At 37.4% G+C, this 144179-nt stretch overlaps 3 protein-coding genes across 5 annotated transcripts in view; all 3 read left to right on the forward strand.

The window, feature by feature from the left end:
• Positions 1 to 22996: 22996 nt before the first annotated feature.
• gjc4b (gap junction protein gamma 4b) lies at positions 22997 to 32564 on the forward strand. Of its 2 annotated transcripts, none has more exons than XM_079881550.1 (3): positions 22997 to 23207; positions 30823 to 31981; positions 32213 to 32564. In XM_079881550.1, the coding sequence occupies exons 2-3, from the start codon at positions 30853 to 30855 to the stop codon at positions 32224 to 32226; spliced, it is 1143 nt and encodes a 380-aa protein (XP_079737676.1). In that variant the 5' UTR covers positions 22997 to 23207; positions 30823 to 30852; the 3' UTR covers positions 32227 to 32564. The 2 variants fall into 2 exon arrangements, with proteins under 2 accessions (XP_079737676.1, XP_079737677.1); XM_079881551.1 differs by having other exon boundaries at positions 23198 to 23659.
• A 1368-nt stretch (positions 32565 to 33932) lies between these two features.
• LOC307165033 (lactase/phlorizin hydrolase-like) lies at positions 33933 to 43011 on the forward strand (the record flags this gene model as incomplete). The annotated part of the gene is made up of 17 exons (XM_079882292.1): positions 33933 to 34524; positions 35106 to 35176; positions 35268 to 35351; positions 35544 to 35643; positions 35728 to 35812; positions 35893 to 36583; positions 36667 to 37312; positions 37722 to 39275; positions 39902 to 40170; positions 40285 to 40575; positions 40676 to 40874; positions 40992 to 41194; positions 41280 to 41386; positions 41473 to 41604; positions 42157 to 42380; positions 42477 to 42725; positions 42790 to 43011. The coding sequence occupies 17 exons, from the start codon at positions 33933 to 33935 to the stop codon at positions 43002 to 43004; spliced, it is 5712 nt and encodes a 1903-aa protein (XP_079738418.1). The 3' UTR covers positions 43005 to 43011.
• A 42240-nt stretch (positions 43012 to 85251) lies between these two features.
• Positions 85252 to 144179, forward strand: part of hdac4 (histone deacetylase 4) — a 210924-nt gene continuing 151996 nt past the window's right edge. The window contains exons 1-2 of one of the 2 annotated variants that reach the window (XM_079880503.1): positions 85252 to 85394; positions 99559 to 99829. In XM_079880503.1, coding sequence (XP_079736629.1) covers positions 99808 to 99829 — 22 coding nt within the window. In that variant the 5' untranslated portion in view covers positions 85252 to 85394; positions 99559 to 99807. The remainder of the gene's footprint in view (positions 85395 to 99558; positions 99830 to 144179) is intronic. The other variant, XM_079880504.1, reaches the window with a different exon arrangement.

Consider the following 144179-nt stretch of genomic DNA (forward strand, 5'->3'; position numbering starts at 1 on the left):
TCTAAAAACAGTCTGTGTTTGCTCAGAAGCCAGAAATGTTTTTATGACATGTCATTTGTTTTCTCTTGTCCAGGATGCTCAACTTGCCAAAAAATCAACTTTAATTTGTATTTTTGGGCAAGCTTGTTATTTGGAAGAAAAATACCATGTTAAAATTCACAGTATTACAATTAAACTAAGTTTCTAATCTAAAAGTAAAATGATTAGTCTCAGAGAATAAAATTATTAGTGTCAGCTTTGTTTTTTTGCTGTTAAAAATCTTTTATGTAGCCTGTCTAGGTAGACCTGCATCTTGAAAAAGTACAATCTGAACCCGAGCTGCTGGTTGTGGGATGAAAAATATGTTGTAACCTGTTCAGACTTGAACTCACAAAATACCTCCTTTCTTTTGTAATTTCCTGCTTACGCCAGATCAGGTGAGGTCTCAAACCGGGAGTTGTTGTGCCCACCATCTGAAACAATGATAGGAATAACATTAATCCTAAAAGATGCAGTTTAATAATATAGTAATTGTCTCACAATGTAGTTTTTGTAGCATATAATATTAGTGTCATATCTTCTGTTTAAAACTGGCTTAAACTGGTTTGGTGGTCTTAGCTGGTTTAATATGATCTCTCAGCTTGGTTTAGCTGGGTGGCTAACTGTCCAAAAACCAACCAGGAACCAACCAACCAGACCAGAAGACCAGCAAACAAGTTTATGCTGGTTTAAGATGTTTATTCAGCAGGTTGTGTGTTTCAACCCTTTAAGTCAACTCCCTATTTTAATTTTCCATACATTTAAAACATTATCCAAGGCAAATACATTTGTTAAGTTACAAATGTATTGTTTCTGCATGTGAATGTATGGTAAATTTAAAAACATTCCATCACATTTCATTAATTTTTTACACAAAATATTCACAACGTTGAAACCTAAAACTACAAAGTAATTCCAAATGAAAACATGCTAACTATCTAAAAAAAAAAAAAAAGAGGACCGTGTGTCTTGTGCTGTCCAAATATGACCTGCAATTTCAAGAACATTAACATTTATAGTGACAGCAAAACCTCAAATGCAGTTTCCGATGATGTGTGAAGAAAGATTCTTTCAGCTTATTGTTGAAAACACATTTTTGTTTGGGCATTTCTCCAGCTTAGCGAGCTAGCTAAGAGAGGACATCAGAGAGCAGCAGCAAGTGTGTGAAGTTTTTTGTTATGGTAACCAGATACATTACAAACTGATATGATGAAAGACTAGAAGGAAAGTATTGGAAAATCAGCTTGGCAAGCTTAACTGCAAACTCCTGTTTAGAACCAGAAAACATACCAGAGGTGGTAGCTTGAACATAATTTAGGATACTTTTCATTTTGTAATGAACTGTGGGGACATGCACACTCCTCATGAAACTGGGACTGTGCCTGGATATTTACTAACTATACTTATCCAATGTCTTCCTGGCTTCATCTCTCACTAAATCCACACTCTGGCAAATGTGCACGGTGTGGATCAAGAAGCAACAACAGGAAATTAACTGCTTTACAGTGATTCTTTTGTTTGCAGAGGCCCTTTATTGCTTCTGAACTCCTCTCCAGTAGAGACAGGTTCATAGGGTTCAACCAAGTAGGAGTTTGTGGTGGTTCTTTTTATTTAGTGCGACCCTCTTATATTAAATATATACACAAAGCTGGACAATTCTCTCAGAAAAGCTCTACCTCAGGCAAGTTTTTTTTTTTTTCTTTTAACTATGTTCACACAAGTTCACTGAACCATTTTTTACAATTATTTTATTTCTGGCACAATTTTATATATATATATATATATATATATATAATTCTTATATTGCATAAAAACATTAATTATGAAAATAAAGTAATTTTAAATTATTATTATAGTAATATTTTATATATGTATACATTTATTAATAATAATATTATAGTTAATTAATAAATACAGTTCATATTTAATCTTTACCATTATATGCTACATCAAGCATTTAATGTGAATGGCTACTATGTACAAAGTATAATTTTATTTTATGTAAATAAATTAAATGCATTTAACTGAAAACACTGTTGTAAGACACACTCTAATGTGAACTAGGAATACAATTTTGCCTTCTTTTCAGGAGCTCATTGCCTCATAAAAATGTAATTAATCTGTAATTGAGCTGTTTGGTTCATGGCTCTTTATTAAAGATATTTTTTAAATGTCTATGGAGAACAATAATAGATACCAGGATGTTGTCACTTAGTACAACTTCACATTTCAAGTTGACTAAACTTAACATTTAAAGGACACTCGAACACTTACTTTTTTTAAGTTGAAACAACACAATTTGCCCTGTTAAGTCCAGGTTTTATCATTTGCCATGGAATGAATCTCTCTAATTCAGACTTATTTTAACACACACCCTGGCTTATTACTGAGACAATAATCCTGGATCACGCCTGCATTTTCATGATTACAGGGCATATTCAAAGATCTGTTCACGTGAGAGAGCAAAAGTTCAAATCAGAATTACCAATATTTTTTTCTGAGCAGCTTCCCAAGGCTTTCGAGCACCTAAAGTCTAAAGAATAAAATGTGCTATTTTTATTTTGGGCACAAAAAATAAGTATTTTATAATTGTTACATTGTATTAATACCATGCATTATTAAAATAAAATAATCATTTTAAATAGTTATTTTAGTTCACTTTTTATGGACTTTTATTATGTTTCTCTTTGTTGCAGTCTGCTTATGTTCCTGTTTGCATGTCATTCATCAGTTGTCATGGTTACTCATTATGTTTCTAATTAGTGCACATCTGTTTGTAGTTTTAGTTCATCACCTAGTGTGTTTAAGTTCCTCTGTTTCTCATGGTCATTGTCCGGTTTTTGTATGTTGCTTACATACTGTTTCATCACTTGAATTAATAAACTATGTTTATATTGGAATTACTTTGTCTACCTTCTTCAAGTCAAGTCAAGTCAAGTCAAGTTTATTTATATAGCGCTTTTCACAACATAGGTTGTATCAAAGCAGCTTCACAGTATTAAATTAAAACAATACATCAATGTTTGTTTCTAGTGGAACGTCCATGTTTGGTAATGCTGATCAATAGTATCGTTGATTGATTAGTTAAATTAAATATCCAAATATTTAATTTCATCCCTTGGAGTGAATGTGACAGTAGTATTGTTATTATCAAATTAAAATTAAATAGTAATATTTACTGATATTTAAATCTTAATTATTTTTAATATTTAAAATGACATAGTTAATAAATCAATTAAATTCATATTTAATCATTAGGTAATGCTATATTAAAGGTAGGGTAGGTGATTTGTTCCATAAACATATTTTGTTATGCTGGTTGAAAGTCAATCACTAAGTTAAGTGCATGGTCTAAATGTATATATATCATTTGTAGAAGGCGTAGGACAATAGAATGTACGCCCAATTATTGCATTCGGTCCGAATGATACGATGTCCTACCTGCCTGTCAACGTATGTATTCTCATTCCTGCTCGCACATACATCACACGTCATCAGCGAGTTTCATTCTTTGCAGTGTTAGACAGACGTCAGTCACTGAGCACCGAAACAGCAGCCACCTTTTATAGTTACTCCTGAACCAAAACAACGAGCTTATGCTGCGTTCACTCCATAAGCACAGTCATTTGGAAGCATAGGTATAATTTGCGGGTGGGGCGGGTGAGGCGGGTGGGACATGTCCCCACCACTTTTTGACAGGGTCGATATTGTCCCCACCACTTTTTGAAACATCTTGCGGCACGGATGTACCTAATTCAAATAAATAAAACATCTCCAGTTAACTAGCAGAGCATTAATTTCATTTGTTTGTCAAATAAGCGGATTTAGCGCTGAAATGTGTTGTTTTTAAAAAAAGATTACCTCAAGTGCACTTAGGGCGTGTCCGAATCCACTTTTGCTAGTTTAACGACGGGAAAAATGGACGGCGAGCCTGGCGCATTGTCTGAAAGGGTTTTCCATATTCTCTTAATGAGTTATGGGTGTGTTTTGGGTGTAATATGCAATAAACCAATCAGATTCTTATCTCCCATTCCCTTTAAAAGCCAGTTGCACTCGCGCCATGGCGGATTCGCTGTTTACAGGGTGGAATTGCAAGCGGAAAAACTGAACGCTTCTCTAGCGAGGAAATGGAACTCCTCGTGCACGAGGTTAAAGCGCGCAAGCAGACCATCTATGGGACAAAGTGTACATATACAATGTACATATTACTAACATGCTCTTTAAATAACTAAATAAAGTATACCGCTATGGAAATACTTGTTGGCCAATGGCGCAATCTATTGCAGTTGCCTCAAAATAGTAACGCACCAACAATGCGCCTGAACACACCTTGTTTTTAGACCAGCACGCCCATGGGCGCACAAATGGGTGCAAATGCATTTGCTATTTAAACAACGTGACACAGGACGTGAAAATGATAATTGCGTCGGGCTGAAACTAGCAAAAAACACTTGTGTCGCACCTGGCACAGCATTGCGGCAGATATATGATAAGTTGTTTATGTGCTTATTTATTGTCATCTCTCGTGGTGCTTTGCAAATTCTGCTGTGTGCGTTAATGTGTTTTGAAGGAGGCGTGGCTTTGGAGACGCTCTGAAGGGAGGGTGGGATCTTATGCTTGCTATTGCTAGCCTTTCCAAAAATTGCCTACCCTACCTTTAAGCATGAATGGCTACTATGTACAAAGCATAATTATGATTTATGCAAACAATATAACAATCAAACCAATAATATCAATTATAGATCTCTACCCTTAAACTTGAGTATTAAATTTCAGTAAATAAATATACTTAAATATTAAATAAAGCTGAAATACAAACTGTATACTGCAAGACAGGGTTCACCAATCTCGGTTCTGGAGGGCCGCTGTCCTGCAGAGTTTAGCTCCAACCCCAATTAAACACACCTGAACCAGCTAATCAAGGTCTCACTAGGCATACTAGAAACTTTCAAACAGGTGTGTTGGAGCTAAACTCTGCAGGACAGCGGCCCTCCAGGACCGAGATTGGTGAACCCTGCTGTAAGATAACGATTTAAGATAGTCAGCAGTATATTACAAGAAAACTAGTTCATGAAAAATCATGTAAAGGAATGTCATGATGGCTGGCTTATTACAAAAGATAACCCTAAGAATCTGTAGTTCCTGAGAAACTACAAGACTATACAGATTCACATATTACATGTAAGCTAACTGTAGAGTATATGAACCAGCTAAACCAGTCTGTATTTACCATGTGCGTTGTCTCTTACTTAACTTCCATGTGCATACATTCCTTGGTGCATTAGTAGCACAAAATGTCTGAATGGGAGACTTGTTTATTCCAGGGCCAGGAATGTAACAGAAAAGCACAACAGATGCGAAAGACATCTTTTCTGTGAAATTTATAGGATAACTTCTTTAAAAGCTGCCGTCTATACGAGCTCAAACACCGTTCAGACAGCTCTTGAATAAAATCTCATTCAGTTTGGCAGCATCTCTGAGTTTTCCCCTCTCTGACACGGTCAGAGCTGTTTGCTTTGCTTTAGCTCAGTCAATTAGATCAGATAAGCTTGTGGACACACTTCCTAAAACAGCAATCCAATTGCTGTTCAGGCCGAGGCTGAAAGAATACCCTGGTCATTCACTGGTTGCATAAGAAAAATGTTAGTTTTTTTTTTTTTTTTTTTCAGTACTAAATTAGGGTTCTTCGGCTTGTAACTACAAAACTTGAAACTAAAAAGAGAAAAGACGTTATTGGTAGGAAACCAGTTACAATTTTTCAAATGTTCTAATTTATAGACATTTTAAGAAAGAAATAATTTGCCTGTTGAGAGTATGTTGACAGTCTGTAGTTGTATAGACCTTATGTAGCCCCGCCCCTTTTCAGCACTGCGCTCGTTGTCTTTTGTCTTCCGGTCAGTATTCTCACAGCGATCTTGCGTTGGCCTATTTGTGAATGAACGACTCGTTTTAAAATCTTCCCAGTCTAATGACATTTGTTAAGACATCTGCTTGAAACATTACAATCCTCATGATAACTTTCGTTAACTTTACATTAAGTAAATCCACTAATTCAAAAGCTAATTACTCCAGGACAGCGATGCCATAGAAATATACAGAGCGATTTCTCATTTCTCTGGTGCATCAAGTCAAGTCATCTTCATTTATATAGCGCTTTTAACAATGTAAATTGTTCCAAAGCGGCTTTACATTGATAATAGGAAAATAAAGAAACAGAGATTGTTTTGGCTTTATAGCAGCTCTCGAATAAAGTTATTGTCCAGCTAAAGTTAGTTTGAATTAATTCACTTCCAGGTATATAAAGGTATAGCTGAGCTCCAGAAAACCAGTAATGAGGTGGCTTTGATGGTTACAGATTTGAAAAACAAAAAGGCGGGAATAAAGAACCCTAAACTCTAACACAGAGAATCATTTCAGCATATAAAGGTTTCTTCAGGACGATAAGGTTCTAAATAGAACTGTTACTACATGCAAAGAACCTTTTTTTTTTAGAAAAACTGAGATTGTCACTCCTTAACTTAAACCATCTATTCAACACAGACACAGACACACACACACACACACACACACACACACACACACACACACACACACACACACACACACACACACTCTCTCTCCCTCTCTCTCTCTCACACACGCACACACACACACACACACACTCTCCCTCTCTCTCTCTCACACACACACACACACACGCACACACACACACACACACACACACACACACACACACACACACACACACACACACACACACGACTAACCACTTAAACAAGTTAAGAGGAATGAAGGTGTGGATAATGATAATTTTAATGTTTAACAATCATGTTTATTTTCCCAGGGTTGAGTCGCTCGTCTTTGAGCATGTTTATTGTACTAGGCAGAGTGTGCAAAGATTGAGATTTGTTATTTTGAATCGGATCATGTGAATGAACTGGATCAAAAAGTAACAATTCACTTGCGCATACATCCCTGTGTGGCATTATGCAACTTATTGCAATATATTTAGTTAAATGATAAAAAGATGGGTTTAGTGTAAATTTATCTTCAATTTTATACTGTCACCCAAATCCATATTCATTTAGTCATTCAAAAAACATCATTGTTTTAGAGCATGAGAAATAGTGTTCTGATTAAAGTGATTGATAAGGCAATCAACGATCTTCCAGTTCAACAAGTCTGTTAACGTATTGTTACTGTTCAGCTCCAGTAATAGTGACAATGAGTTGCTCAGAAAGAGATATGACTCATAGTATCCATCTACAAAAGAAAGTGTTGCAACAGATAAGTCTGTAGGTGAATTCATAGATTAATTTCATAATATTCAAATATGTTTGCCCTTTGTTTCTAGCACTGAATACAACAAGATGTACTTAACGTTCAAATCATGGATTGATAATAAATTGGGACGTACAGAATAGTCACATAATGTCCTCCATCCCGAACACATGAATTCTGAACCTTATCTAACTCTTGTTATCTATCAGCTTTCTCATTCACAAGTCCATGCTGCATTGTTTAGGCTATGCAGAGATTTAGCTCAGCCTAGAGCATTACTGCTGAATCACACATGGTTCGGATGATATTCTATAAAATGGCATCAGTTATCTTAGATTTGACATGTTACAACTATTCTGTGGTGGTTCAGACAACACTAATGCAGAATGAGTCACTGCAGCTCTTCCTGTATATACTGATGTTTTACAGTAGATTAGAAACATATGTCTGCCTAACAAGTCAAGACAATTAAACACACATAGACACACACACAAAGACCTCAAACGTCAAGACAGACAGGCAGTTTCTGATTCTATTTCAAATAAATGATGTTCTTTTGAACTTGGTTCATCAAATAACCCTGAAAAATCATTTACTGTAGTTCTCACAAAAATATTAAGCAGCAAAACTGTTTTCAACATTGAAAATAATAGTAGTAATGTCTGCTGAATATTAAACTTTGCCATCACTTAGAAAAAAAATACTATATTAGAAATTACAATATTACTGTTTTTATTTTATTTAATTTTTTTTATCAAATAAATGCAGCTTTGATGGCATTAGAGACTTAATAAAATCTGCCCCCAAACTTTTGAACTAATAGTGTACAAATCACTCATACTTTGATTCTTACATACTTTTACACTGTCTAACAGCAACTCTAAAAGATTAAAGCTGCTTTTAAACTACCAGCGACAGGCAGCGACAAAGCTTTCAATGGTGAGCTGCAATTTCCGGCGATACAAGCAATAGTGACCATTGGCGAAACGACAAAGTTGAGATATGTTTAACTTTATGCAAATGAAAAGCGACTTTTGGGAGTGACAACTTATAGGAGTAAAGTCAGTGGAGAGCATGATCGTCACTACATTCTGTAGTGAAGTGTCGAGGCAAGATGGAGAAGTTAATTTTAGCGGTGCAACTTTCCTATAATTTATGATATATCTCTGTGTACATATATGGTGGCACTCACCATGCTTGCTCCAAGCCTGAATGGTTTTGGTAATCCAGATAGACCACCGATATGTGCGCTTTTACCGCAGATAAATAGCCATGATGGCAAAGAGCACTCGCTGTTTCTCGTTCATCTTTAATATAAAGCATTGTGGGTTGGGCCCCGAAATGCCACAAGCATTGTATGTACTAATTCCATTTATATGTATACTTTTCCTTCCAAAATGTTTGTTTGCAGTGGCAAGAAAACTGATTTGTTGTCTACAACAGGGGGAGGTATGGAGGGTCAGACCCGTGTGGCAGAAGTGGGCCAAGGCGAAGCTGGCGAACCCCCGCCCCAAAACCCCCCCCTCCCCCTCCCCGAACTGAGCAGGCGGAGCCGAAGACCTACAGAACTGAAGATCGACATGGCGGAGAAGAAGACCACCACAGCAGAACAGACAAGACTGAAGACCCCCACGGCAGATCAGGCAGAGTAGAAGACCACAGTTGCGGAGAAGACAGGACTGAAGACAACCAAGGTGTAGCAGACGGAGTTGATGACCACCAGGACGGAGCTGAAGGTGCAGGAGACCACTATGAGGAGAGATTATTGACAGCCTCAATGGCCATTACAGGGATCTCAGAGAGTTCAAAATTGGTTTCCGTGACCATGGCAGGAAGCTCAGTGAGTTCATATTTGGCCTCCTTGGCCATGACAGGCCAGAGAGAAAGTTTGTGTCCAGCCTCCTTGGCCGTGACAGAGATAAAAGGGAGCACAGGTAAAACAGAGAGTTCACAAGCGGACGCTGCCACCTCAGGAGAACCTTAAACGGTCACCGCTGCATCAGGAGGAGCTGTAGCGATCGGCTGCACCTCGAGAGGAGCAGTAGCTGTCGTCACCACCTCAGGAGGAGCTGTAGAAGTGTGTGCGGCCCAAACACATGGCGGTAGCCACATGCAGCGAAGAGGACAGTGGCATTAACTCTGGGACCACCTGACTCGGATGCAGTCCGAGTGTAGGCGCCAAGACATGTAGGCGCCGAGACCACCGGACTTGGTGGAGCTGAGACCACTGGACTTAAGATCACTGGATTCAACCTGATCGCCATATCAGAAATCAAAAATCGTTCACAAAATCCTCTATGGCATGGTCGGCTAGACGAAGACTAAAAAGAGAAACTGCTGCTAGATCCATGCTTTTGTGGGCGGTCGTTCTGTCACGGGGTAGGGGTTCATGAGAGGTGAGGATCTTAGCAAGCAGTCTTTATTCCAAGAACATACAATCACAAGGGTAATTCAAACAAGAAGCCAAATACTATAATCCAAACATGAATGACGGGAGACATGTTTGTTACATCTTATTTTATCTTCATGTCTTATGTTTTCAAACCATTGCTTATCTGCTGTCTGTTACACTTTTCATGTTTCTACATGTAATGCTGCTGTACGTACTTTTCTGTTTAGTCTCTCTCTGAATCAAAGTGGACACATCTGACAACATGAGGAATAGATTCTTACTCAACTGCATAACAAGAAGACAATTGTGCTTACGTAAGAGTCCATCAAAACCTGCATGTCCATGAACAACTTCCAGACCACGTTCCTCTAAAAAGGAAATTGAGGTTGCCAGTCACCGGTAAACACTCCTGAATGTGCTGTTTTGCCATATGGTAGATGCATTAGCATTGAAGAGCAACACCAGTGATTTCCAGTAAACCAATGAAACATGAACAAACATGAAACTGTTAACTGAATACTTTGAATTCACTACAACAGAGCATCACTTTATGGAAGCTTGTTTCCGCCACAGAATGAAAAATTAAAAAGGTATTTAAAAAGGTAATTATGACTTTTTTATCTCAGAATTGCGTGACAAAGTCGCAGTTGCGAGTTATAAAGTCCAATTCTAAGGGGAAAAAAGTCAGTAAAGTAAATAAACTCGCAACAGCGAGAAAAAAAGTCAGAATTCTGACTTTATTACAAGCAATTGCGAGTTTATATCTCGCAATTCTGACTTTATAACACGCAGTTGCGACTTTATATCACGCAATTCTGAGAAATAAAGTCAGAATTGCGATATTAACTCGCAATTGTGAGATAAAAAAGTCGCAATTATCTTTTAAAATGGTTTATTCTGTGAGGGAGCTTCCATGTCACCTGGCATGGAGGTGAGCAGTCCTTTTCAAAACATGCTATTGACAGGCTCATGCAGGAGACTGAGAGATGTATCAATCTATGGCCTATAAACCATCAATCTTTTCACGTTGCTATAGTTGCTTTTCAATTGGATTCAGTTTGCTACCTCAATTCAAATTCAGGAAGAAAAAAAAAAACAATTATGAATGGTGCACAACCCTGCCAGTATACATTCACTGTAGTCTTAAGTGTGACCATTCTGCCCAAAACAATTTAGCATGCATTCATGAGTGGCATTTTCAGAATGCTAGCGGTGTTAAAGTGCAGCTGTTACGATATTTATCTATTAGGACAGTGACAAAACTGTTTGCCTGATTTGTGTGATACTTTGCAGATGTTGCCTGACTGGTGCAAAAGTTTCAGGGCCAAAGGGAAGCGTTATTTCTTTTTTTGGTCTGATTTCAGGAAAATGCCTCGGCTGATAAGGAACTAGGAAGGAATATTTTGCTGTGGTGCAGGGCATGGGGGATTAGCACACAAGCGGAGATTCATGTGTTTAACCTATTTAGCTTGTCCTCCCATGGCTTTTAGTGTCAGTCAAACAGCTGTAGTCAAATGGGATAAATCCAAAGATGGCAGTGCTGGATATCTTCACTGCCAACAACTAAAAAAGATCCAGTTCTTTTCAGTGAATCATTCTTAAGGGTCTGTTTGCAGAGGGTTTCTACAAGCCAAAATAAAAATCTATTTGTCATTGAGTAATAAAATTCATAATAAATTAAAACAATGTAAAACTCTGGTATCAAATTGAGGCCGTAAATTAGTCTGGTTTTTCCCTGAATGACGAATCTCTTGCTTTTAGTATAATCCCCACAGTTTATTAAGATAGAAGTAAGCTATTTGGCTGAACATGGTGTTTCTGTTAAATCAAAATTTAAAGTCATCATGAACTCACAATAGACCTATTTATTTCCTTAATGCACATCTATGGTTTATTTTGAACAATTAATTGGTGCACATTATGGCTTCATTGTTTTTAATCAAAATGTAGTCTCTTCCTCTTCCTGACGTCACTTAGGTCACACAGATTATTGGATTATACGTAGGCATAGTTTTAGCAAACTCACTATGACTTTTTGGTTTGTAATGCCCACTTTTCACAATCCAAACATTTCTTAATGAATAATGGAAAATACATCACATTAAGGAAGTAAAAGTAGTTGCAAATGGAAATTCATGCTGACTTTAACAGTAAATCTCTATTAAAAGAAATAGAATGGTATCTACTGATGAGAATGAATTTCTGTTTTCTTTTCTTTCACAGGTGTGTGCTTTTGAATTCCGTTCCTATACAAAGCACAGAAAGAGTTGCTACACACCCTAAACGTGATAAACAAGTCGTCTGACAAATAAAGGTCTTGGAGGCTATAAAAAATCCTTGATAGTAAAGTCGACATTGGTTGGATCTGCCTATTTGGTACATTTTGCAGTAAACACCAAATGCTAGAAAACTCTAAAGGAGATAAATCCTTACTGTTTTAAATAAATTCACAACTTTATTTGGGACCTGGATTTGTTAAGGACCATTTGAGGTGGTTTGGAGGTATTTTGAGGATCTGGGCTTACTATTTGGCACCAGTGAGCTTGAAATGGTACATCTTAAAAAGAAAAGAAATTAAATTGGATCAGTTATGCCTGGCTAGATACTTTTCCCTCTCTCACGCTCGGCTGCTTTCCTCTGGTCCAGCTTCAGTTTCCTCCTGTGAAAGTAGACCTGGACGTAATCATACCTGGTTAGAATAATATCACCCACGATGCACTTCTCATGAGAAGCTCTTCAGGGAATCATTTTTTTATTATTTTACTCCCATTCCTGGACTCCAGGGCGTATCGGTTTTCATCAAGAAAGAATAGACTTGGCTAGGGTTGACTGCAATCTCTTTATCTGTGTTCTCCCTTGTGTCTTCAGCCAGCAGAGAAAATCCTTTTGAAAATAGTATTCTCATCTTCAAAAAAAAAGTTAATATAAATGTAATATGTACGAGCCTTGCGGGCAAAAGATCTTGTTCTCGTTGCTCATTTTTTTGCCTTTCACCTCAACCATATCTAAAAGAAATAGTTTGATCATTTACTGTCCCTCATAGCTTTCCTCATTCTGCTGTATTTTCTGTGGAACACAAAATGAAATATTTTGAAGGAACATTGCATGGGTCTTTTAGCAATGACCAGAGCTGTCGAGCACAGGAGAAATTGAAAATCTGCATATCCACCTGCAACTATCAGGTAGCAGTTTATGAATCAAATTGATTTGGCTCTTAAATTTAACTCACAAACTTAATGATCTGGTCACATTATCAGAAAAAGGGAAAGGTGAATACTGGTGAATAATGTCTGTTTGTCACAAATTTATAGTATGACTTCTGAAGACTTGGAAGACTATGGACAAATTTTATGTTTTTGCATCCTTTTTTAAGCTTGAAAGCCCTATTTCACTTTTATTATAATAAAAAGTGTCATTAAAATACTATCTTTTATGTTCCACAGAAGAAGACATACAGGTTTAGAGCAACATGAAGATGAATAGATGATGACAAAATTTTCATTTTGGAGGTAGATTATTTCTTGAAACATTTGTACAAGTCTTCGTTTCAGTTTCAGTGACCTGGAACACAGCAAAGAAGAAGAAAGGAGAGGGTGGGTTTTCAGTCAAGAGCATTGTGTTATGTGTTGGTAATATTTCACTGGCAAGGTCAGTGGATGTGGATTTTACATCTTTATTTACCAGTACTCAGATGAAGTGCTTCAGGGAATTTTAGCTTACCTGTCACTAATGTCCCTACATAACAAAGCCTTTATTACAGCTGCATTGTCACTCGTGGTAACTTCAGATCCATGATAAAGTGAATATGAGCCCTTGCATTCAACACCATTTATTCATCACCAGCCATTGAAACTAATGAAGCAAGCATTTATTGTCTAGCATTTGCGGTTTCCCATGAGCAAAAGCAGTTTTGTGTGGACTTATGTTATTTTCTGTTCTGTGCCATGTTTTGTAGTCCTTTGTAGTTTTTCTTGTTGATTAGTTCATGATTGTTCCCAGGTGTGTCTTGTTCGCCTATCTCCCATTGAGTGTATATAGGCTATACCCAAGTGTTTCTCTTGTTCTTGGTCTGGCTTGGTCAGTTTGGTTTGCCACCCTTGCCCTTGCCCTTGCCCTTGCCCTTGCCCTTGCCCTTGCCCTTGCCCTTGCCCTTGCCCTTCCTTTAATCCTCCCTTGGCTTATGCTACTCTGAGCAATGCCTGAACTTTGTATTTTGAGCACTCCTTGCATTGTTTTTGCCTCTTCACGATGACTAGCTTAATTTAGTCCTCACTTGTAAGTTGCTTTGGACAAAGGCATCTGCTAAATGACTAAATGTAAATGTAAATGAACACTGGTAAACTGAAGCGCTTTTTTACAAGGTTAATTTGCTCACTTAAACACACATATGAATTGAATCAAATATATAGACAACATGAAGATTACTTAATCTAATGAAAATTAGAGAAATGTACATTTAAACTTGAGCTAAGGAATGTCAGAATGTGTAAGTCACATTGTGAATGCATTCTTTGCGTGACAGAATAATAAAACATATCTATAAGGACAATGAATAACTAAAGCATTCAAATTGTTATGGCTGATTACACCATCAAGTTATGGCTGATTACACCATCAAGTTATGGCTGTTTACACCATACACCATCATTAAAGGTCAATTATATTTACACTGAATGTAGTGGTAGATACTGTTTGCACAAAGTTCAAATAGCAACAAATGGCATCTTGTTTACACTAAGTGCAAGTAATGATAAATGCTATTCACACAAATTGTAAACAGAATATTTGCACTAAAGACAAAAAACTGAGCGGGGATTGAGGAAATACATTTTACATTTACATTTATGCATTTGGCAGATGCTTTTATCCAAAGCGACATACATTGCATTTCAAGGTACACATTTACATTCTTATCAGTTCTTAATAGCCTTTGATAAGAAGGTTTGACTATTTACACTGCAAAAAGATGCCACCTAAAAAATTCATACATTTTCACATGACATTTGTTTGTTCAATTATGATACATTTGTTTCATATTTCAAAATTTAGAATAATTTGTCTAAATTTAAAGTATATTCATCAAAACACAACAGACAAAACAAAACAAAAAACGAAAAATGAACACCTACTTTTGCACAGACCCAAAGTAGGTGTTCATTTTTCACACAGAAATCGCTGTGTATAGACCAAAGGCTGGTTTACACTGCCTCAGCTTTTTGTTGGATTAAGACACTAATCCAACAAAACCTAACAACCACTGGAATTTGTTGGGACAGTGGGAACTTAAGCCTTAGGAGCTGAAAGTCCTTAAAGGAGTTAAAATGAAGAAGACCTGTGGAGAGCAATAATCATCTAGATGCTTGCAGACTGGTCATTAAACTTTATTGCATGAATTTTGAAAGGAAGTTCAGCAGATTGGCTTTAGAGGGGACCCAAATTTCACACAATGCAAAGTAAGAATGCAATAAACATTGGTATGTGTTTGTGAGCACTGAACTTTAACTTTTATCACTTAAAATTACAAGGTTAATGGTGTTGATTGATACGAGCAATGCCGATAGTTTAAGACAAACTTGAGACATTATTTGAAAATCAAACATCAATGAACAGTAGGTGTGATTTCGTTGATATAAACTTCTTCCACCTCGACACAAGTAACAGAGCAATTCGCTTCTAGAGGCTATTGTTACAAGTTCCAGTCTGGTGCTAAAATTCGAAGGTATTTCTTTTCACGGTGCAAAGTTATGGAGCCACATGGCTTTCAACCCTCTGGTTGAGGAGTGGGGGTAAAAGGTGCGAAGTCTCAACCCAAAGTGACCTCTTCAATTGAACAGGGGTCCTCAACATTTGTCAAGATTCTTTGTGTTGTTAAAACGTCAACCCTTCCTCCTCCATATTCAGTGTATTCAAAAGCAGGTCACGTCACTGAATGCTGTGCTAACATTGTCCTTTCATGAGTTCAAGTTTGCTAAGTGTGGCATCTGCACCATGTGGCTTTCTGTTATGTGTATGTGATTGCACAGCCTTTCAACTGCGAAAGCATAAAATAGGGCTGTTGTCTGCCAAAGCAGGTGTGAACGATGAGCACTGAGGTGTAAATACTTTAACCCAATTACATGCTTCCCGCCATTATGGCTGCTTAGTTGGACAACATGATTGTTTCAGACATTTCTCTGACAAGGTTCATTCAGCTTTTGTAATACTAATGAACTTTAGGCTTGGTTACGTAAAAACACTGTAGAGAAGACAGTGGCCGTGTTCCTAGCACTTTGGCATGAAAACACATCTTCTTTCACAGTTTAGACATGACCAGACATTTTTACAATAAATACATTTGTGCACACCTTCTTGGCCAAAGCAAATATCTTGTAATAATATTTTTTTTTTATTTAATAATAATAGTCTTTGTGAAAAAAAAAGAAAAAAAAGTAGGGTCTCTTAAATATTTACAACAACTAACTCATATCAAAATTGGTTGACATTCAATTTTAAGCAACATGACAAAACAACCAGTCAACCCCAAAACTCACACCCACCCTCTCGGCACATTGTGTACCAGATGGAAGTCATCAACTTTTCCATTCCTGCATGCACAGTCACTTTCTCTGTCCAAGTATTTTTGAGATGCATCATTTTAAACTGCAAGTAATGTGCCACTACACTGTTGTCTTGTTGTCCATAAGATGCAACCATTTCTCTAGAAATTCCAAATACCTTTGGAAATTGAGACCGTTTCCTAAAACAGAGGTGCTTTGTGTGAGTGAATGTTTTCCTTAGGATGTGCTTTCTCCAGTCAAAGCTGACCTATAAACCACGGTGTAACTAAAGGCTTCTGTGAGGCCCCTCGCTGCCCACTCACTGACAGAAGCCTGAACCTGACATCATCACGAAAAAATGAGTTACATATAGTCTGGTTCTCAAAACTTTTTATCGAGTTGATGCTATTTTTATGTATACTTGGCACTTAAAGGGATAATTCACAAAAAATGAAAATTCTGTCACTTTTTATTTGTTCCAATCCTGAATGATGTTTTTCCGCTGTGGAACACAAAGGATATTTTGAAGATCGATGGGGTTCAAATAATACTGGATCCCAATGACTTTCACTACATGATAAAAAAGAAAGATAATTTTTTTCAAAATATCTTCTTTTGCGTTCCACAGAAGAATGAAAATGAGTAAATAATGGCAATTTTTTATTATTTGGGGGAAATCCCTTTAATTTATGAACATACACTATTTTACCCTAAACATCTCTGACCATTATTCGACATGATGTGTGTTATTCTTACCTTAACGCACGGCCACAATCTCAAATACGTTATATTAATTAATTTCACCCCAAAAAAAAGCCTTCTCTAGCCTTCTCTTGAAACTTGTGAAATTCACAATATTGTCGTCCATTGTATAATAATATGTTTGTGATGTTCCTTATTTGTAAGTTGCTTTTAATAAAAGTGTATTTTACATAAGTAAATTCATTGCACACTTCCACTCTTGATCTGTAAATCTCACAACGATTGTGCAACTGTTTCACTGAGATGTGAATCACACTGGACCGGGACACTCTGAAGAATCCCTTACAATTTCAGGACATTGTGATGGTGCTCACATAATTTACTTACAGATTAGACAAAGCTGTTTGACATCCAAAAAACATTATTAGTGACTATTAGTGGATTTTCCCATAATACATCCATGTTGTGTACAATTTGGGCAGGGTTAAGCATTACTAATTTTCAAAAGCAGTGTTAAAGTTCCCCTGCAGTCAATAATTTTATCCTTAAAAACTAATCTTTGATCACCAAAACTACATATTTAAAAGTTTTTTCCTTGAAAAACATTCTTCATGCCTTAAAATAGCTTAAATGTGACTCTCCACCCTTGCCTCATTAAAGGGATACTCCACTTTTTTTGGAAATAGGCTCATTTTACATCTTCCCCAGAGTTAAGTTGAGTTTTACCGTTTTCGAATCCATTCAGCCGATCTCCGGGTATGGCAGTACCACTTTTAGCATAGCTTAGCATAATGAATTAAACCGGATAAGACCATTAGCATCTCTCTCAAAAAAATGAACAAAGAGTTTCGATATTTTTCCTATTTAAAACTTGACTCTTCTGTAGTTACATTGTGTACTAAGACCGACGGAAAATGAAAAGTTGCAATTTTCTAGGCTGATATGTCTAGGAAGGAAGTATACTCTCATTCCTGCGTAATAATCAAGAAACTTTGCTGCCGTACCATGGGTGAAGCAGGCGTAATGATATGACGCAGCGCATGCCGTCTGATAATAGGCTACTGAGCTGGGGACTATTATCAGGTGCTGCGTCATATCATTACGCCTGCTGGACCCATGGTACTGCAGCAAAGTTTCTTGATTATTACGCAGGAATGAGAGTATAGTTCCTAGACATATCAGCCTAGAAAATCGCAACTTTTCATTTTCCGTCGGTCTTAGTACACGATGTAACTACAGAAGAGTCAAGTTTTAAATAGGAAAAATATCAAAACTCTTTGTTCATTTTTTTGAGAGAGATGCTAATGGTCTTGTCCGGTTCAATTCATTATGCTAAGCTATGCTAAAAGTGGTACCCCCAGACCCGAAGATCGGCTGAATGGATTCGAAAACGGTAAAACTCAACTGTTTAACGGGAGTTGTAAAATGAGCCTATTTCCAAAAAAAGTGGAGTATCCCTTTAAGTATACGCGGTTCTATGAATATGCAAGCCCCGCCTTCACTCACTCACACCAGCTCAGAGATCCACTCGTTGACAATCACACGTTGACATGATTGGTTACAAGGTAGTTTGTAATGTCAGAAACACCAGCGATTTGAAACATTAAAAGCTTGCTTTTCACCACAAAAAGGAAGAAGGAAATAAAGATTATTGTCAACACTAATGTGTTCTAAGTTATAAGATTTGTTCCATATTACAAACAAGATTCAGGAAATTGAAGACAGAGATAGATTATATGTATTGTTAGGTGTTTCCAGGTTAATAGTATGGTTACCGAAATTGGGTAGCTCATGCAAATAAACTGTTGAATTACTGTTTACCAAATGTCCTGGTTTTGAAATGTCCCATTTGTTTCATACTAATTCTTTCTAGTTTGTTCCTCCCTTTTTTTTTACAGGTAACTAGACTCAATGGCAGAAGAGCTGTACAAGAAGGAAACTTTTAATGGGGATCTTTGAGAAATTGCTGGTTTAACCCACCCCCCCAAACGACTCTACCTCCAACCATCTGTTACAATGTCGGGGGAGTTTGACACCAGATCTGTCTGTTTCTATGGCTTTTACTTAGGGGTTTGGGGGCTTTCAAGTCTTGTTTTTTTTTCACCTTGTATCTGAGAAGTACTTGTATTACTACACTATCCTCCCTTTACCTTTATTGAAATAGGAGATTCACCCCCCACCTCTTCCGTCATCTAACACAAGGGTGAAACAGTACAAGTGCCCAACCCCCATCCACTGGTTTGTACCCCAACCCCCAAATGGCTAAGCAGTCACATTGAAAATCCCTGCCAGAGGGGAACTATACCATTTGCTTGGCCAACCTTCTTATCTGTTTTAGAGCTTAATGAGTATGATAACATTCTTTTGTTCGGTTAAAGGAATGTTTGCTCAAAAATAAAACTATTTACTCACCCCCATTCCAAAATCATGTTATTTTTTCCATCAAACACACAAGGTAGGACAGTTCATTGACCTGTCAAGCTCTAAAAAGAAAAGAAAAAAAACATTAAAAAACACTCATCCCATGCACTTCAAAGTCTTCTAAAGAAAAACAATATAGAACTTTTAGGTTGGCATTCATATAAATCTTTACCTCTCAAACCAATGCAATCTTACATCAAAGACCCCAACCCTGGTGAATCCATGTGCATTTTATAAAGCTGAATTTATTTAATTGTGGCAGAATGGAAGATCATTAGTGAATAAACACTTACATTTTAGTTTGATCCCCACACAAAGGGTTCTTCAAAATTTATCCTTGTGTTCCACTGAAAAAAAAATAAAAGCAACTTCAATTACAGTCACAATGTCAAAGTGAACAGCACTAAATAAAACACTCATTAATTCACGAGTGGATTACTTAAAAAAGAAAAAAAGAAAAAATCATAATTCTTATTTTAAGAAGAAAATACGAAATTTTCAAATCAGAAAAATTACAGGTGTAAGACTGAGAGACCTGTAAAAGTATTTTATGTTACAGTAAAGTAAGCAGTAGTTGGTAAAGCACAAATTAGGCTTAACAACACAGGTGGTAAACATTAAGGCAGTTGGCACCTATTTCACTTCCCTGCAGAACTGTAAATTAAGCTCTAACAACTGTGTGTATGTTTATGGCATAAGTTAATTACTAGCATTGAATGGCGACTGCAACTTAAGGTGTTTTAGGCCATTTGTGTTTATTAAATAATGACCAACCTCTGGGAAAAACTGCAGTGGAGGTTCACTTTAGGATGCAAGTGATTAGATCCGCACATGTTTCGAATATGGAAGTTTGTTTTATTGTCAAAAGCGTTGTGGTTAGCAGTAAAAAATACCATGAAACAAACCACATTAGACAGTTGCATTTATCTGACTGGCAGGCTATCAGATTCTTCTATGACCCAGCACTATAAGAGACTTATTTGAAATAGATTTCTAAATTGCTCTGGCAAAAGAAAAAAGGTCCCTGAGCCAAAGAATCTTCTATGAAATTACTGCTGGTCTATGGTTAACAGAAACGGATGCATATAGCGTAGAAAGTATTATGACAAAGGCTCAATAAAAGGCTTGACATTTTGTTTAGGGATAATTATTTCTTGAATGTTGTTAGTTTGTGATGAGCAATATAGCTCAGTCTCAGTCATTCTGTTGGTATGACACTGGGATAAAAAGTATGAAGTCTGAGCTTTTTTGTGTTTTAAATATATTTCTGTAGTTTTTCTGCAAAGATAAAGATGAAAATAATGCATTAAACAATTCACATTGCCTTACAAATGTAAATTGTCTGTATTTGTTCATCTGATGGGTGGTTAATGCTGCCAGAAGCCACAGCTGGTTTATTCTAAGTCTTCAAAAGTTGGGTGCACTGTTTAAAGTTTTAGTTGAAGATTACAGGCAACTATAAGTCTATCAAATCACACTTGGTAGTATTGAATATGTGTTGATATGTTAAAAACATACCCAGAACTCAGAAAGGGAAGCCCCCCTTAAAGCCTTTTCCTGTGGAAAACGCAATGGAGGAAAGATCTTCAATAACAACAACTTCCGAGCACTAGGAAAAGGGAAAGCTGTTGGTTAAATTCAATGACACGTTGCATTCAGGCAATGCTTTTAAAGATATTTCTTTTCATCCTTCCTTTTTATAAACAGGGTTTCACTGACAATGAAATGTATTAAATAAATGTAAAAAAAAAAAATCAACCAATAATTGATTAAATAGCTCTTAGAATAGGACTTTAGTCCCTTCACAGTCCAAACTTGTTTGTAAGGATTGACAGTAAATTTCTTGCTTGTACATAACATGCATTGAGAAAATGAATAGTGGCATGAGTAAGTTGTTCCATAATCATTGTCATCACGTCAAACTGACGGAAAAAGTATCACATTGAAACAGGAGTGATTTATCGGCTAGATTTATCTTTTCAGTTTTGTTTATTGTCTGAGCCAAAGTGAAGAAGGAAGCAAAAATGTAAAATTACATCAACGGTAAAACTTAAGAGGAAAAAGGAAGAATGTCATAAAAAAATCTCGTAAAAAAAAAACCCACATTAACAATGGTTCATTGAATTAAATGTACCAAGCAACAGAAAATTTGTCAAACAATTTGGGTTTTTCAATGACTAATTTTTAAACACTGACACAGTTAGGACCTGTAAAATATATAGTCATGGCTATGTTGACTTACACCCTTGTACTGTGATTAAGTACTGCGATTGATGGGATAGTTCACCCCAAAATTTAAATTTTGAATTCATTAACCCACCCTTACATCATTCCAAACCTGTTCGACTTCCTTTCTTCTATGGAACACAAAAAAAGATATTTGCCCAAGTCATGGAAACATTTTAATCAAGGTAGTTCCTTAATTTGATTATCGAAAATAATCTGAATACTCAACACACTCTTATGGCAATTTGTAACTATTTTACGTTTCGGCAAATTCGTGGCTAATTCGTACAATGTAATTTGTACGTTTTTGTGTGATCTGTTAAAAAATCGTACTAATCACATCGCACAAATTCATACAAAACTGCCACCTCATAAAAGTCAAGTTTTGTCACTTTAAGTTTTATGATCTACTTCCATTGTCATGCTAAATAAATAGGCTAATAAAATCGTTAGTTTAAAAAAACAAAACACTTAGAACTGATATTGGCATAATGATCAATCTTACAACATTAATATTGAAAGTATCAATACTTCAGTATCGATTCATGGATATGACTTTATATGATTAGATGAGATGGCAGGGGAAAAAATAAGCCAATGGTTTTGCGTTCTCTCGCAAATGTTTTGCGTTCCCCTGAGAAAATTTGCGTTCGCTTCAAACCTCTGCGCTCCACTGAGAAACTTTGCATTCACGCGCAAAACATTTGCGTTATCCCGAGAAACTTTGCGTTAGCTTTTGAGCTCTTTCCGAGCAAACGCAAAGTTTTTTGCAAGGGAACGCAAAACATTTGCGAGAGAACACAAAAGCATTGTCAGAAGCTGCGTCCGAAATCGCTTGAGTAGGTACTTAAGTAAGATCGCTAAAAAAGTATGTTCTATTCTACACTCCTTTAAGTGTGTAGGCTATAGTATAAATGTTATCTAGACGCACATTCACCATGTTGTCATTATCATGTGACCAACCAGTTACATTGCTTCACTGCCATTCATAAATCCTCTCCCGTGGCCTCATGGGATAGTAAAATGTCCATTGTATGCACACTTCAGAATCTCGGCAGAAGAAGTAGGTCATGGGTATTTTTTGCCTACTCTTTTATTATACTGTTTTTCACTTACTATATAGTAGGGAAGTATGTGATTTAGGATGCAGCCAAATATTTTTTCCTCCATCTCATATTATTTTTCCTTCACCATATCCAGTTAGGGGCTCTGCAGTAACTGTGGAATTTGTTAATTTTATTTATTTATTTATTTATTACATTTATCCAAATATGTGATGGGATGCAAATCAAGGATGTGATAGTGGGTATGAGATATAAAAAATAAAAATAAATCGTGGAAAGCATAATCAGACAAATTTCATACTCAAATCCTGAAAGGGGGTGGGGTGCCTGCCCAGACGAAGGCGGGACTAGCGCATTTTTTCGGGGGCCTTTGTCCTACTCTATATGAACCCCGACGACGGCGTGAGGGGAGGACTCACATCCAGCCATACTCCGAATGGGTTAATAAAGAGTGTGGCTTTTTTTCGTCAAAGATAGCTGAGATGTGGTGATATTTCATGCTCTCGTACAAACTCTTTCGAAGGCGTAACATTAGCTGAGGAAAAGTGTGGAAATCTACTCAACGAGGTATGTTTTTCCCCCTGCTTTTCAATTGACTGAAATTCGACAGTGGCTCGGCCAACGGATTTTTGGTGACATCTTGCTCACACACAGCAAGATAACTAGTTATCTGATTTATCGGTTGCTTTGTGAGAAGTTTATACGCGTATTTTTAAAATAACAAGACAATTAGTGTTTAACTAGTGCCTTTAAGTTGTTTTATAAGGAACTGTCGCGTCTTTCTTGCGTCAGCCGGAGAACAATAGTAAACTTAAGCACAGCTGGATGGGATTTTTCTTGGAAATGTGGATGGATAACAAACAAACCTTTCGTAACTGTACGATGAAACGTCTCTGTGGTCGATATTAAGTCGGCATCACGTTCTTCTGTAAGTGGCGTTGAACCGCCACGCTGTTTTTTTTTTAGGGATGTTGGATTTTTTTGTACTTGCTTCGAGAGGAGAAAAAGATTCACCTCAGGTAAAGCGCGCCACCATTCGCGCGTTCACATCGACACGTTGCGTTGGACAAGAGACAAATATTTATCGAACAATTTCTCAGTAATCCTCAAAACAATATGCTCAGTATTTAATGATGTCTTATCGGTCGATTTTTATCAAATAAAAGACAAGATACTGATTATTTTGCATCTTGCTCTTGCCCCTTAACCGATAGCCTAACGTACACTGAACTAGTTGTAACTCAATAGTTGCCTACTACTTTTTGATGACATAATTAAACTACAAACTTTAAAAACTATCTTTAGCCTATATTATTTTTATGCAAATGTATTTGCTTAAATCATTTCTTTCCTTAAAGTGATTGGTTATTTAAAGTTTTAATGCAATTTATGATGTAGGCTAACTGTTTAATAAGTTAGTCTCCTTTTATGTTGTTAGGTTTAAATCTACTCATTTGTTGATATTAAAGATTAAATTACTGATTAAAAAAAAACTTAAAATATTGGTTTTATATATGCTTGTCTGTATGTCAAACCGTTTATGGACGATCTTTTTATGGACATAGGTTTACACTGGCCTTTAATTATATACTTCTCTGCTAACCCTATCATATAAGGACAGTTAAAGTGTTTGTTTTAAAACTTTGTTTATTTGATCAAGAATATTACAGATATTACACTAAAAACCACGTTTTAAAAGCCAAAGTTACCCTTCATCCTGCTACATTGCTTTATAAGCTCATGTTCTGTGAATTTCTTTTGGTTTTGGGGAAGTGATGTGATTTATTTTGAAACTTAAAAATACAAGCATGGGAGAAATTCATTTTACACCGAATGCATGTTTGTGGCTATCATTTGATCAATTCATTTCCAAGGGCCAGGTAAGTCTGGCTGCTTCAAAGTGCTTTTAAGTGTCTTTGAAACTGAGATGTTGTTTTGAAGTACCAGCCTCCTGTCCTTCCACCAGAGCTGAAGGAATCTGGATTGGAACGATAACTTCTTTCTCAGATGTCTCCACAAAGCCTCTCTGTTCTCTCTCTTGAAGTTAATGTCTGACGTGGTAATGGTTGCTCTGTGTGGAGTTGCTTGACTGAAGAGGAGGTCAGGGTTAGGTTTGAGGTATTGCTGAGGGTCTCTCAATCTTTAAACAACTTAAAGGGATAGTTCTCCCATACACGTCATTCCAAAGATATAGCTATGGGACTTGGGACACAGAAGTTTTTTTTTTTTTAAGTTGATGTCAATACAATGAAAATCAGTTTGGGCCAATGTTGTTAATTCTTCAAAATAACATCTTTTGTTCCAAAGAAGTACAGATTTGGAACGACTTAAGTTAATTACTAGGGCTGCCCACTAATAGTCGACTAAATGTTAGTCGATGAGAGTAGGCTTAAGGCAGGCTCACACTACTAGTGGTGGAACAGATTACAAAAATCATGGTACGGATCATTTACGGTTTTTGAGCCTCGGATCGGATCATTTATCGGACCAGCAAAAAATAGTTCACACATGTATTTAAAACAAGTGAACAGTCAGTAATAAAATAAGAACAAATACACAAATTACAAGCAGAGATGAATACTAAATAACAAAGTTACAAAGTCTATAGTATTCAGGTACAGAAATCAATAATTAAGCCTAAGTGTAAAATAACACTATTTGTTCACTATAGAAATGAAATAGTTTCATATTTGTTAAAGCTGTCTGAAACGTGCCTCTCAAGCTCTCTCTCTCTCTCTCTGCGCGCGCTGCGAGTGTGCGCGACTGTGCGCACAGATAACGTGCGAGTCCCGATTTTCGGCGCTTCTACGTTTAAAATAGTTTGAATGTGTAAATTGCAAAGACATAACATGTCCAAATTCTAAACTTTCACTCTATGATGGTTAAATTTAGCAGTTAATCCACGAATCACATGCGTGCCGAACCGTGGGGCCTTGTCCGTACGGATCAACTGCGATCCGTTCCACCCTTAAGGCCCTTTCACACCGGATGCGTAACGAAAAAGCGAAACGAAAAAGCGAATAGTTCGTGTGCGAATAGTTCGCATCAAAACCATTCACATCAGCCGCGACGCGAATTTGCGACGTCTGTGACGTTCAGAGAGCTTCAACATTCCAAAACTTTCGCGCGAATCGCGCCGACAGCTGAGAAAACATGGACACTTCATCATCATCATCATCATCATCCAGTCATAGTCATAGCATCCAGTGAAGACGAGCTTTTCATTTATTTAAAAGACAGAAAAGAAGGTTTTGGGTGCACCCAATCTTACAGAACAGAGAGTCTGAAGGGGAGTATGCTTATGTGCACAGTTTTGTTTTGTTTTTTGCGTCTTCAACAGTGCGTTTTGTAATGTAACTACACATTACATGTAACACACGAAGTAAGTAAGTTAAAAATCATTCGACTAGAAACTGTAGATATCACACAATGAATGTATAGTATAGCCTACTAAAAGCAGCCCTAAATAGTCTCACTGCATTTTGTTACGTGTTCAAAGTAAACACGGTCTCTGTCTCTATCTTTGACGATAATAGTGTTAGCTTTCTATCCCAAATGTAGTTTGGTCTGCTAGCCTACACAGCACAGGACTATACAACGACTAAAACTATCACACAACACACTCACAGTCGTGATAACCGGTTGGTTGGCAATGCTACGCCACACATTGTCTTTCAAATCATTGTTCTTGTAGTATGTGATTGGCTGAAGCCTATTCTGTCGCCGCAAAAGTAAAAAAAAATCGACATCGAAGCGAAAAAAATAAAAGTCGTTTTTTCGCCTCAGCACATTCGCGTTCGGTGTGGAAGCGCTCATTACACAAACAGCTGATCAAAAAATAAACCCATCGCGCGAATTATTCGTGCGTCAAAATCGCGTCCAGTGTGAAAGGGCCTTTACACACTACACAACTTTCGGCTGGATTTTGCTGTCACAGACAGATTTCCAAGGTCTGTGACAAAACCCTTGAATCGTGGCCAAATCAGTGCTCGTTGCAGTCGCTGATGCTCGGCAAATATGAGCATGTCTCGAGCAGTCACAGACACTGTGATATTTTCTAACCTGTTTGATATTATCGCCACGTGATCTTGTAGTGTGAGCGATGAGCCAATATGATAAACTGCTCTAATGATATCATGCACCTTCATCTACATGAATGCAAGGCAACAATTTGATCATTATTATTTTATACTAATATTTTCTTTTTAAATAAGTGATAAGTAAAATACATACTTTAACATTATGATATATTTTATTTACCATCAGTTTTTGCTGAACAGACATGGACAGCCAGCCCTTGTGTATTTCTGACCAATTTTCTTTTTTTCTGCACATATGACTTGGACAGCGAACAGGAGCAGCTCTCTAATGTCTTATGTAAATTTGTATGAGAAACCCTAACCCTAACGTTTTTCCGTAGTTGTTCGGGGTTGCCACTTGGCCAAAGATCTTGTAGTTTGTGCACCATCGGCATTGTGTTGTGTAGTTTGATCGTTGTTAAGACAAGACGACGACAGATGACAAGAAATCCTTTTGTGTAGTTTTGAGCACCATGGCGTTTCATGTACCGGTAGATCCTTTCTGCTGCTTCTTTGCCGGTTTTGATCTGGAGATGCTGTACTCATTCAGGAGATCAGTAATAGCGCCCCCTACTTTATAACAGTGATAACACAGAGAGCTGTAAAATCTCGTCAATGGCAGGGATGCGTTTTCTCATAAAAGACACACACTAACTTGTCAATGGCTGATCTGTACTGCGACTCTTGTTGGGCTCGCGTTGAATTGAGCAGACGCCATCAGTTTTTAATTGGAGTGTCTATTCTCTAACTGAAGTAAATTATTTTTATTAATATAAAAAATCAAAATGACGGAGAGCTTTGCCTCGCCGCAGTGGGCATGTGATGTGGGCATGTGATGTGACCAGTGTTGCGGCTGAACACCGATGACACAGACTATCACAGCAAGCTGCATATCCCACACTTGCTGCATGACATTAACTTAATGTGCATTTCTCTCTAAATGCACGTCCATCTGTGGAGATGACAAGCCAGCATCGTCAACTTCATCTTTGCAGCTGGCACTTACTCAGAAATCACTAGTTTATTAATGAATTGTTAATGTTCAGACAGTTTTTGTTGTTTTTAACATTCATAAGCATTAGTTTTGCTTCAAGCTTTTTGCGTGCGCTTGAGCTTAATTTACATTTTAAATGCTCGTTATCATGGTTTAGTATTTCTTACAATGTTACATATAATATTCTTTCTCAGCCATTTTTCTGAAACCATTTTACGATGTCACTCCCTAAGTATATAAGTAATTAAATGAATAATATAAACGCCCAACTAATGGCTTAAATGAGCAGTAGTCAACTAGAAAAGTTGAGTCAGGGACTGCCTGAATAATTACAGAATGTTCTACAAGTCATTACTTATAGTTCTACAAGTCATACAAGAATAATTACAAGTCATTGTCTAATATTTATATGTGGCATGAAAAATTGCATGCACTCTGTTGTAAGATCACACCTTTCTAAGATCTCTAAGCTAGGTGTGTTATGAGTGTAGTGTGTAGAGCCTTTTTGGGGCCCTGCTAAAGTGTAATTTGAGGGCCAACTGAGCACCAGCTGTGGAATGTTCAAAACGACAACCACACGGTTGTTGTTCTGCTGGCAATCGGATATGACCCCTTTGTACTAAGTACAAATTACAGTGATTTGATGCCTTTAAATGGCACTCTTAATCTCTGTTCTCTACCACAACAGCGTGGCCCTCACTTATGCAACTGTCTCTAATAAACCCTTGGACAGAAGTTGTGGCTATTGGCAACATGTCATCCACCAGTTCTTATACATTGCCATAAAATTCCCATTAAAATTGTTTGTTTAATTTATTTAAATGTATGTTTTTGTTTTGGGGGTGGGGGGTCTTCTTGGAGACATTTCTATAGTGCAGCATTGTAAAGTACAACAATTAAAATCTATAAATGTATAAACTTATAAATGAATGTAGTGCTTAATTTTTAAAATCCACATCCAGTAATCAAGAGCAAAGTTATAGAAAACCAATGACCAATAATGGTGAGAACCCCAGAGTGTCTTAACAGATGTTTTGGTAAATTCACACACAACTTTGTGGAAAAATCAAGTCACAGCCATGCCTGAAGCGTCTTTTGTTTACTTGATGTAGCCGGTGAGGATTGCACAGTTTGATTAGACCTGTGGATGACCCCATCCTCTCTTAAAGTAGCTCTACTCCAGTTTGTGACCAAACCATTTTCAACTGGTTGCCTGTTTCAAATTTACATTGTTAGAGCTGCCAATTCCACAGGCCTTTGGTTGTCCAAAATGGGAAAAGCAATTTCTTTCTGAGTCTGAGGTCTACATAAGACTCATGCTTTATTTCACTGGTTCCCAAACAGGGGTACACATACCCCCGGGGGAACGTGAGGTGACAAACTAAATGCTGAGTTTTGGCGTTCATTTAATTCTACCTCACCCTAAAATAACATTAACACCAAGCATGTATTTCTAACAGAAAAAATGCAGCGTCTAGTGTGAAAATGGGAAAATTGTAGTGCAAATACATGACTCCAAACAAATTGCCTCATCTTTTGCGGTCGAAACTGACTGCATCCACCCAAGCAGTGTGCATTTGGTAGGTTGCGTGCAAAGATTAGTTTAATTTAAAAGTATCACTTTGTTTTTACCATTATTTTTTATTTCAAATATCTCATAACAGTATGCCATTGTAATTGCATTCAGGGCACCTCTGAGGCAGCATTATACTGTGTAAATGCGTCTAAATGCAGCTTGTGCCAGTGCAAAGATGGCTTTTGTTGATACTGATTGAAATTTGATTTAATTTATTGCTTTATTATATTAATCATTTAGTGGAATTTTCAGAATTTGACAACATGACATGCATTTACTAGGGTCTTTATAAAGGTTAAAAATGCACCTCAAAATCAATTTAAGGGGGCAAATTTTGTCTCTTAATGGAAAAGGTGTGACTGCAGTCTAAAGCCCCTTTCACACAGCGCGTTGATCCCGGGAAATTGCTGTAAAATTGCTAGAGTGCCTTCTGTGTGAACGCAAACACGTCCCGGGATTGATGCCGGGATCAGTCCCGGAACGCGCCTTGTTTGAACAAAAGCCAGGACCAATGCTGTAAGGGGTGTGTCGTAGCGATGACGCACGTGCCATCGCAGAATCTGTTGTTCTTTGAAGAAAGTTTGTGTTCGAATGAACGGAAGAATCACTGGCATTATGAATGAACCAAAATCAAATGATCCCGGGACACATTATCCATGTATTTTCTGGAATCTCTGTGTGAAAGGGGCTTAAGTGGAAATGCCTCGGAGGGTTTGCCAATCTAAAAAGTTTGGGAACCACTGCTGTATTTGCTGACAAGTAGGTGTTACACACTAGAGGTCAGTTAACACTATGGTGGTAAATACCTCCTTCAAATGATATATTTAAAGTATGTTTTACTTTAGGTTTTTTTTTTTTTTTTTTTGCCTTTTTTAAATCCATGTTATCCAAATTGAATTAAGGTTAATTTGTTAATTTAATAAAAAGTTAATTAATTGAAGGCCTGTATACAAAGTGAGGTGAATTTTAGCATCAAACTTTAAATGTGTTTTATCATTTAATCTTAAATGTTTCTTCATGTAAGAGCAAAAGTTAATTGTTATAATTATAGTTATTAAAGTTTATTAAATGGTTTAAATGTAGTTATTCAATTATTTAATGTTAAGTGAGTTTTTTTTTTCTTTTTTCTTTACTTGGTCTTAGCTGACTTGGTGTTTCTGTGAAAGAGCTTGTTAGAAAAGTAACATTTTAGCTCCATCTAGAGGATCTAGCTGGTTAATCCAGGCTCATGTGCTCACGTGAACTTTCAACTTTTCCTGAAGGAAGGCACCTTTAACAGATTTCATTGTCTCAACATTTTTTCTAGAATCCTTGGGAAATGATACATTTGCTTTGTTCCTGATGTTTACCATTTAATTTGTTCTTACTATTGAATTAGCACTTAATTTCCTCTCATTAGTGATACAGCTTTTGTCAGTCATTTAATAAGAAGGTATGCTATTTTCATGACATGTTTATCATTGGATGTAATGTATAATTCTAGTTTTGATGCTGTTTTCAATTACTAACAGTTAATGTCTTGTTCTTGTGCAGGACTGAGACAGCCGTTCTTCTCGGAGCACCATGAGCTGGAGCTTTCTTACACGGCTGTTGGATGAAATCTCCAACCACTCCACCTTTGTGGGCAAGATCTGGCTTACGTTATTCATCATCTTCCGCATTGTGTTGACTGTTGTGGGCGGCGAATCAATATACTACGATGAACAGAGCAAATTCACGTGTAACACCCAGCAACCTGGTTGCGAGAACGTCTGCTATGATGCATTTGCACCGCTCTCTCATGTCCGGTTCTGGATTTTTCAGATCATTCTAATCACAACTCCTACTATTATGTACCTGGGCTTTGCTATGCACAAGATCGCTCGCATGCATGATGACGAGTACAGGCCGAGGAACAGGAAACGCATGCCCATGATCAACCGCGGAGCCAACCGGGATTATGAGGAGGCTGAGGACAATGGCGAGGAAGACCCCATGATGACGGAGGAGATCCTGCCAGAGAAAGAGAAAGCGCCAGAGAAACCAGCCCCTAAACACGATGGACGACGGAGAATAAAGCGCGATGGGCTCATGAAGGTGTACATCCTGCAGCTTTTGGCACGGATTGTTTTTGAGGTGGGCTTTCTCTTCGGCCAGTATATCCTGTATGGTTTTGAGGTCGCCCCCTCGTACGTGTGCACTCGCAGCCCCTGTCCGCACACGGTGGACTGCTTTGTGTCACGTCCCACGGAAAAAACGATCTTCCTGCTGATCATGTATGCCGTGAGCTGTCTCTGCTTGTCTCTCACTGTGCTGGAGATTCTTCATTTGGGCCTCAGTGGAATCCGTGATGCTTTCCGGCGACGTGCGCGCCAACAAAGCGCTTCACGCCAACGTGGTGCCATATGCAGACAGGTGCCCACTGCCCCGCCAGGGTACCACACTGCCCTGAAAAAAGACAAGCTGTCCATGGGAATCAAACCGGAGTATAACTTGGACTCTTGTCGAGAGTCTTTTGGTGATGAGTCGTCATCGCGAGAAATGGACCGCCTACGTAAACACCTGAAACTGGCCCAGCAGCATCTAGACATGGCCTATCAGAACGGTGAGAGCAGTCCTTTACGCAGCAGCAGCCCAGAGTCCAACGGCACCGCTGTCGAGCAAAACAGACTCAACTTCGCTCAGGAGAAGCAGGGGAGCACATGTGAAAAAGGTAAGACAGAAAAGTGAATTTGTTATTTTTTTTATTTTTTCACAATAGCTTATAGTTTGTGTTTTTAATTTGTTGAAAAGAAATAGAGTAAATGTGAACCATCCACACACACACACACACACACATACTTGAATTTTTTTTTTTTTTCAAGAAAAGTCTGCAAATGGAGATTTAATGTTATTAGAATAAAGATGTTTTAATTCTGTTTTGTCTCATCTCTCGCTCTCATAGGGATCCGTGCTTGATTGAGACTCAGAGACTATCAACTGTTTTCCTGTTCAACGAAGCGGCCCAACGGTGGTTGGAATTGCTCATCTTGGAAAGTGGAAAGAGTCTGTGTGTGTATTGTGTATTTTTTTGTTTGGCTGCTGAACATTGTGTGAAGCATCGTGAGACTGAGTGGAACCTGTGTCTGTATGCACACTGGTGAATCTGTGATAATGTGTTGTGCAGTATTATGGCAAGTGAACGTCGAGTCAAAAATCTCAGAAGCAGCATCTCACCAGCCAGTTATACTTGACATCAGCCAGTCTGCCTGATACTCTTATCTCTCCCTTTCTTCTTCTTTTTTTTTTTTTTTTTTTTTTTTTTCTTCATAGGAAAAAGAAATCAGTGGTTCTTCCATTTGTTTACCACACTTCTAATGAAGTGCCAAGGGTTACATCTCAAAAATGCCTTAAACTGGAGTTTACATATTACCTTTGCCATTCCAAAAAGAGATGGATGAGCCAGTATAAAGCCACGTCAGAAATGTAGTGTAGTTATTTAGAATAGTGCTGTGTTTTGAGTAGTGGACCACAATTAGTGTATGTTTGTAATGAACAAAATGGAAACCTGGAAAATGCTTGAATACTTGTGAATCAATTATTGATCTACAAAGATGCTTTTGATATTTTATTTGCATATTGTGTGGTTTAGATGTAAATGAATAGTATTTTGATAACCCTCTTATCTTGAGGAAGCTTCTCCGTAGACTATCATTTCAGTTTTTCATATTTTGTGAGGCTTTAATTTAATTTGGTTTTCTTTGGCTTTTGTTTAATTTGACCAACTGTTAGAGAGGCAAACTCAGTTTTCAGAGATTATCTTTACACATTTGAAAGCATTAATAAAGAGTGTTTCATTTCATTGGTTTTCACTTTCATCCTTTCTCTAAATAGTTTCTGTTCAGATTAGTGTATATCTTTGCCTCCTTTATGCAAATGCAAACCGTAAGTTGGTCCAAATGCAGTTTACAGTGAATAGCAATAAGGAAAGCCATAAAGCCTAAAGTTGTATACATGGTACCAATGCAATGTCATCTTGAAACAGTTTAAAGTGTAGGAGTATAATCCACCCATGTCTGTTAACAGCCAGGTTTTCCATCTTTTGATACTTTTTCCCAGCATCTCAATTTTTTTACATTTTTCCAATGTTTTTGTAAGGTTTTGTAAAAATGTATTTTGTAATATGCCAAAATAAACCTTTGGTCTAAAAACTGCATTCATGTGTCATTGTTCATTTTTTCACACACACACACACATATATATATATATATACACACACATATATATATATATATATATATAAATCCCATTAATCCGTCCACTAGCCGTCTGTAAACCTCTTCGTGTCACTCTAGTACAAAGTACTTGGATATCGATTTTGCCAGATAAGGATTGGTATGTCTTTGCCCATACTGAATATATTGTTTTTTTTGGTGATTTCCCTAATGTTTTGAAGGAAAATGTTTTCAAGACTTATTTTAAATGTTCTTAGTATCCTCAGTGTTTCTTTAGAAATAACCTTACATTATTATCACACCTATCTTAGTCCAGAGTCTATGTGATAACTTAATGACTGCCATAAACTGGATTAGGGTTGAACTGCATGATTGTAACACTGAATGCCTCACTATTAGATTAGCAGAGGTGGTTATAAAGAACTCTTCTCCACTTGTAACACTGTCACGATGAAGGTCCTGGTAGGATTTCTTTCTCTAGGTTGGTTGGCTGTTTTTTGGAGCTGCAGCAATGCAGAGCAACAGGAGTTCATGTTACTCGCAGGCCCTCTGACCACCGGGCAAACTTTACCTTTAGGGTCTTCAGATGAAGACAATACATTTAACTGCGGAGGTCCACTTCCACAACAATCCAGAGACTACTTTCTGTATCTTCAGAGCAGAGGGGTGACCCACTTTAAAGTTCCCCTTTCCTGGTCACACATCCTTCCCACAGGTGACTCCAACCAGCCACATGAGGACACTGTGACATGCTACAAGACACTTGTGCAGCAGCTGACTGAACTGGGCATCAAACCTCTGCTGGTTCTCCACCACTCTGCGGTACCAGAAGTCTTCAGAGCCAGATATGGGGGCTGGGAGAATCCATTACTGGTGCAGATGTTTGAGCAGTATGCAGGATTTGTGTTCAATACATTTAGGGATCTTGTGGACACATTTGTCACGTTCAGTCACCTGCATGAGCTACATAATGAAGTGCAACTTCAAAATGCTCTCCAGTCCCATGCAAACGTTTACAATGTCTATCATCAAATGTCTGAAGGTAAGACTTGAGTTTATTAATTTGTTTAATATGTAGGCCTACACAAAACAGAACAGGGTTAGTTGTCTCAGTAACTCCTTAGGTTTTGAGTTAAAAGTCCAATTTACACAACTCAATAAAACCACACTATTATGAAAGCTTGAAAAGTTACTTAGGGCAAGTTTTTTCCTCAAGTCCCCAATCAGGTTGTCACATGCATCTTGAATGTAGTTTTATTCAAATTATTACTTATGATTTCTGTAAAATGATATAATGGTTTGTTATTTTTGTATGTTGCATACAAAAGTAGCATAGCATGCATAAATAGCAAGTGCAAAATTGTTTTATAGTTTAAATGTAGCTGAAAACCACTAAATAGCTAATTTTATGGTCCATTGTGACAGCAGTGACATGTGCATGGTCAATGGAAATGTGTTGGAAATGTTCAAAAGCTTTTTGTAGGCAAGACTTTCAAAAATAAACTTTACATTATTTTAATCACATTCACTGGAACAAAAGTGTAACTAACCTCTGTCTCCATATTACATAGTTATTTATAATAGTGCAATGATGGTCACTCATAGTGATGTGTTTTTTTTTAGCACTTAATTTGTCTCTTGGGATCAGAGCCAATGATGTTAACTTGATTTCTCAAGCGGGGTTAAAAATCATGGTAAAAGTTCAAGCCAGATTATCATATAATAGTTACATGTAATAGTTAATATTATGTAATTTATCACATACTTCTCTTATCTCACCGTCAGGCATATGTGGATTTCCTCACTGTACACGTGCAGTACAACTGCAAATTGCAGACAGCTCTTCCCGAGGAATTGAGGAAGTTACAGGTATGTGATTTATATGGCTCTTGAAGGATTATATAATCATCTTCGCAATAGATCAGCCCATCAGATGGCCATCAGATTTCATTAGACTTCATAACTCAACTGGTTTTTAATATTCAAATACCACATAAATTGCCTGACGTGACAGAAAACATTTCAGGTCACCAAAATTACACTCTGACACTCTTGTTTCAGATTGGCAGTGGTCAAAAGTCCATTCTTATGTATCAGTTGACAGTCAAGGACTGTGATGGAAATGAAAATAATTTCCAGCCACTTACTACAATTCTTGGAGGTAAATGTTAGCTTATTTCTTTAAGTTATGTGTCCAAAGTCTAAAAATACCATGTGGTAACCTAGTATTATTTATTGATGTCAGTTTTACAGAACAAAGATCTTCACATCATAGGCTGTGACGTCACACAGCTTTTTGAGAAGCTAGATCAGGAAGAAACACTCAAAAGGTAAAGCTGAGACCAAAAAGTACATAAATGCAGTATATAATGACTATTTTTTAAGTGAAAATAAGAATGTTCTCATCCAGTTTGCAGGAGGAAAATACTAAAACTGTTGTCCATCAGAAATCAGCTTCTGCATTCTCATACCAGAAGGTCTGGGAGAAATTCAGAAGTCAAACCGAAGCTGAGCGTGATCAGTTCCTGAGTGGTTCATTCCAGGTTGATTTTGAATGGTCCGTCTCCAGTGAGAGTTTCAAAGTGGAGGGTGGATGGGCTGAACACGGAAAGGGTGAGACCATATGGGACCGTTTTAGCCAAGAGGGTCACGTCTTTGACAATCAGACCACTGATTTGGCCTGTGATAGTTATCACAAGGTGGACTATGATGTGTATCTGCTTAGGGGCATGATGGCACCTAATTATCAGTTCTCAATTTCCTGGGCTCGCATTTTTCCCACTGGACGCAGAGAAAGTTTGGTTGAAAAGGGGGCTGCTTATTATGACAAGATGATTAACACCCTTCTACAATCAGGCATCGAGCCCACTGTTGCCCTGCATCATTGGGACCTTCCTCAAGCTCTGCAGGACTCAGGAGGCTGGATTAATGACTCTATTGTGGAAGCTTTCAAAGAATTTTCTGACTTTTGCTTCTCTCGTTATGGAGACAGAGTCAAAACATGGATCACATTCGGCAGCCCCTGGGGAGTGAGCAACCTGGGGTATGGAACAGGGGAACATCCCCCAAGTATGAATGACCCAATAATAGCCTCTTACAAGGTGTGTCTGTCAATCTGAGAAAGAACCATCTATTTCATGGTTTTAGAAAGTGTATATTGACAATGCTTTGCTTGTTTTCACAGGTGACGCATAACATTCTGAAATCTCATGCTGAAGCCTGGCATATTTATAATGATAAATACAGGAAACTGCATGGTGGAAAAGTGGGCATTGCTCTTCACTCTGATTGGGCAGAGCCGTTGAATCCCTCAAGTGATCAGGATATAGCAGCAGCTGAGCGTTATCTGAACTTCATGCTGGGCTGGTTTGCTCATCCCATATTTGTAGATGGAGACTATCCAGCCGTGCTAAAGGAACAAATTGAGAAAAAGAAAAATGTATGTGGTAAAGAGCTGGCAAGACTCCCTGTCTTCACTGAGGCTGAGAAACAAAGAATCAGAGGCACAGCTGATTTCTTCGGACTTAACCACCACACTTCCCGACTGATTAGTGAGAGCTTGAATAGCTGTGATGCTGGACCAAATCATGTTGGGGACTTTCAGGCTCATATTGACCCCACATGGCCCTCCACAGCTTCTGACCAGATCCAGTCAGTTCCGTGGGGGCTTCGGCGGTTATTGAACTACATATTTTTAGAGTACACATCCATAACAAAGGTGCCCATCTATATCACAGGAAATGGAATGCCAACTGATTACAATGGTGATGTGTTCAATGACACTCAGCGTGTCGACTATCTCAAAGCTTACATTAATGAAGCTATGAAAGGTCAGTATTTTAAGAGTACTGATCAGTGTTTAAAACAAAGACCATGTTAGTCTTTTTAGAGATAACAGGTCAGTCTGTGTGAAATCAGAGGTTAGTGCATGGCCTAAAACCAAGGTCTGTAAGATATTTATTGAAGAAGAAGATTTTGATCTGGAAATAATGAATTCTTCAGGGGGCTGAAAATATGGAAATGTTAGAATCTGCAATAATTTTACCAACAACAAAGCAGCAAGCTATGAACAAACATAGGGGGATTTGTTCATAGCCTTTTCGGATTTGACACAGACTGACCTTAAAGCAATCCTCTACCAATTTAACAAAACCTTTGCCAAACCTTAACATCAGACTATATACAGTATTACAAGATCACTATCTAAAGCCCATTAACTACTTCTTTATGTCTTAACAGCTGTGCATTTGGATGATGTTGTCGTCCAGAGGTTTACAGTCCAGTCTCTTATGGATGGTTTTGAGGGTCCTCAAGGCTACAGTCAACGATTTGGATTGCACTATGTGAACTTTGATGATCCTGACAGGCCAAGAACCCCCAAAGAATCAGCATATTACTATTCAAAGGTGATTGAGAGTAACGGATTTGCTGAGACTGCAGCAAGCCCTAAGATGCAAATCTATGGAAATAAAATTGAGAGCACAAGACTCCCTAGTCAGCCGCCATCTGAAGTTCCTTCAAAATCCAAGGTCGTTTGGGGAAAGTTCTCCCCTCAGACCAAGTTTGAGAGACAGCTTTATCACTATGGAACATTTCCAGAGGGATTCCATTGGGGTGTCTCATCTTCAGCATACCAGGTTGAAGGTGGCTGGAATGCAGATGGAAAAGGACCAAGTGTTTGGGATAATTTTACTCAAACTGGTAATATCCCAAACAATGACAATGGTAATGTTGCATGTGACAGCTACAATAAAATAGACGAGGATCTACACATGTTGAGAGCCCTAAAAGTGAAGACTTATAGATTATCCTTGTCATGGTCTCGAATTTTTCCCAGTGGTTATAAATCTTCTCTTAACCAGAAGGGGGTGGACTACTATAACAGGCTCATAGACCGTCTAATAGCAAACAATATCACACCCATGGTGACTCTCTACCATTGGGACCTGCCACAGGCTTTACAGAACATCAACGGTTGGGACAACCCCGAATTGATTAACATATTCAATGAATATTGTGACTTCTGTTATGCGACATTTGGAAACAGGGTGAAGTTTTGGATCACGTTTAATGAACCCCAGACAATTGCATGGTCGGGATATGGACTAGGTCAGATTCCGCCTAACGTGAAGCAACCCGGAGATGCTCCATACAGGGTTGCACACAACCTCCTAAAAGCTCATGCACAAGCGTATCATACCTATGATGAGAAATACAGGGCATCTCAAGGAGGTCTGGTATCAATTAGTCTAAATGCTGAATGGGCAGAACCCCAAGATGTCAATATTCCTCGAGAGGTGGTGGCAGCTGATCGAGCCCTTCAGTTCCAACTAGGCTGGTTTGCACATCCTATATATAAAAATGGTGACTACCCTGACGCCATGAAGTGGCAGGTTGGCAACAAGAGTGAACTTCAAGGCTTGACAGAATCCCGCTTGCCTTCTTTCACTGACAAAGACAAAGCCTTTATCCAAGGAACAGCTGATGTATTCTGCATTAACACATACACAACCAAAGTCGTGCGCCATGTGACCAGCAGACTTAATATTGTGTCTTATGAGACTGATCAGGATGTTGAGAAGGACAATGCAGATGGCTCTGAAAATACAGCTGTTGATGAGCAGAAGGCTGTTGCTTGGGGACTCAGGAGACTTCTTAACTGGTTAAAGGAAGAGTATGGAGACCCTGAGATTTATGTAACGGAAAATGGTGTGGCTACAGGCACTGCCATAACGGTTGATGATACTGATCGAATATTCTTCCTGAAGACCTATGTTGATGAGGCTCTTAAAGGTATGTTAACAATGGTTATCTTTCTCTAACAGTGCATACATATGTATTTTTTGCATGTACAGTAATCTACTTACAAATCTTTCTAAATGTATTATAATTTTTGAACCAAATACATATGGGAAAATAAAGTAAAATTATAGAATATTTAAATTCTGTTAACTATATTTTATTGTATTGTTTTTGTTCTTCTAAAAAAACTATTTGTTATTAGAAGTATAAATGGAATCACTGTACAAAAGTATGAATTATTTCTGACAACAAATAAAAATGATGCGTTAAAAAAAATGCTGTATAGAGTGACAAACTTGCTTTGTGCAAACATCATGCTTGTTCTATGGCGAGGTCGTATGAAAAGCCCTTACCTGGGCATATTTTATGCAAATTACTGGATGTGTGAACACACTCCCACATTTAGAATAATCCAGATTCAGCAACATATTAACGAACGAGAGTAAAAACAAAGTTATGTGCGTTTGCACCTGTTAATCCTGTGGGAATTTTGCATAAACATTTTCTGCGCTCATAAATACACAAATTGTACAAAATTAATTATGAATGAGGCTTAATGTTTGTAATAGAGTTAAATTGTTAATTTGACGCATATTTACATGTATTCACTTTTCTAGCGCACAACTTGGATGGAGTACGCATTAAGGGTTACATTGCTAGCTCTCTAATGGACTCCTTTGAGTGGCTGAATGGCTACACTGTTGGGTATGGACTTCACCATGTGAACTTTAAACTTTCAAATCGTCCGAGAACTCCAAAACGCTCAGCTCACCTCTACTTTGATATAATGAGAAATAATGGCTTTCCACTGCCAGTGGAGGAAGAAATGTTATATGGACATTTCCCAGAGGGATTTATATGGAGCACAGCAACAGCTGCATATCAGGTACATTTCAACAAACATTTTCTTTTCATTTTTACATTCATTATATTTTTATTTTTTTATCATATTTTATCAAATGAGGACATTTTTGTTTCATGTTATGCTCTAACACCACAGATAGAGGGTGCCTGGAGAGCAGATGGAAAGGGTCTCAGCATTTGGGACACGTTTGCACACACTGCTTTAAAGATATCGCTGGATGAAAATGGTGACATTGCCTGTGACAGCTACAACAAGATCACTGAGGATATCAATAATCTCAAAACACTGAGGGTCAACCACTACCGGTTTTCTATTTCATGGCCCAGAATTATGCCGGATGGAACAAACAGGAAAATTAATGAAGCTGGACTTAACTACTATCATAGACTAGTAGATGCTCTATTGGCAGCCAATATCAAGCCACAGGTAGACTGTTTGGAAATCATTTGCATTCAAGAAATTGCCTTGGTAACCTAAAAGAATTTAACTCGTTTCTGACAGTCTTTTAATCATTTTGATTTGACAGGTGACTTTGTACCACTGGGATCTCCCACAAGCACTCCAGGATGTTGGTGGCTGGGAGAATGACACTATTGTCGACAGGTTCAGAGACTATGCTGATGTTGTATTTAACAGTCTGGGGGACAAAGTAAAGTTCTGGATCACTATAAATGAACCCTACAATGTTGCAATGGTCGGCCATGGCTATGGAAGTGCAGCACCAGGTATCATTCACTTTAAGAACTATACTTTTACTCTTTGTACTATATGACTTATCTTATCAGTTTAAGTGTAACAGTTAATATGCAACATAAGGTTCTTGATGATCTATTTGTGTCCAGGTATAAGTTTCAGACCGGGCACTGCACCATATATTGTGGCACACAACCTCATCAAGGCTCATGCTGAGGCCTGGCATCTGTATAATGACAAGTATCGTGCAAAACATGGTGGCATTATTGGCATCACCATAAACTCTGACTGGGCTGAACCAAGAAACCCATACAAACAGGAAGATGTGGATGCTGCCGTGCGTGTAGTTCAGGTACAGATTTGTAGTTCGACCACATAAACATGTCTGTAGCCATGTGCATTAAATAAACAACAAGCCACTTCTCTTCTCGAAACAGTTCCAGATTGGTTGGTTTGCTCATCCAGTGTTCAATGGAGATTACAGTGATTTAATGAAAGACATAATTCGAGAGAGAAGTTTAGCAGCTGGCCGGCCTCAGTCGAGGTAAGATGTTATCTTGTTTGTGAGTAATAAGCTTTGCATTCAAAAGATTCTGTGTTTATAAATGCTTTTACATTTGCATTCAACAGGCTTCCAGAATTCACCCCTGCGGAAGTAGCGAGGATTAAGGGAACTCATGATTATTTTGGATTCAACCACTACACCACTGTCTTAGCCTATAACATGGACTACAAAAACCTCCAGCACTATGATGCAGACAGGTAGACTTTTAGTTTTAATCCACATTGTCAAACTCTTTCAGGCCCAATTTGTCCCAAACAATCAATCAAAGCAGCTTTCCAGAAAATCATGATGTTAATGTTTATAATATCTTCACGATAATATAGTTTAAATTTTTTAACGATACAAGCAATCACACTGTTGAGATTTCCTATATATATCAGTGGTTCTCAACAAACTTCCAAGGGAGCCTCAAGATGACTAAAAATTATTTAAAATAAGCTAAAACAAGCATGAAAATAATCTAAAACAAGGTGACACTTGTACTTCTTATTATTTGGTTATTTTTATAATCTTTCTTGTTATCCCAAGCTTTAAAATATTTCATCGGGTAGAAATTGTGAGCATGGGTGGGGGGCTTTGAAGTAAAAAAAGTTGAGATCCACTGCTATATAATATATATCGTCTAACGTGAGTACACTGTATGTATGGAAATAAAGTATGACATACTTATACATCCAACAAGTTGAGAGAGATAATATAGTTACATTGTGCGATGAAATAAAAATATATATATTTGCCATCTATTCCAGGGGAGCAGGAACTGTAACGGATCGTACATGGCTGGATTCTGGATCCTTCTGGTTGAAAGTAACTCCTGTGGGATTTCGAAAAATTCTGAATTTCATTAAGGAGGAATATGGAAACCCTACAATTTACATTACAGAGAATGGCGTATCAGAGCGAGGGCCAGTGAATCTGAACGACGTCCACCGTATCCACTATTATGATAACTATATCAATCAGGCCCTGAAAGGTAAAGATTTACACAGGACAGGATTAAACAATAGATTTCTGTGGTGCTTTTCCATGCATTTTTAATATTATTGTTTGTTTTCATTTCATTCTTTAGCGTATTTGCTGGATGGCGTGGACATCCGTGGCTACTCTGCTTGGACACTAATGGACAATCTGGAATGGGCGACGGGTTTTGATGATAAATTTGGCTTTTTCTATGTAAATCGATCAGATCCCACTTTACCACGTATTCCTAAGAAATCGGTCTGGAACTATGCTACAATAATCAACTGCAATGGCTTCATAAGTCCAGGAGAAAGTCCCTATGAATGTCAGGTCCATGAACCTGAAGGTGAGGTCCCAGGTACTATTCATCTGTCTGTCTCTCTGTCTGTTTATATATTAACTGAGTCTTTTCTTGTTTACAGAGACTATTCATCCTGGTGGGGAACTGTCAGTCAGTTTCTTGGGTTTGGAAGTGTCAGGTCCTGATGCTGAACTGGCTCTCAATGTCCTCTTCAGTCTCACCATTATTGCTGCAGTCGCTGTTGTCCTCTTGGTTTTCGGACTTGTCAAGGCATCCAAGAAACAAAAACGTCCAGTAGAGGAACACATTGACCTTGTAAAAGAAAATAAGTTCTGAACATAATATCTGCTATACCAATTATCTTTATATATATATATATATATATATATATTTTTTTTTTTTTTTTTTTTTTTTGGTTAAATTTACATTTTGTGTAAAGATAATTATGTAAAAATTATGTAATTCATAAACCTGAATAAAACGAGAAATTATTCTTTGCATAATAAAATGTTACCTTCACAGTAGGGCTGAAGCTTCGTGTAAAAAATTGTCAATGTTAAATGTTGTCATTAATTTGACGTTTAATATGAAAAATAAATATCAGTAACTGCATCAGTTTCTGGCTTTGACAGTGTTAAAATATCGATTAACTTTATTTAATGCAAACTGCAAATCTGAGTCAATTATGTCCTTTACAGTGAATAAATCACAATTGTGACACAAGTGATCACAAGTGACACTGTACTTTGAAGTATATTTATTATTACATATTGTTTTAACTGATCAATTGCATGAGCTAATTTTGTCATTGTTGTATATAAAATTCTGTTTAATATGTCAGTCTTTTTAAATGTCTTTATTGGATTGCATTAAAAAGTTGTCACTGCACATGCATGCTGATTTTACAAAAGAAGTCAAAGGAATGAACTAATTCAGTTGTTGTATAAGTATATATTTTGTACCATAAATATCACAGTGTAAACAACAATGCACTGATGCCCATTGAGCATTTACTGCTGCTATCAGAGGAAAATACATTACAGACCATAAATTATCCTGAAGTGTGATGTAATTTCACATGATAAGCATATGCACAGAGATGCACAAAATCTTAAACATAACAGGGGATTTGTTTAACTGGCTGCCAGAACAAAATACTGCCATATAATAATAAAGATTTGAACTGCAATAACTTAAAGTAAACTCACACACTTGCTCTTTATCTCAACAACAATAATGTATTGTCAATTATTACCCTGATTACTTTTGGTCTACTGATATGCATACTTTTAGTGACCCCTGTGGAGAGTTTTATGAAAGCCTTGCAAACACACACACACCAAGATAACATGTATAATCAAAAGGAGAAAGCAAACAGATTTGTTATCTTTGCTTAGTCAGATAACGCAGCATAATTGCTGACTCATATGATCAATACAGTTTAAAGACAAAGTTCACTGATTCAACTGATTTTTTTCCTAATGCTGTGACTGGTTAAATTTATCAACTTTATGCCCATGTACAGACACTGTGTTTAGAGGGAGGTCTGATTTTCAGGATGTTTTTCTTTTTCTTTTTTCAAATACCACATTTACAGAGATATAGACAGAACAAACTAATCAGCCACATAAACTCAGTGTTAGAAACGTCAACGATATATGCATTTTGCTATTCACTATATCCTGAGATAATACATAATAAATAAAATAAAAAAACAGATACATGAACACTTCACAGGCATAAACGCAAAAGGCAAATGGGTTGTGATGGTATGAGGACAACAATGAAGTTTCAATGTATTCCCTGCCTGGTTTATTTGATGGCCAGGACATGAGTTTATGCCCATTAAACACACACACACACACACACACACACACACACACACACACACACACACACACAAAAGTTTGAATTGTTTTGATAACCCAACGTCATCTTTAAGAATTTCAGCGGCAGGTGATGTGTTTGCATAAGGTGTGTCATAGATGTCAATCAAATCAACTCAAAATCTATTCCTGAAGAGGCTTTTTTCCCTCTCTATACTCTATAGAAAGTATGGACTTCAGTTTGTGATCAGACCACTTTTAACTGGTCATCTGTTTTGGAATTGTACAGATGATATAGTTAGATCTGCCGTTTCCATTGCATCTTCTGTGACTTTTTTTGTATAAAATGGGGAATTATAATACATTTCTTTCTATGTCTGCAGGCAGGTGTGATAAACATTCTGCAATTGATCAATCTTAAGGAACTGAAGTTGTTTATATGTAGGTGCTACGCAACATGATTTAATTTTCCTAGAATATTCTCTATGCACTTCCAGAAGTCTTCTGACCAAATTTTACAATAAGTTCACTTTAGTTGGACCTAACCCCATCCTCCCATTAGCATTGTTTTTTTGTTTTGTTTTTTATTTAAAAAAAAATATTCAAATGTTATGTTTTATCAGAATAATGAGTTTTGTATGGAAGCTGGTTTCTGCCACAGAATAAAAAAATAAAACAAGTTAATTGCGACTTTTTTTTTCCTCTCACAATTCCAACTTTAGAACTCGCAATTCTGACGGGGAAAAAGTCAGAATTGTGAGATAAAAGGCAAAATCATTTTAAACAATTTAAAAAATTGTTTTATTCCCACATCACTCACAACAAAAATGCGCGCCACCTAACTTACTGGCATAACGATGCAACCTCCTGAAATAGTGAACGATTCTGAACACTTTTTATTCACTTGGATGAATCATATAGGCCTACATATATTACTGATTCGCCATGCATCAGACATGCCCAGAAGCGCACATTAGCCTACCTAACTATCACTATCAGCAGTAAAAGAAGAAGAGAAACTGGCTGTTCCACAAACAATTATAAATACACTTACGTGTTCCCGTGAGTGAATGATTACCAATTAAACCTTTACATGCGAATAACCTGTTATAAGTAAATGATTCCCGTAAAATCAAGGTGCTTGTTGTGCTATGCTAAACGCGCTAATGTTATGCTAATTTGCTAAACTTTCCTTTACAATATAGAGTATACAATATAGCCTGCTGTACTAAATTACCGCGATGTTTTCTATTTTTCAGGTAGGCTACGTACAATCAATTTGCAAGTATGCAGCTTGAAAACACAAGTGAATATTACTGCTTATTCATCACTAACAAACTTAACTTCAACTGTGTATATTTATATGTTTAGTATTCTTGTTGTTTTTAGTTGTTGTTATATTAAGTTTTGTGGGGAATACAGCATGCAGAATTGTTTTTCTCAAAGTAGGCAGGGTCTCCTCAAAAAAAAAATTGGATGAAAAAATAATTGCAATGATTCAAACAAAACACAAATCTTACAAAATATGAGATTAAATGTGTGAATCATTAATTTTTATACTGTCCAACAGCGACACCAGTGGATCCTGTGATGTGCTGATCTGTGGTCATGGCATCATATCACTGCATTATAGCTATATGGCATAGGCCTATACTATACCGAAAATGTTTATATTTTTATTAAATGTAGACATGTATAATTTGTATCATTTATTAGAGCTCAACATATTTACAAATTGTAAATGAGAATCTTTTCTCATATACAGCAGCATTTCTGTAGTAGTTACATGGACTTTGATAGTGATAGCCTACTATTTAGGCTATTTAGTATTTACCAGAGCCGTTGAAAACCTTTTTTAACGGCTCTGGTATTTACATTTGTTATGTAATTACAAATGGAAGCCAAAAGCTAGCATATCACTGTGCTTGTTGCAACCTTTGATAAGGCCTGTGGATAAAAACAAGATAACTGTTGAATGTTGCCCTGTTGCATAAATTTGTGCATGTTCTTGTCATTTTCCACACAATAAAATATCCAGCTGTCATTTGGACCACAACTAAATGTTTGTTAGACATTTGAACTTACTAATAAATCAAACAATCTTCTCTAGATGCATCTCTGTCTATGCATTTCTTTTAGCATGAAATTCTAATATAGCCATTATCATCATTATTTATTTTTGTATACAAACCAAGGCAGTAAATTCCCTAATATCAAGAATTTTTATGATTTTATTTTTTTTCTAATTTGTTCTCACAAATTAGTGCCAGGCTAAAAATAAAGCATATGCTGACAGATGAAGGCAGGTTATGAGTTCTGAAGTAACTGAACTAAAGAATCATGAAATACCGTATTCTCTGTTAGACAGACGTTTGTGGATCGTTTTATTTAGGTTTCAAAATAACTTTATGTACTTTTCAATAGTAGATCTCTGTTCCTCTTCTCTTCCTCTCACTAATACTGTTTTATGTTCATGAATAAAGATTTTACATGGTCGCTAGTATCTGTTGTCCACTAGGTGGCGATGTAACACAACTGTCTCACTTAACAAACTTTATCCATTATCTGAGAATCATGTTTGGAGAGAAAGGTTCTGCTTATATACATTAGTAGTATACATAGTAGTAATACATAACTATTAATACACATAATTTATATAGGCTAGTTAAGAAATAGGCCTATTTACATGTTCTTAATCACTTAATAGAAAAAGTATTGATAATAAATTCACATACATTTTAGTCAGGAACACTCCAAAATTCAAATCACAAAAAGATGGCAGCTTATGTTAAATACAGGGGATTCGCCACATGATACCAGTGGAAAACCGTGACAGAAGAGTATGAACGGCCACTGGAAACCAACAGCACAGAGACTCGCTGACCTCCAGTGATTTAATTCCTGTCAGTGCAAAGTTAACAGGCCTTTAGATATGACAAATCGCAATTGCGACAAGAAAGTGGTATCGCAGGAGCCTAATCTGTCCTTGCTTTTATTAGTCTTGTTCAAATTACTGCCTTTTAGCATATTCTGAAATGTTCTTAACTCCCCGCCCAGGAGGTCGTGATTGGTCTCCAGAGCAACTTCTTTTGGAAGGAAAGATCACATCAATTAACCACAGGTGGATGATTTGCTGTAAGTGAGCTCCTAATCACCAAATCAACCCATTAAACATGCATGCCAATACTGCATTCCACTCAGGGGCCGTTCAGATGACACCGTTTTCAACTAAAAACATTTTGGCAGTTAATTTACATGACAATGCAAATCTTTGAAAACTTGTTTTAATGTGTAAGTTTTTAAAAACTGAACGAACAAACAGTGACACCATGTGCATGTGTATTACATGTTCAGTCTGTGTGTTTCTTTACAAAAAAATTTTTTCATGTAAAGACTACAATGTTTTTAAAACAATATCTCACGGATCTGCGAAAACGATAAAACAAAAACAAAACAAAACCGCTGTCTCATGCATGCCAGGCCAGTAGTTGGCGACGCATGACGTATTGTTTTCAAAAACACGTTGAAACCTATTTTTTTTGCAGTCTATGGTTGAAACCCGTTTTCAAAAGTTTGCATTTTCAGGCCCCCACTGTAAGTGAATTATTTTATTTTATTTTTTTTACAACACAAAATGTCTCTGCTGCCTGACAACTATCACTGAAATGGGCGTCCTGGGAAATCCCACCTGTCTCTTTGACAGCTCTAAACTCTGGAAACAGCAAACAAGAATTTGATGGCAGGTCACTGTTTTTTGTCAGATGGAATTTACAGGTATTGTCTTCCTGCTCATTTTGAATGCTTGAGATTTGCTGATGCTGAGTTTGCAAGTGCGGGTTTAAAGTTTTTGACTTTTTGGAGAGAGTGGTCGGTCTTAGTGTCAAAGTTTGGCGGTAGTTGTCAAAAAGCTCAAATGGCATAAAAACAGTTAAAGCTGCACTGTGCAATTTTTTAAGTTGATTCTTAGCAAAAAACACTTTGTTCTTTCTAGCTTCTGGCTAGAAAGTAATATTCAGTTGGTAGTCATAAACAATTTCACCGCTAGATGGGAGAAAATCCTATACAGTGTAGCTTTAAGCTTTTAAATTCTCTCATTACATAGCAGTGGTTCACAGCCTCGGTCCTGGAGACCTATTGCTCTGTAATCTTCCTTATCACTCAGTTCATGGAGCTTATTCCTAACGAGCTGATGATCTGAATCTTTAATTGTTTGGTCCACTCTTCTGGATAAGAAATACTACTTAAAGGTAGGGTAGGCAATTTCGGAGAGGCTAGCAATAGCAAGTTAGCTTTGAATAGCTGTGACGATACTTTGAATCGCCCTCCCTTCAGAGCGTCTCCAAAGCCGCACATCCTTCAAAACACATGAACGCACACAGCCAGAGCAGATTCTACAAAGCGTTGATCAAAAATACAGTAACAACAAAAATATTGTTAAAAACTGTTTATTTAAAAAATATATTATTTTATTCCTGTGATGCAAAGCTGAATTTTCAGCTTAAGTCACATGATCCTTCAGAAATCATTCTAATATGATAATTTGGTGCTCAAGAATCATTTCTTATTATGATCAATGTTGAAAACAGTTGTGCTGCTTAATATTTTTGTGGAAACCGTGATACTTTTTTTCCGCGGAATTCCTTGATGAATAGAAAGTTCAAAAGAATAGCATTTATTTTAAATGGAAATCTTTTTTTGAAGTCTCGTAACATTATAATTGCCTTTAGAGTCCTTGCTGAATAAAAGTATTAATTTTTTTTTTTTTTTTAAGTGGTCATTGGCGTGTAACCTTTGTAGCGCTTAATATTCTTTGTTGTGCTCTCCCCCTAAAAGCAGCGCCCGAGCTGGGAGTGTGATACAACAGAGACTCGCTCATTCCCTGTGAGTACAAAGTCTAATCTTAGACAATCGAAATCAGATCTCGTCGAGCGTCATCAGCGAGTCCCCACGGACGGCACCGTCAGCCTTTGGTGACGTTTTTGCAGCCCTGTGCTGGGCAACATAAGAGTTAGTGGATTTGTCTGGGGCATTATTAGCAAGGGCCCAGGTGGCAGTAATGTTGCCTGGGATGCTTTGACGTCAGATAAACCCCTGCTCCGTAAATGACCCCCTAGGACACCTTCTGTCCACAGAAACTAAAAGACAACACGCCCAATGATTTCTGCGGAATTACAACAATAGTGCAGCGCAGTGAATGTTTATCCTCTTTCTTTAAGCCACAAGAAAGATGAAACACTTGCTCTGTTGCTTAATCAAATGCTTGCTGCGTATAACTGCACCTTGGTGTCACATTTTCTGAGAAATTGTGATTGCAAAGTGCTCTAAACCAATAATACTCCCAGGAAAGAGAATCGCTCTCTTCTTGTATAAAGAGTGCAGATTGCGTTCCCCTATACTGCCTGTTTAATGGGTCTGTTCCCACTTGACAAGCATAAGCCCACATTTTTCAGTAAAGTGAAATCACATGCTATAAAAATATCAAATAAACAGCCATCATATTCACTGTACTTCTGAGCTTTTCTGCATGTTTTTCTGGGCTTTTTCTCCTCGCATTATAATGGCTCTAGATTGGATGCATTTTTCCCAAATTTCAGGGGAATATTTATAAACAAAGTGGATAACCAAACCCTATGGACGTCTCAGCTGTGGCATGTTTTCCCTCTATTTGCAGTTTTGGATGTCTGGCATACTCCCTTTTCCTGGAAACAGCCTGAAATCTTCCCTTTTGTAATGCGAGATCATGAAAACATTATTGTAAAGGAATGGAGCGGGGTGGGACGTGGAATCTGCAGTCCAAACTCGAGGGGCGAATATTTTCACTTCAATAATCTGAACATGATACTAGAAGAATGTTTCCAGCTGAAAGGGTTGCTCGGGCAAAATGCAGCCTTCAAAGTAAGTTTTCTGCAAAAAAAAGAGACCTGTTTCTTTGACATTTGCAATATTTTTTTAAGAGAGAGAGGTCAACATGTTTTACCTAAGGAGGTCTATACCTGAAAAGAGCCGTGTGTGGTGTTATTTTAGCATTATTTATGCTATTATAGTATTTATTAATATTTTCTTGGTTTAGCTTTTGTTTTTACAGTGAGGAAAATAAGTATTTGAACACCCTGCTATTTTGCAAGTTCTCCCACTTGGAAATCATGGAGGGGTCTGAAATTGTCATCGTAGGTGCATGTCCACTGTGAGAGACATAATCTAAAAAAAAAAATCCAGAAATCACAATATATGATTTTTTACCTATTTATTTGTATGATACAGCTGCAAATAAGTATTTGAACACTTGTCTATCAGCTAGAATTCTGACCCTCAAAGACCTGTTAGTCTGCCTTTAAAATGTCCACCTCCACTCCATTTATTATCCTAAATTAGATGCACCTGTTTGAGGTCATTAGCTGCATAAAGACACCTGTCCACCCCATACAATCAGTAAGAATCCAACTACTAACATGGCCAAGACCAAAGAGCTGTCCAAAGACACTAGAGACAAAATTGTACACCTCCACAAGGCTGGAAAGGGCTACGGGGAAATTGCCAAGCAGCTTGGTGAAAAAAGGTCCACTGTTGGAGCAATCATTAGAAAATGGAAGAAGCTAAACATGACTGTCAATCTCCCTCGGACTGGGGCTCTATGCAAGATCTCACCTCGTGGGGTCTCAATGATCCTAAGAAAGGTGAGAAATCAGCCCAGAACTACACGGGAGGAGCTGGTCAATGACCTGAAAGAGCTGGGACCACCGTTTCCAAGGTTACTGTTGGTAATACACTAAGACGTCTTGGTTTGAAATCATGCATGGCACGGAAGGTTCCCCTGCTTAAGCCAGCACATGTCAAGGCCCGTCTTAAGTTTGCCAATGACCATTTGGATGATCCAGAGGAGTCATGGGAGAAAGTCATGTGGTCAGATGAGACCAAAGTAGAACTTTTTGGTCATAATTCCACTAAACGTGTTTGGAGGAAGAAGAACACCATCCCTACTGTGAAGCATGGGGGTGGTAGCATCATGCTTTGGGGGTGTTTTTCTGCACATGGGACAGGGCGACTGCACTGTATTAAGGAGAGGATGACCGGGGCCATGTATTGCGAGATTTTGGGGAACCACCTCCTTCCCTCAGTTAGAGCATTGAAGATGGGTCGAGGCTGGGTCTTCTCATGACAATGACCCAAAGCACACAGCCAGGATAACCAAGGAGTGGCTCTGTAAGAAGCATATCAAGGTTCTGGCGTGGCCTAGCCAGTCTCCAGACCTAAACCCAATAGAGAATCTTTGGAGGGAGCTCAAACTCCGTGTTTCTCAGCGACAGCCCAGAAACCTGACTGATCTAGAGAAGATCTGTGTGGAGGAGTGGGCCAAAATCCCTCCTGCAGTGTGTGCAAACCTGGTGAAAAACTACAGGAAACGTTTGACCTCTGTAATTGCAAACAAAGGCTACTGTACCAAATATTAACATTGATTTTCTCAGGTGTTCAAATACTTATTTGCAGCTGTATCATACAAATAAATAGTTAAAAAATCATACATTGTGATTTCTGGATTTTTTTTTTTAGATTATGTCTCTCACAGTGGACATGCACCTACGATGACAATTTCAGACCCCTCCATGATTTCTAAGGGGGAGAACTTGCAAAATAGCAGGGTGTTCAAATACTTATTTTCCTCACTGTATATTTCCAGTTTTCATTTATTTTAGTTTAAGCTTTAATAATTTTGTTGCACTACTGTATTAGAATGATTTCTGAAGGATCATGTGACACTGAAGACTGGAGTAATGATGCTGAAAATTCAGCTTAGCCATCAATTCTAAAACAGAGTAAAATAGAAAACGGTTCTTTTAAATTGTAATAATATTTCACTATATTGCTAATTTTACTGTATTTTTGATTAAATAAATGAAGCCTTGGTGAGCATAAGGAGCATAAACTTTTCACTGGTATGCACTTTTGTCATTTTTATTAGTTATTTCTAATTAGCTTTAATTTATTTCAGTTGTAATTTTAGAAATGATTTATTTCAGTTAGTGGCCAAGGCAATATTTCTATTTCTATTTATTTTTAATTACATTTTTGTAAGTTTACATTGTTTTTTCATCTATTTATGTTTTATTTTATTTCAGCTTTATTTCATTTACCAAAAACGATTTGTAATAGTTTTCCTTTTAGTTAACCATAACACTGTGGCAAAATAAGCCTTTTGGCCGCAGAATGATGTAGCTAAGGCACCTACCAGCTAACCAGCCAAATATAGACTCCTTGGTTTTCCCGTAGTCATCCAGTTACAGTACAGCTTTAGTTTGGATGCCTCTCATGCCAGAACACCTTCTTTAGGCTTTTTATGTCAAATTGCTGCATATCATGAAGAAGAATAACCCATATAATTAAGTGGAAAAAAGTTTCTTGGCTTCATCTTGATGCTTTTTGAATGGTGCTCTCGAAAAGCACTAAATTAGCGTTCATCATCGCCCACGTTCTTTTTCTCCAAGTTCACCGACTCTCATATAACTGCCTGAATTATGCATGCATTCTGATTACCACATCCACCGCAGAATCAGTGTCTCTGCTAGGCATTCATGTATTCCTCAGACGCTCACTTCTACAGATATCTTGAAAGGGCAGGCGCACTCCACCATTCAAGGCTGTGACGATACAGTTATTCAAACATTCCTTCGGCTCACTGTGATGAGGTTGATTCACAATCCCTTTTCTTTCATGAATAAACCATACCTTCAAAGCTTCCCTCGTGGCAACCTACGCATGGCCATAAAGTAGAATTGTGGATAATGTCAACCTAAAAGTGCGATTTATCACATGTCTTGAGTAAAAATAGCCATGTTCCATCATTTTATGGTAAAATGCAACATTATGTATACAAGAATATTTCTTATCTGCAAAATGTACCCAAAATTTGTGCAGCTTGGACATTCCACACAATGTCTCTTTGTGTGTAATGCTAAAAAGAACTAGCATATAACTCTTAGATACAACTCTTAGAGAAAAAAAAGGTTCAGTGGGGTTTTATTGAGAACCTATGGAAGCTTGTTTCCGCCACAGTATAAAAAATAAAAAAGGTAATTGTAGAAGGTAACATTTTATAAAAAAGGTAACATTTTATCTAACAATTCTGACTTTTTTTCTTACAATTGCGTTATATAAAGTCACAATTGCGAGTTATAAAGTCAGAATTGTGTGATACTTTGTCACACATTCTGACTTTATCTCTCACATTTCTGCGAAATAAAGTAAAAATTGTGAGGTTTAAAAAAAAAAAAAAAAATTAAAATATTTCTCACAAAATTCTCACAATCAAATTTAAAGAACCCTATATGCCAAAAAGGTTCTATATAAGGAGAAAAGTCTTAAATAATACTTTCATTTTAACAGGTTATTTCAGGTTTTTCTATCAATAATGTATGTTTACGAGCTGTTTAATTCATAAAGTTTAATTAAAATTATGTATTAAACCAAAATTAATTAATTAAAACGAAATCCATAAAATGATCCCATAATGGGAACCCATGACGGTTCTGTATATGAAGCACCTGACAGAGTCTACATAGAACCTTTTCTTCTAAGACTGTACAATTACAATTTTTATTTTTGGCCTGAACTATTCCTTTAAGGTTTTTTCTTTCTTCATTTATTTTTGGATTATACTCTGTTCCGTCGGCCAGTTGGCATTGACTCTTGCTCTCTGGCCAATGACCCGGAGAGCTGAAGCCGGTGAGTGAGCGATCTGCTCTGCAAATTGCTTGGCTTCATCACAACGGTATTTTTCAGGCTCATCGTTTAGAAATATATACTTTGACAGTGTCTGCAACAAGAGGGCGGAACAATTTATTTCACGTCAGTGCAGAACCACATGTAAAATGACTCTAAATGAAAAGATCAGCAGTGGATATTCAAGGTTCAGCCCAGACCTCTGGGTATGAGGCCATTTGTAGTGATGGTAATACATTAGACTTATTTATAATAAAGGGTCAAAGGACTGGACTCAGAGGTGCCAATTCATGTGTGAAAATGATTCCTCATGCTCCTCCCAACCATTCTTTCACTATTTGAGCCTGATGAATCTTGACATTGTCATCCTGGAATATGGCCATGATGTGTTTTCCTACATTGTTTAAGAAATGAAAAGCTACACACGCCATCATTAGGGTTAGAAGAACTGTTGCGTTTTGCCAAACATATAACATGATAGAAACATAATAATCACTGCAATACCAATCATCTATGAACCAATCATAGACTTTTAAGCATTTGCCTATAGTTAAATCCAAACAGCAGCTTGTTTTATGTATATATATATATACATATATATATATATATATATATATATATATATATATATATATATATATATATATATATATATAATCCATCCGTCCGTCCCTCCATCTAGTTTAATAAAGGGTCTGTGCAGGAACCACAAGTGGACAGGCTTGTGTCTTTTTGCAAATTCCTCCAGTATTATAGAGAGTGCTGCAGGGATGACGTCAAAACCCAGAAGACTAATTCTCCAGTGGTTCCCTCAAGGTTTTCCTATGGGTTTTAATAATAAGGTTTTTCAGTTTATGAGTAAAATAAGATCTAACGATACTTGATGATACTGGATCTTTTGTTCTACAATGTAAACTGCTCACACTCCAAATGTTCTTATCTATTTACTCATTAGAAGCATGCTTTTTTTTTTTTTTTTTTTTATGAACATTACAGCTTCAATATTCTCGTTTTTGATATGGGTGTGTAGTTATCCCTGCAGCACTCTATTACACAGTATATCTCTGAAGATTTATTGCATTTATTATATATGGATGACAAGAAGCTCTAGCAAAACAAAACAAAATCAATAGATTGTTCTTTCTAATTTCTCCATTGCTATTTGTAGGATGCAACACTGTGCTATAATTTAAATGAGCTTTGAGCTTCTTTCAGAATAAACAACAATATACTCTGTACATTATGCCAATCGTCAAAAAGGCTGGCTGATGAGACTATTTCTGATTTATTGAGCAGAATTGCAGCTCTAAATGTTTTAATTATCGACATCCTAAAAACATTCCTTTTTGAATCTCTCATCTTTCTTCAGGGAAAACTCCATGTATGAAAACAATCGTCACTATTGTGTTTGCTCTGTAATTATGTGCACTCTATTTTTGAAAAGGTTAATCTACCAATATGAACGATTGCTCGCGGGATATCGCACCCTGACTGATTTCTTGTTTTTCAAGAAAAATAGCTGTAACCTTTACACGCTGACGACAAACCTCTTTAGGTTGCTTTATATTGATTCAGCTTTCAAACCAATAGTGAGTAATAATATGAACGTCATGGGTATGCCTGAGTGCAAATATCTCTATAATTTAGCAAGTGTTTTTCTTTTCTTTTTCTCCTGAAGGTTCATGTTAGCACACTGTTGGCTTTGTGCTACATTTCTACATCCACCGTTATTACACTGTTGCATTTCATAAAACTTACACACTCTAAACCAGATAACTATAAATAGAGGTTCACTTGTGTTAAAATCCTTCAGATAGTTCATGACCCCATGCTCTATTGTGTAAAAACATGAAACTGCGTGATATAGATTTTTATTTCCACTGCCGTATTAATCTTATTCTGTGTCAGTGCATAGTTTTTTGGCCTATTTTTGGCTAGTTCTAATCAACTCAGTCAAAATTGAAAAACTTAGCTTTAGTTTTAGCATGCATACTTCTATCACTCTTCTGTACCCATCCTTGCATGTAAACACTGCCATTTTTTCACAGATATGGTTGACTCCTCAATGCAACTCCGGTGGTGAAAACTTTAAACCACCCAATTTCATTGGGTAAATTATTTTCTAAATATACCAAAATAAATATGAATTATACACTATATTCCTAGTCTTATGAAGCCATGCAATAGCTTTGTGTGGGGAAAATATGAAATTTAAGTTATTTACTGAAAATCTTCCCCGCTACTGCAGCTTTCAAACATCATTATCCATTCCATATACTCAAACTAACATGTTGCATTTGGTTACGAGACATTCGACACATGGTGTTTTTGGTGTCAATAGGGTCAAAATGCAGTCCTTTATTAGGGTAATCCAGAATCATAAATCCAAAACAGGCAAAAGGTCAAAACAGGGCAGACAATCCAAACAAAAACAACAAGGCAGAAAACACAGACAATTAGGATAATCCAGTAAACCAGGCAGGAATTCAAAAAACCATGAACACAGGAAACCAGGATAGTGCTCAGAATTACAGTGTGACAACAAATAAGACTTCGCAGGGAATGACTGAAAACACAGGGCTTATGAAGGCAGAGTTAACAAGGTAAATGAGACACAGCTAAAAGTAATGAAGCATAATGAGTTTAGGCAAAGGGTTATGGAAAGTGTAGTTCATGATGGGAAAGCCAAGGAGACAGGAGGAGTGCCCTCTAGTGGAAATCAAGGGCACTCCAGCTGGTGGATGTAACAGATTTAATGTGCAGTTTGGATTTCGCATTTAAAAAAAAATCCAAGATGCACAAAGATTCTAAAAATGTGCATAAAAAAAAAAAAAAAATGTATGTGCTCAATTGAGGCGGATACATTTTTTTTATCCGATAAGAGGACATGAGACACGACAGAGACAAAAAACTTTGCCTCAACAGTGGATGTGATTTGTGATTGGATAACCGCAAATTCCATTTTTATTACAGATATTTTGAGCCAATTTCCCAGGAAGTGACGATTTTGTTCTCTTGAACGCATTTATGCATAAGTTAAATTCACAACTTTGGATGGAAACATAGCTAATGAAATCAAACCTGACACGCTTATTTTTGAATCTGAACGGTAACACCAATGCAGAGATCTGAGATTATCTGTGACCATATAAATCGGTTTAGTTAATAAGTTATTTTATAGCGTTTTATGAATTTTTAGTTGTGGTCACTATGAAAAAAGAGCTGTACGATTCTTCAAATTTCCTGCTTTTTGTTTAACGGAATAAAAACATTAAATGGATTTTGGAGACTTTTTACTAACTATAAGTAACTTAGTAAGTACATGTCAACTTATTCTAACATGTAGTATTCTATGACATGTAGTTTCAAATGAATGAAAGTTAGTTGGCATGTCATTGCAAAGTTACTTATAGTTAGAATGTTTAAAGTGGACTATCTAAATACAACGTAACGCTCTTTTCCATCATGATTTATCTGATGATAAACACAAAAACATTAATAGTTGATGGCCATTATTCCTCACGTACATTTTATCAAATTGCACTGATCATGGGTTCTATTTGTGTATCCTTTGAATTCTTAAATGGGTTTAACGGCGGTTGAAACAGACATTTTTTATTTATTTATTTTGCTGAATCTGCAAGGTTGCAACTGCAGACTTTTCTGTTTGTAATTACAGTGATTTGATTTAGAGAAAATTGATCTTGCCAAGTTGGAGAAATGGTAGTGTATCAAATTATTCAAGCTAAGCTGGTGTTCAATTTTTCTACTTGGATTTCACTTAGCAACGGACACAAGCATGTGATAAAAGGGCTATTTATACACACACAGGGTTCTGTTACAGCTTGAGCTTGTTTGTCTTGTTGCATGGAAAATACTGGCACAATTATGGGGAAAAAAGAGCACTTCAGAGGATGGAGAGATGTTCAATGATGCGCACCACTTACCCTTAGACAAGAGAGATGCACATTTACAGCAAATTGTTAAATAGTTTTACTCAAAGTTTAACCCAATCCACTTGGATGATTTGAAGTTCACTCAGCCTTTCTGTTTCATGCAATAAATCCGTTTTCATGCTTAGTGGGTTTTTTTCAGAACTGCATAAACACACTTAACTAGTTGCTTATTAGCATGCATATTACTATGATATTGGCTGTTTATTAGTACTTCTACAGCACATATTAATGCCTTATTCTGCATGACCATATTCTACATCCCTTAATCCTACCCAATGCCTAAACTTAATAAACTATTAATAAGGAGCAATTAGGAGTTTATTGAGGCAAAAGTCATAGTTAATAGTGAGAACTGGACCCTAATCTAAAGCGTGACCACGCACTGAGTAAAATGTGGAAACGTTTATCAAACAATGGTGTAAAGTGGTCATAAAAATGACTTAAAATTTGTTGCAACATTAAGTAAAATCACAGACGCCATAACAGACGCTTTGGAGCAATAGCAATAAAAACACAATTTTCCTAAAGTGACAACTGTTAATTGTCATCTTTGCACCAGGAAAGACATTGCTAATTAATATGGATATTATATAAGCCATTTCACTGTCCTTTTTAGACAGAAATAATATGCTAGATGGATTTTTTTTTCTCTAGACGTAGAAGAAATATTACATTTATTTGGTCATTAGCTTCTTCTGTCTTCTGAGGTTCCATCAGAATGACCCTTCATGACAAAGGGATGTCATTAACGCTGACAAAGTGCTCCGGTTTAATCATATGCAAGACTCTGAGCCGAAGAGATTTCTCGCTCTGGCGCTAAATATGTAAATAAGATCATTTTGTGTTAATTAGCAAACTCAAAAAAGTGTGACTCAAATAGATTAACATTTGCTCCTTGTTCAGATTTTATGGAGTTGCACTGCCATGTTTAATTCAGCATGGAATGTTAAATACCTGAGATGTTGCAATTGTTAACTTCTAATTTCCAGAAAATTCTCCAAGAAAGGAATAAAGATCTCTCAGGTACTGTAATGCAGCACAAATGATTGCGAAATATTAAATTCTCTGCACATGAGGGACCACTGAAAAGTAAAATCGCAAATGAAATCTCTCTAATAATCTCCATTGTTTCTCCCAAACAGCAGTGAGATGAAGGTGGATAGCAAATGAAGACTTTTCCTGAGTTCTCCTTAGATGTTTGTCCTGAGTAAAAGACTAGAAATCTCATGTGTCTCCTGTGTTTCAGGAAAGATCTCAACAATGCCACCAAATGTGCTCAGATTTGCCTGGATACTGTAGTCTACAATCATATGGTAAGATCTTGGTATCAAATGTCAACAATTGTCACATTTGTTTCTGTTTTTATTTCTATGCACTTATTCCTGATTTCTCTCAACATGGGGACAAGAGAGGTATCAGTCTATAAATGGGAAATTTGATCAAATAAATGCAGACTTAATAAGCATACAATGAGACTTCCCTCTATAACATTAAACAATCTTTACTGACCCCAAACTTTTGAATGGTAGTAAATATTCAATACTCTTCCATGATAAAGACTTTTTGTTTTTGGATTGCTGGTACATATTTTGTATTTCATAAGCATGACCATCTTATTTTTTGGTGCCAGGTAATGGAGAAAAGCCTTTAAGGTAAACATGACAGGATATTTGCAACCCATTTTGCTTTCATAATCATAAAATGTATTTCCAAGTGAAACAGGATATGAGAGCAAAAATGAACAATTTATCCATTGGAAATGGATTAGATAATAAAATGGAGGTGATTGTAGGGATTTGTGATGTCAAGGAAAGTACTTTTAGAAGGGAAGCAGCAAGTAACTACGTTTTTTGATAAAAGATTACAAAGACATGTTAATTTAGAATAAAATCCACAATCGAGTTGTGCCCAATAAGACCTTGAACATAGGAGCAATTTTGATTTCATGTTGACTTAATGTAGCAGTCTGTGCATGGCATCTCTTGTAAGGTTTAGTGGTTTATGGCTACGTTCAGGCTGTCAGTCCAAGTCCGATTTTTGTGCATATCCGATTGAAATCCGATCAAATTTAGCAAGTGTGAACGGCAAAAAAAAAAAAAAAAAAAAAATCTCATGAAATGCATTTCGAGCTACATTCATGTGTGGTTTGAAATCATATATTGCATTCCTGGAAATCTGCTTTTTCTGGCTCAGAAGACGTTGTAGTCCAGCGTGACGGCTACACATTGTCATGTTGTAAATAAGACATCTTTATTGCAAATCCCTCCATGTTGCGTTTGTTGTTGCCGTATGCCTACCAACGCAACTTAATTGCCATAGAAACCAATGCACATATTTCGGAAAACAAATTGAATCTGAACAGTTGCGATGCAAAATGTGGCCAGTCAATAATTTAAGACCAGATTTCAATCGGATAGACAAATAATCGGATTTGGACTGACAGCGTGAACATAGCCTAGGTGTAGTGTCTCTCGGTCCCCGGGGTCTTTGGTCCCTTGATCCCCACTATCTTCAAGCTCTCTTGTTTCAGCTCAGCAGCCTGGAATATGAGAGGATGTGAAGAACATCCAGCCCGCTTCAGCAACGAACAATGGAACCTTAAACCCTCGTAGCAAGAGCACGACACCGGTTTGAGCCGTGCCTTGAATAATTTATCCGTGTTGCATGAGGCGAAGAATGTGGAAAAACTTGGGGAAATGTCTCTACACGTGAAAAAAACTGATTTTAACAGTTTTATTAATAGTAATACCTAATTGACTTCTTTTGTAGGCCAAAGTGGGAGACCTTCTTTAACAAATTTGGTGCCTTAACAACCTTGTAGCTCACAGTAGGTCTGTCTTTAGTTATCATTGAAAATCTATTTTCCTATGAAGAAAATTAATGGCGTTTTTATTTCCAGAACCCGACCCAATCGTCGTTGCAACATTCAGTCACACTGTCAGAAGTTTGTCAAGGGATAAGATTCATCTCAAAAGCAAATAATTGGCAAAAAATGGGTGAGTATGTCGCAGTGAAAACCACAACACGGCAGTATGAAAATATCAATGGTCAATTTTCAAACTGTAATATTACATTTCTTCAAAAATAGATAGAAAACCTGAAAATGAAATTATCTACAGAACAAAGTTTGAATGGAGTGTATAAGTCAAGTAGTTTGGGCTGAATTGAAAAATGCCAAGTTTAATGCTTAGACTGAACAAACGCTAGTGCTGCGTTGCAAGCACTAAAATTAGTGGTATATGTGCCAAAAATGATGCTGCATGTTTTTATCCTGCCAACTTTTTTTTTATCTCACCTTTGCTTTCTGTACCTTATTTTTGACTTTCTATAACAGTGATTTTATGGACTCGACAGAAAATAACACCCTTTTCACTCCCGATAATGAGGAGCGCTGCTGGCTGTTATTTCAGGCCTGAGAGAGAGAGAGAGAGAGAGAGAGAGAGAGAGAGAGAGAGAGAGAGAGAAAAGTGGCAGATGAGACTCATTCAGACCGACTTGCCACGTTGTAATTTAGCTGTCAGAGGAAATGTCTACGCTCCTGCAGGACTGTCACAATTCAGATACATCATGTATGTCATGTCAATGTCAGTTAAGAGCAAAACCCGATCGGCTGTTTTGATGGGCCTGCCAAAGTTGAGCGACGGCAATATGCTGTCAGATTTCTGCTATAAAGGGCTGAACTGCCGTCGATTTGATGAACCGTTTTCCGAGTAACAAGCTTTTTATTCTTCAGCAAACTTTCCATCAAAGTGACGGGGAGAGTTTGACTAAATCCTGTACTTAAGTCATCATGATGGTGATTCAGACACGCCCCCAAAACAATTAAATATTAATAAAATTATTTATAAAGCCTTAGGGGCTCACAAATGATCAGGCTGCCATGATCTAGTCATCTACACATGTTTAGGCTCATTTTTGGTCTGCTTCATTTTTGGTCATAAATTAGGAACTAGTTTAACAAAATGTTTGCCGATGAATACAACGTCGTTCATTAGTCTCCATTCATTTTCCCTTTTAAAGGAACGCTGTAACTTTGTTTACATTTCCTCCATGGTAACACATCATTTACCCAGTTATTCTCTAATGGCTGAATGCAAAAAGGGAAATTGCTTCAACTGAAGTTGATTAAATCCCAGGTGTTCGCAATAACCTGCTACGGATTTTCACAGAGGCACGTAATCCTGTGATAAACTAGTGGTAATAAAATGTTAAGAATGGAAACATCTTGGGGGCACTGGATGCTGCTCCTTTAATGCAATATGTCTGCTGTTGTTTTGTGCTTCGTAATGTTCCCCGGTTAGATGTAATTATTAATAACAGCGCCATTATTGTCAGCACAGCCTGTTCACATTATTCCTGTTTTGTTAACTCTGATGTAAAACTTTAAGCTATTGTGTTTCTCACAATACGTGCCTCATGGTTAAAGCAATATTTCATGCCTAAATGAATTAAGTATGTCATATATTGATGTCATTTTAACCCTGTATTCATTTCTGATTTCAGTGAAACACCAATAGGAAATGCAAGTGGAATGATCGAACAGCTGTTTTCCATACGTAAGTGGATGCTGATTTATAATGCCAAGCTAAAAAAAAAGCATATTTTTAAAGTGGTTCATGTGTTTCATACAGTATATTCCTGTCCAGTGTTTCATGCACCACTCTTCAGCGATGGAGAATCTATGCCTCCATGGCTGAATCTTCAGCTTCACGGCAAAAGAAATCTTTATTTTATTAAAGTTCTTAATGTGAATTTGCAGTCTGAATTTAATGTGATGAGACGTATAGAAGGGTTGTTATCGTGAACTAAAACTAAAACCATGAACAACTTTTTCATTTCTTGAAATAAAATAAACATTAACTGAAAATAAAATATTTTATTATTTTATTTCACTTAAAGTTGAAGTATAAATAGCTAAAACTAATTAAACAAAAAAAAATGTAAAACTTAATAAAAAATAAACGTAATAAAAAAAAAATATAAAAAATAGTGCTCTCAAATCGATTAATCGCATCCAACAAAAGTTTGTAAATATATAATATATGTGTGTGTATTTATATGTGTATATATATATGTATATATATACAGTATATGTATATATATATGTGTATATATATACAGTATATGTATATATATGTATATATATGTATGTATGTGTGTTTTATTTTACATGCGATTAATCGATTTGACCTCTAATAAAAAACAAAACTAATAAAAATGACAAAAAACACACCAAATTTACTAAAAGTTTTTAACTAAAATTATAATTAAAACAGAACATATAAAAATAAAAACTAATTCAAAATATTTACAACAACTATAATAACATCAAATAACACTGGTACATAGAGTATGTGCCGCAAAATAATAGCAAGAAAACACACTTCTGTAGAATAGCACTAGTGTAGTTTCATTCATCATGAGCAAATGACTCTTTTGAACAGGTTGTAAAAAAAAAGAGTTGGAATCAGTCAACTTCTGACTCTCTTACTGAACTGCGAGTTATCATTACTTCTCTCCAAATGAGGCAACAGCTTGAAAAGAAAGTTATTGCATTTCAATGTTCTTTTAACGGTCGATTTCAGTCAAACTAAAGCAATAAGCAAAAATAGAGAAGAGAGGGAGAGTAATCCAACCCACACAGTTTCTCTCCCACTGTCTAAATCAGGGGTGGGGAACGTTGATCCTGGAGGGCCATTGTCCTGCAGAGTTTAGCTCCAACCCTGAAAAAAACATTTGGCTGCCTGCAACTTCAGTAATCCTGAAGACATTGATTAGCTTCAGGTGTGTTTGATTAGGGTTGGAGCTAAACTCTGCAGGACAATGGCCCTCCAGGATCAACGTTCCCCACCCCTGGTCTAAATCGTGCCCGAACACATTCCCCCTCCACCGTGAGAGCGCTCAGCATCCCATGTTATCAACGCAAAACTCTGAAAACACAAACTGCCTATCGGCGGCACACAATTACACATTGCGACTTTAGAGCTGTGCTGCAGAATGGAGATGCACAACACGCTGAGACAAACTGTGTCATTAACAAAGACCAACAGATGGCGGTTCTGGAAAGAGCCCAGATATGAGATACAACAGGCAGAGGAAGGAACTGGTTTGGGCCAGTAATGGCAAATTGCTCTCAATAAAATAGCTGTTGTGCTTTACGTCTGTGAGATCAACAGATCGAACAAGTCACAAAACATCTTAACATACTCACCAATTTCTACTGAGACGATTCCAAAGTCTGCCATATTGACACAAGTGTCAAGATAGGAGTATTTCATGCAAAAATGAAATTCGGTCCTTATTTACTCACCCTCATATAGTTTGAAACCAGTATGCAGTAATGTTTTTTGGTCAAAAATCATTATTTATTAAAAATGTTAACCTCTGCTGCTTTTGAATCAAATATTACTGCTGTAGAGGTTAGTTGTCATGATGCAACATGCAATATTTGATTATCATTGAATAACGACTCTGTGTAATGAATGACTCTAATGACTAATGTATTCTGGTCTGTTTATCACACAAAACCATTGTATGACTTTTCAAGGCTATACATACAAACATACAGATATAGATATAGATATAGATATAGATATAGATATAGATATAGCTTGGAATGGCAATTCAGTTTTATTTTGGGGTGAACTGTGTAATGTCTATGCCAAACAGAATTCCTCCATTATGTCTGGCCTACTTGTGAGGCAGAAGTTACACATTTCATCTTTAACAGTCTGTATTTCATTCTGTCTTGTCCACAGGCCTCAGATCAATGCAGAAAGTCAGGATGAGGTGATGGTTGTTCTTCAAGAGTCTTTGAAATCACAATTATGTGATTTTGGTGAGTTCACCTCTTGAGCTTCTTCCAGCACCTTGACTCATATTACCTTTATTTTGAATTCTGGACAATGATAAAAGGTGTTCTGATAAAGCATGTCGCTAACAATGCCACAATCATGGGTTTAATTCCCAGGCAACACACATGCTGGCAATTAACACACCTGCCTAAGGCATAAATGTAAATGTTGAAGCATATTATTGAATATGTTGCCTGTGTCCTTAAAAACTGTCATGTCTGCATTGTATTGAAATGTTTTAAAGTGTCCAAACAAGAACGTAACTTGGAGAAAAATTTGAAAAGAAATGTAGAATGCAGAAAACATTGGCACCAATAGTCTCTATGATATTGTCAGGGTTCTGCCCTGGCAGCTTTGTCTCTTGTATCTTTGTTTAATGTTTCCATGTTTGTTTTGTGCTTGAGCACATGGTTTTGTCTTTGTTTCTGTTGGCCATGTGCTCCCCTTGTCTTGCCTCCTAGTTTCCCCTTACCACACCCCCTCGTTTAGTCCTAGTCCTCTTCACTATTTGTGTTCACCTCGTCCTCGTTTGCTCCACTCCCTTTATATTGTGTTTCCTTGCTGGATCGGTGTTTTGTGTTCATGTCCAAGACCTTTCTCAAGTATTGTGTCAACCTGATCTCACAGGAAAACGTACAAATTCTACGAGGTGGCTAATTCGTACGAATTCATACGACCTCACTCGTACGAATTAGTACGATTTTTGCAAAATCGTACATATTTTACGAATTGCCCAATTCGTATGAATTCATACGAATGACCTACTCCTGACCCCGCCCCTAAAACTACCCATCACGTGGGTTTAGACAAATCGTACAAATTCGTACGACCTCACTCATACGAATTTGTACGATTTGTCTAAACCCACGTGATGGGTAGTAGCCAACTTTTTATCATTTGTACGAATTCGTACGAATTGGTCGTGAGATAGTGTTGCATAGTGTGATTGTCCAGGTGTGATTGTCCAACTCTCTGAGAACTAACTCTCTCTCTTTCTCTCTATCTATCTCTCTCTCTCTCTCTCTCTCTCTCCTTGCAGTTTTTACTTTGTGGTTATCTTAGACTAACTTCCCTTTATTTAGCCTTCTTTAGTTTTCTTGTTTTACTTGAGCTATTCTAGGTTTTGTTTGGTTCTGTCTCTTAGATTTATAAAGTTAGTCTCTGTTACTGTTACTTTGCTTTTCTCTTTGATTTATTATTTAGCCTGGGTTTTCTCTTATCTAATGCCTAGCTTTCTCCTGTTGTGGACTTGTTTTACTTTAGTTATTTACTTTAGTGTTTTTGTAAGTTTGCTTCTCTTTTATGTAAAGGTTTAGTGTTTGTTATTTAACTGCAATGTTTGCCCTGCCTTGTACTTATCTAATGTTTTAGTGGTTTCTCATGTGTTGTGCGTCTGTGTGTGTTCGAGTCCTGCCCAGCCTGAGACTGCACTGACTGCTGGTTACTCGGCTGCTCAATCCTGTGCCCGAGTCTCCTGTCTAGACCTCTGTTGTGGATTGTGCAACGGTTACACATTGTTCCACCCTATTGTTATTGTTATCACCGTTCACCGCTCATCTCTGCGCTTGGGTCCTGTTATTTCCAGTGGTTCCTGACAGATAATTAGGCTGAAGATAATTTTGGGAAACGCAGCCCCGGTCACACTGCAAATCAAAGTTGAAAAAGAAAATTGGGAAAACACATTTTTGGATTTTTTTAATTTAAATTGATAGATCTTTTTTTTTTGTGTGTACATGTCACATGAGAAGTCAAAAATTAAAACGTTATCTGTCAACGTTAACACAAGCGATAAAGTTTTGTCCAGTCAAAGCGCTAAAATATTTAACACATCATCCGTTTTTTTCTGTCATCCTTTAGCTAGCGTTACATTATATGATCACGCTCTGAATCATGCCAATGCTTTTAAACCATTCAAGCGCGACAAGACAAATGGTGAGGTGAGTATTTAAAATGTACTGTCTTTATGTTGTTTCTACATTAATCTGGAGATTAACTGTGAAATTATAAAATATATAAAAAACTTAAGTGTTTTTAATCGCGATTTATCACAGAATTTTTAGTAATTGCATATAACATTTTGTCATTGGTTAAAAAAAAGAATAATTATTATTTATATATATATATATATTTATTTCTTGTAAATAATACAACTTGTCCAGGTTACGTTGAAAATGTATGTTTTGCAAGGGTTAAGGGTTAAAGTAAATTACGCGTATTTTTAGACCCCCCCCCCCTTTTTTTTGTTGCATTGATCGATCACTTTTAATTCACTTTTAATTTTTTTACTCATCAATTTTTAAATGGTCTTTCTTATTACTTAAATTTTATTTACACAGTACATAATGCTACAACAGTGCATAAATACTTAACAGTTTAAATAATACATGATTTTTGTTCACATTACAGTAATGAGATATTTTTTCCACACTCAAACATGCCCAAAAGACACATGCTCGTTATGAAATCAATGTGGCGTGGTTCATCCAGGGGGTTTAAATGCTCAGGCATGGTTATGTAAGACATCATAATCCTCTGTTACTATGGTTACCACAGCCCCAACTGACTTTAAGAAAGGTATGCATTCAAACCGTCACTCAAAAAGCTTGTCCTTTTGATGCCAGTAGTCGTTGTATAAACGCAATAGTGTGCGCTTGGCATCCTCTTTGTACCGTGGGAGCATCTTTCAGAGCTGTAGCTAAGCACCCGTCCTTTCCTCTCCAACAATCTTATGTACATGTATTTTAATGTAATATGCATATTACACCTCAGTGGCGTAAAGTCTACGCCCTGGTGCTCGGATCAGATGTTGTAGTGGGAGGAATCAGATTTTGAAAACATACATTAAGCCCCTGAGAAAATCCCAAAGACAAATGCGAACAGTGTAACATCTTTGTATAATCATATATTTTCCTTGCCAGGCTGCTAAGCCAATCTTAATGAAAACCCCAAAACACATTGACAGAAAAAAGTGATTTCCTTTCATTGTGGCAGAAAGTGTCTAACCTTGCTTAAAGCGTTGAACACACTGATACACGGCTTTGCCTGAGCTGAATAAATAGTTAGTAGCATGGCATTGGCGTATCATTATTGTGCCTGTTGACAGAGACAATGAGCTTTGGGGATTGTGAGAGGAACAGCAACGCAGTTTGCAAGGTCTGAGGGGGCAGGAGACAAACTGTGCTGTGATGAAGGTTTGACAGGTGGAGGTCCTCTTATTTCCCTTCAGAGCAAAAGGACTATGCGTATATATGCGTTTCTGTGTATGAAGGGCACGTCAGGAGAGAAAGAAAGAGGCTGAGGGAAATATAAAAGAGATAAAGAAGAAGGTTGTGACATTGGACAGAATAAATGTGGAGGTCATGTTGGAGAACAACGGCGATGATGATTTTAGAGCCTTTGAACACAAAAGACCACATTTGTATAGTACATTTACAAAGGTCAGCTGCTTCAGGAATGAGTTTACCATTGTTTTACTGACACAAGGCTTCTGAATGGGTCTAGACTGTAGACTGTATTAAATACACCAATGAGCCAAAACATTATGACTACCGGGCTAATATGCTGTTGGTTCTCCACTTGCTTTCAACAGCGCCGACCCGCTGAAAGCATGGACCCCTGAAGGTGTCCTGTGGATCCGCTGTGGATCAAACTTTTTGGTTTAGCACATCCCACAGATGCTCAATTAGATTGAGATCTAGGAAATGTGGAGGCCAGGGCAACACCTTGAACTCTTCATCATGTTCCTCAAACCATTCCTGAACAATGTGTGCAGTATGGCAGGATGTATAAAGAGACCACTTCCACCAGGGAACACCACTGTCATGAAGGGGTGTACCTGGTCTGCAACAATGTTTAGGTAGGTGGCACATGTCAAATTTACTTAAAGGAGAACTCCGGTCAATTTTAACATTGAGCTCATTTTTTTGTACATTTGGAGTGCTGTCAATACAGAGAACAACGACAAAAATCGGTGTTGCCTACACCGAGTTATTCTATTTTTAAAATTTGCACCCTGTTGACTTCAATGGGGCAAGTACTAAACCTGCTTTTAGCCTCTTAACATCCTTGATGTGTCATTACAAGTGCACAGAAAATGTGAGTGATTCCTTCAGAGTGAACACGAGTGAGTCTGACTGCAGTAGATGTGAAAGAAATGTATAAAAATGATGTTATTTAAGCCAGCGCAAATACCTTTGTTTACATCCTGTTTTTCGGTTGAAGTCCAAAGTAGTCGATTGCCGAGTTCACGCGCGTGATCATAGGTATTAAACCTATGCGTGTGAACTCTGCAATCGACTACTTTGGACTTCAACCGAAAAACAGGATGTAAACAAAGGTATAAGGCTAAAAGCAGGTTTAGTACTTGCCCCATTGAAGTCAACAGGGTGCAAATTTTAAAAATAGAATAACTCGGTGTAGGCAACACCGATTTTTGTCGTTGTTCTCTGTATTGACAGCACTCCAAATGTACAAAAAAATGAGCTCAATGTTAAAATTGACCGGAGTTCTCCTTTAAGAGATCATAAAACTAATCCAAATGAATTGAGTGGCCGAATTGCAAAGGCCGAATTGTCATGGAAAAGTAACTGGGTTAGAGTATAGGCTTGTGGGTTGCTCTGGGTAAGCAGTGGTGAGAATTTAGCAGTGGTCCGAGGAGGGACAATCCCCAAACCGGCGTCAGGGTGTTGGGCACCCAAAGCTCAATGATGTGCGAGGGAAACGAAGGCTATCCCGTCTGGCCTGAGCCATAAGAAGATCTACTGTGGCACAAGCCACATCAAATTTTAATGACGGTTATGGGAGGAATGTGTCAACACATAGTAGCTGCAGACCATTCAGAGTGCCAGACCCCTGTCCACTGTCAAAAGCACCTACAATGGGCACATGATCGTTACCCTCGCGCATCATTGAGCTTTGGGCGCCCAACACCCTGTCACCGGTTTCGGGTTTTCCCCTCCTCGGACCACTGCTAAATTCTCACCACTGCTTCTTACCCAGAGCAACCCACAAGCCTATACTTTAACCCAGTTACCTTTCCATGACAATTTGGCCTTTGTCAAAGTCACTCAGAATTTTATTCCTGCCCATTTCTCCTGCATCCAACACATTGATTACGAGAATTGATTGTTTGCTTACCATCTAATCTACCTAGACCTCAATATGTAGCCTTGTTAGGAGATGATCATCAATATTTGCTTCACCTGTGACTGGTCATAATGTTTTGGCTCATTAGTGTATATTCTACATGACTATTGGAGTAAAGTATGTCATTGTATGTCTAAAAGCCTATATTAAATCTGATCATCATGGAAAGCGATCATGTCTCTTCAGAAGATTTGGTCTAAACCACTCAATTCATATGGATTAGTTTTACGATCTCTTAAGTGTTGTGTAGCTGTCAATGGAGGGACAGAAATCTAGAAATCTCTTAGATTTCATTAAAAATATCTTAATTTGTGTTCCGAAGATGAATGAAAGTCTTACTGGTTTGGAACGGCTTGAGGGTGAGTAATTTATAACAGAATATTCATTTTTGGGTGAACTAACCCTTTAACTAGTGAATGACTCAAATTATATGACTCATAAAGCGAGAAAATGGAGTAATGTGAAAAAAAAATCCAGGATGTCCCAAAAAAACAAAAAAACACAGAAAAGCTTTTTATTAAAATAATTAAATAGTACATATGTAAAAGTTTTTTAAAAGTGCTCGTGCTCTGTCCAACCATTTAAATAAATAAATTAAACTTCTACAAAGATGAAAAAACAAAACAAGATTAAGTGCCTTTTGTAACGTTTTGTAACGTATTACAGATAACATTTAATAAAGTATTAAGAGCATTTACTACAACATTTTCATCATTATATATATATACATATATAAAATCTTTTACATTTGGTCATATTGCACACCTCTACATTTTACAAAAACATAATTAGTTGTTACATGTTTTTATGTATGAGTTTGATGTTATGATTTCCTCTTTGTTCCTTATTTATATTCTCTTTTTTCTATTTATTGATTAAGAGTCAGACAGATTCGGACAGACACCTCACAAAGATCATGATCTTGAAATGAGGAAATCCAATTGACGGCGTGATTAGCAGATGAAGAGAGAGAGGCTCAGGAGAGTGGCAGTGTGTGTGGAGAAGGTGCCAGGAGGACATGGAGCCGAGAGCTCCTACGCTGCGCTGTTCTGGGACCTGCTGCGTTTAAAGGGATTGGCTGATGGACTGGGGACTGAGCCATTAATCTTTATTCCTTCTTATCCAATTACAGCACCTATAGGCTATAGCGGAGCAAAGCAAAGTGGGAAAAGTAGAGCATTTGTGCCAACTGCCAACTCACAACATCTAGAGGGGACGTAAAGGTACACTTCACAACAAAATGATAATTTGGTCATATTTACTCACCCTCAAGTCTTTCCAAATCTGAATTCTGTGTTTTTTGTGTGTGTGTTTTTTTTAGTGGAATGGAAAAGTAGCAGTTTTTGAAGAATCTTTACGTAGCTCTTTTTCATATAACAGCAGTTCATAGTAACCACATCCATTAAGCTTGTAAAAGAAAAATTCCTAAAAAGTTAGTCCATACAACTATATTTACACTATATTCCAAGTCTTCTGAAGTCATATGATATCTTAGCGTCAGAAACCGATTGAAAAGTTGGTTTCCCCTTTCCTTTGATTTTGTGCCTAGTGCACAAAATATATATGCAAAAATAATTCCTATTTAATTGAATTCTAAAGGTCAGATTTAGAGGGGGTCAAATCATGCTGTTTGGAGTAAGCTCCAACAGAAGAGTATTACAGAACCGGCTACACGCTAGTGGACAATATCACTGTAATGTAAAAGAAAAAAATGAAAAAGTCATGAAAAAAATGGCTTTGGTGCAAAAAAATTACAAGTAGGCCTCATGATGAAAAAATGTCTTGTCTATGATATGATCCCTATGATCTAGTGAATATGATCTAGTCAGTAATGATTGGTTTGAGGTTATTAGATCATGAGAGGTGGTAGAATGGGAATAGTGGAAAGCAAAGCAGTGTTTAAATCTGCTAGACACAGTAGACAATTAAGCTTAAATGCTGCCATTATCTGTATGGCCCAGCTGTCTTTGCAGAATGATTTCTGGTGGTATCAGATGGTTTTGGATGAGTAATCAGAGATCATGCTGTTTGGAGTAGGCTCCAACAGAAGAGCATTACAGAACCGGCTACACGCTAGTGGACAATATCACTGTAATGGAAAAGAAAACTCTAGTTTCCCCATAGCTTATTCCAATAAGTATCAACATTTAACTTTTTATTGATCATTGATGTTTTTTATCATGGTGCTGTTGCTGCTTTAGTGCAGTTTTACACATTACACATGGTAAAATCACTGTAACGGACAGCCTCAAGTGGCCTATTGCTTTATTTGAGAACAGACGCTAGTCTGAGCATACTAATAAAATCTGCGCAGAACAAACAAACCTGAAGTGGTAATAAGGTTAACAGGATGTGCAGGCACTTTACTTGTTTTTCGCTTCTTTTCTCCATGTATAAAATCTTAATTAGGTAATTCAGAAAGGGTGTTATTAGATTATGGGAGCAAAAGCAACATCTTATTTGTGTGGATCGGATGTGTTATGGCCCTGAGTGTTGCATTTACTTGTTTATAGTGAACACAGCATGAATCCTGACATCCTCCTTGCCTAGACGGCATTATTCTTTGTGTACAAATGAACCATTTTTGTTATCTTCTGAGAGGTTAAATCTCTGTCTCAAGGGATGTGCTCTTTCTGATTCTAACTCTTATAATGAGCAGAAAATCGTCAGTGTCTTTTTTTGAAAGGATCCTCCAGGTGTGGAGGGGAGCCATAATTCACTGTTATGAATATTGTGCATTTGTCAGTGCCACTTTATTGCAATTTCCCCCTTTTACCTCAAAGACAACATGCAACATCAGCATGAAAGCTTTTTGATATAGAATTTATCCCATTAGGATGTACAGTCATGCAAATTACATTCCAATTTACAAAAACCAGCTTCTCAATCCAGAATCACAAAAACTGCTTTTATATTTATCTTTTGGGCTTTTAGCTTGATTTAAGCCTCATTTTGTACATCTTTGCAAGACTACCCTGCAAATATGTTCTGACGTTCAGCTTTGCTCAATGCATTAACTGACAGATCAATGTCGTCGTCACAATTGCTTGCCCTTTTAAAACATAATGGCTTCTGTGTGTACAGCAGACAGTGATGTGATTTTATATAGACAGGTGTTCGACTATGAGAGGTTCTATCACAAAAGCACATTTTAATACATTTATTGTTGTTATGGTTTATTTTACTGTCACTTTATTTTTGCAATGGAATGACAATAAGAATACACTGTATTTCCTTTATTAAAGCAATAAATGAAGGTTATGGCATTATTGTTGTTTTATTTTTCTGTGAAACACAGGGGAAATTCTGAAGAACCATATGCCGTGTCTAAATCTTCTCCAAGAAAGACAGAAAACCATAAGTAAAGATCCAAAGGGCAAGTAAGTGTTTTTTTTTTAAGTGCCCCTATTATCCTTTTTCATATTTTACCTTTCATGTAGTGTGTAATATAGCTGTTTGTGAATGTAAAAGGTCGGCAAAATTGCAAAGATCAAAGTGCAGATAAATTGAGTTTTTGTCTCCCAAAAGAAAGAATCGATTCTGAACTGCCTGAAATCAGTAATTCCAGTCTTACTTCCTGCACGAACCTATGTAGGTTTGTAACAAATTTGGGTTACACTTTATTTTAAGGTGTCATTTTTACAGTATAATTATATATTTAAGTACTGAGTAATATTATATTAACTACATGTACTTACTATAGGGTTAGGGTAGGATTAGGATTTGGTTGAGGGTTAGTTACATGTAATTATGCATAATTTACTGTTATTACTATGGTAAGTACATAACATAATGTAACAAGGACACTGTAAAATAAAGTGTTACCCAAATTTGTATAATGCCCACCTATGGTCTTCATTGGCTGCCCTGTACATATACTCTGACTCGCCTTCAAACACTTGAAGTGTTTTGTTGGTGTTGTGCACATGTCGAGAAGCCACTGTTTTCTTCACTGTGAAAGCAAATTCTCTTTGTATGCACTTCCAAAGGATGAGGACTCGGGCTCGAATGGATATGGTACAACTGATGTCATTGCTATTTTAATCTTGCATTTTATATTTGTTGAGATGATGTTATTCAGAACGTTGGTATAAACAATTTGGATAAACATTCTTAAAGTTGCTCTGTAGTCAACCATTTTATCTCTTAAAACTCATCTTTGATCACCAAAATGACAATTTCAAATGCTTTTTCCTGTGAAAAAAAAATCGCTTGAATGTAACTCTACACCCTTGCCTCATTAAGTATACGCAGAACATGAATATGCAAATGAGCCCCGCCTCCACCCAATCGCGCCGAGCTCAGAGATCCACTCGGTCAACATTACTGTAGTAAATGCTGCAGAATGGCAAGTGGATATACTGGTTTAATTCAGCCATATATGTTTGAACCAGAAACTGATTCAGAAGAATAAGTGGAAGATTGAATTATACAGGGTAGTCTACAAGTCGATGTATCAGAATGGTAATGTGTTTTATGTATCGCTTTCTACAACATTGGACACATAATGGTAATTGAAATGATTAGCCTTTGGCTTGATACGTTATCAAACAGCTAATAATGTGTTGCTAATGTTACACAAACCATGTTCCCATTTGCCATCAGTATCCTTAGAAATGCTTTGAACAACTTAGAACATCAGTGGGGAAAAGCATATAGTTCATCATAACATTGCAATATATATCAAATACATAATTCACCCGCTATATTGCTAAATGTACCCGATTTTTCATATCAACAGAAAAATATACCGAGATAACCTGGCTTCTCTTGAGACTCCCCTGCTTCACAGCAAAGTTAATGATATGCTAAAGCCCGCCGGCACGTTGACGTGATTGATTGATTACATGGTAGTTTGTGACGTCAGAAAGACTGGCGATTTCAAACCTCGTTTTTGAGACTGTCTTTGGTTCACTGCAGTTTTAAGGTGAAAATACTCAGCAGTGACTTTGCACATGGTTTGCAAGTATATTAAAAATATCACATAGACTTATAAACAACATTAAAATCTTGATTTTCACCAGGGGTCTTTAAATCATTTAAAAAATAATCTGAATTTTTGGAACTTTTGCAGAACATTCAAAAATAACATTTTCAAAACTTCAAGAGAACAATAGAAAAGCGATGGGAATGTTCTCAGAACATTATTTTTAGCTGGGATGCTTCTTTGTAAACCAATGCTGTTCATTGCACAATAAGATTAAATTATGCAGTCTAATTATGTAAATGTGCTACGACTCTATTAATGAGCCCAGTATTAGTCTTTATCCTTTATCAGATGCGTACAGCCTATTGTTGGGACAGTCCTGTTCATATCCTGTTAGGAGTGTCTGCACTAATTGGCTCCCTTATATAAGAGAAACCTGTGGGAGACTGGTTTCGGATTGTCAGATGTGTAGAACAAACAAACAGCAGAGCCCGGCACGGCACAGAAATAGCTGGAAACAAGCCGTCCCTGAGGAGCTTTCAGCACAGCCACCAGGAACAGCAGAGACCAGATGAAAGCTTGGAGAGATTCCCTGTCCAACATCAGAACGTGTTGACGGAGTGCAGAGCTTGGGGATTTAGCCTCTCGTGCAGGCCACACTGTTGAGGGGTTAATAGATGTTCGTTTCCAAAAAATAGCCTTCCTCTTTGGGAATGGATTAGAAGAGCTTTTGATACAAAAATGCCCCTAGTGAGACAAAAACAAACTGGTAAAACTGCCTTTCTTGCTTCATCTCTGAGACAAAACCACTGCTCAACAAAACTGTTGTGTAAACTTGAGTTCTATGAGTTTTATCTGTATCATAGCAACACTTGTCTGTCTATCTGTCTGTCTGTCTGTCTGTCTGTCTGTCTGTGTCTCGTCTGTCTGTCTGTCTGTCTCTCGTCTGTCTCTCGTCTGTCTGTCTGTCTCTCGTCTGTCTGTCTCTTGTCTGTCTGTCTCTCGTCTGTCTGTCTCTCGTCTGTCTGTCTGTCTGTCTGTCTCTCGTCTGTCTCTCGTCTGTCTCTCGTCTGTCTGTCTGTCTGTCTGTCTGTCTGTCTGTCTGTCTGTCTGTCTGTCTGTCTGTCTGTCTGTCTGTCTGTCTGTCTGTCTGTCTGTCTCTGTCTGTCTCTCGTCTGTCTGTCTCTCGTCTGTCTCTCGTCTGTCTGTCTCTCGTCTGTCTGTCTGTCTGTCTCTCGTCTGTCTGTCTGTCTGTCTCTCGTCTGTCTGTCTGTCTGTCTCTCGTCTGTCTGTCTCTCGTCCGTCTCTCGTCTGTCTCTCGTCTGTCTGTCTGTCTGTCTGTCTGTCTGTCTGTCTGTCTCTCGATCTGTTTGTCTATCTATCTATCTATCTATCTATCTGTCTGTCTGTCTGTCTGTCTGTCTGTCTGTCTATCTATCTATCTATCTATCTATCTATCTATCTATCTGTCTATCTATCTGTCTGTCTGTCGTCTGTCTGTCTCTCGTCTGTCTGTCTCTCGTCTGTCTCTCGTCCGTCTCTCGTCCGTCTGTCTCTCGATCTGTTTGTCTATCTATCTATCTATCTATCTATCTATCTATCTATCTATCTATCTATCTATCTATCTATCTATCTATCTATCTATCTATCTATCTATCTATCTATCTATCTATCTATCTATCTATCTATCTATCTATCTATCTATCTATCTGTCTGTCTGTCTGTCTGTCTGTCTGTCATTTTATCTATATATCTGTACATCTGTCTGTCATTCTGTCTGTATGTGGAGGTTTGCAAATGCATAGAAATGGCCTGGTAACTGTGCCTGTCTGTCTATCATGGCAATTTGTAATAGTTTGAATGTATTGACATTTTATATATTTTTTTCCCATTACAATCCTAGGTTTGGGTTTTCTTAACTTTTCTTGTAACTTTTTTTTTTTCTACAATTTTTCTACAAATATTGAATGAAATCTCACACCTAAAAATACCTTCAAGACATCAAGCCAAAATTCAATGTCCTTCTGTGTGAACTTTCCCTTTCTATTTACTTTTGTAATATACTGTTAGCTCTTATGTAGTATCTGTGCCTATTTATAGTGAAATATTAAAGTGTACCAGTTAGACAAAACTTCTCAACTGGGGTTTTAACCACCTGATCTCTATTACTAATAAATAAACTGAGCAATTCTCCAACAAAAGCTTACAATTTGTCAGCTGAAACTACATGAATTCGTCCATAACGACCACAGCATAATGGGGCTTGTATATGGTCCCTGCACAGCAGAGATAAATAGTTTGGTGCAGACGGTAGTTTATCAGGCCGTGCCACGCAGTGCATGCGTTTCCCCTGCAAACCCCCACCCGCCATCTCCGGTGACCTATGTGGTCGAATGCTAAGAGCTGTTGTTGTCTGTGATGTGGCTGATCTGCATAACACTGACATTTACTGATTCAGAGATTCATGGTTCTGAAGCGCCCACATCCGGTGTCATTAATCGAGAGGACGTCTGAGCTTCTCCGCCGCGCTCGGGCGCAAGGTACATGCTCAGAGTTGACTCTCTCCAGTTAATTACAGTGACAAATGGCAGACGGGCCACAAAAGTGCACCGTGCTGTTGAAAAAGTGACAGGCTCATTTTTGCATGTAAACAAATTCCTGGAATCTCTGTAATCTAATTACTACCTGGAGCGCTCGTGCACATAGTGCAGCAAACAGCAGAAACACGGTGGGTATGAGATCATTTTGTAAAACTTGCAAGATGTATGATATTCAAAGTCAACAATGATTACAAGATGTTTGGTTTCATGTCTTTGACATGTTCTATGCGTTGATGACTAGTCTATTCTTGGGATACGGTTAGACGTCGATTAAATTTTCACTGACGGCCCAAATTTTCCCTTGTTTTAGCCTAGAGGTCAGGGCTGTGTTTGGACGGCTATTACACCTCTTTTAGACGCACAATTTTTGCAGTTCATTTTTGGTCTGTTCCGATTCCATTCAAATCAATTGGTGGCAAAAGACTTATGTAATATAGTGCACAAGTTTTGTCATTGTATGTAAAATAACAGTTTGGACATTGTTCTGTTGCATTTAATGAAAGAAAACATGTGGTCAGAACAACATGGTGAGTAGCCTAAATGATCAACTATTCCTTTAAACTGCACAAGAAACCCTCTGTTCTCACAATGGCCTTTGTATTTTTTTTCTTTTGCATTAATACCTCAGAAATGAAGCTCCATTCCGATGTCAGCGCTAGACAGTTGAATGACCGCAGTAAGTGTTTCCAAACCTCAGTTATGCTTCATAACATTAGCTATACCTCAAAGAGGAGGCCAGGGATTCTCTTGAACAGTTAAAAGTGCCATTGATGGAGAGACGCAGATTCAGTGCATGACTTTAGTGGATCAAAATCCTCTGTAAAGTGTGTGTGTGTGTGTGTTTCCTCCATCAACAGAAAAGTGCACGTTTGATTTTCATCATAGAAGAGTCTGGCTTTGTCAACAGAAGAATTCTCTTTTTATCAGTTTGCTGCAGAATGTTTTCTTCTGCGGTCGAGTGTGATTGCAGCCTGTCTGATTAAGAACAGTGAAAACTCAGTGAGAAAAACTGAAAAGCAACTTGTATCGTAACAACAGTTCTTCTTGGCATCTAATTGAGTTAATTTGCCCTCCTGTTTTTGTTTTCATGTTCAGCTTTTGAAGCTTGACAACTTTGTAGACAGTAATTAGGTTAGTTACATTTGCTTGGAAGTGATAATTATTGTCACCAAGCCAGGTGTAATGGCTTGGAATTCTGTTGCTAAACACAGGACGCTCGTGCACAAACTGCAACGGCTCATTCTGCCAAACAACTTGTTTCTGAACACAAGCACTGCATCCACAGGAATTTCAGAAACGGCATATTTTATTAAGGCTCATCTCCAGAAATAGCTATCCCTATTTTTAGTAAAAGGCATTTTACAGGATGCAAAATATGACATGACAATCATATATTTATATAATATATAATACAATATAATATTTATATAACATATATGATATAAAACATTATATATAGGCATGTATGTAACAGTAAGTGAGCCTGGAATTGCTGACGACTTGTTTCAGGAAGTTCAGAATCGATTCTTTCTTTTAGGAGACAATAACTCTTTTATCGTGCACTTTAATCTTCGTAAAATGTATATGAATTGAACGGTTTAGTCCAAAATTTTGATATGATGAACAGATTGAATTTAGGCTTTTATTCACTTATGAGTAGCGTTGCTGTCAATTGAGGGACAGAAAGTTCTCAGATTTCATCAAAAAGATCTTCATTTGTGTTCTGGAGATGAACGAAAGTCTTGCGGATTTGGAGCAACATGAGGGTGAGTAATTAAGGACAGAATTTTCATGAAAGGTAATATTTGAAAAAGCATATTAGGCGCACTTAAATTTAGTTAAATTAAGTAGTTTTTAATACGATGAATTGAATATCAACAGTCTCAAAATTATGACATTTTTGTTTGATTTATTTGTTGAATACTGTCAATAAGGTCAAGACCTCTCAAGATGCAACAGGCCAAAATCATTTTAAGGGGAATGCATTTCATGCTTTTTATTAAAACTAGGTTAATTTTATATAATAGGCTATCAAACATATCTAGTTGTTAAAAAATTAAAATGCACTTTGATCTCCCTGCACTTTTTAAAAAAAAGCAAATACCAAAAGTCGCAAATCCCAATGTATTTGTGAAAAGCACCAATAAACGGTATGCACAAGAGGTAAGGGATACCTATGATTTAGATAAAATACCGGTTCACACCGATAATAACTATATTAGTGTCTACACCAACACATAATATCCCTCTGTTTATTATAAGCGTGCTCTGCAGTTTTGTGGTCTGCCCCTTTAAATGCTTGAACTCTTTAATGAAGGGTGAATTCTGATTTGCTGTTGCTGATTTTATTATTCATCAACTGGAAAAAATCATTCTGAAAGTGATTCCAACGTTATTGTTCCTCTACCGTTATATTTGTGGTGTGGACTCTGCTATTCTATTATATTTAGAACGATTTTGTAGAACTATATCTTTATCGTTGTAGTCATCGCCCTTGGTGTGAATGGACATTAGTGTTAGATGTGGTCACTTTAAACTGTTATTGAATTCAAAAGAGTAATGTAAAGACTCCTCAAAAACTTTTGTGTAACATTGGAAAGAGAAGCATGTATACGGGAGGATTAGGACACAATAAAGGCACATTTGCTTGGCATGGTGTACAATACAGGACAATCTAAATGATCAGTGGATCTCTGTACTGAATGAAACTCTATAGTCCTCTGAGTATTAGATGGGGGAACCTGAGAAACAGCGGTCACCACAACATCACTTTACATTGAGGGTCAAGCTCCATCAGGCACGTTCAGCTGAGAGAGAGAGAGAGAGAGAGAGAGAGAGAGAGAGAGAGAGAGAGAGAGAGAGAGAGAGAGAGAGAGAGAGAGAGAGAGAGAGAGAGAGAGAGAGAGAGAGAGAGAGAGAGAGAGAGAGAGAGAGAGAGAGAGAGAGAGAGAGAGAGAGAGAGAGAGAGAGAGAGAGAGAGAGAGAGAGAGAGAGAGAGAGAGAGAGAGAGAGAGAGAGAGAGAGAGAGAGAGAGAGAGAGAGAGAGAGAGAGAGAGAGATTTCTCCAATACTATGTGTGTATTGCATATATCAAATGTTTTGACTAAAGACCTATTAATATGCCATGTTTGGTGAGCTTGGTATTATAGCTACAACTTTAATTATTGTTCAGCCAAAGATAGTAAAATGAACAGTAAAAGTAGTAGGCCTATTTAAGCAACATAAAAATTCATAACCTGCATTATAGCTAGCTATATACACGTACATTAACAATTTTTTTATATTTGGTTAATTTCACTGTCTTTTCCGTTCCTCAGCTTCACCAAACCTCTTAACAAACTGCTTGGTTATAATTGTAAGTGTATCATAAGAGTTTTCTTAATTTCACGCTCTTGCGCCATCTGCTGAAGACACTTTTATTAACGCCTGAAAAGCCAATGACTCATGACGACGTGGACGGGGCCACCAACCCAAAGCATATAAATGCAGTCGTATGCGTCATTCCCTTTGTTCAGTTCAGCTCTTCACCGAGCCTCCGACTGCGTGGGGCTCAGAAGTGTTGTACCTTGTTTCCCTCCTTCTGGGACCATAGTGCAGAACTCAACATTCCCATTCAGTCGGTTAACTCGGTACAACACATGACTATGGGACATATGTTTGTTCACGCCCCGCCAAGTCGCTGAACTAAACGGAAAAGACGGCCCCTGTTAAAAAAACAAAACAAAAACCTGTGGTGAGCACGGCCTAAGTTACCGTCGCCGCAGTGACAAGTAGCCGGTACACCGGACAAACGTGTGAAAATCTTAAACCAAGCCTATGACATTTCCATGCCCCTCGTAGAGTGTGCACACACCCCTCCAGCAGAACCAACTCCTTACATGCTATAGAAATAGCTTTCTACAATCCGATGTGAAAGACATCGCTTAATAGTGGCTTCCCACTGGCCGAGTTGGAAAATATGACAAAAGCCTGGTCAGATGAGCGTTTACCCTGCATCTGCCCAATGTACCTGTGTATAACTCACACATGGCACAAAGCATGTCTCCTGTCTTCCTCTGAGTCAGAGATTTTACAGGGCGGGCAACTCGAATGAGAGCGCACTCCCGACTTGACTTTAGGCATATACGCCACGTTCGGAAGCAACAGCACCAAACGCAAATTGGGAGCAAAAGAGATGCACCAATAGCGCATGAAGATCACCAACGTGCTTAGCTAATGCCAGTACCAATGACAAGACAGCATCTTTATATTTAAGGATTCTAAAGGCTCAAACAGAGGTTCACACATAGCCTCCAGATCTACCATCAGGTCATGATGGCACTATTCGATTTTGTAACAAGCCTAAAAACGCAGACCTTTAAGCTCAAAGTATACTTCGGCTGTCTACGTTCCAGGCAGGACAGGATGGTCAACAGGATGGTCTACGGTGTGCCTACAACAGCGTATGAGTGTATGAGTGACTTGATTGCTGAACAAACTTTCAGAATAACACGTTTGCCCTGCTGGACAGCACTGTCGACCATTCTCCTCTTACAGAGTTTCTCGTTCGTGTTGTGACGCATTTGTCATCTCTACTACACATGATGTTACCCTGCCCAGGAGAATTCCTTCTCAGATTTAGGTTTCCCATGGTATCAGGGCCTGAACGCACATCGGTGCTACGACATATGCTTAAATGTTGCGTGGTGTACAGCAAGCTACCAAGCGCCCAGCGCTGGAACTGCACATACAAAGAGTAGAATCCAGCCGTACTACTGATATCGAGGCCATGAGCCCCAGCAGTCTTAAAAACTGTGAGAAAACACGCTTGCCTCCCCAGCCAAAACTGAACCAGACAGCTGTGAAAATCCTCTGCCCTCTGTTCGGACCAGACTGAGATATAACAGCCTCTTTTGATATTATCTGGAATCCCAGAGCTCGTAAATGTAAAACAAGTGCATGTGTTTTGTAACACTGCTTGTTCCCTGCTGTCTGCAGCCAGGAGCAGTTCCTCCAAATAGGCGAACAATATTATGCTCTGATGGCAGAGCAGAACCAACCCCGCTTCTGCACATCTTGCAGATATGCGCAGCGCTATAGGAACCTAAAACTTGTAGGGAATCCCCTCGACGGAGACCTCAGATTTTCTGTACTCCGGGTGGATTGTAAGCCATACCCGAGGATGCAGAGGGCATAACAGGTGACATACTGCAAGCATTTTTGAACTTGTAACACATTAAAGTGTTTGTTAATCTGCTGCAAATCTAAGATAGGGAGAAATTAACATCTGAAAAACCTGTTCCTCCATCTTCCCTTGTGGCAAAACCTGAATTGCCACTTTGCTGAGGAGAACACGGATTTCCCCTCTCAGTATTGGGGAAGCCCTCTCGGACACCTAAGTTGCAGTTACTCCGCCGAAACAGAGGGGGCGCGAGAGAAACCGCAGAAGACAGCCCCACTGGAATCGTCCGAAGAAGCCACGGCGTTAGTGCACATGCGCCACCGCTCGAGGCAGACAGCGAGGATTCCCAGGCATCACCTTGGGGAATCCTTTTGCAAACATTGTTGTATATTGCATATCACTGCATTTTCTTCCTCTGTCGGCACATAGCCAGACTGTGAGGTTAGCGGTTCGAGTGCATTCTGATTGTTTTGACAAGCCTGTTTTGACAAGCCTGCATGAGGCCTTGTATGCTGAACACACCTCTTTTATTGACTTACTAAACATACTTAAAACTGAACCTGCTGTCTTGCAGGGTTATTTCTACCCAATCTGGATAGATCTTCAGGCGAGTTCCCACCACTGTTTCTACAGGAGTCAAATAGAACCCCGCGAGCTTCACTGGAGCAGGGCAGGTCACTCGACCGACAAACTTTGTTACCGCACTCCAATACATATCAATGCAAGAGCCATCACTTCACTTCCACCCACCTCGGGGAGCCTTGATCTGCCCTGCTTAAAAAGATTCAGTATATATCATCATTCCTCGCCCGTGTGATCCAGCAAGACAGAATTCAGACAGAGGAACCTTGTCGTGGACACTACACCGACACTCCTCGGCCTTTTCACGATTGTCCCAACTCTCCGTGGCCTCCAAAAACGGCAATCGCCGCATCTGGATTAGCACCTGAAGACAGGAGCGGGCCGTGTTTGGCCACTGCTCCACTGAGCACACACTACACACCGCTCGAGTGCGGAACGATAGAGCTGCCAGCCGTGCACACATGCATTGGGGTTGGAGAGATCTAGCCTAGCGCAGACAATTCCAAACACACTGGACAGTGCTCGTATATTTCTTATGAAAATGGTTCATTGCCATTTGTTAGTTGTGCTAAACTTGAGCTAAAAAATTCCCTTTTACGCCTTTTCCTTCAACAAGAGTCACCACCGTAGGTTTTCTTGTGAATGTGGCATGTTTGAACATTTTGTTTGAGAAACGAAGCAGTTTCTTCATTGGGCCGATAGGGCGACGCACCACCAAAGTGCGAAAGGGTCTTTTTTAATCACATTCGCATTCAACCACAGAGTTACGCTAGCCGTCACTGTTGTTCTGCCTCTGGATATAGTCCAATCAGCGCCAAGTTGCGGTCTGTGGAGTACCGCCTCTTTTTGGGCGATTTCACTCTGGCCGAGAATCACCCAGAGCGTTCCCATAGACTTCCATACAAAGATTTTTTTTTTTTAAACTGCAGGCACTGTAATACATTCTCTATGGGTTCCGGGAGGGCTAGCACTAACGTGCTTTCGTCATCATACGTGACCTTAACTTGTGCAGCGATTGGTGGAAACAAATATACCTCTATTAATAATCTTTAAACTGAAGTGACATCCAATAATTTCCTCAGTGCATAACTTACATTTCACGGACATATTCTCCATCTGTAAATGTTAGAAAGTCAAGCAAACACTGCAAGGTTACAATACACTATGTTTGTTTTCATAGCCTTCAATATAAACATTGTTTGTAGGACAATATTGATCAGGATATGAAATAACATTTGTTAAATTAAATACAGATTTATTTTTTATTCAAATAGAAAAAAAATAATAATACTGAGATTAGCCTATACCAGCCATTTAGCCCAAAAATACAGATTTTTTTTATTGTCATTAGCTTATGGCATGCTTTAAATGCTGAATTTTCCATTTTTAGCTAAGCAGTAATGATACATTATGATCAATGTTAAATGGTTATTTAACAATTAGCCTACATTCAGTCCTGAATTAATAATTCAGTTTTTTTTTGCACCAGTCGCCACTGGGACAAATGATTGTATCGCCTTTAAAAAGTCTCTTAAATGTTGAAAATATTATATTAAATCTTTAAATTTAATTTTTTTTTTTTTACATCTGATCTGTTGAAATCTGTAATGATCACGATAGGCTACAATAACATAGCTACAATATTATATGTATTATACAAGAACTTAATTTCTTATTTCAAATATGTGCTCATCAAACGAATCGTTATTGGCACTGCACTGTTAAGGAATCGGAATCGGTCAATAATTCTCATCCCATGTGAGAAACATGAAGACGCGGGCTCGACTGCCTGTGAGCGCCCGCCTCTGGAGGACATGCGCCGGGGACTCGACACGCACGTGATCCGCTCGACACAATCCAGTATGGCGGAACCCGTCGGTGAGTGGATCCGTCGTTGGCGCGCTCTCCAACGGGAATAAAGTCCGGAGCGTTGCGTCCGATCGCGGCGGAGCTTCGGAGAGGTGAGCAGCGACGATTCGCATGCGTTACCCTGTGATTTTCTCATTAAATGCAGCGATCATTTCAGTAAGAGAAAGAAACTTGTGGGCGATCAGATGAAACAATCAAAACAGTGTGTGTGTGTGTGTGTGTGTGTGTGTGTGTTGAATCGTAACTCTCGGAGTAGTTGTATCACGTTTCATTTTCAATGTGTATGCGTTTACTTCATACCTGCAGGAGAATCATAAAGGCATATTTTTAAAAGTCTGATATATTAGATTATAACTAAGGCATAGCCTATTACTCAACTATACAATGGCCGTTCCACAAAATGTGTGATCTTTTCATTTTGATTTTTTTTTTTTTAAAGGTTTGAACATTTTGTCTGTCAGAAAACGTTTAAAAGTGTATACATATATAGGCCTATCTCATATGCGCTGTATTGTACTCTTATGCTGACTATATGTCTGCATGTTTTTATAGCAGTGCTTTGGTTTGACAGTTTTGATTTGACATAATTTTGACAGTTTTACTTGACAGGGTCAACTATCATTATTCATTGTCATTGTTTACACATATATTCATGAGAGACATTTTAGGACCTGGTAGTTTTGTGCACTTTGAATGAGTCAAATCCCCAGTGGTTGATTTAAAAAAAAAAAAAAAAAAAATGTTACATTGTTTCAACTCCTGGTTAAACATTATAGATAGACAGTATGTTTCCCGTGGAGTTCCAAGCAATAAACAGCGTGTTCCTTTCTGTCAATGGAAGTTCTGACGTCATATGCATAACTGATTATTCTTGTGTCAGTTATGCATCACTTAAAGGGATAGTTCACCCAAAAAAATTAAATTCTGTTATCATTTACTCTCATGTTGTTCCAAACCGGTATGAGTTTCTTTCTTCTGTTTAACAAAAAATAAGATATTTTAAAGAACGTCTGGTTACCAACATTCTTTAAAAATACAGGTTTGGAAAAACTTGACGGTGAGTAAATGATGACAGAATTTTCATTTTTGGTTGAACTATCCCTTTAAGAGTCAATCTGGAGCATGAATGAATGGGTGAAATTGTTTTGAAAGTGAATTTAGATGTTATTTTCCAACTCAGTATTCATAGATTTCCTTTTGTAGATTTTTTTTGTTGCTTTTCTGATTAGTACCGACCAGAAAACCTCAATTCTATATTTGTAAAAAAAACAACTAAAATATTAATTTTGAAATTAACATTCACTTTTCCATTGAATTCTTTTAATATGGTTATGCAGACATTATTGATCCTTTAAGAAATGAGTATGCGTTTAATAGTATTGCCGTTTCTGGAATGTTCTGTTTCCCTGTGCACCAATCAGAGATTGCCAGGAGATTAAAAGTTGCTGGGGTGTATTATTTATGTTAGGTTGAAATTTTTGTTTTTGTGCTTTTAAAACGCTCTTGACGTAAACGACCAAACAGAACATGAGGGCTGACGAGTTCCCTGGGCTGTTTTGATGTTCTGAGCTGAGTCATGCCGGCTGTGTTGTCCGGTGGTGGTGGTGGTGGTTATATCACGCTGTCGGTCTGGGCTGCTGTCACACGTAGCTAGTGGTTGAAGTTCTAACATGTGGCATCATGCACAGGCATATACATCCAGGCTTTAATCACAGCCTGTAGGAAACTCGCTCGTCTTTCCACATTCCGGCTCTCAAGGACCGGCGCTCAGACCTTGTAAATTCCAGGCCCCACAGGAAGAAGGTCAAAGCAGCCTTCTGAGAACTTGGCAGCAGAGAGTTAATCTAGTTTTGCTTGACCCTAGTTGTGCACTTTTGGATTTCTGGAAGCAAACAAAAAAAATAATGTGCACATGTGATTTTGTGTGGGTTTATATCGCTTGAACTGTTTTTGGAATATTTTTGCTCTTTCTTTTTTTTTTTTGTGCCAATGTTTGATTTGAAGCCTTTAAAAAAAAAGCCCATTAAAATTTTCTGTTTTTCATTATTTTCATGGCAATTAAATACCATTGACCTCTCATCTCTCATGGCAAAAAATATCATTCCATTACTGTAATGCAAAAATAAGTAAACTTCATATCCAGATGCATGATGGTATTGAGAGTTTATGGTTGGATTTATGAAAAAAAAAAAAAAAAAAGAAAGCATACAAAAATAATGATCGTAAAAATTGATAGATTAAAAAGATAGATTTTTTTTTTCTTAATGCAAAAATATAATTTCTTATTTGTTTGTTTTGATTTTGGGTGAAATGTGAGATTAACCTGTATGCTTTTTAGCTTGTTGAATTCATGCACTGGTCAGCTAATCCAATTACTCATGAGTAAAGTTGATCATATAGGCCTACACTAGTTTAAAAGTTGTATTTTTAAAAAAAAATTATACTTTTATTCAGCAAAGGATCATTAATTTAATCAAAAGTGACAGTAAAGCCCTTTACAATGCTGCAAAAATAATTATATTTAAAATAAATGCTGTTCTTTTGAACTTTCTAATTATAAACGAATCCTGATGAAAATGCAGCACAGCTTTTGATAATAATAAGGCATGTTTCTTGAGCAATAAATCAGTATGAATGATTTCTGAAGGATAATGTGACATTCTGGAGTAATGATGCTTTGTCATCATAGGAATTTTTTTAATTTTTTTTAAATATATTCAGATTTAAAACCGGTATATATTTCAAAATATTACTGTTTTTACTGTATTATTTTACAGATAAAAAAAAAAGCAAGCTTGAGGAAAAATAAGCTTATGCTGACATGAATGACTTGCCATTAAGTTCACACCTCTTTTCATGTGCTAACAGTTTCACTGTAGACTTGCCATAATGATTGACATTCTACTCAACTCTTACTGACTAATATATGTTGAATAATTATTCATTTCATACAGCACCTCTCATTGAAAGCTAAAGTGAAAAAGTTTCTTCCCTTGAAACACATTGTCAGTGAATGCACCGGCATCATTTATCCTGTCTGTGCTTCTCTCTCCACAGATCCAATCTGTGTGGCTTGGCAAAGTAGGATTCTGAAAAACGACAGCGCTTAGTGAATGTGACTAAATGGCAATGTTTAGGCCCACGCTTTATATAGTCTCAAATAACAATTTAAATCAGTTTGAGACCCTCGCTAATCAATTCTACTCCTTAGGGTACATAATTAACAGTGCTGGATGACTCATGGAGATTGGCAGATTGCACCGTTTGCTGCATCTGTGACTGAAGAGGAAAGAGAGCGAGAGTTTGGCTCCGAGGGAAAGTGTTAACAGGAGACGGGGCGTAACTGTAGGTGGGAAATGCGGCTGGACAGATGACAAGTGTGACTGGCGATCCGTGGAAAGGTTGTCCCCTAACTGGAAAATTGGATGTTTGTCACAAGCAGTGTTATTTAGAGGATTGTCTTAATGTCCCTGAGGGCCTTGTGTTGTCTGCTAAGCTAAGTCTCTGGATACTTGTAGGATGGTGCTTCTTCCTAAAATGAATGTTTTGTCATTTTATATATTCACCCTCATGTTTTTCCAAACCTCTGTGGCTTTTATGAAATGCGAAAGGAGATATTTACACAGAATGTGCAAGCTGCTCTTTTCCACACAGTGAAACAACATGTGAATGAATATTGACTTAAATTCAGTCCATTCCTCACATAATGCTTTCATGTGACTCCATGAGACTGGAATATAGTGCAAGAGTTGCTATTTTTCTTCTGTTATAGTGCTATTTTGTCCTTAGTGGAACTTGACCGTTTTTTGTTTCACTTTCATCTTAAAGAAATGTTATACTCAAACTTCTCATTCTGTGTTCCTCAGAAGTCAGTCAGTCTGATATTAGGGCTGCACGACTAATCAAATAAAATCAGAATTGTGATATTGTTTTGTGTGATTATCAAATATGATAATCACTGATTTAATGAAATATAGCGTGGAGCTGTGCTCTTTTAAACCCGACAGCTCATGATCCAGTGTTTTCAGTCTCTCAGAGCGGCTCGGCTCACATGAACTGCGGTTTGGGTCACTTATAATGTGCATTTAGTGAGTTAGTTAAAACTAAAAAGTTAAAGTAAAGTAGAACTTAGTTATAACTAGTTAAAATATTATTATAATAGTCATATTGAGTCATATGCATAATGTGCATTTGAGAATGCAACAAACTTTTAATGAGTAGCGCTTATAAAAAAATTGAAATGTATAATTTAAGAAATAAACATATATAAGAATTTTAACTTATCAATTATGCTTAAAAATGGAAATACTCTTTTTTTTAACTAGTTAAAATATTATTATAATAGTCATATTTATATATAATTCACATTTTTGTACAATCATTTTAATTACAATCGCAATTTGAATTTATTTTATTATCAATATTTCACCATATATTAAAGTTTGGTTTAGTAATAAAAAGGATTATTATTATTAATAATGATATGATTATTATTATAGTTATATTGATTGATAATCTCACCTTTTTGGCCAATTTGTACAAACAAGCACAGCAAAGGCATTTTAATCACAATCACAATTTTTAATTTTCTTAAATACTATTTTTAGTAATATTTCTTAAATTAAAATGTTGTTTAGTAAAACAATTATTATTATTATTAATAATAATAATAATAATAACAATATTACTGTTGTTATTATTATTTCTTTATAATCTCTTATTTTTTGGCCAAATTGTTCAAACAAGCACAGCAAAGACATTTTAATCGCAATTGCAAATTTAAATTTTCTTAAATGCTCTTTTGTAATATTTCTAATTTTAATATTTTGTTTAGTAAAAAATATTATTAATAACAATAATGATATTATTATTATTATAGTGATATTGATGTACAATCAATTTTTTTTTTTTTTTTTTTTTGCCAAAGAAAAGGCATTTTAATCACAATCGCAATTTTCATATTCACTTCACCCCTCCAAACCATGCAGCCCTGTGTGATATTTATGTGATATCATCATTCATGGTGTTGCTTTATCATTTTAGAGCCTTACAGCACCCATCACAATTTAGTTTCATTATATAGTTAAAGAACTATAAATATTCTTTGTGCTCCACAGAAGAAATAAATTCATACAGATTTGGAACGACATGAGGATGAGTAAATGATGACAGACTTTTCATTTTTGGGTATTAGATTCCGTGGTTTGAGTGCTGTCGCCTCAGTGTGGAATCGTTTGGTGTCCGTGTCACTTTTGGTTTGTTTAAGCGCCCGTTCGTTTTTCCATTGTGCTCTGGCAGAACTTGGCGAGGCTTCATTTGGCAGGGTTCATTTGGCAATCTGTGTTTGTCCGAAACCCAAGATTGCAATAATGAAAAGCTTGTCTGTTTGTATGATGGGTTTAATGAAAACGAAGTGTTTGTTGGTGAAGGTGGTGACCTCATCGTCACCTGACTGTGACCCTTGCAGTCCTAGCGGAGGACGCAACAGCCGAGGGAAAGTGAGTGATGATTGTTTCATCCACACAGTCGCAAGACTCATTTCCTGATCTCTGTTTATCTGGAAACACTCAGGCCTGTATGGAAATGGAGATGTTGAATTCTTGATACTCATCTGACTATTTAAGGAATAGTTGACCCTAAAATGCAAACTCTGTCAGTATTTACTCACCCTCATGTTGTTCCAAACCTGTATGCTGTTGTTTTTTCAGGTGAAGGTTTTAATCTCAACAGTTCATAGTTCATTTGTGTCATGCTCCAAAATAGACATATTAATAAACACTGTTAGAGAGATAGTTCACCCAAAAATGAAACTGTCATCATTTACTCACACTCATTTCATTCCTTCCATGGAACATGAAGATATTTTGATGCCAAATGTCTTGCGTGCCCCCCCCCCCCATGCAGTTTAAGTCAGTTTGAATTTTGATTCCGAAACATTCTTCAAATGCAGATAGATGCGTCATGAGTGTGAGTCAATGTTGAACGAATGGGAACTATTTCTTTAAAGAACCATAAATGAATGCATAAAGCTCATGTGCCATATGAAAAATCTTGGAAAAATGGCTTCAAATGATTTATTTCTAGACAAAACTATTAGGCCTAAATGATTTCATAAGACTTGGACTATAGTGCACATAGTCATTTGAACTACGTCTATGGTGTTTGTCCACTTTGGAGCTTGATGACAGCCAGTGTTGTTTTAGTATTATTATTATTATTATTATTATTATAGTTTTTTTATTTGCATTTTGAATTAGCTTTTATTTTTCGGAATTTTATTATGTGCTTTTGTAATTTTATTATTTTATTTTTCAATATTACTATTTAGGTTTAATAAAAATGAAAAAAAAATCTGTTTTAGTTCGGTTTTTCAATTTTTATGTAATTCCAGTTTGTGCTTCCCGTTAGTTTCCAAAGGCAACGTTTCTCATTTTTGTTCAGTTTTTCATCTGTTTTTTTTAAAAAGTTTTTAATAGTTTTACTTAACGATAATAACCATGATGACAGTTGTAGTTACTGGAAAAGCTGCGTTAAGATTCTTCAAAAAAGTTCTTCTGTTGTGTTCCGTGCAAAAAAAAAAAAAGAAAGAAAAAAAGCTTATGAATTTGGAACGCCATGAGGGCGAGTAAATGATGACAGAATTTTATTTTTCAGCTGAACTAATTCCTTTAATGAACACTTACTGCATCAAATGACTGGTTAAAACATACGCAATCTGTTGCTCACCATCCCATTTTTTAACATGCCTTGCACTATTTTACTCTGCCAAAACAAGACGTCAGTGGTTGAGCGAATTCCTTAAAGCATTTGGCCATAGCGGCATGAGAGTGAATTTAATGGCACAGAACACGGTACCACGTCAGTCCTGGAAAGAAACGCTGAAAATCACTGCCTGCAAGTAAGATGTGGAGTTCCTTTGCAATACGGTTCCCTCAAAAATTGTGCAACTTTGTCATTTTAATGGAATGTGACACACAGAGCTTTAGCTGAGGCAAAGACATTGGGATAAAAGAGACGCAACTGACTTCCCAATGGCATTGCTTTCTTTGATGATTTTCAGCTTAGACTTATTCATGTTAAATGGTCACTCTCATCAAAAGCATCAGAGTCATTTAACGTTAAGCATTCATTAGCACTTCTAGTGCAGTGTAATGGCAAACTGGTATTATATTTGTCCTGCTAGTGTTGGGTCCTGTAGCGTACATGAGCGAGCAGCGGTGAGTATTGTACCAACACAGGCGATATCCTGTCATATTGGATTGAGTGTCGTTTTCCTGCTGAGCTCGGTGTTCGGGCCTGTCAGCCTGTGTCAGATCTGCTCCTCTGTGATGGTCACTCTAGACGGCTGACCGGCCCGCCATGTTTGGGTTTGTTTTGTCCCAGACGGGATGATGTAAGACTGAATGCCGCTGAGGGTTTATAAGTCTCTTCCTTTTCCCTCAGGATAAACCCGCACCCCCAGACATGAGCAGTCAGGGCCAGTGGACGCTTGACCGACTTTGGCTGATTTTTGTCCTGAAGCGTTCTGTTAACATTGCGCCCCGCTTCCTTGACACACTTTTATGTAAAACTAGGCCACCATTCCTATTCCTGTTTTTAAAAATGTCTTAATGCGTTTGTCTAGTTATGTATTGGAGGGTTCCCAAAATCTTGGAAAACCTGGAATAAGTGTTTTTGAATGGTCGAGGCTGATATTTACAGAGCTGGATTTAAATATTACGCTAAAAAAAAACCCCAATGGTGATATGTCAGTTTATTAACAGCAAATATGAAGGCCATGAAATTGCTGAATTTAAATGAACACTCAAAATCCCAAGAAAAAAATGTAGTATTTAAAGTATTTGACAACAGAAAAAGTAAACTTTTTCTTCTTTCCTTGGCGATTACTATAATTTTCGTATGATTTTTTGTATTAATTAATAAAATTTAAGCTATGGCTGGCTTGACTATCCACCTGCATACTGTGATAACAAATAATCGAAAAGTTAACGATACTGTAGAAAGAAGGATACTGTAATATTTATATTTGTTTTTTTATATTTATCACTCTATATATGATTACCATGCATCTTTAGTCTATTGTAGAAAGAATTATATTATATTATATTATATTATATTATTTATTTTATATATTTATTATAATTATTTGACAACAAAAAATGTAACGTAATTTTAATATTTCAGTTGTGGTTGGTCTGATGCATCTTTAGACTGATGACAAGTATTTACTATATATTAACTATATTGTACAATGATATTGAATATAAACTGTGTGAATATGAACAATTTTATATATATATAATACATACATACATACATACACGTATGTATATATATATATATATATATATATATATATATATATATATATATGGTAGTATTATACTGTCTTGCATGCATTTTCAGACTGGTACCAAATGTTAATGAAATTATTAATATTATATATTATTAATATTTGTATTATTATTTGACTTGATCTGAAATTTCCTAATCATTCCGAAGCCAACATTTTGGTATCGAGCCAAGTCTAGTGCACTTTCATGCGTCAGAAACCCGTCTTAGACAGATATGTTTCATTTAAATCCATTGTGTGTGTGCATTATCTTATCATTTATCAGAAGGTGTTTTTTCATCCTGTGTTAGAAGACGCCACTGACACTTGAAAAGTAGGAATGACAATGATTTGGTACGTGAGCAACATGACTGAAATAACAGACATAGTGTGTGATGGCCAGTGAGCATGAAAACCAGCCGCTTGAAAAGATCAACACTTGCATGCAGTTAACATGTTTTGACAGTTTTATGGGGCAATGTCAATTCAAGAGAAACCCCTTTACTAAAATAGGTCTGAGCTGAGAATAGCAGCGGTACTCCGGGGGGAAACGTCTCCTTCCTTGCGGCTCTTCAAATGCCACTCTGACTTTTATATCAGGGGTTTCCCTCAAGTCAACCCTGCGTCACTGCGGTTCTCACGGTCACTCTGGTCTTGCTGCTGGGGCCATTTGTGGTTTGGGACGAATGTAGTCGGTCAGCGATCTCTGAGCCGTGAGGGAGTAAGTGACTGAGCTGTAGTGTTCAGTTCGGGTCAGGGAGGAAGCTCACTCCATTAAACACTCTCAGGAAAACATTACGCCTCATGTAGACGGACAGAGCTGCAAATGATGTTAGAGAAGTGGGTTTCTTTGGCAGCTCTTAAAGGTGAAGTGTGTAATTTTTGTGAAACTTCTGTTTTCCACTGTTCAAGCACTGTTCAGTAAAATTGTTCATTCACTGAATTTAAAGGGGCAGTAACTCTTTTGAAATGGTTCTTTTTAATGAATGAAAAATAATTGGTTTGTCAAAAATAATCCGTTGGTCAAATTTGTTCATATTCATACTTACTGTGGTTTGTTACTTGTGGTTTGATGAATAAGTCAAGAACCTCTTTGAATAAGTCAATGAGATCCATTAACAGAACCAGTTCAAAATAATAATTTGTTCGCAAATAGGTATTTGTTCACATTAAAGGTATACTATGTAACTTTTGGCTTTGCGGATTAATATGGTTATGGTTATCCTACTGCTCGTAAAACATTCACTGCTAGTTTTAAGAGATCTAACCAGTTTAGATGGAAAGGATCTCAAGCTGACTAGCTGAAGACATTTACTGTAGCTATACCCATTAAAGGGGAGCTATTATGCCCTTTTTACAAGATGCAATCTCAAGTGCTCCCAGAATGTGTCTGAAGTTTCAGCTCAAAATACCCCACAGATCATTTATTACACCATGTTGAAAATGTCAATTTTTGAGTGAAAGGATCAACATGCTGTTTTCGTGCATGTATCTTTAAATGCAAATGAACAAAACATTTGTTTGGTTTTGATTATCATCGCTATCCATGGCCAGGCTCACATGACATTGCAGTTCTTCATCATCATGAAAGTTTTTTTTTATTTGCATGCATTTTAAAGCCATTCACATTCCTGAACGGCACGTTCTGAGACAATGTTTCAGATTTATGTGTAAAATAACAAATGGATTGAGTGGATTTTTACCACAATAGGGGGGTTTGTGTACACACACTGCAGATACATAAATATGTTACAAAACAATATAAAAGCAATTGCATTTAAAAAAAATCATTAAGGAACCTGAATCCTTTAATGGAATCATAATCACAACCAAAATTGTTACATCCTCCTTCGTATATGTAAGGGATAATGTATCCCTCCGCTTCGCGTCGGGGTCCTGATCAGCCTGTTGGGGTTGGTTGTATTCACTATAACAACTGCCTCGCGCTACATTATCCCGCTTATTACATGGCTACCTACCAAATAAATAATTTGACACAAAATATTGAGGAGTTTGTTGATTTAAAAACGATTGTATTGCATCCGCTAAAGAAAATAGTCCGTTCAGTCTCTACGGTTAGAATCCTGCGTCCATAGCAACGCTCTGTTTTTCATGGCAACGGTGTGTTATACTTAGCAGCGATCTGTTATCAAGAAATAACAGACCGCATTCTACATTAGAATTCAACCAAGCCATGTAATAGACCCCTTTTGCGCCGACGTCACAGTTACGTCACGGCGCTAGCTGGAGGCAAAACAAACGGAAAACTGGAGGCGGCCAATACAAACCAGCACAGATTCGGCTACATAATAAGGAGCTTAAATTATTATTTTTATTATTAAATGTCATCTTGTTGTGTTGTTGAGTGCAAGAATCGATGAATAATGAGTATGCTGTATCTGGAATTTTTATTTCTAGAAAATATTCATATCATTAAAATTGCACCGTAGTGTCACTCTTTTATATCTCTATATATATGTATATGTATGCTATCAGTTTCTCTTTACCCTCGGTTTCTCTATCGGGTAGGTGTAGAAGTCACTCAACCGGAGGTAGCGTTAACGTTAATCCTGTCAGATCGTCCATTGACTGAGCGTGTACGGTCATCTGGTTCCGTCCGTTAAAATTAACTTTTGCAAATAACAATCGCGGTCCTGGACACTGAGTGACCTTGCACATTAAGACAAAATCGGATTTTATACAGTCATTGTTAAAAAACAAGCTAACAAAACTGGTAAACTAGCGTTAGTGAAGCGGCCAGAGGGATCTTTCTGCCTCCAGCTAAGCCCCGCCCACACAAATACGTCACCATGTTTACCAACTGTAAAAGGGTCTATAAGCATTGATAAAAGTATTATAAATAGCTGTTTCTTCGGTTGTACACTTTACCTACAATTCTTTGCACAAATATGTCATTGTGGCTTGAGTCTCTGCCCTTGCTTTCTCACATTTACTCGAGATCCTTACCCACTGTGTCCGTGCACGTCCACTTTCGCTCTGTTTATTGCGCTCACGGGGCGGGAAGGGCGCCATGTGAGACATGTGATGACAGCAAGTGCAAAAGCCTGCCGGAGGAACTAGAACTAAACTCCCTCCAGTACATGTAATCCACGCCACCTGGCACCAGTGAGAAGCCATAGTTACTTTGAGAGGAAAGCTGGAAAATCAGATGTCCCGTAAAGATTGTGTGTGGTTCTGCGGAGACGTGCTTCTCTAAAACAAACGGATTTATAGAGTACATGCTTGACTTAATTCTGGTGGCATGTGATGCAACACCTTTTCCTGGTGTGCGCGGAAAACTTCACGTCAGCTTTGGGAGTTGCAAAGATTAAATCACATTTTCTTGGCACATTTAATTGGGATCGAGTACTTGCAGTTTGGGATTTTTGAGGGCATAGATGTGTGGTTTGGAGTGGTCTCGTTTAAAAGCAGGCATGCCCTGTGTGATGTTTCCCTCGTCTCAGCAGCTTTTTCAGATGGGTTTGACAGAATTTAGAACAGCACTATCGTAAAACCTGTGCGTATCCCAATTATTCATGCTGTAGGATACATTTTCATAATTTATGATGAGACATTTGCTGACATATGAATCTTATGCTTAATTGTATTCTTATGGGTCACTATAAAATAAAGCAATAAGCCCCACAAAGATTTAGAACAGCTAAGGGGCTCCGCTCCGCGTCGTGCCTAACAACTGTTTTAAATCCACTGTAAAACACGGCTTCAAGGGGCTTTTTGCTTTTATAAAACGGTTACTCCATAAAAATATTATTTTTAATACTTATTTTATTCATAAAATAAACACCAGCAACAAAAAAATATAATGTTATAACACATTTATTCTTCCGCCAAGCAATGTAGTTCCGAAGAGGTTGCTAAGCAACACATGTAGCAACAAAGAATCACAAACGGCAGTTGCGCAGTAATACTGATGTAATGCGGTCACAGGTGTGTGTTTGTGTAATTCACAACGGCTTTGAACACGGCTCCACCAATCAGAATCAAGGACTGGAACTATCCGTTTCATAATTACAATTTTATTATTAATTTATAAATTAAACTTTGTAATTTAGTAATGTACGTTCTTGGTCCTATTTCTCCAATGCTTGTTATTCTAAAGGGAATATTGTTTGTCTTTATAATCTTTAATACAAATTTGAAACAGGACATTTTCTCACCAATTAATTGACGTTTGACAACTCCGGTATTACCAGTGTCATTATGAATGCCCGTGTGGCCGTGCACATTTTACTTTTACATTTTTTACAAACCCTACCTTTTAAACTCTTTAACATAAAGCTTTGTTGGTCACATTCCACATTGAACTGAGGAGAACATGTGTCTTATATCTGTGCATCGATTTAGGTGCACCTCTTTTTTTTTAGGGCTAAAAAAAAACATATATATATTTATTTATTTTTACTCACAATATTGCATTGATACTGTGGATACTTGTATTGATACTTTTTTATATTTATGTGTGCATATCCTAGAGTTCAATTTATGTAGAATCATGACGGTTCTTTGAGTGAATCTGTTAAAAAGACTCATGAATCAGTCTTGAACTCACTCACACGGTGCATACTGTCTGAATAGATACTACATTTGAAAATTGAACTTACTTCGCGGCCATTAAAAAATGTTTATATATGAATTTGACTAGTATGAATGAAATTGATCTGACATCTGCCATGTTGTCATTATCATGTGACCTACCAGGGTCAGTTGTGTCGCTTCACCTCGAGTCATTAATCCTCTCCCGTGGCCTCATGGGATAGTAGTGTCCATTGAATGTGCACTTCAGAATCTCGACAGAAGTAGTAGGTCATCCGGGTCCTTTTGCCTACTGTTTTAGTAATTTAGTAACTGTTTTTGTCCTACTGTAATAGGACATACTACTCTGTCTACGTACTGTTTTTCGCAAACTATATAATTGGGAAGTATTCGATTTCGGACGCAGCAGTTTCATTAAAATAAGTCAATATATTTATCCCGTTCAACTCAATATGAACCAGAAAACTGTTGTTGCATTGTGTACTTAAGGCATTTGTATTTTTTTTTTTTATTCTATCGTTGTGACCTGTTATTGTGTGATGTGGTTTTCTTTCTCAAAACTCCCAAAAGAACTGTTTTGAATTGTTAAGGTCCTGAAATCAGAAATTCTCTCAGATTCCCATCCCTATTAGCTTTCCCCAGCCCTACTTGCCAGAAACATGGTATTCGGGTAAGCCTACCCTCACAGACTGAGTGATTTTTCCTTTACTCTAGGCCTCATTCCTCTTGGAACAGCTGATATTTATGGTTACATAACATGGCTAAACTGTGAAGTCCTGCTGTGTGCTAGACTGCTCCAGATACTGTTGTTATGCTGACAGACAGGTTCCTTTGTTCCAGGTGGACATAAGGAGAAATGTACACACTCTTATTGTGGGGCGAGCTGCGTTATGTCTGCTTGACATGTGATTGTTATTGTCAGTTCTGTTAAGCTTTGTGACAGCAAATATGGAAGGCTGGGAGGGAATGTGTCAGCGTGGCAGATTGGTAAAGGGTGGTTTACACCCGCCCCGCCGCGTGTCAAAAATGTGTCACGGCGTCCTTCTGCTCTGGCCTTTGTCATGCATTTACACTGTAGAGGAAAAGCCCACTTGAGTGACGTGCTCTTCATCTCTGGCTCTGTTACAAAACCTAGTGTGCTGCCAACATAGGGAACATTATAAGGTGTTCCCGTCGACCAAAAGCTAAATTAACATTGCATGTTATACTGAAGGTAAGGTGTTTTTCATATGTTGTGCTAATTGTATGTAGAGCGTTGCAAATCACTGTCTTGGTTATATTTCAGTTCAATAGGCAGCAGACAGCAAAGCAGCTCATTAGGTAATAAAACACAGCCATTACATAATTTCTGTTTTTTGCTCTTTTGACAGTTCAAGCCAAGCGAAGAGAAACCAACACGCAGATCTGGATTACGTCCAGAGGGGGCGCTATGAGTTTCTGAGATTGTCCTTTCTTTCCTGTCCCGCATCTCTTTTGACTCGTCTTTCCATTCAACCGTGGATGGTGAGCAGCCAACGAGTCCCAGAGGAGCTGTGAGGTGTTTCTCACATCCTCATTTGCCAGGACACACTCCTCTTATTATCAACCCAATCACTTCAGAAAGAGCCGTCGCAGCCACAATGAGTTCCCACAGCCGCCCAGGTAAGAGCTCTTTGTGGCCCTTCAGTGCTTTTCATCTTAGGTTACCCCTCTCAGAACAAGATAAACACTATGGAATCAGCTCCGATCGGGTTTCAGTTACGTCTGTCTGTAAATAAACCTTTTGTGATCCAGATATGTGCCATTACAAACCCGTTTTTTCTCTGTAGAAGAGGATAGTGTTTCTCAGCTACAGGAATAGCACGTGATTGGGCTTCGAGGGTTGAGAATCAGCCTTGAGATGCCAGAAAAGGCTTTTGAGCAGCTTTTTGATTCGCACTCAAATATCTGTCCCCTCGACTTTGCCAAGGCCGCCTTGTCCAACTGTCAGCTCGAGGAGGAGTTTGATTATTCTTGGAAAAATTTTTAAGCTGTGCTGTTTCTCCCTGGCTCCTTCTCTTCCTTTATCTTTCCTCTTCTCTCTTTCTGCTTATATTTTCCTTTTTGTGTTCGCAGAGGAAAAGGTCAAAGAGTTTCAGATGGTTTCTTTTCACTGAATCTTCCGCTAGACAGATGAGCACTCGGTAGTTGTACTGCTTCATTCTGAGCCATTGGGTTAGTAAAGCAATGAGAGGTCAGTTACAGGGATTATGCAACAATTAATGATGTGGTTGAAATCCAGGCAGTTCAATAGGAATATTCGTGATTGTGAATTTTTCTGAATTGTGAAAGATTTCAGCACGCAGATTTCAGGCTCAACTGGTTCAAGTTAATCTTGCGGGCAACAGAAAGCATCTTGGTTAGTGACTTCTGTTTGATACACTATTGACAATTGATAATCAACCTTTTTGCATGCAAAATTTCGCCAATATTTTGCTAATGAGTCGTGCTGTTCTTGGCCTAACCCTGCCTTAACTGTGGTAAAATCACTGTGCTTATTGTTTCTGGCTACATTCATTAATGATGATAATATTGAAAAATATCAATCATTATTATCAACTGTTTTCAACATGATAATAATAAGAAATGTTTCTTCAGCACCAAAATCTGCATCTTAGAATGATTTCTGGAGGATCATGTGACACTGAAGACTGGAGTAATGATGCTGAAAATTCAGCTTGGCATCACAGGAATAAATTAGATTTTAAAATATATTAAAGTAGAAAACAGAATTTGTAACAATATTCCACAATATTACTGTTTTACGGTATTTTTTTTTATAAAATAAATGCAGCATTGATGAGCATAAGAGACTTCTTTAAGGGTGTGTAAAGACTTGTCAGGTTTGGTTTGATTAAAACGAATTCTGATGCGTTTGCTCTGTTAGTGCAGTTTATTTGAATAAGTGTGAACGCTGCCATCCGAACCCTTGTGCGCACCAAACAAGCGGACCAAGACCGCTGAAAATGTGGGTCTCGGTCTGCTTCCAAACGAACTCTGGTGCAGTTCGACTGAAATATGAACGCAACACGGACCAAAGACATGTAAACGAACCAAAAACGGGACATGATGTCACGAGATGCGACCCTAAAAAGGGTACTCTTTTTTTTTTCCCCATCATAGTCACTATGTTGCCCATCACAGGCATCAGAACCACGTCTCCTCACAGCAGATCTGTGGTTTGTGTGTGTGATGGAGGGATTTCTGCCGCTGCTTTGACTCCTTTACACATTTTATCACTGTTAGAAATTACAGTGTGAACTCTAAGCGAACCAGGACTAAATGTATGATTTTCTTTCTTGTTCTGGACCAAAAGATCCAAGAGAACCGAACTACAAGTGTGAGCACACCCTAAAACGTTTGAACAGCAGTTTATGTATGAGTATATTCAAATATTTACATGAAATATTGAGAGGTTTTCAACTGAATATTGTTTCATGTAATGGTGTTGAGAGCAGTGTTTTGCTCCACATGAGTAGATTACAGAAACAACACTCATTAGCCAATCATCTCACTCCTGATCTTCTCAAAGGGTTAAAGACTTCGTTGGTGGTCTGTGTCGCTAATCCAGGGTTGATGTAATAGTTTTGTTCTCTCTGAGATGGATTGGAGATTTGGAGGCCTGATGTCACCTCTCACACATCCCCTCTACTAATCCGCTTTTGGTCCAAAAGAGCATTTTCAGCCGGGGATCGCCAGCATCAGTCTAATCTGCTGTTTCTCATCAGAGGAGGTAATTCCCTGATCTCTCTCTCTTTCACTGAATTTTTCATCCACATCACATTCCTTCAGCATCTGTTGACATTACCCAGCGTGCCTAAATGTGAACTTTCTTCTCGAGACCCCTCCTTAGACACTACTGGTCTAGGACTTTGTAAGCAAAAATGTTTTTAAAGCTTATTATTTGTGGTACAGAAAGCATTTGCGAATGCTTGCGCTCAGTCTCGGGACTTGCGCCATGGAGAGCAGCTGTTTGATTGTCAGCTTGCTGCCCTCGTCCCATGAGCCACATGAAAAGCAATGGCTGATTTGCCAGTAACGATGAATATCGCTTTAGCGCTGTGGGCTTGTATTTATTTCAGTACCTTAGAAGCTTTTGCCTGAGGCTCTGATATCTCTGTGCATTTGAAGGTGGACAGCTTGATGTACTTTCATTTCTCTCCAGAGCTTCTGGATTGGCAAACAGGTTTTTGATCCGGCCGTATCAAAGTCCAGACTTCCTTTGGGAATATCAGGCGGTTCCATTCTGCTGGGTTACTGGGTGATGGAGCCCATTGTTTTCTGTGTACCCAGTTGCATGGACTGCCCAGGCTGACATCATGGCTGCTAGCCTACAGGCTTTACTGCTCCACACAACTGGCACTAATGGTGTGTTTGCCCCAGGGTAGGCGGATGGGGAACGCAACTTGATCCAGATGCAGACGCCAGTGCACCAAACTCCCCTACAGCAGACTCGTAATCGCAGTCTGTCACTGTTTTTAGTCGGGCCGTGCAGCTGCAAACCTGCCTGCTCCTCAGTCAATCTCTGTTTATGCTGTATTACTGCCACCATCGAGTCTAAGAATAGCTCTTGAGAAGTCTTAACCCATAATCCCCTCGCATGAAAGAACCTAGTGCTGTACAGTGTGATTGGCGCGTTTTAATAATCCTTGAATAATCTGATTCTACCTAAATTGTTGGTTAAAGTATCAAATTGGAAAACAATTCCAATTTCATTTCAAAACTATAAATCATGTCTCATCCTGAGACTTTTCTATGTTTTTTTAAAATATTTTAGAAATGTTAGAAAGATGAAAATAACAATTTGTGCCTGTAAACTTGCGTCACTGACTTTTTCTTTCTTTCTTGTATCAGTCTTTGCTTGCTTGCTTGCTTGCAAGTTTGAGATTTAAAATGAGAATGTGGAAAATATGTCCTGATGTTTACGAGGGGCGGACAGATTTACATGGTTGAAATGTGAATCATAATATGTTTTTTGTAAAATGTGAGTACACGGTACAGTGATAGATTCATGTTTTCCTTGCAGTTTTTTTTTTTGCCATCAATAATTCCTATTATTTTGAATTCCACTGGCCTGATGGAATGCTTGTTATATGTTTTTATTTAGTAGGCCTACATGCATTACCACATTATGTGCAATACAAAAATAGTGGGTAAACTTATTTTGGTTGCTATGCTTTTTTTTAATTTTATTTTTTATTTTGAGCTGACATTTTGTTGGGTGGCTTTATTTGTTCTAGTCCCGCGGTCATTGTTTTGAACTATTAAACCAATTTGTGTTGGAACTATCTTGTTTTGCAGAGTTTAATCATGATATTTGAGTGCTTTTTGTGCCTCATTATGTGTAATTATTTCCTTCTCGGCATTCAGAGGGCAGGTTTTTCAGGGAATTTTTCCTTCCCCCCATAAAACCCAAACTATGTCTCTCTATGAGTTCCAGTCAGTTTGTCCATTCATTAAATAACCTTGTGCTAGGAGTTTTATTTCTGTGCCAAATTTAATGCTGGTTAAGTTGTTGGGAGTAAGAGAAAATTGCCATATTGCCAAAAGGCCATGACCATGTGAGGTCATTTGAGTGTTGTTAAAGGTAGCAAATATGTAGTTCTGGCTATTGGTTCTGTTTAAACAGTGATATGCATTGTGTGTGTGTGTGTGTGTGTGTATTAGAGATTAATCAGCCAATATTACATTAGGAATATTGCACAGGCAATAACGTCAGCTGCATGTTCTCACTCAGTCTCTTCTCTCCGGCGATGAAGTGAAATGACACACACCCGCTTCCTCTCTCTCGTCTCATTCGCTCCGGTTAAATAGTGCTTGTATTGTGATTCATTTTACTAAATCCCACAGGTTTTGCGTTCACACCAAAAGCCTGCGCGCCACTGATCTTTATAATTGACGCTCACATAAAGCCGCCTTTCAAACAGCTTGTGAGTCGCAAGTACCAAAATGAGTATTCAGTTAAACACATTCAGGTCTGGAACGTAAATAGTTGAGAAAGATAACGCATGTTGTGTAACAGTATATTGAATCCGTGCATAAACTCTTAAAGTGACAGCAGGAATATTAGGCTGCTGTGTGCCATGTTAATCAAAGAACAAAAGACAAGAGCGGAATGGTGGATATAATACTGAAATAGACCTGCACATAATCATGGTATATGAGACATACACAATATTGGCCCATATATCTGTCTGTCTCTAGAGTGCATCTCAAGTGTGGTTGTGCAATTGTAATATAGATCATAGCAACTGTATTATGTAAGTTGTTTTCATTTTTCATGTTTGTTCAGTTGTTGTTTTGCGTCATACCTTGAGGTTTGCAGAGATTTTTTTCCCTCTTCAGATCTTAAATCTTAATCTCCTCTGTTTATGAATTGCATGTCGTGTGAAGCTTGTTTGTACGTTACATCCTCACTTCTCATGAAGGGATCCCATGCTCTGGGAACCTCTGTTGATAGAAAAGTAAATGATATAGGAGTGGTCTTTCATCACGAAACCTATTTTTATCCGGTTTCTCAGGGCCCTTTTCCTCAGAAACGTGAACGTTTGCCATGTCACATGCTCATGGAGAAGTTGTGTAAACATCATTTCTGTCATGAAGCTCAATTATTTTCCAGCAAGAGGAACTGTTGATTGGTGTTGAAGGATGGCAGATCATATATTCTTTGCTGGTAACACATTTTGGGTGGTAGTTTTGTTCCAGTGATCAAGCGCTGTGCCGATCTCACAAGTAGGTTAGTCTCCTGGCTCAGGTTGTGGGGAGATCGCTCTCACAGGCCTGAACAAGCCCCATGATTAATTGCTGGCAGGCTGAACTGTGGGGATCTTGCGTCAATAAATCGTCATGAAGGCAACTCTCCTGCTTCAAACATAAACACAAAGACAGGCCGGGTTGTGACTGAAGCCTGGCCAGCGCTAGTTAGGGCTCTACAGGTCCTTTGAGGCGCTAGCGCAGTTTATTTAACACCCAAATTTTATTAGAGGAGATCTAGCCACAGGTCTCTCTGGGCTCTTTAATTTAACTAAAGCCAAGGCCTGGATTTGTGAAGTCTAAGATTTGTCCTTGTCTCAAACAAATGAGGGCGAATTTATTTAATTCAAACTCAGTGACTTTTTTTTTTTCCTGTTAGCTTTCCTTTTTGTCTTGTTTTATTTCCAGATCATAGTTTCATTCTCAGTTATTATCCAGCATTTGCTATTGGGTGGTCTCTGTTTTACACTTATGTAGATGGATCTTATAGACAGATTCAAATGTTGATTGACTGATGTCAATGAATATTGTTGAGTGTTATTTTGATTTGATTTATTTTCAATATTTCTTTTAAAGGGATACTTCAGGATTTAGCATTAAGCTCTGTATTAGTAGAAAACCTGTTGTATTTTCGAATTACCATGCTATCCACCCTCATATCCCCCTGAGACGAGAGATTTATGTATTTTTTGTCTGGAAAAAATCCTCCGATGACGCAAAAATCGTCATTTTGCGTCATCGGAGGATTTTTTGGCCAGAGGCTAAAGACTATAGCCAGTAGTAGGGGCTGTTCTGCATGTTTTCAACCCGCCCATAGAGGGTGGGATCTCACTCACAGAATGTACACATAGTTCAGCCATCTTTCTTTGGAAGCTAAGCTAGCAGGCTCTTGTTCTGTGGAGAAAGCTGAGTAGTAGGAGAAAGCTGAGTAGTAGGGGTTACCATCCTCTTTTTCCCGGACATGTCCGGCCGTCGAGATCGTCCCAAATGTCTGGGATTCGGCTTTTGCTTTCTGCAGTCGCCATTCATTGTTTACATGCACACCTTTTGTTTCAATCTAACTGAATTCATTCCGATTGGTGAATCTGAATGTAGTGTTTACATGAACGCTAAACAAGTGATCGGTTGATGTGCGTTTTAACATTGCTAAGAAAATTCCCGCTCCTCCGTGAGAGATACGAGACCGGTGCATCTCAGTAATCACACCACCGGCCTCGCGCCGTTCTCCCGCGGCTGTCAGCCTCGTCCTGCTCGCCACAGTAAACATGATGAATGGCGACTGTAGAACGCAAAAGCCGAATCCCGGACATTTTGGGCGATCTCGAAATCCCGGGCAAACTCATCACGGAGACTCACTAGTAGCCTAGCTTTGTTGTTTTCAACTGCGCTCTCTTACCGGTAGGCGTGGCTTGGGAGTGGCCCCCTAGGGCAGCGAAGCAAGTGCATTCTGGGAGTTGTTGTCTTTTATCAACATAAGCCAAAAATACATTTTCTGGCTTTTCTTAGTCTAGAAAGCTCCAAATTCAAACATAATTTCACATTTCTTCTACATAAATGACCCATTTTAAATACACATTCATCTTTCCAGAGGTGAAGTATCCCTTTAATATCTACGCTACCAACAGATTAAGGTTAAGATTTTTTTTTAAAGAAATTACTTTTATTCAGTAAGGACACAAAGACATCAAAAGTGCAAAAGTGACCGTAAAGACATTTATTTTGTTAAATGCAAAAATTTTTTTTTTTTTTTTTTTTTTCAAATAAATGCTGAACTTTTTACTGGAGAAATGGTTGCTGAAAAATTTGCTTCACACAGGAATAAATTACATTTTAACATATATTCAAATAGAAATCAGTTATTTTAAATTGTAATAATATTTCAGAATATTACAGTTTTTGCTGTATTTTTGATCAAATCAATGCAGCATTGGTGAGCATAAGGAACTTCTTTCAAAAAGTTTCAACGACCCAAAACTTTTAGTTCAAGTTTCCTTCATCACTCAAATTCCTTGCATTTTTCATATATTACAACATTTAAGTAAAACCTGTACTGTTATACTGGTGCATATACATGAAATGTAATTAATATTCATTTGGCAGTAAATTACTCAATTACAAAATATTCAATTCATAATTTAACTATTTTTTTTTTAGTTCTTATGTCAACTACTGGAACACAATGGCTGATGGAAATTATGGTTTGTTTTGGTATGGTATGCCTAGTCCTTATACAAGTACATTTATCGTTTTTTAGCCTTTCTCCTGTTGATTTGAGCTCACTACTCGCAGCTAACCTTCCGAGAGCTCTACATTCCTTCATTCCTTTCCTTTTGGAGAGGTAATGCTACAGTACATTCATGCAGAAGGATCTTGAAGGAAAGGGAATTAGACGCTAGTGCACGCACAGATGCACTGAAACCCAAAATATCCCTCGATCCTTTTTCAGCTCCAGTTCGGTAGCAGATGGTTTTGAATAATTCATGACAAGTTTGTGGGTAGCGTTCAGAATCACATTTATCCTGAGGACTGTTAGAGTTCATAATTTTCTCCAAAAATGTTCTCCTCATCCCAAAAATGACACAAGTGCTGTGTGATGTTCGTAAGTGCGGCAATTTCCCCAGAACTCTTTTTTTTTTGTTTTTTTTGTATTGTAACATTTCCATGTAACATGGAAATCTGCAGAGCTTTTTGCATAAAATTGCCTTAAGTGTCTGTAATTCTTACTTTTACTTAAAATGACCACAATAAATGGAGATACTATGTGGGTTCAATGAAAGAGTGTCAAATATGTTCTGTCAAATATGGAAAAGAATGGAAAGTTGGGAACAGGGTGTATTTGAGAATTAAATTGATAGTAAATAGATACAAGTCTGAGACAACTAGTACTGAAATTGCTTTAATTCAGCATTTGGTAACTTTATTTTAAGGTGACGTAGTTACACGTTCCTACATGTACTTACTATAGTAATAACAGTAAATTATGCATAATTACGTAACTAACCCTAGCCGTAACTCTATACTAAGTAAATGTGGTTAATTTATATTAGTCAGTAGTACTTAAGTGCAATGTATCTGCATCACCTTAAAATAAAGTGTAACCTAGCATTTTTAAAATTTCAAAGCAGCATAACAATTTGATTAAAGTTGTATTGAAAAAATGGTATCAGTTTATTTTACTGTACTATTCCCTATGTACATACTATGTACGTATTTGGTGTTGTGATTAGTTGGTTACCTTATATTAATCTGTAGTTTCTTAGATAAGTACACTTAAGTGCGCATACTGTAAAATAAAGTGCAACCGAAAAAAGTATGAATTTCAGAATATCTTCTTTTGGCCCCTTTCTGCAGTTTTTTAAAGGGGTGGTTGATTATGATTTCACTTTTTTTAATTTTAGTTAGTGAGTAAAGTTGCTGTTTAAGCATAAACAACATCTGCAAAGTTACAATGCTCAAAGTTCAAAGAAAAGGAAGATATTTGCTTTTCAAGAAATTACTTTTTAAGGACTGCAACAAATGGCTGGAAGGGACTACTGAACATTCCTCCCGGATTAGTGACATCACTAACCCTAAAATTTACATAAACCCCGCCCCCTGAACACGATTTATAGATTATCAAGACAGAATATGCTAATCAATGACCAGAAGATAACTACACATATCCTACATAAATTCATCAACTAACCATTCAGAAACGTCCTGTTGCATTCTACATGTTGTCACTTCTTCTTGAGTCTCTCCATCATTGTCTGAATCCGGTCTGAACATAAAAGGCTAAAAGTTTTAGAAATTTTCAGTGCATGTCTGTGTGAGTGCAAGCTGTTGTAGCTCCGCCCTCTGTGCCGGGAGCAGCAGCTCATTTGCATTTAAAGGAACAGACACAAAACGGTGCGTTTTTGCTCACCCTCAAAAAGGGAAAATTGTAACATGTTATATGAAAATATCTGTGGGGTATTTTGAGCTAAAACTTTACATACACACTCTTACATCTTGTAAAAATGGCGTTATACCACCCCTTTAAATGATCAATGTCCCTATTTTGCTTAAACGATTAGTGACATAGAAATTCTTATTCATTTTATGTCATAACTTTTCTTTGTTTTATACTTTTTGAATCTTAAAACTGCTTATTTACCAAGAAAACCAACAAAAAGAAGTCTCAAACAGCATCCATCAGGGCCAGAGTCAAGGCTTTAGAGGAAGTTAATTACCCAGGCAGTGATATTGGAGACCAGTGTGTTTGTTTAAAGTGTGCAGTGGCCTGTATTACTTGCGTAAAACTGTAATCAGGAGGTGATTTTCAGGGGGGTTTGTGGTTAAATCAGTGTGAATATTAGTCTGTGGTCTACGAAGTGTAGAATTAGTGTTGTAAGGTCACCAAAATGTCATTGCTATTACCAAACAAGTGCTCTGGAAAATTCGCCACTGTGGAAAGATAGATGTGTTGGCGGAAGCCAGAGAGGGGAGGACTAGTTTAAACAAAACCTCCTCAGAACAATGGAAATGATGAGAGAGTAATGAGATTTATATGCTGTCATTGTCTCATTTTTTCGTTTTCCATAATATCCAATTCTGCTAATCCAATTCGGGGTGAAATATACCCGCGTTCTGCCTTTGTATTGAATTTAAGAAATGCCTCGGGTTCCGCTTTGCCAAAAGGGACGTTTATCGTTCATTTATGAGTTTTTCAAAATGCAATATGACTGTTATGAATAGGCACTCAAAGCTTATCCTGCATGTGGATGTCTCATCTATAGATGGCATGCTTGTCTTTTTTTTTTTTTCATATTGAGGCATTATCACATTCCACTCATTTTTTCAGATGGCATCACACACAACTACGCAGATTTGTAAACCCACAGTCTGGCCCTCATGTGCCACATGAATATGGCAGGAAAGACCAGCTAATTGCAAAGTTAAGAGCATTTTGACGTAGCCTGGCACTTGCTGTGCACGCCATTTAAAACATGTTTTATAGCCGCATCTAACACACATCAAGGCACACGTATGCTAGTTTGTCTCCCAGACGAGTTCGATTACAGCTTCAGAGACCAGAGCGAGCAGCCAATCTTGATGAGGCACGCCGCACCATTACGAGGCAGACGGCTGGCCAAACCCACCAGCCCGCCACTGTTAGGACCGTGCAGTTAACCAGCACTTGTGGGAAATTCACCAGCTTCAAAGCCCCGGAGCCAGATGTGACGAGATGTTTTCTTTAAATAATCCTCAACATCTCTTGTTTTTTTACAAGCAGGGTTGTTTCACAGGCCACCACAGTTTGTTTCCATTTCCTCTGTGAATTGTGCTTTGTGTTCAAAAACGCCACAATTCAGTCATGTCAGTGAGGATGTTTAAAATGATTTGTTTAAAGGGGTCATATCATGACTAATCAAATATTTTTAATCAAATGAAATCCGTTCTATGTGCTTTAAGGACATTGAAACTTTCAGAACTCAAAGCTTCTTTCCAAGTGAAACTAAGCCACAAAGATGACTTTTTTAATTACATTTTTTCCACTGAGAATGCCTTTTAAATTCCTTTTCAATTGGGGTTGTAGAATTGCAGGATGCAGAACAACAGGATGTAGAATTGCAAATCAAATTTGAATGTAAGGAAGTAGAATTGAAATTCATAGAACTAATTTTTAACTAGCAAACTTTTAACTAGCAAAGTTTGTCACGCCAAACTATGAATATTGAAAAAAGATTTGAAGGTTAGGACAGACAGACAGGTTTATATTAGCTTATATTTCATCACATTTAGTAAATTAGGACAATGGTGGAATCAGTTCCTCTTTCTCTCTGTCATTCAACTTCCTAATACAGAGAAAAGATTTATATTACTTCTAAACAAGAAAATTGTTTATTTTTAACAATATCATTTGATATCTTCAGTCTGATCTTCCCAGTTTGTTTCTTTACTTTTTTTTTAGCGTTGATAGTTTTGTGAATCGTTACTCCTAGGAGCGACTCACCAGAGTAAAAAATTACCTGTTTAATTATATGAAAAACTGAATTTAATTTGGATGACAAAAAACAGACTAAAATTGTAATTGGATCACAGAGGGGGAAAAAAAACTAAATTATTAAAAAATAGGTGCTATGACCCCTTTTAAGAAAATTCTGGCTGGAGTATAAACACTTATCTGACACCAATTACTCCTTTACTCTTTATGTATCCTGAGGTTTGTTTTGTTTCTTGTGCATGATGCCAGAAACAGGTAATATTCTTCTGTTTGTGTTTATGCTGTGATATTTGTGCAGATGACTCAACGAATATAGACAATTAAGGGTTGAAGTTAGGTGAAGTCCCTTGCCTACCTTCAGCGAACGTCAAGTCAGTTTTATTTGTGTAGCGCTTTTCACAATATGTTTTGTTTCAAAGCAGCTTTACAGAACATTGTGCCTCAGTACCTCCAGTTAGCAAGCCAGATGAGACTGTGGCTTAGTTTTTTTTTTGGCAGGATAGGAAAAAAGTATTGGGAAACAGCCTTTATCACTGGTTTTGGAAGTAGTTTTCACCTTGTCTCCATTGAGATTTAAAAAAGTTTTAGTAAAGAGTTCTGTATCTTGAATCAAACTAACCAGCTCTGTAATCAATCACAACATGACGTTTGATTTAAAGCAGAAAAAGTGCTTGAATATTGGTAAAAAGTCACAAGACTATATCATTTATTGTGGGAATTATTTTATTGTGAGAATTATTGCTCGAAGCCGAATACTATGTTCAGAACATAGGACATAGTGATGGGAAAAAATGTGAGATGGGAGGAAAAATATATTTCAATGGTTTTGCATTATCTCGCAATTATATAGTTGTGTATTTATATTGTACATAATTTGCTGGCATCAATATGCGGGGTATTCAAATTGCTTGTAAAATGCTAGCTTTTCACTTTCCTATTCACGATCACGCTTACTCTGTGAATAGGGAGTGATGGTACTGAACACACATTTCAAGATAAGATATTTGATGACGCTGAGGATCTGTTGCGCACCAAATTATCCTCATTGTCCTGCCAGTCATTTTTCTTTACTATCTTCACATAAGTGAAATCTGATATACCCACAGCAAGCCTAACCATGTCCCTTTAGGGGCTCCGTAGAGTGCGTTATTCATTTTCTATTCCTTTCCGAAATTTGGATTTAGGCTTCAGGCTCATCCCTATGAAGCATTGCAAATGATGCGATTGAATTCCAATTTACAATATAATGCTGTATTAAACTAGCGAGTAGGTTGCAAGAAATACAATATATGTCATCTTTGTTGTACAGTATCCAAATATATCTAAATATAAAGAGTTTAAGAGTTAAGGTAGACGCAAGGGCGTCTTTCACGGTGGGACGGTTACTGTTGTGCTCTTTTGGCCAAATAGGGAATACAATCGAAACGGTTTCCTTGATGGAACTGAAACTTTCCAGGCACTAATCCACAGATTAGCTACTAAAGACAATCCTTCCAAACTTGGCCTGGCCGATAGTCTTGCAACTGTTCTACCTCATCTACCGCTTTATCATTTGGTAAGAAACATTTACGTTACCGTGTCAGTATTAAGCTAATGTTATGAATGTAGGGTGATGTGGGGATGTGTTCAACAAACGTAGCTTTTGATAATGTATCATCCGCACAAAGCATGTTTAAAGTTTGTGAGTTATTGTATTTATTGAGAGTTGTATTTGTTGAACACCTTTGGGATCAATTGGAACGAACAGGCCCATCGCACAACGTCACTACCTGACCTCACTGGTGCTTTTGTGTCTGAATGGGAATAAATCCTTGCTTCCATGTTCCAACATTACAGGCCTTCCCAGAAGAGTTGGAAGTTGTTAGAGCAGCGAAGGGAGGGATTCATGCTTTTTTTGTCATTCTTTTTAAATTTAAATGTTCAGCAATACATCATCAGTGAGATCATGCACTGATGTTAGGCAGTGGGATCTGGCTCACTGTTCCAATTCAATGGTGTTCAGTAATAGTTCAGGTCCGGAAAACTATTTCTATGCACCTCACTTTGTGCACAATGTGGCATTAACATTGTTGAACAGAAAAGTGTATATGTATGTATGTGTGTGTGTGTGTGTATATATACTGCCGTTCACAAGTTTGGGGTCGCTAAGATTTTTAATGTTTTTAAAATAGTCTCTTCTGCTCACCAAAGCTGTGTTTATTTGATTAAAAATACAGTAAAAATTGTGAAATATGATTCCAGTGTAAATTAGCTGTTTTCTATGTGAATATATAGCCTAGTAAAATGTAATTTATTCCTGTGATCAAAGCTGAATTTTCAGCATCATTACTCCAGTCTTCAGTGTCACATGATCCTTCAGAAATCATTCTAATATGATGATTTGATGATCAAGAAACATTTATGATTATTATCAATGTTGAAAACAATTCCGATTTCTGTGGAAACCGTCATACATTTTATTTCTCAGGATTCTTTGATGAATAGAAAGTTCAAAAGAACAACATTTATTTGAAATAGAATCTTTTGTAACATTATAAATGTCTTTACTGTCACTTTTGATCAATTGAATGTGTCCTTGATGAATAAAGGTATTCATTTCTTTAACTTCTTTCCAAAAAAAAAAAAAAAATCTTACTAACCCCAAACTTGTGAACGGTAGTGTATATACTGTACAAAAGTTTGGGGTCAGCTTTGCTATGTTATAAAACATTTCTATTTCAAATAAATGCTGTTTTTGAATCCTGAAAACTATTCATCATTTCCACAAAAAAACAGTTTTAAACATTGATCATAAGGCATGTTTCTTTAGCAACAAATCGGGATGTTAGAATGATTTCTGTAGGATCATGTTACACCAAAAAATGCATTCTGTGACACAACAACATAGTATTTCGAAATTTATATTGGGTTTCTGTTTCGCCATTGACACGCTCTGAAAAAAAAAAAAAAAAAAAAAAAAAAAAAAAGCCTGTCTAGAACGTCAACGTGCAGAGACAAGCGGAGTGATATAAGTGGTAAACAGTCCCTGTGCTGATACTGTGAAATATCAGCACTCCTGGAAGGCCTCAGCCAATCAGATTCAAGGACCAGAGCTTTCTGTTGTATAGATTTATATTTTCCTCCTGCCTGAATAAAAAAAAAAAAAGAAGCAGCAGGCAACTCTTGTAAAATTCATGAGTGCTTGGTGAGTGGTTCATCTATTGAACGCCAAAAAGCGAGTGCTGGTTTGGTAAAGTTTGAGTAATGGGCTGTTTTAAACATCGATGATGTATCGTAAGTGTACCAGATCTTAGCTTGAGTAATGATGGCGGGAGGCAGACCCAGTATTCCTGCACACCCTTCAAAATGAGCACAATTCAAGCCTCGGAAAAGAACTAATGAAGCCGGTGACATTCTTCCGTCAGCGTTTCAGTCTAGCACGAGCTCAAATCACTGTTCCTAAACAAAAATAAGGAGCGCATTCCTTTTCCCTAACATGCCGACAATATGTCATATGTTCCTGTGCTCTGAAATTCGACAAGACGCTTGCAGTGTCTTTGGCTGAGTAGCGAGATCCGTGAATGTACACGTGTCTGATTTCTCCCTGTGTTTTCCAGTCTTTTCCTATACGGAGTTATGATTGGTGTGACCTTTCCGAATCCTCATCATCCCCACCGCGCATCTGACAGATGAAAGCACTTGTGACCTTCATTGAGCCGTACAAATAGAAATCTACTATTAGAGACCTCTTTAATTTCCTAAATTATGCTCTTGCTGGCTTTGTTCATCAGAACAAGGGACTTTTTTTGGTTGATGAAATGTTGCATAATTATTTGCATAATGCTTGTACACCAGGCTGGTGTTAATTCACAGATATCTTTGACAGCTCAAACTTCGAAGGCAGAGTAATAATATTGCCCAATTTTAAGGCAAGCTTTGTGGAAAAGGTAATGCAATTGCATTATGCATCCAAGATGGCATTCGACCCGTTACACCCAGTATTTTAATATTTGATTTTAATATTTGAGTAATTTCATGTGTTTTTTCCTCAATGCTTGGTTTTTATTTTTATTGTATATATGTAACCCTTGTATTTTTGTAATTCAGTTTTTGCCTTGAAGAGAGCCACAGATGCTGACATGGCATTAAATAAAACTATACTGATACTGATTGAGTAATTTAATTCTTCATTATATGATTATTTTAATACTTGATTATTTGATTGTAGTATTTGATTATATTATTATAATTTTAAGATTTGATGTTAATATTTTTGTATTTCAGTAATTATTATTATTATTTATTTTTTTTATTTTTTTTTTTCTGTTGGAATGCTGCTTTTGTAGGGAGTTCCTCACTATATTTTGGGACAGAGCCATGGATTTAACTTTCATTGTTTTATAGATTTCATGGCGTGTCACGGTGTCCGACATGGATGTCAAAACTGACCCATCCACCCATGCTTTAAGAGGGAAAGTGCTGTGTGTTCCTGCTCTGCTGTGGGGGTTGAAAAGACTTGTCTGTAGTCTGATAGTGTGCAGTCCTCCTTGTGTTCATTTTTTAGCTGTAGATAAGACCACAGGAACTCAAAATCACAGCTCTTATCTGTTTCATGCTCCTTAGTGCCGGTCCAGGAAGAGGAGAGCTACGCCACCTCACATCAATCATTGGATTAAAATAGCACTGTGTATAGCAGTTCATATACCTGTGATTACTCAAGCTGCATTCAGCTTCTCAAGTGCACTAACACAAACGTCCCTCGGCTAGTGTTTATCATTCGAAGACCTGCAATTTAAGACCTGGCCATGCAGATTGTGGCTTGTCCCTCTCAGCAACCAGTGTTTTGTGTATTGGTTTCCGGTGGAAGGTTTCTGGCTTAATTTCCGATTGTATCCATATACTGAAAAATGCTGCTTTTGTGGGGTAGAAGGGCAACAAAGCATGTCCGAATCCGAAATGTGCATAACAACTTGTCTACTAAGATGTAGGTTAGGGATACTGTCTCTGAAAAGGATTTTTGCAGTCGATACTGACTACCGATTTAGTCAATATGATCAGCCGATACCAATCCTTAACATTTAAGCTTTATTTAAGTAATTCTGTCACCTGATGGAGTTTTGGTGCTCGCCACTGTCGCCTTTTTCGCCTTTTGCCTTTTGGCTTGCTTAGTTGGGGACATTTAATTAAATATTCAACAATAATATTGATCTGCCTGCATTGACACCATTATATTATGAGAACTGTACTGAGCTTGACAATGACAACGGTTTTCTCCAGAGCGGCTATATAAATATAACTAAATGAATAACTTTTTTTACAACAAAAATGAACCATCACCGAATTTAGTTAAGCTGGACTGTGATGTATTTTCTTTTAGAAACAAACTTTGTTGCATTATTTTCCTGTTATCTCTGTAAAGCTGCTTTGAATCAATCTGTATTGTAAAAAGTGCTATATAAATAAAGGTGACTTGACTTGACGAATATGCAAGGTCTCTGTTGACTGTCACTGTTAACCCCATACACCCCTCAAGGCATTTTTAATGGTTATTTATATAAACGCCATCATAAAGTACATGGTCTCATTTGATAGAAAACCTTTTAAGTTTGTTTGGACACCCCTGATTTAGACTAATAAATGAAGAACCAGCAGGCATGGTAACGTAGAACTTTGTGAGTGTGGATTCGCCAGTTCTGTGGAGTTTTTACAGGAGCTGTTGTGCAGATTTAGTGTGGGCCTGGTCATTAGATATGACGCTCTGGTGCTTTGGAAGTCTGAAACTGGTTTCCTTAGGAGGTGCCTTCAAACCCGCTGTATGCCATCGACTGTTAAACCATTATAAAGAAGATCCGATGAGGATGTGGAGGAAGGCATAAGTAAACAGAGGCAGGGGAAATGGAGAGGCAGACAATGCTGCTGATAGAGCGCTTTCCTGCATACGGACAGCTGGAGTGGAAGAACAGGCTCATTACTGCTACAGGTCTGCGGTACCTACACCAGCGTCGTCTTTTCTCACACACACTCAGTGTTTCAACTCAGCAGATTCAGAAGTAAGTACACTGCACATATAACACTCATTTTAGCTGCTGGCTTATGTTTGTTTCTTAGTGTTTTGATTCTGAGAGATTTTGATATGATAATGATAACACAGGCATGATTCAGTTGCTCTGATTGATTCAGTGAGTTTATTCAGTGAAGGATTTGTCAGACTGATTAAAACCAGTAAGTACTGAGTTGGAACGATTCATTAAAAGACCTGACTCTTAAAGAGTCATTTGCTCGTGAATCAGACGACACTGGTGGTCACACAGTATGTTTGTTTTTGCGCGCAGCCCATAAGAGCAACCGGAAAGATGTGTTTCACATTCAATTCAGATGTAAAACACACTTTCACAACCATAAACTCAAGTAAAATATTTATTTTGCCATAGCACTGTATATTCAGCATAAAAGTATTTGACCTGTTGCTGTAGTTTTTGCATCTTTTACTTGCATAATCTGATGGAGCTTTAATTTGTAAATATTTAATATATTTGATTATTTAGAATTAAATTTATTCTAGGTCTTTGATCATGGAATCTGCTGACTTTGTCAGTATTTTCTATGCAGATTTTCTGGGAAATCAGTGGAATTCTGGATTTAACATAGTGATGGAATAATGATAATAAATTCATGGTAAAATGTTTTAAAGGAGAGAGAGTACTATACTTTTATTGGCAGCTGAAAGCATAATTAAATGTAGCCATAATATTTAGGCTAATAATTGAAACACTTTCCTAATCAAACAGTATATTCCGTGATTTCAGACTTAATTTTGATTGAGTAATTGAGTGGTTTGTGAAACGTTTCCAGAAGGAAGACAGGTGCTTTGAGGTGAGGAGTTAAAATAACTAAGAGGAAGGTTGTTGCAGAGGTGGAGCAAGTCATTCAATTTTAATAAAATATTGCAAAGGTTTATATTTTTTATTAAAAAATAAATAAAAAAAAACAATGCATAGATTAATCATTATTGTGTTATGGCTTTTGTTCCGGGAAAACATTTAGTGCTTTTCTATTTCTCTGGCTGTTTTCCTGAGAATGGGCGTTTATGGAGCTGTCCAATAAAGATAAAATATATGCATTTAAAAAACACCCAAACTAGAAAATGTATTCCCCAGTTGCTTCTCAAGAAATGATCTGAATTACATCATACGGCTTTGGTCTGTAATAAGCTCAGTTTCATGGTGTTGCATTCACATGTTTTCTTCATGTATACCATTAGCCATGTCCTGTCTAGTTCAGCATGGTTCATGTCTTGTGTTTAATGCTATAAGTGAATGTGGGCGGGCGGACACAGCTTTGTTTCCGTGTGTTGCTACAAATGCCTATGTATATAGAATATCATCCACCTCCGTCCCCCGAGGGCCCCTGGGCCATCTCTCTCCATGCGTGGCGTCACGGGCCGGCTCTGTGTCGGAGAACAGCTGTGGGCCGTATGGCAGCGCAACTCCCCCGCATTCCTCCCCTCTAAGCGAGTTTTCATTTGTAGCTGACAGCTTCATTGGGCTTCTTTGTCCCCGGGAGGCCCCCGGGTGGATGACTGTTGTTGTCTTTACCCAGGGAGAGCTCCGTTTCTGTGGCTTTGCAGGCCTCTCCGCAAAGTTCATGTTTTGAACTGCTTCCATGTTCCATATATTGAAACCTGATTATTTCAATGAGTTCGGTTTCGTTAATAGTCCATAAAACATCTGTATGTATGTATGTAATGTATGTATGTAATGTATGTATGTATGTATGTATGTATGTATGTATGTATGTATGTATGTATGTATGTAACCTGTCAAAAGGGTTTTTTCAATTTTTCAATGTTCTTGAAAGAAGTATCTTGTGGGCTGCATTTGTTTAGTCTAAAATACAGTAAAAAAAAACAACAACAACAATATTCTGAATATTATTACAATTTAGAATAGTTTTCTATTTTTATTCAGGATTTAAATTTAAAAATGTAATTTATTTCTGAATTTTCAGCAACATTACTCCATTCTTCAGTCACATGCTCCTTCAGAAATCATTATAATATGCTGATTTGCTGCTCAATAAAAGTTTATTATTATCGGTGTTGAAATTGCTGCATGTATTAAAATGTGCATTAAATGAACTTTTTGCTTTTTTGAAATGAAAGTATCGCTGTAAATTAGTGTGTTGAATGGATACCTTATTAAGCTGGAACAAAATTGTTCATGTTAAATAAATGTAATCTTATGGACCTGTTGATCTGACGACAACTGTGAGATGACTGATGGACCAATCCAAAACTGTGTCAAATCGTCAGCAATTACACCTCGCAAACTGAATAACCCAAATACGAAGAACAAGGCACTGGCAAAAAAAGAAAGTGTTTTGCTGACGTCAGTAAAGTTGTTTGTTTGTTTTGAGGATAATGATGGTCAGGGATTAATATTCCATAATCCAGTAAGAGATGGATGAGCCAGTCAAAGGGCTGATGCTGTGTCCAGACCCCGGACTGACCTCATCACAGCACATTACACGCAGGCACTGTAGAGCAAAGCCAGGCCATCGACGTCAGTGCTTCTGATTGGGGTTATATATATATATGTTACTGCTCACTAGGCCACAACCTCACAGGCCCTAGCCGTGCCATCACTCATTCAAAAGCTCTGCTCGATTTGGATCACACAACGACCAGCCGTGCAGAATGAACCCTGATTTCGGAATGAGTTAGGATGGGAATTGGGTTCCTCTTGTTTTAAAAACACTGTTACCGGTTCTCAAATGGGCATTCTTCCACTAATGAATGACAAAACAAAACTAAAATGTTTTGTGTCCTATTTGAATTGTAAGAATGGAGTCCAAATTGAATGTGATGACAGATTAAGAGTAGATGCTGCCAAAATAATGACACAAGCAGACAAGACGTCTTTCTATTATGGTGTCCTCACTCGTAGGGTAACCAGCGCAGTGAGTCTTCGACTCTTGAGTTTTTGTTTGAAACTCTCTAACGACTCCGAGCTGGTCTTTACTGATCATTAGTCAATACTTTTGTAACGTCAAATTGACATGAGCCAAGAGCGAGAACTAAAATTTAAATGTAAAATTTAAACCGTAAATTGTAACAATTAAAAAATAACAATATATTATCATTATTATTTAACCATTTTTATTTTATACATAATTTGTGTATTTGTGAACTTGACAATTGAACTTGGGAATAACAAATATATATTGTATTCTCCTTTGTGTCTTATCACACTCGAATGGTTATATATCTACATACTGTGCATTATACATACACGTATACAGTGGTGGCCAAAATTATTAGAAAGGCAGTCAGCAATCATTCTAATATGCCGATTTGCTGCTCAAGAAACATTTATTATTATTGATCAATGTTGAAAGCAGTTGTGCACAATTTCTATTCAGGATTCTTTGATTAGTACGTTCAAAAGAACAGCATATATCTTAAATAGAAAGCTTTTGCAACATAATAAATGTCTATACTGTCACTTTTGATCAATTTAATGCATTAATTTCCTTGCTGAATAAAATTATTAATTTCTTTGAAAAAATAAAATAAAATAACTCTTACTGACCCCAAACTTTTGAACGGATAGTGATAATGTTACAAAAAAATTCTATTTCTGATAAATGCTGTTCTTTTGAACTTCCTATTCATCAAATACTGAAAAAAACATTGTTTTTGTCTTTATTTTGTCTTTACATTATTATTATCAATGTTTTTCAACATTGATAATAATAATAATAAATGTTTCTTGAGCATCAAATCATCATATTAGAATGATTATAATGTGAGACTGGAGTAATGATGCTGAAAATTCAGCTTTACCAACACAGAAATAAATAGCATTTTAAATTATATTCAATTAGAAAATATATTTTAAATTGTAAAAATATTTCACAATATTATTGTTTTTGCTGTATTTTGGATCAAATAAATGAAGAAGAGAAAAGACTTCTTTTAAAACATAAAAAAAAAAAAAATCCCATCGGTCTAATATGGTCTTCATATTTTAAAGAAATTCACAGTTCTGAGATATATCTATCTATATAGATATATCTCAGAACTGTGAATTTCTTTGATATATGATTAAGTTCAGTGGCTGGTCTTCACACAGGCCTACAACTACTCTGCTTTCAAATCTGAACTTTGGACTTTGGCTCTCAATGCCTCTGGTGGGATCATGGGATTAGCATCTGTAGTCTTGTTAACGGTGTTGAAGGGCCACATGCTGAAGCCCTTGATGCTCATCATCTCCCTGACAGAGGTGGTGATCTCTTCAAATGTTACACACCTTAGTATAAGCTGTTAGTGACACGATGGCACTGATCTTTGGCTCTTGGCCTAATGACTCACTGTTTACTTCAATCCTATATGAGTAAAGCTTACAGCCGTGCCGCCTCACCTCTTCCAGAGGGATTTGCGGAGCTCATTAAAGCTGGACCAAGATTTTATTTGCTTTCACCTCGGCCTGTTAATGATCAAATACACACAGCTAGTAAACCAGCATCGAATACTGTTCCAAAACCTAGTGGCCTAGATAGGCAGCTGACCTCTTAGGTTGCATCCAAAATTGAGCTTGATTGATTGATTGACTCTATTCACTACTGATTCCAATAAATTTTACTATGTTATTGTAATTAGCATAACAGCACACACACATAAAATGTCAATTTTTTTTATCTTAGGAAGTGGTACTTTGCATTGTCCTTACTGTCCTCCCTCCCTCCTTCCCCAGAGAAAAATCGGCCTTAATCAGAACCAGACTGCACTCTCTGATTCCTATAACTGTCCAGATTTAATATTGCTTGTGGTGGATGGAGACTGTGGTGAAGTCTGGGTGTGGAACATTCCTGGACATTCCTGTTCCTAAGGGGCATAAATCACCAGAGAATGGCACAACAGCACAACAGCCAAAATAAACAGCGTCAATAAACTGTTTAAATTTCATATTTGATTGAAAATTCATTTTGGGCAGAGCCATGGCACAGAAGATTGCTCACATGCTCATTACATTGTATTTACAATGTACACATGTGTTTACAAGTGCTGTCAACAGAGACTTACAGTTATTCGCACAACCAAAATGTGTTTGCTCACCTTCATGTCATTCCAAACTCAAACTCATTCTTTAGCACAATATTGACACTGCTCTTTTCCATGCAGTGGACGTCAATGGTGACCTGGAGCTGTAAAGCTTCAAAAATGACAGAAAGCATCATAAAAGCACCATAAAAATGATCTGTGTGACGCATGCTTAATATTTCATGTCTTCTGAAGCCTTAATTCCACCATTCATTTTCATTATATGGAAAACGCAGACACGATATTCTTTCGGAGGTGTGCAACAGAAGAATAATAACCGTACAGTTTGGAATGACATGAGTGTGAGTAAATGATGACAGTATTTAAATTTTTGGATGAACTATCACTTTAAATGTGAGTGTGAGAGAGGCTAAAATAACTTTAAAGTATGCGTAAAGTTGTGTGGATGTCATTCTCATGAGTGTTATGTCAGTGTGTGGCAGTCAGATTGCTTTTTATGACTTTTATATGCCGTTTAGTACATAAAGAGGATTCAAGGTCCAACATTGTCCCATAAAACCTCTACTTGAGCACAATGACCAAAGGATAAATGTAGAAGAATCACTACCAGACAAAAGTTTGGACACACCTGCTTTTTTCACATTGTAAAGTCATTGCAATAACATAAATGGAAATATGGAGAGTATTTAATGATAAAAAAAAAAAAATGTTAATCAAATGAAATTAGCTACTTTGTCTAGATTCCAGCTCTGCTCAATCTGTACCTTCTCTCAAGTTACTTCTTGAGGTGCATCCTGGGAGGAAAGATAACACAATTATTTAAAACATTTAATCAAAAGACTTTATACGAAATGTTTTTTAAGATCAAGAGAAACAGATTCAGACAAATGTGTCCAGGCTTTTGCCTTATTGTGTTTGTGTTCAATATCTCTGCATTAATCCCACTTTAATGTTGTTTCTGCCTTGAATCTAGTTCTCTGATATGATGCAAGAAGGAATTTTCTTGTTTACTCCTAATGCCTCCATACCCACCACAGTTTTAAGCGTTTAGAGGATTTTCTGCCCCCCCCCCCCCACCCCCTACCCCCCAGTCCGTCCACATCCCCATGGAACATTAATCTAACAAAATAATGCAGCATTAAAAAAAGCATAAAGACCAACATAAAAGCGTCATCCCAGATTATTACAGTTTTGTGCGCAACTGTCCTCCTCTCTTTATCTTGCCTGACGTCAGACGTGGCAATGGTCAACATGGTAATCTCAGGACAGGGAGGTCAGATCACGCACAGGATCATTACATAAGTATGTTTTTATAAATTGTGTCTTGAACATTTAAGTGTATTTTGTCTTTTTTTTTTTTTTTTAACTTGCATCTTAACTTGCATCTTTCAATTAATTGAACAAAAATGTGCCAGTGCACTACCACACTATATAGCCTACTCATAAAAAAGTTATATTATGCATTGTTGCTTTTCAAGTAAATTGATTTAAAAAAAAAAAAATTTTAACTGGAGAATAAAAAAACGTATTAACCAAAGCATATGGTTTAGCAACCACTTTTAAAACACTCAGAACTCCTTAGAAACATACAGAAATGTGCCAAACAGTCAGATCTTAGCAACCACATAGCAATGCCTTGACAACCACCCACTGCACCTTAGTAACAGCCTAGCAACCACCTAGAACACCCTTGCAACTACTTTAGCATCGTATAAACTTGCAGAAAACCCCTAGTTGAATATTGAAAGAAATGTTCAAAATTGTACGCCAGTAATGTCGCTTCACCGGCATTTACAACTTCTTTCCTGTCACCTCACGGGATGGTTAAAGGGATAGTTCACCCAAAATCGAAAATTAGCCCATGATTTACTCACCCTGAAGCCATCCTAGGTGTATATGACATTCTCTTTCAGACGAATACAATCAGAGTTATATTTTTTGTTAACAACTGTTTATTACGTTTTCTTTTTTAAAGTCAAGAAAAACAAAAATACAACGCAAAAATCTAGAACCCATCCCATCCCACCCCTGGTAGACTTCAAGAAAATACAAATCAAATACAAACATAAAATATAGACCCAAAAAAAAAAAAAAAAAAAAAAAAATTACATAGATGTTAAAAAAGTTGACACAATATCAAAAGCAGCATGCCATAAATTCACAGTCTTAACATTGGATCCATGCATACGAGAGGTTGAGAGTCCCATTGATATAATGTCCAGCCAAAATACCGTCCCATGTTCTTCTGTCCATTGTGTGAGGAGGATTCCAGCGGTTAATCAGAGTTATATTAAAACATGTCCTGGCTCTTGCAAGCTTTATAATGGGAGTTAATGGGTTTTTGGAAGCAGGCCTGTCACGATTATGAAATTTGGCTGACAATTAATTGTCTAAAAAATAATTGCGGTTATGCCGATTAATTGCCAGTTTTAGGGCTTTGACGATTAATTGTCTGTTTTAGGGCTTTGATGATAATGCCGATTAATTACCAGTTTTAGGGCTTTGACGATTAATTGTCTGTTTTAGGGCTTTGATGATAATGCCGATTAATCACCAGTTTTAGGGCTTTGACGATTAATTGTCTGTTTTAGGGCTTTGATGATAATGCTGATTAATTGTCTGTTTTAGGGCTTTGACGATTAATTGTCTGTTTTAGGGCTTTGATGATAATGCCGATTAATCACCAGTTTTAGGGCTTTGATGATAATGCCGATTAATCACCAGTTTTAGGGCTTTGACGATTAATTGTCTGTTTTAGGGCTTTGATGATAATGCCGATTAATTGCCAGTTTTAGGGCTTTGACGATTAATTGTCTATTTTAGGGCTTTGATGATAATGCTGATTAATTGTCTGTTTTAGGGCTTTGACGATTAATTGTCTGTTTTAGGGCTTTGATGATAATGCCGATTAATCACCAGTTTTAGGGCTTTGATGATAATGCCGATTAATCACCAGTTTTAGGGCTTTGACGATTAATTGTCTGTTTTAGGGCTTTGACGATAATGCCGATTAATTGTCTGTTTTAGGGCTTTGACAATTAATAATGGGGATTAATTGTCTATTTTAGGGCTTTGTCATAATTTTTTGTGTGCTTCATTAATTAAATAATTGTGATGAATTTAATGCTTTGTAAGTTATAATTTTGCAGTGTAAGATTACAGTTAACACCTTTAAATATTAAATAAATGTATTCAATAGCTTTGACAATTTTTTTGATTAAACTTAGTGAATTCACTAAAGCAGCAAAAAGTAATTCTTGAAAAAATCTGCACAGTAATTTGATAAAAATCTAAACATGTTAAGAAAAACAAATTACTATTAGTACTCTTATAAAATTCACTCATGTATTCATACATTTAACAATTTTATATTTATATATGAAAGTAAAGAATTATACAATAACAATTATATTAGTTATATATAATTAATAACCCACGGCTCCGGGGGGTTAATAAAGGCCTTCTGAAGTGAAGCGATGTGTTCGTGTAAGAAAAATATTAATTTTTATAACTTTATTGACTAAAATAACTATCTTCTGGAAAATGGCTGTACGCATCGATTTACGGCGAAAGACTAACCCTTGAACTTGACGCACAACTTGATGACGGATGTGGTTACCCAGCCCACATTCGTTTGTTTGAACCGCGAGAGGAGTCAAAGCTTACGATAATCCAACATCCTACGTCATACGTCAAGTGTTACTCTTACTCGACTTGCATATGGCTGTCTGCCGGAAGCTAGTTATTTTATTTTATTTTTATTTAAGTTTTAAATATGAATATTTTTCTTACACGAACGCATCGCTTTGCTTCAGAAGGCCTTTATTAACCCGTCCGGAGCACTTTTATCAGGGATGGATGCGCTTTGATGGACTTCCAAAAACCCATTATAAAGCTTGGAAGAGCCAGGACATTTTTTAATATAATTCCGATTGTATTCGTCTGAAAGAAGAATGTAATATACACCAAGGATGGCTTCAGGGACCTTTCACCTACCGTGTTTCTAATGCTAACATAAAGTTAGCAGTTGGACATACTGCTCTATTGATGTACTGTTTTTCCGCATTATGTATAGTAGGGAAGTATTTGATTTCAGACAAACTAAACATAGGCTTTTTTGTGCCACATACTTGTGGTACTAAACAGGAACCAGACTGGACCTTACAAAAGTACAATGACTCGACTAGTGGTGTGATATTTGGGAGGTACTAGCTGTTTGGTTTAAAAATGGAAGACTGTGGGTTTGTTTAAAACTTATTAAAAACAGTCATTATTTTAAATGCCACACTTCACCTTTAACTATGTCTCTGTTTATGTGTTCACTTGTTTTCCATCTTCTTTGGGTCCCTCCCTCATTCTGATTCTGCTCCATTCAGGCTGAACACATTTCAAGCATGACTGCGCTCATTACAGCGTCAGCACTCTTCTGAAAGGACCGTATAGATTCTGCGTCTTTACACACCATTGTTCTTCTCTCATTCAATCAAACTTCTGATGTTTGGTCTTCTGGGTTTGGTGACCCCTAGGTCGCAGTCTCTTACCCAAAACAGAACAAGATTGTGGGAATCAGGCAAGGCCTGAAGGAGCAGGAACATCCCTCCCACAGAGCAGCGTTGGTATTGACCAGCTGCCAACGCTCAAGCGTACTAGAAGGTTTAGTTCTGCAAGTACTTTCCTTTTGGGGAATGAGTTTAGAAAGAGGAAGGGTGAAGCCAGGCCCTGCGTTTGCCCTCATTGGCCTGTGTCATTCAAGGCTGCCACTGATGCTGATGCCATTGCCTTTGTTTAGTTTACTGTAAACAAACAAGCTTTTCTCTGTATGTGTGTGGCTATTAATCATGCAACAAATCATGTCAGTTTGTTGCCCATTCACTTTTGAGGCACAACCGTGATCATTACTCTAATTAGAGGCCCAAGAGCTAAAACATTTGTGAAAGCGATAGTTTTTAGCATGCTTTTTCTGTCATAAACAGGCTACTGTATGTCAGTATTGTATGCAAACTCTTTTCTGAGACTTTAAAGAGTCCCTATTATGCTATTTTAAAGGTTACTAATTTAGTTTTGGAGTTTCCCACAACATGTTTTCATGCACCAAAGGTCAAAAAACTTTACATTTTGCAGCTTTTTTCATAATATACACTGTTCATCACCTAATTTCTCAAAGACTCTAAAACGACTCCTTCAAAGATTCAGTCTCTCTAAACCCCTCCTTTCCATGACACAACTAGGGTTGGGTATCGTTTGAATTTTAATGATTCTGATTCTGCTTATCGATTCAAATTCTTATTGATTCCTAATTTAAATATTAAATTACCAAATTATCCAATAAGGTGTTTTTCTCCAAAACACGTTGGCCACAATTATTGGCACCCCTAGATTTTTTTACAAGTAAAATATCTCTGAAATATGTATGAAGTATCCCTTTACTTCTCTGAAGCATCCCATTAATATTTACTTTTTTTTTAGCACACAAGGAACTTGAAATTGTCTAGCTATGACTTCTTGTTTCACAGGAGTTTAAATATGAGGAAACACAAAGGCCAAATTCCCTGAATCATCCATCACAATGAGTAACACCAAAGAATATAGTTCTGATGTGCATCAAAAGATTGTTGAGCATCACAAAATAGAAAGTGGCTGTAAGAAAATAGCTAAAGAATTGAAAATATTCTATATTGTAGCTCAAACAGTAGAGTGTTGGCGCTTACAATGCCGAGGTCATGGGTTCGATTCCCAGGGAAAGCAAGAATTGATAAGAATGTAAATGTGTGAACCTTGAAATGCAATGTAAGTCGCTTTGGATAAAAGCGTCTGTCAAATGCATAAAAATGCAAAATAATGTATTGTCTTAATGCACAGTGAGGAGGAAAGTTTGAGTGGCCAAAGACTCTCCTAGGATCACAGATGGAGAATTGTAGAGATTACTTGAGTCTTGGGGGTCAAAGACTAAACAAAAATATGAAACAACCCCTCCATCACCACATGTTATTTGGGAGGGTTTAAAGTAAAGTAAAAAATAAACTCCAGCATATTCAGTTGTCAGACATGACTGGAACTTCAAAAGGGACCAGATTCTATGGTCAGATGAAAAAAAAAAAAAAGGGCTTCTTGGCAGCAAACCCACAAGATGTGTTTGGTGCAAACAGGGATAAAACATACGCCATGCCTAAAGTTAAATAACTGTTGGATCTTATATGTTGTGGGCCTATTTTTTTGCTGGAGGTCCTGGACATCTTGTTCAGAGACATGGTATTATGTATTCTAGCAAATACCAACAGATAAATCAAAACCTGACTGCCTCTGCTAGAAATCTTATAATGTGCCATGGTTGGATCTTCCATCAGGACAATGGTTGAAAACAAACATCGAAATCAGCACAAAAATGTGTAACTGAGCACAAAATGATACTTCTACCATGACTGTCCCAGTCTCCTTAACCGAAGCCTATAGAAAATGAGTGGGCTGAACTGAAGAGAAGCAGCACCAACATGAACTTGTGAATCTGAAGGATCTGGAGAGATTCTTTTTGGAGGAATGGTCTCGGATCTCTTGTCAGGTGTTCTCCAAACTCATCAGGCATTATAGAAGATAACTCAGAGCTGTTATCTTGGCAAAAGGAGGTTGCAAAAAGTATTTAATTAAAGGGAGCCAATAATTATGGCCAGCATGTTTTGGAGAAAAGCATTTATATCATAATGTGATTTACCCCCCGCTTTCAATTATTTTACTTCAATGAAAGGTTAGATTTTTGAACATTTTTGGAATGAAAGATCAAAAGGAAAAACAATGCAGATTTATTTTTTACAGCCATTTTTTATCATATTTACCAGGGGTGCCATTAATTCTGACCACAACTGTAAATGACTGTGTTTACGCGAATATTTAGACAATTTTGTGTGTATTTGTCCGTTCAAATGCAAAAAGAGCGCACGTTTTGGATGTGTGCGCGACACAGAAAACAGTGTGCGAGTGTTCTATGCCCTTGAATGGTTTAAAGTCATTAGAATGCGCAACCGATAAGCGTTCTAAAATGGTTCTAAAATGGAACCAGTTCTCGATACCCATCCCTAGACCCAAATCAGTGTTTGAGGGCGGGTCAAAGTTGACATTGTTCGTGGGCAGCCAATGAAGAACGTAGGTGGCTATTATGCAAATGTATTACATTGTTATGAATAAACAATGACTGGACGTATGAAGCAAGACTGGAATTACTTTCTCTTGGGAGACAATAGCTTTATTTATTGTGCACTTTGATTTTTAAAACTATATTCACAAACAGCTACATTACACACTGCATGAAACGTCATTTTTGAAAAACCATAATGGGGCACTTTAAAGAACAATTGAGGTGAAATGCAGTCAAGTTACATTCATAGTGATTGATACAATTCAGATTTTTTCAAAACAGCTTCACATTATTAAACCGGAAGATAACCGTTATAATTTTGTATAATTCATCAGTTATGAAACAAATTCACTTTTAGCTGTAAAGCAGCTCTACATACAGTAAGATAGTAGTGTCATTCAGCTCAATGTTGTTTCAATTCAGTTCTATAACTGTCAGCGTTGCAAGGTTCATCAATTATAAATTGAATTCATTTCAGCTGTAAGCAGGTTTACAGAAGGGCAATAGTGATGATTCAGCTCAAGTCAGTTAAAAATATTGGTGTCAGTGTGGCAAAATTAGTGTCATTATCCATTTTTCAATCGATTTTGTCAGTCTGTCTGAGGTTGTTAATGCAGGGAACTGAAAGAATGTACAGTTGTCATTTTGTATTTAGCCCTAATATTTAACCAAACCCATTTACCCAAAAGCTTGACACAGTAGGTCAGAGGCTTAAAAAAAGGAGCAGTGACATTTTATTTCAATATTTTGTTTGAAATTCAGCTCTGATCTTATAATTGTATGCACGCGTTTCTTCATATGAATTCACCCCCTGCATAAGCTACCTGTCATCCAAAGGCTTCCTAATTGCTGGTTTGAGTTCCCTCGCAGTATGGGGTGGGACTATTTAAGAATGCTGCACTTATAATTAAAACATCGCTGCGATGAAAGTAATGGGTATCTCTTGCTCGTCATATAACCTATAGTGACAGTACCATTACATTTGCATTTCTGGGGGAGCCTCTGCCACTTAAATTCAGCCAAAGTTAAAAGAGAAGACAGGAAGGATGAGGGGGAGGAGCTGGATCGGTATGTAGTGCAAGCCAGAATTGAGCTTGAAATGTTTTTAAGAAAAAAAAAAAGTTGATTTAAATTTTCCAAAGAATATGCGAGTGATGCTTATTTGCATGCAGTGTTTGGCAACACAATGCTAGGGTGTTGGGGTGCTAGGTGGTTGGCTGGGGCCATTTCTAGTGGTTTCTTTTTGGTTTCTTGCTGGCCAAATATTTTATACAGTGTGGGACAAGGTTAAGTTGGGTAAAGTAAAGATCATTTACTTACCAAAAGCACACTTGTATAAACATTACTCATTTATGTGGCCTATTTCGTAAATTTCTTAATTCTTAGTCTTAATTGACCTCATTGCGGGTCCTTTTGAAGTGTACTTTGTTGTAGTGAGGTTGAGTGCTTAAGGAGAGGCCAAAGTGGCCTGTGGCTTTTAAAAGCTTATAAAATATCATACACTGATTCCTGCGATGACCAGCTAATGACTGCGAGCAGATGTGATTCTGAGAGACAGCTCTGCGCTAATCACTAGGTCCGTTCACATGACTTGCATCATGGCTTCATTGCATTGGTTGTGTGTCTATTTGAGAAAGATATTACTGTACTCGTGAAGGGATTTATATGTGATCTTTAAAATTTCACTACATAATTGTTTGCAATTAAAGTTACAGGGGAACTATACCAACAAGTCGTTGAATGGCAGCAGGGTTTTGCATCATTCAGAATTGAAATCATAATGCCTTTTCAATTCCAGTTAAATTCCTGAATTTGAATTTAAATGGAAGAATGTTGAATTGAAATGAATAGAACTTTGTATGTCTTTGAAAATCAAAACTACAAGAAAGAATGAAAGAAAGAAAATTATGAAAAAGATAGAAGGACTGACAGACAAATGAATAGATCGATAGACGGACGGATGGATGGATGGATGGATGGATGGACGGACGGATGGATGGACGGACGGATGGATGGACGGATGGATGGATGGATGGACGGACAGAAAGATGGATGGATGGATGGATGGATGGATAGAAAGACCACCGGATGGATGGATGGATGGATGGACAGACGGCTGCCTACTGCTGTGTGTGTGTGTTCAATACTCGCTGCTCTGTGTGTGCACTTGGATTGGTGAAATGCAGAGCACTAATTCCCGGAATGGGCTACACATCATGTCACATTTTTCACATTTATACCAGCATGCACTACCTGTGTTGAATTTCTTTAAATTGCAGTTCAGTAAATTCAGTAAATAAATCCTCTTTCTGTTATTCCAATTCAAATTCCAATTTAACTTCCTGTGCATTGTGGCTAATTTAATTTAAAATCACAGTTGTTAATTAAAATGAACTCTGGGTATGAAAATATGAAGGTACATATAAAGGCATAAATGTAAATTGAGACATTCAGGAGTTCTGGATACAGTTTGTTGTTTTTAAAATACATTTCTTGTTGCTTTACACTAAATTAAATTATTAGCATGAAAACTAATAGTCACATTGAATAGAAAATTTTAATTGTTCTGTTATCATCAAACAATCATTTGCTCTTCGAAAAGCCAGTGGCAAAAAGTCTTTTGAGGACTTCTCTCCATAGTCCATAGAGTTCGATGCGTTGGACAAGTTGATGCGAAACATGTGAAAAGGCCTTCAGAGACCCTCTTTAGAGTGCGAGGCATGCTGGGAGTTTTGAAAGCGAGTTTCTCATTTTCAGGCCGTTGTGGAGTAAAGGTTATCTTTCCACTGACGATTTCTCACCTCTTTGCAGTGGAGGTTCAGATGAGACATGACCCTGAGCGATATGTGTGGAAACCAAAACAGGCCTATTATTGTTTCACAAAGGATCATGAAAAAAAAGAGCGCTGAGGCTTTTATGACAGGAAGTGAGAGTCCCGTATTGTAACGCGCTGGCCTTCTCGCTGCGAGTTGCCATGGAGCTGAGTGGTGCGCGTAGGAAGAGCTTTGGAAAGAGGCAGGCTGGCCGCGTCCCCCTCCATCCTGAATTGCTTCTGTTGTTCTACAGCGAAACTTCATTAATGCTCGCTCATAGCGCTGGGAAAGGAAACGGCCAGGCTGTTAAACAAGCCAAACATGTTGGTGTTACGAGTGAAGGTTCATCCTTCCTGCTGTTAGAGGAGATGGCCTGGGTCAACCATTCTGAACATTAGTCCAGCTGCTGAAGGGTCATAGTCATACACATTTGCCATGGTTGCTGTCACGCTGTTGATGTTTGCTTCTTCCCAGATTAGATGCAACTGGGGGGGCTTTTGTTGTCAGATGGGATCCAGATTTCATGAGCTCATCGTAGGCTCAAACAAAAACCCTTCTGGACCCTTTTATGCCACAAATTTGGAAATGCATAACAAACAGACTTAAGGTGGGATTCTTCCAAAAGCTCTCCGCCTTCGTCACAACCCACTGAAGCAGATACGTGTTACATGTGCTTCTGTGAAGGTAAACTAGGACGAACCTGAGCTGATGGGTAAAAATTGTGCTGTGAAAAAGTAAGTACACCCCATGTTTTCCCCAACATAGTAAAGGAGTCATGACATGGATTTTTTTTAATATATATATATATATATATATATGTTTCTTGAGGTACACTTATAATGTTAATAAAGTTTTGCACACAAAAAAAGCAAGTATATATGTGGAAAATAATTATTTTCAACCTTCATTCTGACCCTCTGTCTCAAATTCTCAGTTTTTAAGGGCCGGCTCCTTTACAGGGGTCATGAACTGCATTGTTTTATTGTTTTATAATGTCATGGGGTGCACTTATAATGTTAATATGATTTTTACATCAGAAATGGTCATCATTTAGAAATTTTTCCACTACACTGTAGTGTATGTATGGATTTAATTTGGCTTGCAAAGCAGGAAAGAATAGTGGAAAATTGTAGGTAACTTTAGATTTTAGGGATTGATATAAGGTTTAGCATAAATAATGCTTGTTCTGTTTTACTTTACTTTACTTTACTTTTACTTTACAGTAAGGCAACATAGAGGTATATATTTAGTCATTTATCACTTTCAATATCTATTCTGCAACAAACAAAACAACAAAGAAAATGGGAGTCATGTAAAAATACAGAGCAGGACGTGTCCCAAACAAGTTAAGACATTGAACAATTTATGTTAAGTAGTGTATCTCAAATTGGAGTTTAGTTTTTCATTTTGGTGGCCTGAGTCTTTTTTGTTTTAAGTATTATGTACTAATTTTGTTAAATGTCAACCTCCCCTATTTGTAGGTATGCTTAGTGAAGTTATGACTACACTATTATCTGATTACTATCTTAAAACACTGCAAGATTCCATTATAGTTTTGCTTTTGCACATCTCAGTGTTTGATTCCTATGTAAATGTATTTATATCATGTCAGTCCATTTAAAAAGTGCATCATTTGTTAGTTTATATATGGTGTTTTAGGTGTTCTAACAAGAGTAGTGAGTAAGAGGGAGGCAGGTCCTGTTTTGCCTGTTATCTCATGACCTGAACTGCCTGCCAAAAGCAGTGTTATGCAAAAGGCTGAGAGGAAAAAGAAAGTCTGGGAAGGTACAGTTTTGACGTCAGAGGTACCCAAATGTAAGAATTGGCTAATATCTTGTAATTAGCTGGAATGTGCCGGTTTATTGTACAACGTTTCACCTCTGCCAGCTCTCCAAATGCTCCTCTTTGTTTTCAACTACTTTTCCTCGCTTGGGAAAGTGATTCTTTAAAAAGCTTTCAGGCTCCCTGAGGGGTGAAAGTACTACATTAGCACTGACGTTTCCAGTGTTTCGTCTCTCTTAATATCTGTCATAATAAAACCAGAAGAAAGAGAGAGGCTACCAGTATCTCTTTTTTCTGGATGGCTCACCAGATTTTGCATCGCCACCCTCCAGAGCAGTATTTAAAGATCTATTCATTTTTACTGGCAGTTCGATTGAGTTTTAAAAGCTTCACATCGATAAAGAGGCTGGATGCCAGCCGTTTCCTCACCATCGTGCTACACACTTTCAGAAGCCTTTACAGCCTCTGGCAGGGCATTTCCAGGTACTCCTGATCCCAATCCATCATGCTGGAGATTCCTCATTCATAATGCATGCTCTTTCTCTTTCATAAGTTCATAAGCTTGCACATTCAATAATGAATATTACATTCTCCCCTGATGGCAGACATGCTAATGGCATACAACACTTGGATTTGTCTTTTCTTTTGTGCTCTATGAGATGATGATTGTGGCCTTTTCTTATTAGGGGCCAAGCTACGAAGGTGCGGAGGCACCTATTGTATCTGTTCCATTTCTTCTTATTATTATTCTTCCGCCATGGGAGTCTATGGCAGCCCATAGAACCGATTGCGGGAAAGTTGTTTTGGTTTGAAATTCTGATAAAGGACAGTCCCAACATTAAATACACCAATTTTGGTGTTTCTAAGTCTTTCCCTCTAGCGCCACCACCTGTCCAAAGTTTCACTTTTATTTTGCTAATAACTTTTGAACCGTAAGGCCAATCAACAAAATTATTTTTTCCTCTGATTCCTGAGCTCATGCCGATTCGATTGCACCCTATGACGTCATTTTCCGGCATATAAATATGGTCGCCATTTTGAATTTTCCGAAAAAGCTACTTTTTCGAACTCGTCCTAGACGGTTTGTCCAATTTGCACGAAAATTGAACCAGATCATCTTCAGGTAGTGCCGACAAAAAGTTATGGAATTCAAATGGATTCGTCAAACCGTTTTCGATAAACGCACAAATAAATTTTGCGTAGCGCTAGCAAAAACAGTCGTAAGGCTGTATCTCCGCAACGCTTTATCATATTCAGACCAAACTTGGTACATGTCATCACAAGCATGACATGAGGCAACATGCTCAGCGCCACCTACTGGTCCGGAGATATGAAAAATGGCTATTTTTGCTTATAACTTCTTAACAGTTTGTCCAAAAATCATAAAATTGGTCTTGTTAGATTCAGGGCAACATGCCGAGTCGACTGATATCCAATTTTACCATATCGGCCATTTTGACTGTCGGCCATTTTGAATTTTGTGCTAAAATGCTGTATTTTAAGAACGCATGAACGAATTGTTATGAAACTTGGTATGGGTCATCAGCACAATGTCTTGAAGGAGCGTGAGAAGTTTCGAAACAGCGCCACCTAGTGGTGAATTTTTTTTCCCAAATGCTTGTAACTTTGGATGTGATCGACTTATTTTCACGAATCTCATCTCATTAGACTCTTGAATCGTTGCCGAGTCCCACGATACCAAACATGCTAGGTTTCGCCTTACGGTTTGTGTAGCGTTGTGATTTAGCGCTTAAAAAACATTTGGCTATATCTTCGAAACCGTTTGTCGGATTGAGACGAAACCACCGTCAGAAGTTTGGAAACTTAGGTCGATAGCTACACACCAATGCCCAAATGCGAAAATATTGATGTTTAGGGGTAGTAAATTCCTATCAAAGTCATGTGTCAGTCATTTTTTACGTGTTTTTTCATATAAATGTCTATAACTCCGAAGCAAATTGAGATATTTTCACCAAAATCGACACACATATGTATGGGCTCACTCTGAGGACACATACAAAAAATGGTGGGACTGAGCCTCTTGGTGGCGCTATAATAGAACAAAACATGAAATTCCCATTGACTTCAATACAGTTTTGTGAAATAAAATGCTATACTTAACAAATGCATTGGTGTAATATTACGAAACTCAGAATGTGCCATCAGCACCATCCCCTGAAGGTACTCAAAATATTTCGAGACAGCGCCACCTAGTGGTCAAAAGTTATAACAAAATTTTCAAAAAGGCTAATAACTTTTGAATAAATCTGCCTATTGAAATTCCACTGGTCTTATTAGATTCCTTGGGTCAAGCCGAGAACATAGATATCAAGTTTACCTTATTTGGCCAAACTTCCTGTCCGCCATCTTGATTTTCATTCAAAACTTACTTTTTCGAACTCCTCCTAGACCGTTTGTCCGATTTTCACCAAAATCGAATCATATCATCTTTAGTCCGTGCCGACTAAAAGTTATGGATTTCGTGTCGATTGACGAAACCGTTTTCGTTTACCGCAGCAGCAAAGTTGAGGCATGATGCCAAAAGGACTATTCAGGCTTTATCTCTGCAATGCCTTGACATATTGACACCAAACTTTGCATGTCTCATTGTCACTTCACTCTGACCACATCACGTCAGTTTTTTGACTGCGCCACCTATTGGTCAAAAGTGATAATCCATTAAATCATATTTTTAATTACTGTTTATATGATTTTTCAGCCATTTGGCCTAAAATCCTCTTTAAATGTCTTTAATTGCTGATTGTTCCAGTTGATCTGACACTTTCAGCAATGTTGGCATGTCTTGTTGTCTTATTCTGCTTGGCCCCGGTAATTGCTGCTTGCAGCTATATTTATAGATGAATCAGGATGGTTGATTAGTCAACCAACTAGTTCTCAGCTGGTTTTGCTTTAGAACTCAGATTTTACTTTGGACATTGTACAAAAAATAAGCAAAAAATTCCCAATATTGAAATTCATGAATATTCCCATAATATTATCATGCATGGACTCAACAATGTGCAATTTTTTTTTACCTGGTATAGGCCGAATAGGAACATTTCAGTTTAAAAAATTAGAAACCAGGTAATATTTTCGAATGACCGTGCTTCCCTCCCTCGTGTCCCCCTGAGACGAGATTTCTGTATTGTGTGTCTGGGAAAAAACCTCAGATGACCAAAAATCGTCATTTATAGGCTTTTTTGGCCAGAGGCTAGAGACTGCAGCCAGTAGGAGGAGCTAGTTCCGCATGTTTTCAACCCGCCCATAGGGGGATCTCACGATAAAACCGCGTCTTTTCAGTTTCAAGTCAACTAGTAGCCTAGTTGTATCATTTCTACCATTACTGCCCTCTGTAACTGGTAGGCGTGGCTTGGGAGTGGCCTCGTAGTGCAGCGAAGCAAGTGCATTCTGGGAGTTGTTGTCTTTCATCCACATGAGCCAAAAATACATTTTCTGTCTTTTTTCAGTCTAGAAGGCACCAACTTCTAAAATAATTTCACATTTCTACTACATAAATGACCCAATTTAAATACACATTCATCTTTCCAACGGTGAAACATCCCTTTAATCACGCTCAGTGTGAAAGCCGTTAAGTGTCACTTTTTTGTTTTTAGTCTATGTTGGCTTGCAGACAGACAACGGTGGCATTTGTGTCTCACTGTTTTTCAGCATCTTGTTGAACATATGAAAATGTCTTTTTGCACATCCATATGTCAAAATGTAGGTGTTCTGGTGAAATGTACTTTTTTGAATTTGTGCCACTGAAAGGATGCCGTAGCGCAGGCAAAAACAGGTGTGTGGCGTTTCTAATGAGTTAGTTTTATATGTCAGGTCTGTCTTGTTTGTGTTGCTTGACTGACCATGTGTGTTATTCTTAGAAGATTTGGAGCATGAATTGACGAGCACCTGAGGCTGTGGACACCCAGAGGAATGACCCACACTTGGACAGGCCATCCACTGCATACTGTGTACCATTTACAGGATCACACATTTAGTTTTTCACAAATAAGACAATCCTATTTTGCAGTGGGTTCAAAAATTAATAGAAAATAAATGCGTGATTTATACATGAAATAAATATTTAAATAATCTATAAATTAGGGCTGGGCGACAAACGATATCATATTGAGATCACAATAAAATTACGTCAATAACGATGATAATCTCTGGACAATTTACTCGATATGCATTAGCCTAATCTAACAGCCAATCACACAGCAGATAAAAACGCGGCAACAGCCAGGTAGTGCATGTTGCTAGTAAGTTCTGCGCATCTCTGTCTAAAATACAAACTCTTACACGTGCCGCTCACGGTGTTTTCAGTGTCTGCTGTCTCGATATACAGTGTAAGGACATGAACACATGAAACTTCATCTCTAGAGCTGCTTTGAGAGTCACTTCTCAAGCTTTTCACTGATTCATTTGAGAAAAGGACTGAAACACACTGAAACTAAAGATATTTGCGACAAACCACCAAAATAAAAGTTTGGTTTAACTTCAAGAAATTATGACTGAAATATATTACTACTATATGCTAAAATGTACTTCTCAAAGTAATAATAAATAATATTATTATTATTTCTAAGGAATATCATATATATCCAATATATAGTTTCATCTGTTTTAAATGCATACAGTTCTGTTATTTGACAAATCATATTTTGTTGTAAATTAATTGTTATATTTTCATTTGATTACATTTTAAAAGCTTAATTAAAATGTTAAAGTTGATATAAATTTGTATTAAACAAAGAATCCCAAAAAATGTAAATGGAAAACACAACATTTAGGGATTTCATTTGCATCCGTTCTAGGTCTAACAAATATGTGGAAAGCATTTCCTTTCCCATTAATGGTAAATGAATATTGTGATATCGTATGATATGGAAAAACAAATTGTGATGATAATTTTGGCCATATCACCCAGCCCTACTATAAATAATGAATAGTATTTTTTCTTTCATTATTTAATAATTATATTTTATATTTTCATTTTATTTTATTTTATTTACTAAGTCAGAGCATGTCTTTTAGTCTTAGAATAATTTTGGGATTGGTTAAAACAAAAATACAGTTCAATATTATTAAATAATTTAAATACTTAATATTTAATGAGTATTAATATGTAAAATATTATAAATAAATTAATATAAACTCATTTATAGAAATAAATGAATAAATAATTAATAGAAAATTTAAGTCGGATTTATGTAAAATAAAATGCTTTATATTTTTTAGTGTTGCACAGCCATCAGCAACACAAGATATGGTTAACATTTTCTCCTCTCTTATTAAAGTTATTTATTTTGCAAATTTATTCCTTACTGCATACAATTAAATGGTTAGTTGCTTTTTATAATTGTTTTATTCTGTTTGGGTCATGACCCACTTGTGGATGTACACTGCTCTAAAATATGATGAGAAATTGCTTTCAGTGAGTGCATTCTCTGAAAAATGATTTCAGAAAATCCATATCCAGACATCACAACTAACTGGAAAAGTCATGAAAAAGTCACACAGACTTACTTAGCTGTGTTTTATTTCCGGGCACTCTGTTATTCTGTAATTGCTCTCATCCTGCCATTACATCTACCGTATACAGGCTCTTTAGACATTTAGCAATTAGTACGGGATTGTTGGCTCTCATCAGGGCGACTGTCAGGGTTATTCACCCAGACTCATGCCATTATCTCATGGCGCATCCCTGAGGCTTCATGCAGAGCATTACATGCCCTCTGTGATGCAACGTGGCTCCGTTCTGTAGCGAAATCCGCGATATTTAGTGGCGTTAATTGTCTGGATGACATAGCTGGATCTTTCCCCGCAACTGGGAGTGCTGGTTCTTTTAATCAGAGCTTTGATTAGAGGGCAGATGGTGGATTGGGTCCTGTGAGAGGACTTCAGATGAGAAAGCCCCACTAGCAGAGGGCTATCACAGCCCTGAGGACAGATAAAGAGGTACAGGCTGCTGATGTATGGGTGAATGTCAAGGAAATATTTTTCAGAAATGGACTATCAGAGACTCCCATCGGAGAGGCTCACCGTGCCCTGATACTTGGAAACAAGCTGGTGCTTGGATGGAAATCAGCGCATGTTAAAATAAGTACAAATACTACCATGATGTATAAAGATACTATATATTTAAAAAAAATTATCTATTAATTTTTCTTTGTGTATAATAGACATTCTCATTACAGTATTATCGACAATTAGACAGGAAATGTGCTTTAATTGTTGTGAAAATAATGGCATATGCACAGAATAAATCTAAATATTATTATTTTGTGATTTATATATTTTAAAATATATACACTACTGTTTGGAGTCATTTAAAAAAAAAAAAATCAGCTCATTAAATTGATCATTGCTGTTCTTTTAAACTTTCTATTTATAAAACAATACTTTAAGAAAATATTCAGGATTTAAAAAATATTAGGCAGCACAACTGTTCAACATTGATAATAATAAAACATGTTTTTAAGCAACAAATCAGCATATTAGAATGATTTGGATCATGTGACAGTGAAGACTAGAGTAATGATGCTGAAAATTAAGCTTTGCATCACAGGAATAACTGAAGTGTATTTAAAAATAAAACACTTATTTTAAATTGTAATCATATTTCACAATATAACTGTTTTTACTGTATTTTTGTTCAAACAAATACAGCCTTGGAGAGCAGAAGAGTTCTTTCGAAAACATTTAAAAATCTTATCAACCCCAAACTTTTGAATGGTAGTGTATTATATTTTTAAACAATATATACACAAAATATGAAAATGAAATAGCAATATCTTTGTATAATGTTTTCCCTGCAAAATAGTTTCATGGCAGGTAAGAAATATACAAGTCAGTACATTTTGTCATTTCATTTTGAAGTTAATTTTGGACCCTGCTAACACCTGTGTGCGTGCACGTGTGTCTCTGGTGTCTCTCAGAGTTTAACAGCATGTTCGAAAGGACAGGAAGGAGTGAGCGATTGAAGCTTCTGACTCATCCATCCTGTTTGTCACACACAGAGGTGGACCGTCCTACTGAAATCATGATGTTCTCATTCACACTCCACACACATGCACATAGCAGCCATGTGCTCCAATCTGTGATGTTTTATAAACAGCCTGAGAAGTGCCAGTATCACGGCGTACACCATATATATATATACACCATGTGACGTTAATAAGTTCATTAATTTTCTCCATCTCAAGTGAGCTGCCAACCACTGTAATTGGATCATGGACCCTTTTCACATTTCCGGTGTTCTCAGAATTGGAAGAAGGGTTCCCGCAGATCCTTAAAGTCTTAAAAAGCCCTAATGTACATTATTTCTTCAGGTCTTAAAGGGGTCTTAAAAAGCCATAAATTTGACTTTAAATGCACAGCAACCCCGGTGGAAGTAATCAGTTGTGTAAGCTTCTATAGTTGTGAACGAAAACTACATATCATTTTTGCATTCCCTTTTGTACAATAACAAAAAAATCCATGATAACGTTTCTGTGACTTTCCAAAAGAGAGGTAAAGAATGTATTACAGTGGTCAGAATAGAGAAAAATGTCACATTTGTTATCACTACTTGATCTGTTGTATCAGAAACACTCATGCAACAGTGTTAAACTATTTTACTTTAATTCAGTGCCACGGTATGAAAACATGTATAAACAAGTATAGTGTTATAGTAAATGTACTCATAAAAAAACTTCACAGTCTGTGAAAAAGGGTCCATTAAGTTGGTGAACTGATCCAAATCAGGCCAATTTGTTCACAAATCATTCACTGTTTTTATGAACTGGATATATTGATTCATTTATGAAGATTTGATTTGTTCAGGAATTGGACATTGTTATTTCTTTCAAAAACTTATGTTGAGCTTAAAAGCTCCAGTCCGTATTAACTGTAAATGCATGAGGAAAAACTCAAAAGCATTGCATGCTTATGCTCAAGTATAACGTATAGAGACAATGATTTCTATGATCTATTTAGGTCTATGATGCTTTTGGTGATGCACAGAAGAAAGATATAATAAATAGACAAATTTTTCAGTGATTATTTGGCTGTATGTCGTGACCATGATGCTGGGTAACTATATAGGATTTTGGTCATATTGCATAGCCCTGGTTTCATGTATGTTCGTTGACTTGTTTAACTGTGAGATCTGCATGCAGAACACATCCAGAATTGTAGACGTCGGTCTTCGACGGCTTAGTCAGGGCCTGGGGCAAAAAACAACGATGAATGGTTTTTAACGAGTACAGAATTTGCTTTATGATGTGTTCGTGGAATCTGTCCTTTTATCTTTTTGTGAAAGGAGATTTCAAAAAGTGTACCGCCTTGATTATGTTTCGTTGTCTTCTCAGCTGCTTTCTTGACTGTTTCATCTTCCTCCTGGGACAAACCCACAATTTCACTGCTGGAGTGAAAGATGTAGACTGCCTTTGGACAGGATCAGCATGAGCCGTCTCAATGTGCTTGGATGAGAACGTCCAATCCATGGTTGAAAGGGTCAGACTTCAGCACTTCTATCCTGTTTTAGGCTTTTCTTTGGTCTTTGAGAAAGCTCTAGCCGAGTGTTTAATGGATTGGAATGGGTGAGATGTGTTTAGACGGTGTATGATGAGATGGTTCAGTTTGAAATCAAGCAGAAATACAGCAAATAGAGAACTGAGTTAGCATTTTAGCTCTTCCAGTTCCATCGTCCTGAAGTCAGTGTGTTTTTTTGAATGGGTTTTTGGTTAAATGACTGAATTAAGGTCTGTGGGGAACACGAGCTCAAGATATTTTTACGTTTTATTCTACAACATAAAATACATCTGTAATGCCCTTTTGGGATTTTTATTAAAGCTTGATGGTTGACCATGCTTGAACAGGTAAACTCATTTACTCACTAGTCCGTAATCATATAATCACACTCCTGCGAACTATTCTAACTCAAACTTTCAGGGAAAATGTTAAGACTGAAAGAGTTGTTTGAAACGTAATGGTGGTGCTGATGCGACTGTGGTGTAGTTTGTTTATAGCCTTATACAGGGTTCACCAATCTCGGTCCTGGAGGGTCGCTGTCCTGCAGAGTTTAGCTCCAACCCCAATTAAACACACCTGAACCAGCTAATCAAGGTCTCACTAGGCATACTAGAAACTTTCAAACAGGTGTGTTGGAGCTAAACTCTGCAGGACAGCGGCCCTCCAGGACCGAGATTGATGAACCCTGGCCTTATAGCTTCAAAATTCATAAAAGTTGTTCATCTGTGAAGATTATCATGATGAACAAAGTGTGCAAGAATCATAAACCTTTGTTGGTCACAGAGCTTATTTTATGCGATAATCCAAAAGCCAATGGAAAACCCTATTGGGTTTTTATCGAGGGAACCAGGGTGATGCGATCTTCTGGGTTGGCCTACAAAAATACATCATCCCTGCAGCATATTTCTAAAATAGATCCTTTGCATGGAAAATTTGCATGTATCAATGGATGTTTGTCAAAGTGCGTTGCAGTGAATGTTAACATTTTCTTAACTTTTGGTCATGTGTCAGAGCGTTTTCGGAAACCATTGAGTGAATTAGGAAAGTTTGGGATTTGCTTTCTAGGTTGGTTATGCTTTTGAACTTTGAATATGTTCCTGTAAAATGCTTCATTACTTCACATGAAATGAATGATCTAATTGTTATATATGTGCTACTTTTATTCTATCTTGTGAATACAACAGGCTCTGCTAGTCTTGCTTAAATGCACATAGAATTACTGTATTTTCTTTACACAATCCAGGTAGTCGCCGCTCAGAAAAATGTATACGCTTCAATTCAGTTTAGCAATGAGACCGACATACTACGTAATATAAAAAGACGTTGATGGGTTACAATGGCCTTGATTTAGGCACCGTGAAAGTCTGGGGAAAACTGCTTGAAAAGCTTTACGAACTCTTTCATCCTTCATTCTCTGCGTCTACCGGTTAGTCCATGATCCTGGTACATGATGTAATACTTCTTCCTCCTTTCATTTGACCTTGCTTTGAGAAGCTAAAGGCTTTTTACAGAAGATTATTTGAGTGACTTACCCTTGATATCACTTCCCGACCCCTCATAATACATTCTTCCTACCAGAAGAAGTACTTATTAGAGGGCCATCTTTGATTAACACATAATTATTAAAGGCTCTCGTTGTTTGTTTGATCTCTTTTCCTGGCTGGCTAAGTGTGTTTTAGTGATTTCGTTTGGCTTTTTTTGCAGGAAGAATGCTGAAAATGCTTATTAGTGGTGCTTTGCAAGCATCGCTAATACTATTGCTCAAACTTGGGGTTAGTGATCTTGACAAATCTCTAACCACAGGTATTAAACTTTGGTGTGACTCTTCCTGCATCATTTGATGATCAAACATGATAAAATAAAATAACTAAATAAAGAATATAAAATAAAGGGTTAGGGTCCAAATGAAGATATTTTTGATGAAATCTGAGAGCTTTCTGTCCCTCCATTGACAGCTACACAACTACAACTTTGACGCT

Source organism: Squalius cephalus (genome assembly GCF_949319135.1).
Source record: "Squalius cephalus genome assembly, chromosome: 9".
NCBI lineage: Eukaryota > Metazoa > Chordata > Actinopteri > Cypriniformes > Leuciscidae > Squalius > Squalius cephalus.

Excerpts from the sequence above, each read along its gene's own strand:
- gjc4b (XM_079881550.1), top strand. The coding sequence starts at position 30,853 with ATGAGCTGGAGCTTTCTTACACGGCTGTTGGATGAAATCTCCAACCAC.